The sequence below is a fragment of the Ictidomys tridecemlineatus genome, chromosome 13 (genome assembly GCF_052094955.1).
Source record: "Ictidomys tridecemlineatus isolate mIctTri1 chromosome 13, mIctTri1.hap1, whole genome shotgun sequence".
Classification (NCBI taxonomy): Eukaryota; Metazoa; Chordata; class Mammalia; order Rodentia; family Sciuridae; genus Ictidomys; species Ictidomys tridecemlineatus.
In genome coordinates this window covers 91,706,770-91,849,611 of record NC_135489.1, presented here as the reverse complement: position 1 = coordinate 91,849,611, position 142,842 = coordinate 91,706,770, and the positions used below count along the sequence as shown (strand labels likewise).

The 142,842-nt window shown below is 47.7% G+C and overlaps 1 protein-coding gene and 2 non-coding genes across 8 annotated transcripts; 2 read left to right on the top strand and 1 right to left on the bottom strand.

Annotated features, from left to right (window-relative positions):
• The first annotated feature begins 13,786 nt into the window (after positions 1-13,786).
• Positions 13,787-13,859, top strand: Trnaa-agc (transfer RNA alanine (anticodon AGC)). The gene has a single exon. It is a non-coding gene; the product is annotated as a tRNA-Ala (tRNA).
• Positions 13,860-31,667: 17,808 nt separating this feature from the next.
• On the top strand, positions 31,668-98,728 carry Ptch1 (patched 1). 6 transcript variants are annotated; one of them, XM_078030539.1, is made up of 24 exons: positions 31,668-31,807; positions 41,716-41,908; positions 59,326-59,515; positions 62,781-62,850; positions 62,952-63,043; positions 64,445-64,643; positions 64,957-65,078; positions 65,894-66,041; positions 66,804-66,935; positions 67,337-67,492; positions 68,117-68,215; positions 69,277-69,402; positions 74,282-74,400; positions 74,926-75,331; positions 75,523-75,832; positions 80,353-80,495; positions 82,534-82,717; positions 84,184-84,464; positions 86,713-86,850; positions 89,678-89,820; positions 92,817-92,916; positions 93,410-93,664; positions 94,686-95,241; positions 95,854-98,728. In XM_078030539.1, the coding sequence occupies exons 1-23, from the start codon at positions 31,805-31,807 to the stop codon at positions 95,238-95,240; spliced, it is 4,164 nt and encodes a 1,387-aa protein (XP_077886665.1). In that variant the 5' UTR covers positions 31,668-31,804; the 3' UTR covers position 95,241; positions 95,854-98,728. The 6 variants fall into 6 exon arrangements, with proteins under 6 accessions (XP_077886665.1, XP_021588646.1, XP_005334947.1 ...); XM_005334890.5 differs by lacking the exon at positions 31,668-31,807 and adding an exon at positions 38,955-40,059; XM_078030541.1 differs by lacking the exon at positions 31,668-31,807 and adding an exon at positions 40,788-41,012.
• Positions 98,729-126,697: 27,969 nt separating this feature from the next.
• On the bottom strand, positions 126,698-126,804 carry LOC120886678 (U6 spliceosomal RNA). Its single transcript, XR_005729758.1, has one exon. It is a non-coding gene; the product is annotated as a U6 spliceosomal RNA (small nuclear RNA).
• Between the last annotated feature and the right edge of the window lie 16,038 nt (positions 126,805-142,842).

Genomic DNA, 142,842 nt, shown 5'->3' with positions numbered 1-142,842 from the left:
CTGTGCGAGCTGACACTTGGCCTCCGGACTCTGGCCACCGTTTTCCTGTCTGTCCCCCCGGGTTGGGTTGACTTTTCCCCTTGCCACCCAGCAGGGCCCTCAGTGGGGCAGACTCACTTACACCCTCAGTAATTGGTGACTCCCGTCCCACTTCATCCCCGGGTGACTAACGCGGCACGCTCCACATCGTAAGAGCACGACAGGCACAGACAGTTTGGGCTGGGGACATGAAGACGGGCCTGGGAAAAATGACAACCAGCAAGAAAGACGGGCCATAAAGTGGTTATGGCTCAGCCTCCAATTTAGCTCCAAAATTCCTAGATGCCAGAGAGAACCAAGCCCCGTAGACACACCATTAGGACCTGGGAAGGGAAAAACTTCATAGACACAAACCAGAGCTGAGGGGACATGCAGATTCCCTGTGCCCCATCTCCAAAAGATGTGTTCAAAGGATCTCTTCCCCTGGGGTCAAGAATGACAGCAGACCATGCATCCAACAACATTTCCAGGACAGCCAGAGGGGAAGAGCATCTGGCTTATTTTAGTGCCATTTGTCACAAAGACCTGTGATACAGACTGTCTGTCTGTGGCTAGAAAGTCAGGCAACGGTGCTAGAGAGGAAGGGAAGCGGAGCAAGAGGGACGGCGGGTGGCGGGGCTGGGCACGTGTGCTGTTTCCATAGGGTGGCTGGGAAGTCTCTGGGTGGGTGGCATCTGAGTAGAGGTCTGGAGGAAGGAAGGGCCTGAGCATCATGGATGCCTGAGGAAGAGCAATCCAAAGGCCAGTGCAAAGGCCCTGAGAGAGCTTGGTGTGTTTGAGGAAAAGGAAGCGGTCAGGGTGACGGGAGTAGGGCAGGTGAAAGAAATAGTGAGGTAGCAATGGGACCAGAGAGGGATAATACAGTGCCGGGGTGCGGGGTGCGTGGATTGTGGCCAGCCAGGACTTTGGATTTCCCCGTAGGTGAGCTGGAAGAGACTGGCGGCTTTTGAACAGAGCATGCCTTGGTCTGGGTTTCTGATGTAGATAGCTAGAAACGACCACTGCAGCTTCCCTCTCTGAAATACCCAGAGACCACAAGGCAAGAAAGTCATGATCCTTCCCCAGCTGTTGTTGGGGTCTTCACCATCCAACATGAAGATTCTTAAGGTGAGCACAAACCCAGGAACAAGCACCTCCTTAAATTTTGCCAAGATTTCCTCAACTTGGCCTCCACTGTCTTTGTCCATTGGGGCTGCTATAACAAAATGCCACCCATTAGGTAATTTATGAAGAAGAGAAATTCATTTCTTACAGTTCTGGAGACTGGGAAGTCCATGGTTACCATGCCAGCGGATTTGATGCCTGGAGAGGACCAATTTCTGCTTTCAAGATGGCACCTCCTGGCTGGGTCTTCACAATGCAGGAAGCAGAAGGCCAAAAAGACCAAGTTAGTTCCCTCCAGCACTTTCATGAGACCTCAGTCCAATGCATCAGGGCAGAACCCTCAGCCTGATCACCTCCTGAAGGTCTACCCCTTACTACTGCCGGGTCGGTGATTGTTCCAACAAGAATTTTAGAGGGTTCAAAAACATACAAACTAAGTAGACTGACCTGGGCCCCAAGGCCAGGACCTCAAGAGGGCTAAGACACCTGTTTTCAGTTCGTCTCTGTTCCTTGCTGACGTGGATCCCTCAGGGAGATCTTGGTGGAAATGGCTGGTGGCTTCTAACTTCCCCGTCCCCGGCCATTTCAACGAGAGTAGTTCCGATTCTACTCCAGCTGCTCCTTCCCTCCCATGTGAGACGGTTATCCCTTGAGAAGTGTTATCTACCTGGAGGAGAAGACTGGAAGGACATCCACCAGGGTGAACGGAGACTGCCTCGGGCCCAGGAAGTGGGATGGGAGCAGAAGGCAAAGGCAGAATTCATTCCCCAGAAGTGTTTTGAGGTGCACCATGACAAGGCATACCTTTCGCTGATTTTCAAAGAAATATGACTGAATAAGAGTTAAATCTGTAAAATTATTTTTAGACCTAGTATGTGACCATTCTGAGGTTGTTTTTTTTTGGGGGGGGGGAATGGGTGTTGTTCAGTGTAAATAGAAGCAACTAGAAAGAAAAGAAAAAGGTGCTTTCCTCTAGTGGACTCCTCAAAGCAATTCCACGTGGACAAATCAGGAAAGACCAGCCATGGTGCGTCCGTTACAGAAGTCCAAGTGTGCTGAGCTGGAGAACTTGCTGTCAAACCCTGAAGGAAGCACAGTGTCGAGAGGCATCTCCGCCAGCTTCCTAGGCTGTCAGAACAAATCACCACAAACCTGCTGGATTAAAACAATAGGAATCTTTTTTCCTCTAACAGTTCTGGAGGCCAGAGGTCCAATCAAGGTGTTGGCCTCCATAGGCTCCTTCCCTGCCTCCCCCAGCTTCAGGGAGCCACTCCTTGGTGTGTGATTCCAGTCCCTGCCTCCATGATCCCACGGCCTCTCAAACTTCTCCCTGTGCCTTTTATCAAAGACACTTGTCATTGGCGTTAGCGCCCGTCCTCACTCCAGGATGATCTAGAGAGAAGCTCCACTTGGGGCAAGCACAGAAGCACACACTTGAAATCCCGGCAACTCGGGAGGCTGAGGCAGGAGGATCACAAGCTTAAAGCCAGCCTCAGCCACTTAGTGAGACTGTCTCAAAATTTAAAAAATATTTTAAAATAAATAAAATTTAAAGCTTGGGGATGTAGCTTAGTGGTAGAGCACCCCTGGGTTCCATCCCCAATACAAAAAAAAATAAAAATAAAACCAAAAATACTTCACTTTATTTCATCCATAAATGTACAAAGACCCTCTTTATGGATATGTCTTGGGGGTGCCAGCATTCAACCCACTATAGTACCTAAAGGACCCCTTTGGACACAATAGCTCCCACGATCCATAGTGGGTGTTGTGACACCCACTAGGAGGAGAAGCAAGGACGCAGCCATTGAGAATCCGCACAGGCTCCAGACCAGAAAGCAGCCCACCAACCACTGGGGACTCGGGAAGCCTCAGGAGCAGGTGCGGCAGGAGCACAGGTCGAGGACGTGGCTTGCAGAGGGAAGGTGACAGGTCTGCATGTTCTAGACCCCTCCCTTCGAGGCTCTGATCTGGCGGAGTTGGGGCGAGCCAGTGCCTTAGTACTGTGTGAAGGTCTCCCTGGGATTCTAACCTGCAGCTGAGTGGGAGAAACTTGGGAGCTGGAGAAGGACTGAGCACAGGAGTCAGAGCACTGGGGTCTCCTCCAGGCTCGGATGCTCACGATGGACACGTGTGTGTGTGTGTGTGTGTGTGTGTGTGTGTGTGCAGGCGCACGCGGTGGCAGTGGTAGGGGACCACACGTGACAGCCCAGGTTGTTTCCGTGCTGGTCCGAGCACCTCCTTCAGGAGATTCCCCTAGTCTTCCTGCAGCTGCCAGACCAGCCGGGAAAGCTGCTGAGAATACATTCTGCTCTGATTTGGCTTTTCCTCTGTTTCCACAGCACCTAAAAGATTGTGCTGTGCCTCGGGACCCGTAAATGAGTTGTCCAAATCATTGCGAGGTCCTGACAATTCCAGGCCCTTGTCCTGGGTCCTCAGCAGAGCCAGGGGGCCGTTCCCTGTTCGTGTTTCAGGAGGCGCGTGGTTTGTTTCCAGCCGTCTCCAAATGTTTGCCAGTTATTTTAAGGACCACTGCTCGGCCAACGAGGGTTTTCTCATTTATCCCTCTTCTCTGGGCCCTTTTTTCTGGTGCCTGAACTCTGCTGAGGTGAGAGAAACTCTTTGATTCTCTTCCAGGTTTTTTTTATGGAAGATGGCACACACTCGACAGCAGGCCCTGGGTGGCAAAGCTGTCCCTCCCGGGCCTTAGAGTTTTCTTACCTACCTGAAAGTGTTCAGGGTGGCTGTGCAATAACTTGAAGTGCATCTTTAAATCGGCTCTTTTACCCTTTTCTTTTCCCCATTCAAACAAAGAAGGCTCTTCTGTGCTCATTGCCACAGGCATGCCCAGCAGCTACCAAAGAGTGGCCGGGCGGGAACTGTGGAGCCAGGGCCCCTGGGCCAGGAGCAGGGTTCCACAGAGCGCGACTCCAGGAGGGGGCAGTCTCTGGAGTGCCCTGTTCCCCACCAGAAGCAAGCATAATGCTCAAGGGCAAACCGGTCGAGAGTGGCCAAGGAGGTCTTCTATGCACAATGGGCCGGCTGTCTGACTTGGGCAATCTGAACACGGAACCTTAACTAGAAAACTGGGTTACTTTGGGAATAAGATTGATAATCTGTCCAGGATTGAGAATTAACTGAAAACAGAAGATAAAGAGCTCTCGTTTGCATAGTAAATGCCTCCAAAGGCCCATGTGTTAAAGGTTCATTTTCTCTGACACTCCTGGGAGATGGTTGAACCTTTAAGAGACGAGACCTGACAGAAGTCTTCAGGTCATTGGGAGTGTGTCCTTGAAGGGAATAGTGGGAGCCCAGCTCCTTCCTCTTTTTCTTTTCCTTCCTGGCTGTAAGGTGAGTGGTTTTACTCTATCACACATTCCCTAACAGGATGTGCTGGCCCTAGAGCCAAATGGGGCTAATTGTCCATAGACTAAAACCCCCAGAACTGTAAATCAAAATAACCTTTTTCTCTTTTTAAGTTGATTATCTCAAATATTTCTCACAGTGTCAGAAAGCTGACTAACATACAAAGAATAAATGAATAATTCTTGGACTAGACAAGTGGTGGATGTAGGGATTTCCTGGGATTGATATCAGCCTAAGATTTGGATAACATTTAAGACAACATTCTGAGGCCCTATCATAAAATCTCCAGGTTTAAGAATAATGCTAATCCTTCCAACGGAATGCAAGTTACCGAGACCAAGTTATAATCTCATAAGTTGCTGTGTTTTGTAGAAAAACATTGAGCCGGGAATTGGAATGACTGGCTTTCAGTGCTAACTTCACCATTAAACCAGACATACAATGTTGGGTAAGACATGTACCATTTTCAGCGCTCAAGTCTTCTGACCTATAAATGAAGAAGATGGAGAACAAGGTCCTATGATGTTGTTCTATACAACTCACCATCGACATCCATGAGAATGAGCTGAAAATTACAAACTAATACATATCCCTGATGTCTAGCTGGGAGTTTAAATAGAGATATGTGATTACAATAAATTTTCACACCATATAACAACACATAGGTAGCTTCTTCCCACATTCTACACTTCTTGGGTTAAAGAATTTTTCCCAGAGTCACACAACTAATAGAGGGAAGGCAATACTTCTGTCTGACTGTATCATTCATGATGGTATAATTCCTCCACATTTGCATTCTCAACTATGGGTTTTCAACATTAGTTGGAACCTAGCACCATGCACCAGAAGAAATGTGGGTTCAACATATGTTTTTTAGATAAGTGATTGCTGAATCTAAAATTCATGACGTAAGGTAACTCTATGAGATGGTGTGTATGTTAATTTGCTTGATGATGGTAATCACTTCGCTGTGTAGCCAGGTAAGTATATCAAACCATAATGGTGCATAACGTAAGTGTATGCATTCTAATGCAATTAATTATTTAGTTAATTAAGATTCATTATCAAAATCGTTCATAAATCCATAGCTCCTAGTGTAGAACCTGGCATATGATCAGGGTTCAATGGGTATTCATTATGATAAGTTATTCCCTGAACATATGAATCCAATATGTTCCTACCTCTAAAAGGACCAAACTCAATGATTTTATCTGCAAGGATATTAGGAATTGAAGTAAAAACAGCATCCTCCCAGCCGCTGAACTGAACAGAGCAGGCAACTCTCAGCCCAGCCTTGCAGCCAGAAAGATGATCTGCAAAGTATGTTGGCCTTCAAAGATCCTAAACTAGTAGAAGAAACTCATTCAAAGACACACTGAATTATACCAGAAATTGAGAGCGTTTCCAAGGTCCCAAAAGAAGCTCTGCAGACATTAGTAGTCTTCCCAATTCCTGTGAAGGCATCCCTTTCTCCAGCCCCAGAAAACCACTAAGGTACTTTTTCCTTCCATGGATCTGCCTGTTCTGGACAGGCCGCGTAAAGGGAGTTATTCAACATGTGGCTTTTGAGGTCTAGCTTCTTTTATTTAGCATATTTTCAAGATTCATTCATGATACAGCATGTCATAGTCCTTAACTCCTTTTTATGTGTGTGATATTGCCATATATCCATATATGGCCATATCCACATATATCCATATGGATATATAGCATATCCATATCCATCCAAATTGAAAATCCTGCCTGCAATGTCTGAGAGTTTCAACTCCTTCACATCCTGGCCAATACTTCTTAAGAGTCTTCTGAGTTCAGGCCTCCTGGTGGGTACGAAGTGGTATCTTGAGGTTTGATTTGCATTTCCCTAGTGACTCATGATGTTCAGCATCTTTGCATGTATTTCTGGACCGTTTGTGTATTTTCTTCGGAGAATCACCTATTGAAATCCTTTGCCAATTGGGTTATTTGTCATTCATTGTTGAGTTTTAACAGTTTTTTGTGCATGCCTGATTTAAATTCCTTATCAGACATATGACGTGCAGATCTCTTGTTCCATGGATTGTCTTTTCACTTTATTGATGTGTCCGATATGCTTGATTAATTTTAATGAAGTCCAGTTTTCTCTATTTCCCTTTATTGCTTTCAGTGTCATTTTTCACCAACTACAGATGCTCACCAACTTACCACGGTGCAACTTCAATTTTTTTTATTTTACAATGGGTTTATCAGGCCACAACCCCACTGCAAATGAGGAGCCTCTGGATTTATGATGGTTGCACTTACAATTTTTCAGCTTTATGATGGGTGTATCAGGGTGCTAAATGCATTTTTGACTTGCAATGGATTTATCAGAACGTAACCGCAAAATATATTAAGGGACATTGATATTGTCTAAATAAAGTTCACAAACTACTATTTTCCTTAAGGATTTTTACACTCTTGACTCCTGTTGAGGACTATGAATCAGCTTTAGTTTATTTTCATATATGGCCTATGTCTAAATCATTCTTTGGTAGGCAGATATCCAGTTGTCTCAGCATTCTTTGCTAAAAAGACCACTTGTGATGTTTAATTTTATGTGTCAACCCTTCAGACTTGTCCCAAATTTAATCTAGTGTACTGGGTTCTTGTAAACCATCCCATCTCACAGGGACCCAGGAAGGAGCCTGTGTGTGCCAGGCTGCTTTCTCAGCTGAGCCCAGGTCTCCAGGAGAGACTAGGCTGAACCCTCAGCAGCCCACACTCCTGGAAACTTGGCGTGCACCCTGGGGATCTGGGCCACACAGCGCAACATCCCCTACACCTTCCATGCTTCTCCAAATAAACTGGAAATTGGGGCGATTTTTTTACTAAATCAATCAAGAGACCAAATCATCCTCTTTGGTCTGTGGGGAGGTCTTCCTTAGCCGTTTAAGAGCTTTAGCAAGCAGAGCTAAATAAGAAACAAAAGAAGAAAAATTGCCCTCACTAAGTGATGAAAGAATTCTGCAGCAATTGGCAAGAACACTGAGAAGCTAGTGTTTAGATACGAAAACAAAAACCTCTAAGGCACTTACACAAAACACTGGCATTCAAAATGGAGAATCTCACACACATAGACCAGCCCGCTGACAGACGGGTAGAAAGACCAATGCTTCTCAGGGCAAACATCTTGGGTTACAGCAGCTTTGGGCTTATTTATTTTCCCCATTAGGTACTGCATTCAAAGGACGTTCATGTGGTATGTGCATTGAAGATCAAAGTCCATTTTTCAAAGTAGAAAAAAAAAAACACAGAAAGAGAACTCACTCTTCCAAATATACGTGTGTTCCGAGTTATGAATATGTTCCATCCTTTGTTGGGGGAAAATGAGTTGAAGACAGGAAAGAAGGAGGTGATAGAATCGAGTGTGTACCTGTCATTGTCAAAGAACGACGCCAGACTCCGCTCTGCCCGTCTGTGAACTCCTAGAGCTTAAGACAATTGGTGACCACTTCACTTGGGATGGCTTCTGGTGGTGATACTGGAGACATTAGTCAAAGACAACTTTCTTTTTAAAGAGTTCTTCAGCATATTGTGTTGACTTAAAAATACCAAACCATTTTCATACTGAGTTTCATATGTAGCCTCTCTCTGCAAAAACTCCTATGTCCCTTTCTCTCTTATTCCATTTCAAGTATAAGTTAAAGGACTCCTGCTACATTATCCTGGTGTTTCCTAGTGCTTTAACCATACACTAATTCCAGAAATGTCCCCCAACAGATAAGTATTTCTAAATAGCATGTATTCAGAACCTCAGTTCCACACATGTCGATTGTTGGCCTTTTGTGCCAGATATTGTGGATTCTCCTGTGAGTAAAACAATTTTTTTCTTTCAAAGTGTGAAGAAGACTGATAATTCCTATGCTAAGCAGGAAATCCCAAGGCAGCATGTAAAAGGAGTGATCATGCAATGCTTTCAAAACCATCTGCCCACTCCTGTGATTGGAGTCAGAGAAGTAGAATGGAAGTGACAGCTCATGAGCTTCATCTTATAGAGTTAGGAGGAGTTAGATGGGTCCAAAACCCTGGGAGAGACCTTCCTGGCATGGGGAACTGTAATGGAAGGCCAGTTTGTTGTTGTATATGAAAAAAAGACAGGGTGGGAGAGAGGAAATAGAAGAAAATCCTGGAAGGTGCCTTAGTCAGCTTTCCATCACTGTAATAAATGCCTGAGATAATGAACTTAAAAAGAGAAAAGGTTTATGGGGCTGACAGTTTTGGAGGTTTCAGTCTAGGATGGATTGCCCCCTGTTGCTTTGGACCTGTGGTGTGGTGGCCCATCATGATGGGGAGCATGTGAAGGAGCAAAACTCCTCACCTCCTGGCTGGGAAGTAAAAGAAAGGAAGAGAAAGGGGCTATGACCCTACAATCCACCTCAAGAGCATGCCCCCAGTGACCTGAAGACCTCCCACTAGTCCTCACTTCTTAAAGTTTCTACCACGTCCTAAGAGCTGGGACTAAGCCTTTAATACATGGGGACTCTGGGAGACAATCCGGACTCAAGCCACAGCAGAGGATTCTGAACGGCACATCAGGAGCTTGGAGTCATCACAGGGTAACATGGACAGATTCGTATTTGAGAACAGCTGTTCTGGCAACTCTGTAGAGGAAGGATTTAAAGGAGATGATACAGAATCAGGGAGACCAGGAAGGTACTCTTAATGTAGCCCAGGCAAGAAATAATGAGACCCATCCTCATTAGGTAGGAACCTTCGAGCACCAGGGGAGGGGACAAATGTGAGGATTATTTTAGAAGCAATAGAAAGGACTTAGGAGTGAGGGGGAATGGTTCCAGGGTTTCTGCATTGGGCAACTGAATGGATGGGTGGAGGGATTGGTGGAGGGATGTGTGGATCAATGGGTGGGTGGATAGATGGATGGATGGGTGGATGGATAGATGGATGGATGGATCCATGGATGGATAGATAGGTGAATGGATAGTTAGATATATGGGTGGGTGGGTGGATGGATGCCCAGATAGTTGGACAAACTGATTTCAAAAGAACAGAAGGAAAGAATAGGGAATTTGACTTTAAATATGTGGAGTTTGAAGGACCCAAGGAATAGTTAAATATAAATGTGTGAGTGTGAGTCTCTGGAGAGGGGTCTAGACTAAACACGGACTTGGGAGTAATTCACACATTTGGGCACTATAAAAGTGTGGGCTCTTGTTTATTTTCTTGTGTTTTATTTACTGCTACATATCCAACATTTAGAACAGCACACACCATAAATATCTATTAGATGAAGTAGTGAAACTCTTGGGAGTGAGAGAAATTGTCCAGGCAGATGCACAGAGAGAGAAAGAGGAGCAGACAGAGGACGCACAATTCTTCTCCCTTGCCCCTCAACGCTGCACCGACCCTGAGTCCTGCCATCAGGAACGCCTTCGCCTGCATTCCGCTGGAATTGAGTCCCTTTCTCCCCCATCACCCCACCCTGGTCCAAGGAACAGCCACCTCTCCCCAGAAGCCCCCCCCCATTTGCCTTAGACAGCTCCCCTCACCCTTCATGTGTCAGCTTGACATCTCTTCGCCAGCCCATGCAGATTCTGCTGGGCTGCTAGGTGATCTCACAGGGCACACTGCTGTCCCTCAGAGTGCACGATCTCACTTACATTCTTTTCTGTGCCATTCGACACTCAGGTGTGCTTCCCGCAGGTCGATGCACACCATATCTGGCTTTTGATTGTTGTTGGATCTGTAAGCTCCAACCCCGTGCCCGGTGCAGATGGGGATTCTGTAAATATTTGTTGACATGATGAATGAATCTGCGTGTGCATTTCCCCCTAAAGTGTTTATTTCTAAAGGCTTTACAAATCTCAGCCCAAGAAGATCTCCCCGGACATAAATACTACATGCTTTTGCTCCTGCCCCTCAGTTATCACACAAGATTGAACAGCATGTGCCCATAAACACTACTTAACAAAGTTGCACATTCATCTAGCTTTTCAAGCTGTACTGAAAAAAAAAAAAAAACAATTCTCATGTAAAAATTTCAACAAGTCTCTTCCTTTAGATACACTTCTACTAAAAAGAAGGAATCAATGAGAAAGGGCAAGTCAGAGGCTGTTTTATTCTATCCTTTACCATAGGACATAATGTGGACACTGTGCAATTAGAGCAAAAGCTTTTAAAAATTACTTTGAGCATTCATATGTTATGCAAAGTTATTTAAAATATTTCTGATTAAATATTATAGGCTGTGGATGCATACACATCCATACACGTATTGCTTTTTGGAACTTTATGTATTTTTTTGCTGAGGATCAAACCCGGGCCGCACACATGCCAGGCGAGCACGCTACCGTTTGAGCCACATCCCCAGCCCTACCATATGTATTCTAATAGACATAGTTTTGTGATGTCTTTTAAGTAACTTGTAACTATACTTGAGTATTTTACCTGGCTGTTTCCTCAGTCATACATAAGGAGAAGATCTAATTGATGTTCTCATTGCTAATGCACAAGCCCTCTTGCTTGCCCAAGAGTAATCAGTGTTCCTCAAATAAATATTTGCCAGTCTCAAATTTTTCATTAAATGTTTCCTTTTTTTTTCAAAAAATAAATAAGAGGCATCTAGTTTAAGACAATGCTCAGAGATTGAATCTCCCAAATTTGTAAAAATGATTGTTCCTTTGTTACTTAAAAAAAAAGATTCTGACATTGAAAGAGACAGTTCTGATGTTTTCACGCCACCTTCCAAGATTCCGTCTGCTTACAACAGAGTCCTCTGTCGACAGGTGAGAAGAATGGGAAACAGAGTATCTGGGACTCCAGCTGCTGAAGGAATCCACGTGAAAGACGCTCACTGGTTTTCCTGCAGCAGCAAAAGGCTTTCGGGCCCACTGTGTCAACGAAGGACAAATCCATTTGTGACTCGGTTAAAAGACCCCACACCTTGCTTACAAGAAGATTTCTTATAGGGATTTCGGAAATCAAATCCAAATCAACAGGCATATCTGAGTCCAGTGTTCATGATGAAAATCCCTCCCCCTGTTTAAGGAGATGATCTTAACGTAGGTTTCTCTAGACCTGACCCTGGGGAAGGATTTTATGCAGTAGTTTCTTTTTGTAGTGGGGCAGACAGGGCAAGTAGGAAACATAGCAGGGAAGTGGAGATGGGAGAAAGGAAAGGAAGAGCACTCATAAAGCCATCCTTGGTGAGAACCCGAGCTCATTCCCAGGGTGGACCCTGGGAGTCAGTGTGAAGGCAGGATCCGGTACCCCAGTTGAGAGGCAGGGGAGCCACGGTTTTTTGTACAGGTGGTCTTTCTTGGAAGGCTGCTTCCAAAGTGGAGCCTTTCCAAGCCCTTCCAGCCTGGTAGGTTAAGGTCGGAGAAAGCCCTCTGGCCACGGAATGCAGCTGCTGACCGCCGGAAGCTGGGCCTGTGTGTTCTGAAGAGTTAGAGGAGAGGGTCTGGGCCCAGGCCCCCAGAGCATCTGTCACAAGGATGAGCTGTGCCAAACAATTCTCATTTATTGAGTTCCTGCTGGGTGCAGGGTCCTTGACATTAATAATTTCATTTTGCAGCTCAAAACAAGCCTCTGAGAGAGGCATTAGGATGGGGATTTTACAACCCAAACGTGAAGCTAGTCAGCTTCTTCGAGGTTGTGCACTAGCTCACAGCATGACGAATCTGGCACCAAAGTCTCAGGTCTGAACCATGACCCTGTCCCAGAAGGGCTCCCCCGGGCCCTCCGTCAACACACACGGACCCCCATTCCACCCAGCGCAGCTCACACAGGCCCTGGCGCCCTTCCTGACGTGGGGCTCTGCACCCGGCCTTTGCTGGTTCTTCTGCATTGGCATGGAAAGCTGTGCCAATTATTCAACAGTCAGTTGACCAAATACAGGACAACTTTGTGCAGGGGAGCGGAGCTCTGTGAGCCTTTGACTGAAACTTCCAAATGAACATTCCATGTGGCCCGGGCTCGGTGAGAAAGAAGGTTTAATGAATCTCCATGGTGCGTGGCTAAAGACAGGCCTGAACCACCCGAGCTTGAATACAATTATGAGGGGCTCGTCCCAGTGCTTTGGGGCACAAATAACTGTTATCTGAAGTTGGAAAAGAATTTCCTGAAATAGCTGGTAATTGTACAATGAAGCACATCATAAAAGCTCTCAATTCCTTCCACCCTCGTCCCCGAGCACTAAAGCAAAATTGGAGCAGTCGGGGTATTGATCTAGACCATGAAATGATTTTCAGAGACTTTCCCTCCCACAGAGAAAAACTCACCTACCTCGAATGACCTCTCTGTATAGACCACTGCAGTAATAAAGGGCTTGCTCTTATGGAACTTGCTGCATATTCTCCAGGCAGATTGGGACCAACCAAATGCTCATTCTTCTGAGAAAGGATAGTAATGACCTCCTGTGAATTCAGACATTTAAGTCACAACCTTTTAATTTTATTTTTGGGGGGAGGGAATCTGAATCCTTTGGAGTGCTAACTTCTCAGACTCCTCATTTTTTTTTTCTTTTATAATTGTCCAAAGAATCTCCCTAGTTCTTTGAGTCTATGCGAAGCCAACTGCAAGGGGAATAAATAATTTGCCCTTTTTTTAAACTATTAAAAGATATTCAAGAGACCTTCCCAATGCAGGATCAAATATTTTGGAGAAAAAAAAAAAACAGGAATATGTTGAGCAAACATAAGTACACGGTTTCTGCCTGATACCAATCGCCATCTCTGCCATGCAAGTTACCCCGCAGGATTTGCATTCTCAGCTGGGGCAGGAGATCAGTTGTGTGAACAGACTCCACCATGTGCACCAACCAATTAAAGGGAATATTGCTGCAGATGCACATCTAGAGCAACTTGGAAATTAAATCAGGAAAACTTAGAATCTTCTGTATCCCAGCAGATAGAGATTGCCTCTTCCAGAGGGAATTTGGTTTTTTGTGCCTTTAAACATCAACATTGTAAAAAGGTCAATTTATAGTAGGATGAAAGGACACTTGAAGTACCACTGAGAAGAAACCACAAAAAAGTAGCCCTGGAAATGAAGGGTTTGGGGGACTTCTGAGGCTTCTGCAGTACCCTTCCCATTTAGATGACAAACACCTCCTTTTCTACAGATAGCAGCAGAGAAATGTGTAGACATGCTTTTCTGAAAACTGACTCATGTGCAAGGATACTGTGCTCCTTTTCACAGCGTGTTCTCTGTCCAGTAAAACTACGCTCCACCAATAAAGCAAAGGAACAGCTATGATGGTGAGATTAACTAGATAAGAATTAATATTAAATTATCAGGCTGGGGATGTAGCTCAGTGGTAGAGAGCTTGCCTAGCATGCAAAAGGCCCTGGGTTCAATCCCCAGCACCACAAGAAAGAGAGGAAGAAAGAAAGAAAAGTTAAGCAATATCTGTGTGTCATGAAGACTCCGCCAGAATAAATCAATGTGCATGGGGAGCTTGTGGGGTGAGGCGAATCGTCAACATGGTCAATGCCGCAAACTTGCTTATGGATGGTACCTACTGAATTACTTCTCCTGCTCAAATCAACCCAGTGGCACTGAGCTGTGCTAAAAAGACCCTAAGAAATAAGAGACTTGGTGTTTGAAAATAAATGGGTGGGAGTTTAGCTGTGGTTTATTTCAGACATAAAAGAAAAAGAAGCCAGTTGTGGCAGCACGTGCCTGTAATCCCAGTGTCTCAGGAGGCTGAGGCAGGAGGATCACAAGTTCAAAGCCAGCCTCAGCAATTTAGTGAGGGCCTAACAACTTAGAGAGACCCTGTTTCAAAATAAACAATTAAAAAGGGCTGACGATGTGGCTCAGTGGTTAAGCACCCCTGGGTTCAAACTCCAGTACCCCCAACCCAAAAAAAGGGAATTTCCTATCTTTAATCCCCATTGATAAAGAATATTGAAAAAAAATAGCAAAACATATACTGATATGCAAAGATATTTTTGAAAGTTGAAAAAGCTGATGATAAGAGCAATAGTTGGATATGTTGCCTTTTATGTAAAGGAAGAGCAGCAGGCACAGAATGGCCTAACTCAATAGAAAATGACCTTAATAAATAAGCAAAATTCCAAAATGACTGCCATCTTTGGAGAACATGACAGAGAATTTGAAATCGAGAGTGTGAGTAGGACTTCCTCTTCAGTCTGTATCTTTTGCACTGTTTCCCTTGTACTGTGGACATGTCCTCCTTCTTTTTCAGTACTAAAGAGTTGGAAATGTGTGGTATGTTGAGAATGCAAGGGGTAAGGAGCACACCAGTCCTCAGTGCTACCCCAGCCCTGGCTGAGAGGGTTGCAGTATTTATGTGCCAACTTCTGAAAGTCCACTTCGGCAACCATTAGACTCCACTGAGAGCTGGTGAACAAGGGTTTTTGATTCCTGGGCACTTCAAGGTAGTGTGATTTGGGCTGTGGGGAGGGGCAGATTATGCAGGCCCAGAGGTGCAGATACAACTGGAAAACTGCAGAGCACATCTGAGAGTCTGAGGGGTCATCAGGGCACTCTGCATCCCCAAGAGATGAGTACCAGGACGTAGTGACCCACCAACAGTCTCTGGGTGTCTCTGATCCTGGGAACAGTTCCTAACATCCTTGGGCTACGAGACTGGTCAGGCGGAACTTTGCTTATGCTTTTTTGAGACATAATAGAAAACTCTGCAGAAAGCGAAGGAGTCAATGAAAAGGGTTAGAGAAGACGGTGAGCAATGAGCCTTGAGCAGAAGCAGCAAATACAAGTGCCACATGTGGCCGTCTGTTCACATGGACACCGCCACCCGGTCACCACGCTCTCTCCCCTGACCTGAGCGGGTCTGAATTGCTCAAGTTCCCATGATTAGCATTTGCTTTCAACCTGTCAAAATTAGCTCTGGAAATGCGGACGATGGGTCATCTCTTCACTAGAAGTCGCAAATGGTTTAATCAGACTGAGGAATATTAATAACATTTTAAAATACGTCTTCTTTTTAAGCTTTGGTGTGTGACCTTGAAGAACACAGGGGGAAGGTGGGTAAGAAAGAGAATCCCTGTCTGACTTTCCTGTTGCAGCTGACACAAATGACCACCAACTTGGTAGTGATGTGTGTCTTACTGAACTAAAATCAAGGAAGCAGGAGGGCCTCGTTCTTTTCTGTAGACTTCAGGGAAAATCCGTTTTCTTCCTTTTTCCAGTTTCTAAGAGTTGCTGGGACCCCCAAGCTTGTGTCCTGCTCCTCATCTTCAAACCCAGACAGCGATGGGCCGAGTGCTTTTCATACCAGGACTCCCACCTCCTCTTCTGACTCCTTTTTTTTAAAAAAATATTTATTTTTTAGTTACAGGTGGACACAATATCTTTATTTTATTTTTATGTGGTGCTGAGGATCGAACCCAGTGCCTCACGCATGTGATGCAAGCGTTCAACCACTGAGCCACAATCCCGGCCCCCTTTCTCCTTTTACTTTTTTTTCTTCTTGGAACTGGAAATTTAACCCAGGGGTGCTCTACCACTAAGCCATACCCCATCCCTCTTTTACGTTTATTTGGGGACAGGGTCTTGCTGAGTTGCCAAGACCGGCCTTGGAGTTGTGATCGGCCTGCCTTGACCTCCTGAGTCACCGGGATTACAGGCACGTGTCACTGTACCCATCTCCCTCACTTTTAAGATCCCTTCTGGTTACACTGAGCCTTCCCAAATGATCCAGAATAATCTCCCACATCTTTGTACCTCTTCTTCCTTACCAACGGAAACAATTTATTAGGAGTAGTTATGGATCTAACCAGCTCAGTTTCCCAAGATGGGAGGTAGGTATGGATTTGGGAACCATTCTAGTCACTAGATGTAACTGGAAGTATGCTGGGATGGCTTTTGGGAAAATCATTGCTTTCTTACCCAAAAGATTAAATTAATGAGCAAGCACAATGTTATGGTTTAGATCTGGACTGCACCCCCCCCCCCAAGTCTCATGCTTCCATGAGCACCAACCATGAGCCAAAATAAGTACCTCCTTCTCTAAATTGTTCCTGTCAGGTATTTTGGCTATGAAAAGCTGACTCACAGTCTGAAACTGGTACCAGGAATGGGTTCTTGTGGTGACATACCTGACGATGTGGTTCAGGAGCCCTTTTGGAACTGGTCTGCAGGAGGAGTTTGGGAAAGTTTGGAGATTCAGGATGGAAAAGGCTGAGAGTGTTGTAAGTGGAGCTTACTGGGCAATTTGGGTGTGAGTTCAGAAGGCCAGAATGTCAATAAGAAGACAGACAGTTGGGGGCTGGGATTGTGGCTCAGAGATAGAATACTTGCCAATTATGCATGAGGCACTGGGTTCAATCCTCAGCACAGCATAAAAATAAAGATATTGTATCTACCTATAACTAAAAAATAATTTTTAAAAAAAAGAATACCGACAGTAAAGACTGTGCTTATGAGGTTTCAGTTGGAAATGAGAACTCCCTTGGCATATGTTGCATTCTGGCAAAGAATTTGTCTACATTTTGCTGGTGCCTGAGATTTTACGTGAGGCCAAATTTAAAGGCAGTGGGCTAATAAATCTGGTGGAGAAAATTTAAATGCAGCTCAGCCTCAGGTGATGGAATTGCTGGCTGCTTTTAGCCAGGTTCACGGTGAAAATTGGGAGAAAGAGTATGGCAAAAAGATTTGAAAAACTTAGTTTGACCAAAAAAGCACCCATAAAATTTGGGCCAAGGAAGACGTGATTGCCAAAGAAATTAGCACCATTCAATAGAAACCCAATATTTTGCATGCAGACAATAGAGAAATGTGTCTTGGGGGTATCTCAGGAATTGCCTAGAACCCCTCCCCAATTGCAGGTTCGAGGGTGTTAAAGTGTAAACTCATTGGAAAGACTTTGAGGGAAGAAAAGAGTACCAGTGCTTCCTATTCACATGGGCCCACCTAGAAAGTGGTTTGCCCACATCTAGTGGCTAGAATGGTCCCCAAATCCATACCTACCTCCCATCTTGGAAAACTGAGCTAGTTAGATCCATAACTACTCTTAATTTTTTTCATGGTGCCCAGCTGCCCAGGCACTCAGAGGTCACTGCAGTCAAAGTCCAAGTGGGCCCAGCTATGGCTTCTGCTAATGGCAGACCTTGGTGTCCACTTGGTGTTGACTTTGAAGGATTGTGAAATGCTAGAGTTGTAGGTCTGCAGAGGCTTCCACCAAGATTTCAAAGGAAGGCCTGGGAGGCCAGGCATGTATGTCAGGATTGGAAGGTTTTCATAAAGCGAGTATTTGCACTGTCACAGCCACAGGTGACAACATGCTAAACTACTGTCTCTTTGTGGCCTGACCGTGGAATGACTCTACTTCCAAATAAAGTTATTGTTGCTGAAGCATTACCTCTAAAGGATGGAAAACTGCCAACACAAACTGGCATTATGCAGACTCCCTAACCCAGTGCTGTCATTCATCAGCAATTGAGTAGGAGGCTGTTCAATTAAATTGGCTCATGATAGCTTGGGAGATCTTTAGTTGACTCCTTATCATTTTGCAATGAATGGAAAATTATTTCCAGTGATACAGAAGCATTTTCAAGACTTTGTCCTCGAGTTGATGTTGAATGGTCACTTGTCATCCCATCAGAAGCTGGATAGTCCCACAATGGCCATCTGCAGGCTGGAGAGCTGGAGGAACCCATAGCTGCTCCATCCCAGAAGATGGAGCCTCAGAACAAGAGGGATCAGTGATGCAGACCCAGTACTAGATTGGAGGTCTGGAAACTTCCTGGAGAATAGCTGGTGAAAAGAAGCTGGAATCTGGTATTCAGGGCAATGTTGGCACTACAGATGCACCTACTGTAGAAGAATCAAGCTTGCAGTTTTCACCTTTTCTGCCTTTTGTTGCAGCTGAACCTCGGCCAATTGGACTGTGCCACCCAATTGGACAGGTCTGTCTCCTGGGTTTACCTGTCTCACAGGTCAGTCATCTCGGGAAACAGCCACATATGCACACCTAGAAGTCACTTCTTCGGAGACATCTCTCAGTCCCATCAAGCTGACAATCCAGATCAACCCTTCTCCCCCGTGGAGCATAAATATGATGACCAAGTGCTGTGATCATTGAAGCATGAAGACAATACATGCTAAGGATGGCAGAAAAGGAAGGTACAGAGAGACTGTGACACCGTCACACAGCCACTGCATCTGCCCTGGAACATCTATCAACAGACTTCTTGTGACAGAGAAAGAACCCCTTACATGAGTTAGCCACTCCAGTTAGGGCTCTGTGCAGGCTGTGGAAGCAATCCTAGCTGACGCAGGCCACATCAACAAAGGACAGGTTCAGGGAAGAGTCTGGTTACCGATGCTCCACAATTTATGATGGGTTAGGTCCTGATAATCCGTAGCAAGTTGAAAATTGGAAGTGCTTGGACTACACCGAAGCCACCAAGCATCGTCACCACTTAGCAGCCCCGTACACTGGAGTGTTGGTGGTGCCCCTTGACTGGATGGGTAGTGTCTGCCCCACATCACCAGAGAGGGTCCTGCCATGTTCCACTAGCCTAGGGAAAGATCCAAATGCAAAATCCAAAGTATGGGTATAGTTTTCACCCCATCATAAAGTCAAAAAAGTGTAACTGGAACCATTGTAAATTAGGATGGTCTGTATATGAATTGCCGCAGTCCGGCTGCAGCAAAATAACCGATGGGTGACGAGCAACTGTGTACATTGATACAGCAGGAGTGGGAGCTGTTTATTGTAGGACAGGAGGGATATATATACATTCCACACAGCTTATCTTAATTAACATAAACTAGATACAGCAGTCAACCAATAAGGAATTTCCACACTTAATGGCTCGATGGCGTTACTTCACAAACCACTCCCTCTGCAAAATGCCAGGCGCCATCTTGACTTGTTTACAGACTCTAACATTTGCCAGGCGCCATCCTGACTTGTTTACAGACCCTAACATTTCCCCCTTTTGTTTAATTTAAATAACGACCATCATGGTTTTTACACAAACACCACAAATAATCTGCTACAAGCAGAAGGGGAGGATACAAAATGCCAAAGGTCAGCTCATCTGATGATGGGTAAGAACCATATGTTGTATTGGGCAACCTAACAGGCACGTCCCTAAGCCACATTGCTTGTTGCTTAATTAAATAGAAGGGGGGAGATGCTAAGAGCCATAGTCAAGAAGGAATGATGCATGGCATTTTTGGTTGAAAGGTGATGTCAGCAAGCCATTGAGATGATATGATTATGTTAAGATCTGCATTCAAATGGATATTAGACCCCTGCTGTCCGACTGGGGGGGGGGCCTCTAGTGGGACTCCCAGAGAGTTCCCATTGGTTGGGGAAGTGCGGTAGGAGGGATTTCCGGAGGAGGGATTTGTCTGTTGGTAGTGTGGCCTGGGAGAACACCACGTGGGTGATTCAGCATATTTCCTGGGAGTGCACATAACATTGGTGGGAGTTTCAGAAATAAAGTTTGTTCATGTTTGAGTAGCTTGTGATTTTGTTCCCAGCCAGACTGCAGCGATGAATGTTTTTAATCTAATGAGGAAAGGATAGACCAAGCAATAGCCTGAATTCTCTCAAATAACCATTCAGTCATTATCTTTAGAATTGGTAATTCAACCTTTTAAATCCCAGAAACATATACATGTTCTCCAAGATTCTGATTTCATATACATTGTGTTTTAAATTTTCTACCTTGTTTCCTATTTTATTCCAAGATATATGGTTCTTAACTTATTACTTTGTGTTACATATCAAATTGTGGATTTTAGACCAAAGAGCAATATTCTCTCAGCAAGATTCAATTTAATAACTCCCAATAAAAATTGACCTGGGGGCCTGGGGTTGTGTCTCAATGATAGAGTATTTGCCTGGCATATGTGAGGCACTGGGTTCAATTCTCAGCACCACATAAAAATAAATAAATAAATAAAATAAAATAAAGGTATTGTGTCCATCTACAGCTAAAAAAGGATATTTAAAAACATTTTTGAAAAATTGACTTGATGAATTAATACTTTTCTCTCTCCATATCCACCTATTTCCAAATTCTATAGTCACAAAAATGTGAAAATACTGTAAGAATTCCAATAAATATTTTGGGTATTATTGATAGGAAGTTTTTCATATGTATTTTTTAATTCTCATTTGGTTAAAAGAAATTATTTTAAAAGGTATGATTGTGACTTTCATATAGATATCAAAGAAACACCTTTCAAAGATTTTATTTCACTTAGTAAATCAAGAGAGACCCAGTAATGTGTTACAAATGTGCCAAGAGACAATTGAGACACCATGGAGATAGTCCAAGAAGAAGTATCTAAATGAATTTACAAGTAGATGCAAAAACTAGCAAAAGTAGTCATTCTCTACAGGGCAATAATCAATTGTATTTCACCAGAATATTTTTATTTCCATAGCAAGACTTATTTGATTACTATCCATTCTCTGCTACTTACAGAGTTGTAAAATAACTCAATGAAATCAAAGATCAGAGCCCCCATAGAACCATCTATCCCACAAGCATCCCCTAAATAAACACTAACTTTGAAGAGTTAAAGATACCCAATAATTCTATGGTTTATTTTGAAGTCTCACATTATTTCCCTTTGGTTCTTTCCTTTAGCCCACCTCCACTGAGTATCTAAGGACTCAGAAAGCTAAAGACCCAGACCCATGCCAAGTTGTATGTTCACTAAATAATTGATGTGATAATAATCAGGAAAATCATCTAAAAGAAACAATGAAAGCCAGTACCATGTTATCCAAAATAAATAGAGTTTATTTAGATGATTCAAACCAAACAATGTTTTTGAGCATTTGAACATAGGCAACTCACCTTACTGAGCAGTTTTCTCTCTCTGCTCGAGTAGACCAGAGTACATTCTGCTTCATCTGTCCTGCACCTCACCTGTTCTGGACATCACCTGTCCTGCACCTCACCTGTGCTGGAACTCACCTGTCCTGCACCTCACCTGTCTTGCACCTCACCTGTCCTGGACCTCACCTGTCTTGCACCTCACCTGTCCTGCACCTCATCTGTGCTGGACATCACCTGTCCTGCACCTCACCTGTGCTGGAACTCACCTGTCCTGCACCTCACCTGTCCTGGACCTCACCTGTCTTGCACCTCACCTGTCCTGCACCTCATCTGTGCTGGACTTCACCTGTCCTGCACCTCACCTATCCTGCACCTCCACTTACATTTCTGAAATCCCAATTGCAAAGATGTTCACAAAGTGGCATGAAAGTTCTACCAAAGCTGTTCTGGATGATTAAGCAGAACTATGATGAAGGTTTGGTTGTGAGGACTCATCCCACTGGTAAAGGGTGTACTTCCAGCCAGCTAAGTATTCTAGTAGGCAGAGCTCCCTTGATTATGGAATCTGGGTGGGAATCTAGCTTCCAAAATTAGATTTCATCTGGAGGGGCCAACACCAGCAAAAGCTGCCTGACCCAAACAGCATGGGTGAGTGCATATGATATCTTTTGCTCTGAAAAAGGCATATTTTGCCCTGTGTTCACAGCAGCATTTCATTATATGTGGAAGTAACTCAAGGGTCCATGGATGGATGAATGAGTGGATACACAAAATGTAGTATATACATGGCATGGAATATTATTCAACCCTAAAAAGGAAGGAAATTCTGACACATGCTACAATATGGATGGACCTCAAAGTCGGGCTCAGTGAAATTGGCCAGTCATACAAATATTGCACGACAAACTTAGACGAAAGAACTAGAGGAGCTAAGTTTGTAGAGACAGAAAGCAGGATGGTGGTTTGGGCCTGAGACTTGGGGACGGGTGGGGAGTGGTTGTTCAGTCAGTATAGAATTTTGATTTTGCAAGATAAAAAGAGCCCTGGGGGCGGATAGCAGAGACAGTGACAGAGCAGTACAGATGGACCTAATGGCTCTGACCCGCATGCTTCAGCAGGAAGCCCAGCAAATCCCCGGAAGCCCTGGAGTTTTTAAATGTCTGAGCTTTGGTGCTATACCCAAAGTGACCATTGGCTTCTGTGTCCCTCTGCAGTAGGTGTGTTAAATGCAGGTGAAATGAGGCCAAGAAAAGTAGTCAGAGAAAGAAAGAGGCTCAGGAAAGAGATGTCAGTAGTAGGTTGATTCAATCAGAACTATGTATTGAGAACCCTTTTGAGCAATCTAATTTATAATTATTGATATAAAAATAAGCAAGACAGTCCCTGTCTTCAAGGAACTCAGGCTAAGAGAAGAGATGGTTTCAAATATATATTTCAGATTGTCCATGCCAGAACGCCCACTTCAAACTGACTTAAACAGAAATGGGAACACACAGGGCCATTCAAGTAGAAAGTCAATGCTCAATTCAGGGACCGACTGCAGTCAGGCAAGATCTCTGTCTTTCATAATGTTGACTTTAATTTATTATCAGGCTACAGCTGATGTCCCCAGCAGCTCCACACCTAGGAATCTTTACAGTCGGGGAATCTCAGAGGAGAAGGAGGAATACTTCTTTCTCCAGGATCCCAGCAAGGCTCTCCTTGTTTCATTATCTCTGATTGGCCCAGGTACCCATTTCCTAACCCGTCCCTGTGACCAGAGGAAGGGCATAGGACAGGCTCACGACCTGTACACCCACCGCAGGGTAAAGTCCACTCATCCTGAAGCCTTTAGGTAGGGCTGTGGCGTGACTCTGTCCTCCACGACTCTTTATGTTGAGACTTCATGGTGAAGAGGTGGGGCCTTGCCAGGCCAGGAAGAAGTCACTCAGGAGCCAGAGGCAGCCGTCACCTTAGGAGGTGACTAAGTTATGGAGGCAGAGTCCTGATGGATGGGACTAGCGCATTGTAAGAGGGCTTGAGGGTCAAAGGCTCGCCCTCTAGTCCCTTCTGCCATATGAGGATTCAGCACTGGTTCTCTCCAGCGGAAGTCACGGTGAGGCGCCATCGTGGAAGCAGAGAGTAGCCCTCACCAGGCACTGAACCTGCCTTGATCTTGGGCTTCCTGGCCTTCTGATGGATGAAAAATAATGTCTATTGTTTACAAATTACACATTCTGTGGCATATTGTTATAGCAGTGCAAAAAGACTAAAGCAGATGGGAACGGGGGATCCACCAGGAGGAAAGGATATTGTGAACAGAAGAAAGGTGCATGGATTCCGGGTGCTGAAAACAACAGCTGTCTACCGCATCTGGTATAAAAGAGGGTAGAGAATTAGAGAAGCATCACGGGAGTTCAGAGACAAGAGTTATTTCAACTGGGGGACCAAGGAAGTCTCTTGGAGCCGAGTGACACCTGAACTGAGTGGCAGGGTTGGAACAACTGAGGAGATAGGATGCTCTGGAAGAAGGAAGTAGCATGAGCAACAGTGAGAAAGCAAGACTACTGGGGGAGAGGGGACCAGAGAGCCTTCCCAGTGTAGAGAAGCAGCTGAAGTCAGCAGACTCAGTGCAAAAAAAAAAAAATCTGCTCCAGTGTCTTCCAGTGTGCTGTAGCGCATTCGTTCCGTGTGTACCATGACATAAAAAATTGGAAGGCCCCAGAAACATTTAAAAAGAAGGTATCCAAACGTGAGGAGTTAAAAAAAAAAAAATAGTGAGGAGTGAGCCAGATAGAACTGTGCATCTACCAGGGAAGTGGTGGGAAGGGTGGGTCATGCCTGTCTGGTGAGGAGGAATCACAGAAATGAGGGGTCCTGCAGTGAGGGTGGGCGGTTGGGGGGTACTAAATCAGGAAGCTTACCCCAGAAGCGGTCACCTGTTTGCAAACAATGAACCGCAATTTGTAAGCCACCTTCTCCTTCACTTTCTTCCCCGCCACCCCAGGCCAATTCTTATTTGAAACTGAAGCAACTTTTCTGTCACTTCACCCATAGGGGAGTGCCTTGGTCGTGAAACATCCTCCCAACCTGTAAATGCACAGGGGAAGAGATTCATGGTCATCCTTTTATGGATTTTTACCATTCTGCATATTTATGACTCTGAATCCACGTATCCACCAAGGACCACAGAAGTGTCACTCTAATACGGCCACACTGAAAGATTGACTTATAAAATGAAGATTTTTTAAAAAAAAACTCAGGTTTGGGCCCATCCAGTGCCACTGCACTCACACGTTTCCTGACTTTGAGCTCAACGTAACTGTGAACCCTCGGAAAAGCTTCGATGGCCTTCACGTCTGCACCAGAGATGGCGCCGAGTCAGAGACCAGCTCAGATCTTGAGCCATGGGGTCCCCTGGCATCAGCCTGGGTGCCAAGGGCAGGATTTGCTTTGGGGTCTCCTGGCTCTCCCCTCCTTCCCCCAGGGAATGCCCTTTCTCTCTCCCTATGGCCCGGTTCCCCTTCCCCTCCAGGTCTTCGCAGGCGACAGGGCTTGACTGCTCTCTCAGCTACATGTCATTGTCCTGCGTGTCACACAGCACTCTACAGCTTTTGTTCCCAGTGACTCCCCAGTAGATCATGAGTTGATCCAGGACTAGGGTGGTGTCTTTTTTAAAAAGCCCATTTCATTATGATCGCTCACACCATCGAAAACGCTATCATCACAGGTGAAGAGTAATAACACAAGGAATTATTCTGGAAGTTTCCTGATCTCTTCCCCTCTTGCACCCCTCCAGGGCACTCCGGAGACACGCCTCCCACCTGGGTTTTCCACCCGAGATTGTGAGATTCATTCCTGTTACCATCTGAGACTTGCTTCTTTCTCTTGGTAGAATTCCGTCCTAGGACCTCTCCACAAACTGAGATGGACATTTTGGTGATGTCCAGTTTGATGCTGTTACAAACAACGCTGCCGGAAACACTCTTGGGGGCATGTCCCAGGTCACCTACCAAAGGGCTTCTCCTGCAGGGATCCCTGGGAGTGGAATTCAGTGTTTCTAGATGATGCCAAATAGCCTTCCAAAAGTACCACCGGCGGCACTCCCCAATTCCGCTGTTTCCTGGTCTTGCTCCGCTTGCCCTGGTGAACCCTCTCCATTTCGCCAATCTGATGAGTATAAAATGGGCCTTCATGATGCCTTTGAGGAAAATAGCTTTTTCATCCTCCAAATCCCCAGCCCCTAGAGAGGACTGTGCGTCCAGCGGAAGCCCGCAAATCTTTCATTTGATGAATGAACAGCAATCATGAAATGTGACAAATAGCATAATACAGAAGAGCATAAAGAACATACTCATAAATTGTCCAAATGTCTCTCCAGTCTTCAAATCCAGTCGCAGAGCAGAATGACCTGGGTGTCCCTTTATTTCCACACGGCCGTTTTATTATGAAAAACTTCAAATATACAGTGAATTTGGAAGCTATTTACAACGAACATGCACTGTGCCCACCCCTAGGTCCTACCATTAGCGGTTCTCTATACCTGTTTTAGGCAGATTCTTTGTAAAACTATTGATTCCTCAAGGCTGAGGTTCTGATTCTATAGCTCTGGGATGGGGGCAAGGAATCTAATTTTGCTTCTTCAATTTTTCGACTCCCCTGTTGCTTCTGATGAGCAGCCTGCCTTGGAAACTACTGCCTTAAGGGACCCTTGGAGATAAATAAAGAAGACAGATTTGCAATTAGCTTAGCAGTGCTCATTCTTTGGCGGAGGGTAACATAGTGCTGGATGCCTAAAGTCATTTTCTTAGACCACCAGCATTCCTAGGAAGTTGTGCCAGCCTGGGTCAGTTTCCTGGAGGTGTGGACAGGTTCCTGGGGGTGATTAAATACCAAGAGGGGCCTGACTCCGGACGGCCCTGATTCTGCCCTCCCTGCGCCATATTGAGAGATGAACTTGCCCTTCAGATCCAAGCCAGCTTCTTTCAACATGTGGGTGCTGTTACGGACTGAATCGTGTCCCTACTCCAAACTGAACACAGTCACGTTCCGAGGTCCTCAGACACCTCAGAACATGACTCTATTTGGAGACAGGATCTTGAAACAGGTAATGAAGTTAAAATGGGGTCATTCCATTGGACCCTAACCCAGTGTGACAGGTGTCCTTTTCAGATGAGGATATTTGGACAGAGACACACACAGAGGGAAGATCTTGCGAAGACATAAGGAAAGAGGGCCCTGGACGAGCCAAGGAGAGAGGCCTCAGATGACACCCAGTCAGCCAGCACCTTTGTCTCCACTTCTAGTCTTTAGAAGTGGGAGAAAGTAAATTCCTGTTGTTGAGGTCCCTCCGACTGTCCTGCTTTGTTATGGCAGCCCTGGCAAAGTAACCCAAGTTGGAAGGGGCAGGGCGCTGGGGTGCGGAGGGCAGACCAGGACGGGCAGGCCGACGTGAGCCCCACCTCCCCTGCCCACTCCCTGCAACCAAAACAGACCTCTGTGCACACAGGAAGGTGACTGCTCCTGGTGCCCCCTGGGGGCTAATGGGAAACAGAAACGGGAGTCCCTTCTAGACCCTGCTCTTCAGCGGCAGCGTCATCAGAGCCACCAGCTCACAGCCAGTCCAGTGGCCACCGAGCCCAGGAAAATGAATGTGTTGAATATCTTATTCAGTCCAATTAGGTACAATTGGGACCTTGTGATGACTTGCCTGGCCTGCTTGAGGGCAGTGGGCCATTGTTCCTCCTGGCACGGGCCCCCACCACCGTCAGGCACCTGGCCACACCTATCCTCACAGTTTACCATGCCCTGGGCATGGTCTGCGCACATTCTTCATGCACCAGGCTGCCCTGCACTCTTCCACATGCTGGTCAATGGATCAACACGTCAACACTCATCCCATGTGTACAGACGTGGACATTCGTGTACCTTCAGTGCGTTCGTCAGGTCTTCGTCACTGTGACCAAAATGCCTGACCATAACGTAGATGAAGAAGGATTTTATTTTGGCTCAGGGTTTGCAGTTTTCAGAGGTCCTAGTCAAAGGTCGGCTGGCTCCATTGGCGTGGGCCTGAGAGGAGGCACAACATTATGGCAGATGGGTGTGGCAGAGGAAAGTTGATCAGCCCAGGGTGGCCAGGAAGCAGAGGTGAGGGGGCAGAGCCAGGGACAAGATCTGGTCTCTAAGAGCATGCCCCCAATGACCTTCTTCCTCCAGTGATCCCCACCTACTTACAGTTTCTATCTCCTCTAGGAGTCCATTCAAATTATTATCCATCAAGTGGATTAATCCACTGATAAGGTCAGAGCCTTCATGGTCCAATCGCTTTCTAGAAGCCCCACCTCCGGACATCACTACTTTGGGGACCAAGCCTTCGACACATGAGTTTTGGGGGTACATTCCAGATCCAAACCATCATACTCGGTGGCAGGAAGAACAACTTGAGTTTCATTTTTCTGGAGGTGGGGGTCCCTCAGGTATCTCTCTACCTATTTCCTCTTGTTCTGAAATTATCATCTGATCTTTTGAACACTACAAATACTTCCACTTGTCTCCGTCCTCCTTAGGGTTCCTCTGGTTTATATTTCAGGTTTCACCCCACTCCCTCATTTCCAAAATGTTTGTTCTATTAAAGTTCTTCTAATTCATACCACATCGTGTCTTTTCTGCACTGTGACCCTGTCCTCCTTCTTTTTGTTCTTGCTGTGTAAATAATTCCTTTGACTATTTTGATGCATCTTACTATAATTCATTTGTTCATGTCATCTTATTTCATGTCGTTAACAACCAAGCACCTTTAAATAATCCTTTCCCTCCATTCCTAAAAGCCCAAATATTACAAATTGGCTCAGTTTGGGAATATCTTCCTAATAGGGAAGAGGCAAAGGGGAACACGGAGCGGGTGCTGGGGCTAGGCATTTTAGGATGGAATCCCTGCATGGAACAAGATCACTTTTATGGGAGTTTGTGAGGAGCCGTCTGATCTAGAATCAAAGAATGGCCACACCCAAAGTGTGGCCAGTACGGTGTGGCCACTGACTGTGTGCAAGAGTGACATTCATCCTGAGGTGGAGAGCTTCTTAAATCTGGGCAAAGGTTTCTTCAGAGCCCTCAACTATTCATTTGAAAGCCTTCCAGTTGCCAGAGGTTGGGAAGGGCAAGGGAATGAGTGACTATGCTCAGGCACCCACCAAAGTGGGAGCTGGAGAAGAGGGAAGCTTAAGCTGAACCCTGGGTGAGCACAGAGGTGCGTGAAAGTGTGCGTGTAAAGAGTGTGGGTGTTACAAGGGAAACACTATCTCAAATAGCAACAGTGGTCAGAAAGACAAGCAGAGCCAGGGTGATCTTGCCCATCCAAAGATTTGCTTATGCCTATGAGGTGTGTTCTGGGACTGGTTTGAGTCTTTCTTTTGACCCCTCCTTCAATGCCTCCCAAATCTCCATCTGGTTTTACTCTGAAATCTCCAACATAGGAATTATTCCTTTGAGAATGGCTTTAAAGGTCCCAGTTAACTGGCAAAAGTATTGTCTAGTAGCCTCATTAGCCATTATTAATGCACAGAAGCCAATTGGCTTATCAGCTGGGACAGGCCCCAGTGGAGAGTGGAGCTGGAGCTGTCTGGTAGCCCTGTCCGTCATTAGCACCTCCATGCCAAATGGGCTGTTAGATTAGGCAGCTGCAGAGCTCCTTCTGCAAGAGGGGATGAGGCCTAAGCAACTTGAGAGGATAGAAGCAGCCATTTGATGAGGGAGACCACCCTGGTGAGGAGGCCCAGAGAAACAACAGGGTAACACAGAGTAACACCAGAATGCGTGTCACCAACTTGATGATTTCACACCTCAAGCGGCCCAGAGTGGAGAGAAGGGAGGCACGGACATCATTTGCAAAGACGGATTTCAAAAGAAGATGGGGGGCAGGCGGCTTCTGGGAGAGAGCATCTCCAGTGTGGTCCCTCCTTCTCAAACCTTTAGGTTCTAACACCTAAGGCTCAACGCTCCCTGCCTCACCAGCAGGCCTCTCTCAATTCTGAGAGTATTTAACTCTCAGACCAACCGGTCCCCATTGTAAAGCTTTGGGCTGCTAGATGAACACGTGCAGCCCCGACCCTGGTCTGGGTAGTCCCTCTCCCTCCATGCACTCTCCAGGCAGGGGACTGTGGAAAGCTCCTGAAGCTTCCCTCACTGTCCAGCCTCTTCCAAGTGCTTGCACCTAATTCTGTGTTTGTAATTTTGAGTTCCCAAAGAAGCCCCCGTCACCCCACAAATTGCTAACGCCTCAGGTCCTCCTAAACCAATGTCCATTCTGGATGATTGCACAAGGTTCTTCATTTTCACTACGGAAAGTCAACTCCACAAGCTTCACTGGAATTTTCCCACAAAGCGGGTAGACCCGATGACTTCATATTGTGGGCCCCCGCGAATGCCTGTGCTCGTGTGTTTTCCTTTTTCTTATCCCCTTTCTCTCTCATATTCTAGGCCACTCTATTTGGAGACAGAGGTCTTCACCTACCCACATTAAAGATGATTAGGTCCCAGTGTAGTGGTGCAGGCTTATAATTTCAGCTAATTGAGAGGCTGAGACAGGAGGACTGGAAGTTAGAGGGCAGCCAGGACAACTTAGGGCAACCCTGTCTCAAAATAAGATTTAAAAAGAGTGGGGAGAGCTGAGGATGTAGCTTAGTAGTAGAGCATGCTTGAGTATGAGGCCCTGGGTTCACTCCCCAATACCGTAAACAAAACAAAACCCAAAATAGGGCCCTTGGGTTTTGTTTGCTTGCTTGCTTGTTTGCTTGCCTGACTCTTGGGATCCACACTCAGTCAATACTCATTTGTGTCCATTTTTGACTGAAGTCAGTTGGTAGGACCAACCTAATTCACAGGTCTGCCCAGCATTCCAATGTTTAATTACTTAATGCATCTCAAGCACACATTCTGGAAACTCAAATGACCCTATTAAAGAATGGTACATCATCTTGGGGGAGGGGATAAATTGTAACTCCTAGAATTATTATTATTTAATAACCCATGTGTTTGGGCAAGCTCCCACACACACACACTAATCACAGTGTCAGCCTAGAATGAGGTGAGTAAAGTGTTGGCCTGTACAAGGCCCTGGGCTGGGGTGGGGGCTGGCTTTGTTGGAGGACCAGGTAGTTAACTCTTGACAGTCACAGCAAATTTTCACACTTTTCCCCCCTTGCCCTTGTAACTGGAATTCATCTTTATTCATAATGTGGTCCTTTTGAAACAGCACATCTCAGCTGTGTGTGAGTCTCCCCTGCCAGGGCTGAGCAGATAAAATTCAGGTCTTTCCTGAATAGGGCGTTGCCATGCAGGCGACAGGCCCAGAACGTTCTCAGCAGGATCCCCCAGCCCCTCTAACCCAAGCACCCAGGCTCTCTTCGTATGGGAAGGCAGCGTGGGTGGGAGCATTTGGGTGGCATACCCCAAAAACCACAGTAATTGGAAGGGAAAGGAGGCAAATATCAATTAGGGATTCCTCAGCCAGCTACCAATCTTGGTTTCCAAGCGACTCCACCTTAGTCCCTTCAGAAGTAGCGACTTCCCGGGGACGTCCGACAGAAATGACACGAATCCACATACATCTTGTCCTAGTGAACATATCCCCGGGAAACTCTGGTTCTGTGCCCGGCTTCCCCGGCTCCCTGTGGGCCTGTCAACTAGAAGGCTCCCAGCTTCTCCGCGCTTCCGTGGGAACGCGCGCAGGCTAGGGCTTTGCGAATGGAGCCCAGGACTGCTGGTGTTCTCCTGCAGTCCTCTGGGCGCCCCCCACTTCCCGGCCTGCTGGGGTTGCTGAGCTGAGCTTCCACGCTCCCCCAGCACCTCCTCCCCGCCGGGGTCCCGGCGAGACAATCGAATGTTAGCAAATAATGTGGCGGCGAGGGGCGCAAGGTGGGGAAGGCGAGGGAGACCCCCAGCCCACGGGCCCCCGCAGGCCGGGCCGCGAGGGGCGGGAGGGGGCGGCCGGGGCTCGCCGGAGCTCGCGGGCCGGGCGCCTCCCAGGAAGGCGGGGAGGGGAGCGCCTGTTTACCCAGGAGGGCTGTGCTGATAGCACGTTCCTCGAGTTTACTTTGCTTTCCTTGAGTTTATTGTAAAGGGGTAAAGTTTTCCGATCCGTCACGTGACCCTGACAGGTCCTGCCTATGGCGCGGCAGACCACCCACGCCGAGGGCCATGGAACTGCTTAATAGAAACAGGCTTGTAATTGTGAGTCCGCGCTGCACTCCGCCGAGAGCCTCCGGCGGCCCTGCGCGCCGGGGATTTTACACTTTCCGTTCCTTTTGTAAAGACGGAGGAGGAGGAGGAGGAGAAGACGAAGACCACGGAGAAGAAACCGACGACGACAGGGGAGACAAAGAGACCCGCGGCGACAAGGCCAGGGGGAAACGGAGGAAGACGGGGAGAAGACGGAGCCGCGGAGGACGAGGAAAGCGGGGCCCGGAAAAAAGGAATTGATGTGAAATCCAAGCCCAGGTCCGCGCCACCGGCACCCGCGCTCCGGGCAGGGTTGACGGCCGGCTATGGTGAGTGCAGCCGGCGCGGCGACCGCCGCCGCCACCCCGCCCGCACCCTCGCGCGTCCTGTGCCCCGGGCGGCGCGGGGACGCGGCGACGCGACGCGGGGCGTCCCGCGCAGCGGACAGCGGAGCGAGCCCCGAGCGCCGGGCGGGAGGGGCGGGCCGCTCGCGGCGCCGCGGATGTGGGGCTGGGTGGGCTGCGCCGCCGGGGCGCGGGAGCGCCTGTCCCGCGTCCACGCTCGCTCGCGCGCCGGGCCCCCGCCCCCGAGGCCGGCCCTGCGGGGCGGGAGGGGGCTGGCTGCCGGGGGCCCGGCCGGGGAACGGCTCCGGGGGGAATTCCCACGGAGGGGGTCGCCCGGGATCCCATTTTCACGCTTGAAAGGGTCGCCACCTTGGCTTCCGCTCATCAGTCTGGTGGTAGCTACTGACTCGCAAGTGGAGGCAGAGCTGGTGATGGAAGGGCCGGTGCGGAGAGTGACAGCGCCGGGGGGAGAGCCGGGGCGCAGAGGGAGCGCGCGCGGAAGCCACTTCTCTCCGCTCGGTGGAGCTTTGCCGAGAGCAGCTGGAGGGACGGCGCACGCTCTCGCACCCACACACGGACCCCTGGTTGAGTGGCACACGCAGGGCTGGACAGAAGCACCCTACCTAAATTCTGGGGTTCCAACATCCACCTCCCTGCCGCCGTTGGTGGGAAAAGGGTCCCAAAAGGCGCTTTGAGTTCACAAGGGGCCACGGGTGGAGAAGAGGTATGTGTTGACTCCTGCGCCCACGGATTCGGGCTATCCGGTGCTTGCCACCCATTAAAGAGGTGGGCGGGTATCCCAGAACTGAATGCGGCCTCAGGGGAGCCCAAGTCCTCACAGACCTGGTCCCAACACCAGGACCACCAGAGCCCAGAGACTGTGCCTCTGGGTGACATGTGCCATATCTCAACGCATTTAAGTGCACGTTTAAAATGACATGTAGTGTGTGGATGAACGTTAAGTCCAAAGTTTTCTGATTTCATTTTCTGTCACCCAAGAAGAACCATATGGAAGATGATAAGGAACAGAGACCTCTGTTTTTCTGGACCTGGAAGAGACGACCATCTTCCTCTTTTTCTCCTTCCTTCCTCCCTGGGGAGGAGAAATACAAAAGAACTAGCCATAAATAATAAAGTCCCACAATAGGCAGCTCTAAACATTTAATAATTGGATCGTTGAGGTCTTGAACTACTACAATAGTCTTTTTTCAGCGTTCTGTGTGTGTTCGGATTTTTTTTTTCTTTACTAGTTCAACATGCAATTAATTGCCTCCACAAAGAAAGACAATGCTTTTTGGTGTCATCTTTTGTTACTATAACTTATTATTTCTGGGTGGTACCTCAGGATAAATTGTTGCCTCAGGTGATCCTGTCCCTATGTTGGAAAACCAGGGGCTTTCAATTGTGTTTGTGTCTTCCAGTTGTCACCCATAGTCCTTGCACCAGGCTATAAAATATCTTTGAGTCCATGACTTTCAAAATTAAAATGTTGACTTAAGGTGGACACCCAACAGGCCCCACCATCTCAATCTGCCCATTTTCAGTTTGGGCTATTAGCTTCATTTCAAACTCACTGTGAGAGGTGTAATTTCTGGTTATAATCTAGGCATAATCTGACAAGCTATTTGAACAAGGGTTAGCATTATTTGAAATTATTTTTATGAAAAAGACTATTTTACAAATTATCTTCAATTTTCTATAGATAGAAAAATTGAAGAGGTAAATATGGATTAAAACGTCTTCCCTGTTTTTATGTTCATATCTCTCTCTTACACACACACACACACACACACACATACACCTTTTATTTTCTCCAGCCTCTGCCACAGTGTATAATGCCCTATTGAGACATGTAGGCGTGATGTGTAAACCGGATTAGCAGTATGAAAGAAAGACACACAATAAGCTGGAATTGTTTTACTTCCCTTTCATTTCTCATGCCTATATCTCTAATAAATTTGTTGCTCCAGAAGTGGGTCAAAGGGATCATGTTGCTCAGCTTCTTTTTCATGCAAGACCCAATGGTAGAGATCACTGAAATGAATGGTGTGCCTTCTGCCAAACGCAAAGCTTGATACAGATATAGAGAAAAACAGAGATGAGGCGGGGGATGGGGAAAATGTTCATAGTCTGGTCCTTTCAAGACTACATCTTTATCCATTAGAGTAAGGCAACGTAGCTAAGAAGATATTTGGGGGGCGGGAATCAATGGGAGCATCAATGTTATGTTTTCTTTCAAGTTTATTGAAAGCTTTGAATATTCTCTGTGCAATTGATGACATTCTTAGCAAGAGAATACCAGTCGCTTCTGGCATTGAGTAAAGTCTAATTCCCTTTTCAGGCTAGTATTTAAACCGGGAGTAATGAGCATAGATATTTCTGAGACCTTCTCAGGATATCTTCCCTCTGCTGCCCTTCCTTCCCCCCAGCTCACTGTAAGCTCAAAAAATGCCAGTGCTCCTGGTTTGTGTTGTAGACCTCTCATTTACTCCTTTGTGGAGTTGGGAGCAGCTTCCCATTAAAGGAGATCAGGGGTAATTAGCAGCATTATTTTGACAAGTTGGCTAGGGCTGCTCCCCTTCCTCCAGCCTGGGGAGGGGAGAGGAATAAGAGCAGGAAGCTGGAGGTGGAAGGGAGGAGGGAGGGGAGGCCAGCCAGTGGTTTTACATTTTGTGGATTTCTTTCCCCCCTCCTCCCTGAAATCTTTTAGACTCATTTTTTAACCAGCCCCTTTTAAATAAATACAAAAGCTGCCAGTGAAAACATAACAAGGCATTCTTAGGGAGCCAAGAAAGTGTGGTGGATGGTGGCATATTGGCTTGAATTGAGTCAAGACTCAACTCTTATCCCAGATACCTGCTTTAAACTGCTCAGGCCCTGGCCCATCACTCACATCCCATATCCTGGGCTCCCCATCCATAGATAGAATAGTACATCAAGTCCCTAATTCCTCTCTCCATCCTACCCTCTCAAGAATACTGTAGAGTGTAATGTCACGTTGTGATTCTTTAGATTTCTGGAATAGAGTTTTCAACTCAGTGGACAAAATTATAAATGGCCTTTGAGTATAAAGAGGTGAATATAAATTACTGGAATAATTTACCTCTTCATTCATTTATATTCTGTAGAAATTAGCTAAATTACATTGGATTTCAAAGACTCATTTGGTTTGATCTGAGAAACCAGTGGGAAGTTAAATCTCACTGTGGCTTCTCAACTCCACCAAGTCTGGCTCTCATGTTGCTTATCGTCGGAACATCCCCACACAAAGGGCAGATGTTTTATTTCAGGGTCATCTTCTCATTTGGATGATCTGATGTCATTTTTGAGATGTGTGTGGCATGGCCATGGCTATTGGAAGCATTGGAAGAGAGAAGGGTGGGGACGTGAGAATTCAGAGAGTGAGTTGAAGGAATCTGTTTTGAAATCTACAGACACCAATGAGAAATCGTGGGGCCCTGATGGGGAGAAAAAAAAATGTCAGTTTATTCATTGACATGAACTTTACTTGAAAAGGGAGCTGGAACACTTGGATCTTGCTTCTCAGAGGCTGGTAACCCTGCTGCTTGATAAGGCCCTAAGCTCTCACTTATTTGGTAACTCTCACAAGGGGAGCCTCCAGGCAGAAGGGCCATTAAAGGGACTGTACTCCCAGCAGACACCTTAGCAGGCCTGGCTCCTCCAATCAGCCTCATCTCAGGTCTGTGGAATCCTTGTGGTTAGTTGGAAGTTAACAAACCCGGTGTGGCGCAGCAGTCCCCTGCACAGGGCATGCATATTAAAGCCGACAATGCTTACAAATGTAAATAAGGGCAGATTGATTAGGAACAACATTATCGCTGGGAATGTGGCACTCGCATGCATCAGCAATGAGGCAAATTGGGGGCAGCCTCAGCCCTGACCACCCAAGTCGAGCAGGCTTTTACACTGGCTCCTCTTCCCTTTCTTAAAACGTTACAGAAACAAGGCCAATTAGATCCTCAAAGTAATTCATCTCTGTGTATGAAAAAAGCAGACCACAGGGGAAGCGGCGGGTGGGGGGTGGGGAGATTAAGATAGCGCTTGTTAGAGCGAGGCTGGGGATTGCGTCCTGGAACCAATGGGTAGAGTTTACAGGCCGAGACCATTGTCTGAGATGCTGAAAAGTTAACCTATCAAACAGCAGGCGAGGGGCTCAGGGCGCTGAAAACCTCGGGGATCAATGTTCAAAACATTTAGGAATTAAGTCAAACTGAGGGAAATGAGCCCGAGTGGAAGAGCCTTTGCCATTGAAATGGTGCACAGGCGGCCAGATCCAGAGGCTCTGCAGCTGCGTGCACAGTGATACGGAGCCATGACGTGTACATAGTCTATAATTTTACTCCAGAATTCCATAATCCAAGCAGTTATCGTGAAACTCCTGTAAGTAAATGATTGCGTGGAGAGGAGCTAATACTGAAACTTTAAAAAAGAACCAGAACAACGTGTTTATGGTCAGCAAGCCTCAAAAAATAAAAACAGGCTGACACGTAAAACTAGGGATAACCGCTCCCCCCCCCCCAGTCTAAACAACTTCCAGCAGCAAGTACGAAATGGTTTGACTTGAAATGTCTGCTCAGCAAAAGCTAACAAACCACTTTTCCTGTTCTATGCTATTTAGACCAGGGTTTTACTCCAAAATTAAACTAGCTATGTCTCGAGCCCAGTTTTCCTGCGCTATTACTTATTAAAGTAGTGCCATTTTCCTTGCACCGTGCTTGACTTTTCTTATGGATTTTTAGCAGCTCTTACCAGAGCCACTCACAAAAATCACGTGCTGCTTGGGAGTTGAGTGTTTTGAATTTCCGCGCTGGCCGGGTACTAGGGTCCTCCTCCTGATCCCGTGAACACCCCCCAAATGCTTCTGCCCTCTTTGTCCCTCTTCTCCCGGTACCACACATGTTTTACCGGCTCAGAATTCGGGGAGCAGGGCCTCCCAATAAAACCAGGAAGAGGGAAAAGCCAGAGGGAAAGTGGCGAGGCTAGGCAGGGAGGGAAGAGATGGAGGAGGAAGAGAAAGCAGTGGAAAGCGAGCAGCAGGAGCGAGGGGAAGGAAGCAGGGATCTGAGAACCGCCGGAGAGGAAGGAGGCGGCAGGGAGGGCTGGCGGACGGGCCCCCTGCGGCAGCCGCGTGCACCGCCCCGGTGGCCAGCGCGCCCAGCCGCAGCCCCTAGCGGGCCGCAGCGGCGACGCGGGCCGGCTGAATGGGAAGGCCCCGTGCGCGCAGTCATTGGCCAGCGGCGGGAGGCCGCGCGGGCATTGGGCAACGTAAGGGGGCCGGTCCGCCTTCAGGAATGTACTACGGCGCGTCCGGCACGTCCGTCCGCGCCGGCAGGGCGCGCGCCTCGCTGGGGTTCCCGGAGGCCGCGCAGAAAGCTAGGAGCCCGCCCGCCGCGGGCCCAGCGCACCGACCTTCCTACCTGCTTGGCCCGGGCCGCGCGGGCGCAGCGAGTCCCCGAACCCGGCGCGCGCATGCGGACGCACCCGAACGCGCGCGCGCGCACGGGCAGCTTAGCCCGAGGTCACGTGGCCGCCTGGGCTCCGCCTTCTCCCCCGCTCCTCCCCCTTTCCCTCCATCTGGGTTTCTTTCTTTCCTTTCTTTCTTCTTTTTTTTTCAATGAACACAGACCGTGTGCATCTTAAAGCCACACTGCCCCGTTTCACGGCTTCAGGCGGCTTCTCGCTACCGCGATTCCCTCTACAGTTCAACTCCGTAAAGAAAAAAAAAAAACAAAAAAAAAGAAAGAAAAATACTAAAATGAGACAGAATCCTGGGCTTGTGAATCTGGTGCCTACTTCAGGGAGGAACTTAATTTGGAAACGTAAGAAAACACATTCCACTATAATTTTTTTCCCCTGAAATAAAGAGCGTAGCTGTGTAGATAGTTCAATTTGTCTTTGACCCCAGGACCCAATCCAAGAGGCCGCGCGAGTTTTTTTTCCTCAACGGAAAATGAATCCCCGGGATATCTTGGTGACAGTAGACGCGGTTTCTGGACAAATTCTTGCTATCTGCGCACAATTTGTTTCGAATGAATCTGACATCAAAGCTTTTATTCTCTCCTACGTCACGCTACTATTAAATGTAACAGGATGCATACCGATTTTTTTTTACAAAAGCTTAAAACTGACTTTTTATAAGGACGCAGTTAACGTGCTCAGACTTATCCAAAATAATCAGGACTTTTTGTTTGTTTGTTTGTCAAGGAAACATTCCATTTATCAGCGTTGTTAAAAAAAAAGTTTCTGTTGTTTCTTTTACTAATATCACATTAAAGATTCAAGTTAAAACTCTTCTGCTTCCCTAAGACTGTTTCAGTGTCTGGATTCCACGTTTATAGAACACTGACTCCTTCAAACTAGCACTGTGTTGTCGTGGGGCTTTTCTGGGGGGCTGGGGGGGGCGGTGAGACGGATTTTCTTTTTTTAAAGGGTGGCTTTTCTCAACGTTCTTACTTTCCTCTTTAACTTTCCTTTTTGTTTATCTTAATGCGAGGCGTTGTTCCCTGCGAGAGCCTAAGTCTTGCCTTTAGTTATAAAAGAGAGGAGAGAAAAAAAAAAAAATCTGGCACACACTGGCGCACTATCCACCACCCTGTCATTATTGGTGCAGGCCCGGGAATTCAAGCCGGACCTCCCAGTATTTTCTACAGCTTGAGGCCAAGGTGCCTCTGAAAGGGTTTTCTTTGAGGAATTTCAGAAATTGTTTAAGCGCTTAAAAAAATATTACATATCCCCCCGTGTCTATCGCGAGGCAAATGCTCGTGTGTGTGCGCGCGCGTGTGTGTGCGCGCAAAAGGCGACTCACAAAAAGAAGACACTGTTGAAAAGAAAAGGAATAAGAAAGAAAGGAGGGGGGAGCATTCCTTAATGGAAGTATTGCATGCGAGAAGGTTGGCGCTCTTGGAGGCTCCCCCCGAAGCCGGGGATGCACACACTGGGGTTGCCTACCTGGGTGGTCTCTCTACTTTGGTGAGCTGTTGCTAAGCAGCTAATAATAGTCATGTTTGCTGAGTAATTTCTGCCCTCCGCGAGCCAATCGCGTCGCAGAAACCCAAGCCATCTGACAGCCCCGGGGGCGGGAGCTCCAGCCTTTTTCTCTTTCGCTCGCTCTCTCCCCCTCCACCCCCTCCCCTCCTCCTCCTCTTTCTCCAAATGGAGAGAGTTCTTTTTTTTCTTCTTCCATCTCATCTATTGAATCAAGGAGCTGCTGCGGCCGCTGCCCGCTGCACACACACAGAGCGGAGTCCCCAGGTCCCGGGAGTGAGAGAGGCGCGCTGCGCGGGGGCAGAATGGTCCAGCGGGTCGGCGTGGAGCACGAGAAAGCAAAGTCCGGGACCGAGCAGCCACCGCGAACCCAGCAGCCAGAGCCCGAGCAGCAGCTTCAGGAGCCGCCACCGCCAGCAGCAGCAGCCGCGGGAGCAGCGGCAACGGCGGCTGCCCGGGCCCGGCAGCGCTGAGACCCGCCGGGCACCCTCCGACCCCGCGGCGGCGGCGGCTCTGCGCTTGCCCTCCGCGGCCGCTCCGGCGACTCGCGAGGCGCCGAGGGAGCCAGCGCAGCCGGCGGGAGCTGCAGGGATTTGCTGGCGCTTTCTGCAGTGAAGGGGTCGCGGCGCGGGGCGGGGGGCGGGTAAGGGGAGTTGGGGACCGCGAAGAGCGCGGTGAAAGCGTCCGAAGGACAGGCTCGCTCCGCGCGCCGGCTCTCGCCCTCCCGCGAACTGGATGTGGGCAGCAGCGGCCGCAGAGACCTCGGGACCCCCGCGCAATGTGGCAATGGAAGGCGCAGGGTCTGACTCCCCGGCAGCGGCCGCGGCCGCAGCGCCTGCAGCGCCCGCCGTGTGAGCAGGAGAAGCGGCAGCAGCAGCAGCAGGTCTGTCAACCGGAGCCCGAGCCCGAGCAGCCGGCGGCCAGCAGCGTCCTCGCGAGCCGAGCGCCCAGGCGCGCCGGGAGTTCGCAGCGGCGGCAGCAGCAGCGTGCCGGGCCGCCCGGGAAGCCTCGGTCCCCGTGGCGGCGGCGGCAACGGCAACATGGCCTCGGCTGGTAACACCGCCGAGCCCCAGGACGGCGGCGGCGGCTGCAGCGGGGCCCTGGGCCGGACGGCCGGCGGCGGGAGGCGCAGACGGACCGGGGGGCTGCGCCGCGCGGCCGCGCCGGACCGGGACTATCTGCACCGGCCCAGCTACTGCGACGCCGCCTTCGCTCTGGAGCAGATTTCCAAGGTGCATTTCAGACTCTTTCCTCTCTTCTCCTCCCACTCTTTCCTCCCTCCTCCTCTTCTTTGGGATAGCCCCAACACACACACACACACACACACACACACACACACACACACACCCCTCCAGGAAAAGAGGCAGACAAGTGGGGATTGAAAAATTCAAACCCTCCCTCCGGTCCTGGGAGGAAAGGGCTGTCTGAGGTCCGCAGGGGGTGGAGGTGTGTGAGTGTGTGTGTGTGTGTGTGTGTGTGTGTGTGTGCACGCCCTCCCTGGCGTGCCTTTTCCGGAGCATTGGAAAGCTGTCCACAGTGGACCACCTCGAGGGCGGCCGCAGCACTGCCCGGCCCCGTGCCCCTGGCTAGGAGCTCCCTCCTTCTGCGCCCCTGCCCCTATTTGCAGCTAAACCCCTGTAACGCTGCCACATTTCTTAACATCTTGGAGGGGGAGGCGGAGTGGAGAGAGGCGGAGAGAGGAAGGGGGGAGGGAGCCGAAATAAAGGTGGTTTCCTTTTTTGGCAGCCGGTTTTACTTTTGTTGAGCATGAAATCTCTGCTCCCTTAAAAATTATCCTCGGAAGAGGACATCCCCCCTCTTCTTTCACATTTTTTGAGCCGCTTCTTTTCAGAACCTGATGGGGAGAGGGAAAGTTGTAAACAAATTGCCACCTTAAATCCGCGGTGCGGGTCTGCCGAGCGGTCGGGTTCATTGTGTTTACGAGGCTGGCTGAAATGTGTGGAATCCGGGGAAGGCGAGCACCCAGACGGGGGCCCACCGGGGCCGCGGCCAGCACCGGGGCAGCGCTGCCGCCGGGAGCAGCCTGTACCCAGCCCGGACCCCCGCCTGCGCCGGCCTGGGCCCTTCCCCCGTGCAGTCGGCTGTTTTGTTACGTTTAACCCGAAGGGAAGGGAGAGGAGGGAAAGATCCCTGTGGCTGCCCTCTTCCGATCACAAATATTGTCGTAAGTTGCAGATGGCTGCCCCACTTCCTAATTCGGCTCACACGGCGTCTTCCAAAGCTATGGAAGCGTTGGGAGTGAGCACCCGCGGCCGCGCTCACCACGTGGATGCCCACTAGATGCCACTCCGGACGGGGGAACTCGAAATATATTGTTCCGAAAGAGCGTTCGGCCCCTGTATCGGTCCTCTCCAGAGCACCCAGAGAAGGGTGATGGGTGGTGCAGGATTTATGGGAAAGCGGGACGTGGTTTGCTGCTGAAATGCTGGGCTCGGTCGCTGGGATTACGCAGCCCCTCCCTTCCCGGGTCCGGGGTGAAAATCGCCTGTGCAGAGTGGTTGTCTCTCTGCTTTGGCCTGCCCCTGTGTGTCGCCCGCCCTATCCCCAGCTCCCCAAGTCACACTCCAGGATGCTGTGCAGGCCACGCGTGGGGGCGCCCCTGCAGTCCCCAAGGTGCATCTCCCACGCTGCAGCCTGACTTTGATTTATGACCCGCCACCCCCCCTACACACACACACACACACACACACACGCCTCTCGCGTTCCCTCCAGCCTGGGTTCCAGCCCGGAGGGCGAGTCCCTGCGCCCCATCTGCGCGGGGCCCCCCACGGCTGTCGGGGGATTCTCAGGCGGGTACGCGCGAGCGGGCGTGGGCGCGCGGACCGTGACTACCCGGCCTTCACTCCTCCCTTCTGCTTCATTCCCAGGGGAAGGCTACTGGCCGGAAAGCGCCGCTGTGGCTGAGAGCGAAGTTTCAGAGACTCTTATTTAAACTGGGTTGTTACATTCAAAAAAACTGCGGCAAGTTCTTGGTTGTGGGCCTCCTCATATTTGGGGCCTTCGCTGTGGGATTAAAGGCAGCTAATCTCGAGACCAACGTGGAGGAGCTGTGGGTGGAAGGTAAGAGAGCAGCGCACGCCGCGGCGCCCGTCGCGCCCTCCCCGGGCCCCGTCCCTTCCCTTCCCTCCAACTGATGAAGATATTTGCCAGCACACACCTAGAGCCTGGCTGTGGCCAGCGAAAACCCCCTGCCCGCACCAGGGGGAATTGTTTATTGTTTGGGCGCCTGGCCAGGAGCCAGGCCCGCCGACAAAGGCCGCGCTGTAATCTGCTCGGGGCACTGCGCTCTGCTAGGTGTTGTGGGAGACAGTGGCGAGGGCGGGCCGGCGGGGGCGCGGGCCCCTCCGCGGGGCGGACCACTCGGCACGGCCGGGGGTCCGGGGCTGGCCACCGCGGCCGCCCGCCGCCGCCTCGCCCCGAGACGCGGCCAGGGGCAGGCCTCCGCGGTCTCGGCTCCCCCGCTCGGCTTCCTTCCCTCCCCCACCCCCACCCACCGCGTCCAAAGAGAAAGGAGTGGGGGGTGGAGAGAGAGGCCACCCCTCCGGCTGCTGGGAGTGTGCGCGGCCCCGGCGGCCGCGGCCGCCGCGCTGGGGAGGGCGGGGGGCGGGCGCAGCGCGGGCCTGCGGAGGCGGCGGCGTGTGTGGTCCTGTTTTTGGACAGCTTTCAACTCTGGGGGAAAAAAACATTTGTCTCAAGGTACAAAAAAAAAAAAAAAAAGGGGGTGGGGTGGGGGGAAGGAGTTGAAAAAAATAGTAAAGCACAGACTGGAACGCATGTTTGCAAAGTAGATTAATGTTTCCTCGCGGGTGGGAGCTTTTTAAATGGAATTATTCTGCGCGAAAGCTGTTTTTGCAGGCAGAAAAAAGAAATGTGTTTTAAGAACGCTGGCTGGAAGGGAGGGGCCCCGGGAGCTCTCCAAGGGGTTCTGCCAGGCTTTTATGCATGTTCCTCAATTTGGGGGTTCTTGAAGCCGGCCTTAGAAGATGAATTGTAAATTTAAAATAGACACCACCACCACCCACCACGGAAACCGTGTATATTCTTTTGGTGGTAAGAGTTTCTTTTAAAAAAATTTTTTTTCTTATCCCCTCTCCCCCCTTTTCTTGTTGGTTGCTTCTCAATGATCTTTTTGAAAAGAAAAGAATCACACTGTTTGGAAACATTTTAACCCCTTATATATTGCTCTGGGTATATCTCTACCAAGGGAGTAGGTGTGGAGGATTGAAGTAGTTATTCAGATATTTCAGACCAGACTTGGAAGAGAGGAGTTATTATGCATAAATTGCTTCAGTGATCCCTTTCTGGGTGGTGTTGGAGACTAACCTCGAAGAGTATTTTAATCTTGCAGCCGTTCTTGCAAGGATATGGTAGAGTATTTAGTTGAGAACTGACAATTAAAATAATAATCCAATAATTAAGATCAGAAAACATTCCTCCCTGAAGTAGCTTGGTAATTAATACAAGTGTACTTTGGATTGAATCCATTGGGCCATTTCCCTCAGTTGGGTGCTTGTCGTTGGTAGATGAAAGAAGGGTTTCATTGAGCACTTATTATGTCCCTAGCAAGGAGTTTACTGAGGGCACTTGCACTGAATTTGGGGGGATAGATGAAATGGGCCATAGAAGTTAAATGGAGATTTAAAAAAAGCTTCCATGGAGGTGGTGAGGAAGAACTGGGGATACCCAGAGAGAGAGGAGAGTGTTCTAGAAGGCAGCACACCACCCTCAGCAGGGCCTGCAAGAAGGGCCTGGCCATGGCCCCATCTGAGTGGGGCTTTCTGATGCCAGCCCTGAGTGTAAAGGGACATCCAGCGCAGTAACCCTGAGGCGGGGCTGCAGTGTAGAAGGCCTGTGATTGGCTGAACTAAGAGGGACTAACCTATGTGTTGCCAGTTGATGATGATGATGACAAAAAATGGTTTTGTGTTGTTTGAGCAATTATTTCCAGCAGACCTTTAATAATTAAAGAGGTTCTGTGAGTTTCTTAACCTAGTGTTATTTCCAGGAGGAAGTGTTTCTGGGTTGTCCAGCTCATTCCAAGGGCAGGGGCTCCAACTGCTGTAGTAAGTGGGCACTGGAGGTGCCATCTTCTTTGTTGTTGTTGTTGTTTTGTTTTTGCAGTGCTGGGGATGGAGCCTGGGCCTTGGGCATGCTGGGCAGTTGCTCTACCATTGAGCTGGGGTCCCCATCCTCTGAGCTCTTACTCCCTTTCTGCACAGGCAGTTTCATTGTGGTTCTGTGGTTCTTGGGACCTACTGAGCAGCTGCCATATGTTTTCATCACATGCTGTACAACTGAATACAGTGGCTCTTATTATCTTTATTTTGATAACATGACAGTTTCTGTGTTTTGTTTTTAACAGTTATTGCCCATCTTATAGATGAGAAGCTATGGGTCACTCCCTGTCTCTGTCCACTTTGCCTACTAGTGACTGAAGTCACTTAACCCCCTGTGGCCTCGGCCTTCATCTGTCATCCGTGCGTCCATTCATGCATGTGTGTATCCCATGCTCGCTTCTTCCCCTGTAGAGGAAGCAAGTTTCATAAATGCAGGTGAACTCCGCCAGGGAGATTGCCACACTAGCTCAACAGCTTTACTTGCTATATAAAGTGGAGGTAACTGTGGAAGACCTTGTTTGTGATCAAGTGAGCTGGGGGTCGCGTCAGCACTCAGTGGAATAGTTTGAGCATTTTCTCTCAGGAGTGAGAATTTCCTACTGCCCTGTACATATGACAGCAGAGGTCAGTGAATTAAATTGAGTACCACTGCCAAATTTAGGTTCCTTTTAGGTATCGGTCTCTTGGATAAACTTTATCACTGTGAGCAAAGAAGTCTGTTACAGGATGCTTTCTTAATCAAAACAGGAAAGTTTCCAAGCATGAAATCTTACATGAACTAGATTATTTGCTCCACATAGAAGCCAAATGAATAGAGCTTGCATATTCCCCTAGTTGAAAAGCAACCCAAGATAGGAAAGGGTAAGATTTAAAGGGAAGAGGGATGCTAAGACAGTTTGGAAAAGATGATTACTCTTCCTGTGATTAAAGAAATGGCACACATATGACATCCAGTTGTCTTTGTGTTTCTGTGTGTGTATGTGCACATGGGCTCCCTACTGCATTCTCAAATCTGCCCAAGGATATGTTTTAAAACAGCCAGCAAGTTGAGCAACCCATCTTGATAGGCATGTCTTTAATTTGACTTTTTGTACTTGAATGTGCTGGGGAAGATAAAGACAGTCTGAATGCATTAGGCACAATGTGCAGACCAGTATATACCACACCTGCACACCCACATGTGCACAGGTAGAGGAACTTTCTGGTTCTGTTAAAGTATTCCTGTAATGATCACCTTTTAAGAAACTGTCAGTTATGTCAGGTGCCAGCTTAGGTCTTGGGGTTATATTATTTGCAAGTCATTAATGTCAAACCCAGCTCACCTAGGAGTGGAGTAATGGTAAATAGAATTGGTGGAACGTGTTGTGGACACCTACCCTGAAAGAGTCACATGACGATGGCAGCAAGGTGGGACGAGGTGGACTGTCACTTAAAACTAGAAAGAAACACTCTTTCTGCACATGTTCCCTGTGCCTGCTCTGCACTAGCCCCTGCCAGTCCAGAGGAGGCTTGGTGAAAAGCCACAGACCCCGCCCTCAGGGGGACCTCTGCCCAGCAGGCCCACAGACACATTGTGGGCAATTGGCGTGCAGGGCGGTGGTGCCAAGATGGCACAGAAACCAGGGATGCCTTCTAGAATGGCCCTGGGGAGGAGGCCTGGGGCTGGAGGATGGGGTGGGGTGGGGTGTGTGGGGATGTCCTTTAGAAGGAACAGCATGAGCAAAGGCTCAGAAAAAAGGGTGTGGCCTCATGCCCTTTGCAGGGTCTTTGAGGTGGAGGTGGGAGCCTGGAGGCTTGGAAGGTCTGCGGGGCCTCCTGTGTGAGGTGTGTGCTGGGAGCTCTTCCTTGGGCCACTCGTGGCTTGTCTCATGATTTGTGCCATTGTATTTGGCCTCTGGTGTCCTCCCCTGGTACCAGTAGATCTCAGGACACAGATGGCAACGGATCTATTTCACTCTTGCTCGCTTCTCTGTTGGCATTTCCTATCAGTTTAGGGGTTCTGTCCCCCTGGCCCCCTTCATATCTATTCCCCTTCATGCCAGCCTCCCGCGCCAGCCCCCTCTCTGTCACAAGTTTGTAGTGAGACTCTCTGGGGACAGAGTGAAGGTTCATTCATCTCTTCAAGCTTCGTGTTTTTCCTGAGAGCTCGCCCAGCCCCTGGCCTCCCCTCTGCAGAGGGTGACAGCCTGGCGGGACTCCACCTTGCCTTGGTGTTTGGCCGTGGAGGGCTCTGAGGCCAGCATCAAGGCAGAGGGTGAGAGGTGTTCATTTTTTAAAAAAAAGAGAAATAGGAGTCTTTTATGAAAAAAAAAATACATGTGGATGTCTGTAGGGGCTCCCCCAGTTTGCCCTTGATGGCACCGTGCCCTGGTGTTCTTGAAATGAAGTTGGGTGCTTGGTTATAGGAGACCATTGAGACCCGCCCCCCCCTTCTCCCCTGACCCTCTGCTGTGAGTGGCTGTCCTTGAACCTCCAGCAGCATCCTTGGCCTCTACTCACTGGAGGCCAGGAACACCTCCTGCTAGATCAACTAAAATGTTTCCATGGGTTGCCTGATATCCAGGGGGGAAGTTGGGGCGTGATTCACAAAATGACCCCAATTGAGAACCAGTGGTTTAGATGATAAATAACTCCAAGAGTTGTGCAGAAGGAAAACATGGTAGCCTTAGGGCTGTCACTGTGCTGCTGTGGATGCGGAAGGGTTTTTGGTCTTGAAGGTAAACCTGCTATGCTATCCCTACGCTTAACCCTGGTCATTCCTTCCATGTCACACTACTAACTTTAAGTTTTTAATTTTTCTTTAATTAGAATGATGTTAAGTATAAAAACTTTAACTGCCATGAGGAGAGAGGGAAAAAGCTATGGAAAAAAGAAAACTTCATCTTTGAGTGCTTGGTGGGGGTGTGTGTGACTAATTTTGCATCAAGACCTGTTGCACTTGGTCTCAGTGGGCTAAAGGCTTTGATGAAGGGGACTTCCTAGAAAGCGTTCATTCAACACAGCACACTGCAGTCACAGCTCCTTCCCCAAGCTGGAGCCATGGTTAGCTCTGGTGTCGTTCTTGCACCCTGCTTTTGCCAGGGTGCCTTCTGGAGCAGGACCAAGGCAGGCGAGGGACTGATAGCAAAGAGGGACTCTACCAGAAGGGCAGAATGGGCCCTGTCACTACTGCCCTCCTAAAGTTACCCCCATTTCTGCTGAGTGGGCTGTTCCTTTGAGGACATTTCACAGGGACAGAAAGACAATGAAATGCAACATTCTTGTGTTCCCTGGACCCCTGCACTTTTTTTTTTTTTTTTTTTTTTTTTTTTATGAAGACCATGTAGATAGGGATTTTTTAGGTTCAAGGAGCAGATGCACACCACAGGTAGAAGCAATTGTGGTATTCCTTTCATACTTAAGAGTCAAAACTTGAAAATCCAATAGTAATTAACTTTAAAAAAAATATCAAATGGCAAATGCATAAATAAATACATCAATAACAAGTAGCCTCAGGTGCACAGGGCAGTTGATTGGCCCTGGGAAGCCACCCTGTCTCCCTGCTACCTGTTGTTGACCCTCCCGGAAGTTGGGTAGTGGGGTGTCTCTGATGCATACAAATGCTGCTTGGAAGTTCCAAAAGATGACAACTTCCAGATGTACCAGCCGACGGGGCCGCTTGTTTGGATTATGCGCCGCAGCTGATGCTGGATTAATGCTGGCTGGATGGCGGAGAGTTGTCTGGTCTGCATGGGGCGGTGTTTATGTTTCGTTTGGATTTCTCCCTCAAAGCTGACCTGCCCGTGACCCCCAGCGCCCTGTCCACTCAGGGCGAGCTGGAACACGTCTGTCCTTGCTGTGCTTCTCATTTGTGTGTGTGTGTGGGGGAGGCAGGGGGCCACAGTGCTGCAGGGAAAGGGGCTTCTCATGGGGCTGCCCTCCACGTGGTCCATGCCAGCCCTCTGCCCAGGTTGAACCCTGAAGAGTATGCCCACAGGCTTATGGCGTGTGTTCAGCTCGAAAAGTTCTGTTGGCTTTTAAAACAAACACAGGGAGATTTTTAAAACGATTTTAAAGGGGATCCGGTTTAATAGAAGCAGTTTTGCAGGATAGTATTTTGGCACTATTTGGATGCTCTTGGTGGGGAGCAAAAGTGGAGGGAGTTAGGACATCCCTAACAATTGGCCCACCTGGGTGGGTTTGCTCCTGTAGTGCTGTTATTCCCTGTGCCCCGGGGGCTCCCCAAACCTCTCCTGGTCCCTTCCTTCCTTCTCTTCATCCCACCCTTCCTTCCACTTTCCCAGCCACACCTAAGCTGCCCCAGCCATTCCCTCCTATCAGGAATCCTGGAGTTCGCCATGTGGAATCTGCAATGGCCCTACGTCTGGTTAGTCAGAGATGGACAGGAGGGAGTTTGAAAGTGGCTGTGGGAGACACTAGATGGAGAACTGCCCTTGCATCCTTGAGTTTCTCATGTTGGTTTCAAGACCAGCCCAGAGAGTTGCTTCTTGGGTGGGTTATTTTGGGCAGATGTGTGTCTCCTGCTGAAGGTGCCTGACATCTTTGTGGACTTTGGAGGTCACTTTAGAACCCATTATGTTCTCTCAGTGTATACCAAACCACCAGAGAGCATGAGAAATGTGTCTCGGTCCCCTGTCCTTCCTGTGGCCCATGAAACAGGGAACAGGAGGGTCCTGTAGCGTTCTTGAACTGCTGAGTAAAATAAACCAGGACATGGTCACCCAGGTGCCCTCCTTCAGGCCTTCCCTGGATAGAACCCCTACCCAAGCCCGTGGGTAATGGAGTTGGGTAGAGATCAAAGAAGATGGATGTTCTTATCCAAATGTTGGCTGACTCTGAAGCCTTGGCTCTTCAGTCCTTGTGCAAGGTCTTGGTTGACATCAGAGAGAGCAAAGGCTTTGCTAGTGGATGCACCTTGCCTGCTCTGGAGGAGGAAGCTCTTTGGAGTCTTCTCCATGGGAACATTCTTTAAAGATACAGAATCAAAATATAAACTCTCCTGTTGTTCTTTGCAGTCAGTCCCTCATTTGGGGTGCTTTATGATCATACTTCATAGTTTTTTTTTTTAATATTTTTTTCCTCTCTTTAGTTGGATTTAGGATGTTCCCACCCCTTACACTGCATTGCCTAATTTTGTCTACGTATGTACTCTTTAACTAGGTTTGATAGAGATAATTAGCCTTCCCAAACAGTAGAAGGCTATCATTGAGGAACTGCTTGACTATTGGGGAAGTGTTCAGGAATTCTGCATGTAAAATGATGCATCCTCAGCCCTTTCAGCAGAGACAGGACTATTGTGGTTTTGGGGGGCTTAGAGCATAGTTGGGAAAACAGTTCAGGAAACTGTGTCCGTGGTGGACAGTCATGTACCTGCTAATGAATAACAAGTTTGTTGTTGGAGAGATTTACAATGTGGAGGCAGGACCTTATTTCTGATCCAGAAACCCAGGTGTGAGTTGGCCCAAATAGTGCACACTGTATGTGGGTCCCATAACACCACTGGCTATGAAAGGGGGAAGGCCAGAGAGAAGCAAGTCCTCATATCACAGCACAGAGTTTGTTTATTATTATTAGGATCCATGAAAAGAAGAAGCAGATTTACTCAGTTTGGCAACCAAGGTGGTTTGCAGTTACTGATGTAACCTGGAAAGAAGGGAGCAGAAGAAACTGGAAGTAGGCTTTGTTAAGTCAGTGTGCATGATTTTTTTTTTTTTTTTCTCCTTAAATCATTGCTTAAGGGCTTCTGGCCCCTAGCTCAGGAATCTTGCCCAAAAATGCCAGATGTATTACACAGCCGAGTATTGCAATGTAAACACTGCTGTGTGCCACGAGGCAGGGTGGTCCATCTCCTATTTAAGAAGAGTGAGGGATTGAGAGGGGGGGAGCAGGGTGGGCCCTTGGCTTTGCAGGGAGCCAACGCAGTAGTGGACCCTGTGTTTTGGGCTGCAGGGTCAAGATCTAGAACTCCAGAACCCAGACAAATGAACCCTTTGGAGTGAATGGCAGAGAATAGCATGTGGGATTGGGGTGCCAGAGAGCAAGATGTGGCTTGGATAATGTTGCCTCATTAGGTCAATCAATTTATAAAATGCTGGATTGGGGCTGGGGATGTAGTACAGTGGTAGGGCGCTTGCCTCGTGTCATGAGGCCCTAAGTTCAAGCCCCAGCACACAACACACACACACACACACACACACACACACACACACACACGAATGAGGCTGGCAGTCCTCCTAGCAGCATCCTCAAGTTACTCTGAGCTTCATCCTTGGGGTGGGGAGGGCCAGGAAGAAAGTTGTAGTCTTCCTGGCAGCATCCTCAAGTTTCTGTGAGCCTCATCTCTGTCATCTGCTCCTGGTTAAATTGAAAGGTGAGGGAAGCCAAGCCAGGAGAGGCTCTGCTTCCTTCAGGACCCCCTACAGCGTGAGGGAAGGCCTGCTGGGCGGGTTCACCTGTGCATAAAGCTAAGATTTATCCCCAGGCTGCTCGGGTGTTATATCACACTGGGGGGTGGCCCAAGATATGGTGCAAAATAAAGGGTCTTCCGGTTTGTTCCTGCTTTCTGGATTTAAGTAAGGATTCTGCTAATGGAGATCACGGAAGGTGAGAACGGAACGGAATGGGGCACTTGGGGCCACCCTTGGGTCAGATGTGTTTCACGCGCAGCTGGCAGTGAAAGGGGGTGGGTTTGCCTGGGCATCACCCCTGCATCCTGCACAACCTCGCAGGGGCCCAACTCCGGGGTTTTTAAGTTAATAGGTACATATTTTGTGAGTTAGGAGGAAATCGGATTTCATTTTGAATTTAGGGCATTATTAAAATAGCTGCACTAATATCGCCCGCATTTAAGAAATCCATCCTATACAGTGATTTGAGAAAACTGCTTTACAAATCAGCAGTGGTGAACACAGGAGTTTTGAGACCACTCCTCCCTCTCCCTCCCCCACCACTTTTTTCTTATTTGAATTTTCCCATCTCCCCCCCACCCCTGCTCCCTGATTTCCTTTGCTCCTTTACTGGGAAACCAGAAACCTTCACAAAATAAGACTTAAACATCACACCCAGCCCCTTTTTAAATAGAGGCTTTCTAAGCAAGAAAATGACAAAAGAATTTTCCCTAGCTGCCTAAGAAATTATTTCTTTACTTTTAGCTGATTGTCTTCCCCCATGAGTTCACACACTGCTGTAATGAGTAAAACTGATAAATATGATACCGTTGTTGTTTTAGTCTGTGCATGATGGGGTGGGGAATTGTACATGTTTAACACTTTGCTTAATTGCAAACAAAGCTTGCAATTTAAGAGAATTGGGATTAGGGCTAAATATCTATTAACTGCTCTTTCTAGAGATTTGAGGAATAGGATGACCCCTTTTTTTTCTTTCTCTCTTTTTTTTTCTTTTTCTTTCTTTTTCTTCTTCTTCTTCTTCTTCTTTTTTTTTTTTTTTTTTAAATAGGCTACAGTTTCACATGGCTCCCAAAAGAAATCCCTCTCCCTTTTTGTTTCCCACACCAATTGATTTATCATTTTGCTTGCAAGCAGATCCAGAATGTTAGGGCAAGAACACACTCACTTTTTTCTCGTAACTTTTTTGTTGCGGACCGAAACCAGTTGACTTGAATAAATTTTTCTGAGGCCTGAATGTAGCCAGCAACGTGGAAAAATCTTGCCATTCAGGGCCGTCTGAATGTACATTTCAGCCACACAGTAAGCTGCATTGGTACGCACTGGACTGCTAAATACAACCATTTTTCGCAGCAGCGAGTTAGACAGGTGATTAGCATAATTAGCACCGAGTAGCTATACATATGGTAATGCTGAGTGTGTAAATGCCAGCTGCGGTGTAAAATTTATGTCAGGGGTCGGCAGGGCTGTGCGAAAGTATTGTGTTCCAGCTGCAGGTCAGGGCCGCGAGAGCTTACCTCCTTTTCTCTTGTGGGTGAATACTCCAAACAGAAGAGTAGGACAGAAATATAACAGATACGGCTTTGATGGGACAGCCGGTTCTGTGCACGAGGGACTGCTCTGTCACACACACACTTGCACACACTTGCAGAAATCCCATGACTTTCTCTGCAAATCGTGTTTACTTCGCACAGGGTCCAGACCGAGTGGGGCCCATGGTTGGGGCATTTGGATCGGTAAATGGGCCAAATGATCCCCTTGGAGGAAAAATGGCAGTCACTGGAGTTTTATAGGAGTTAAAAGATCTGTTTTTAGTTTTCCTCCCTGTGTTCTTACCCCCCACACCGTTCTCTCTGCTCCTGTCCTACCAGTGAGTGTTGCTGTCCTTCATATGAGTAGGGGGGCTGCTGGATGGGCAGTGATGGAAATTTTGTTTTAGAAAAAAAGGAACCATCTTATCTTGATGGCAAGAACCTTGGAACAAAATATAAGCTCTCCTTGGTGGGACTGTTCCCAAACTGCTTGACTGGTTTTGAAAAAGAGCTAGTTTTTTTGTGGGCTTCCCCCTCCCCCACGGGCAGCTGTACTTCCTCCCCTTGCCCGGTACCACCACTGTCAGACCCACGATGTCGTTCTTAATAGTTTTTTTTTTTTTTTTTAAATCACTGAAGTTTCTTGTCTGAAAGGACAGTCCTGAATGGCTTACACGCTTTGAAATGCCCAGTAGGGGGATTTATTGCTATGATGAGTTGATACATTTTACACTCCTCCCCCCCACCACTTTTTTGTTTTTTGTTTTGTTTTTTTTTTTTTTTTTTTTTGGTTGGTGGCTGTACGAAGTGGTGGTGTTGACAGAATATAGTTCACACCATGCTGACCCCGTGATGAAACTTCCTCACGGCACCAGGGGGTCCTTATGTACTGGCCCCTAATCCAGCTAATCCTGATGGCAACAAAATCATGAAAGTGGCCCCCAGTGACTGGACTCCCCGCACAGATGCAGAGGGAAGGAACAGCACGGGAGATAAGTCAGGCCAGCTTGGGGTTCAGGCGAGGCCAGGAGGCCTGCCTGCAAAGGTGGGATCGCACTGCCTCCTCCCCATGTAGGAGGCCAGGGAAGAGGCCCAGGCTGGAGCGGGCAGAGGCCCAGGGCTGAGCTGTGATGTCAGCCCACATCACCGGGAGAAGGAGCCGGGTTGCTGCGGTGCCGAGCCTGCGGATCGACTCCTATTGTGGTTGGGTTGCTTTCTGCTTTTATTATTATTATTTTTAATGAAGTCACCAGGCCTTAGCTGAGAACTTAGAACTTGCTAAAAAGATGCTGGCCCGGGTCCTGAGTTCCTGGACCTGGTGGAGCGCGCACGCCGTCAGGGGGAACCCAGGACAGCTTGCAGCTTGGAACCGGTGCTGTTTGGGAATAGAGGGCACTTCCGGCTGCGTCCTGCAGTGGGTGACCTACGGAGAAGAGGGCCTCCCAACAGATGCAGGGTCTGCTCTGGAGTTGGTGGCCCTGGGTGCCGCGACAGGCAGCAGGTCTAGCGTTGGCAGAGGGTTGTACTGACCTGATTGCGTCCGACAGGGCGAGCGGGTTGGTCTTAGGGAAAGCCATTCAGAGGGAGCAGCCCGGGCGAGGCTGGTGACAGATGGCACCGCAAGCTGCTGGCCTGTGGGTTGGGGGCAGTGCTTACCGTGGCGCGCACACGCACATGCGCGCGTCCGGAACCCTACACACGGCTGCGCGCCACCTAGCTCTGCGCCACCTAGCTCTGCACGCTCTGCGCTGTCCGGAGAGGTCGCTGGGCGCAAAAGTGGCTGTGTCCAGGTCTGGACTCTTCTTAAAGCAAATACTCCTTGGGCCCTGTGATTCCAACATTTTCCCATGGCAACACCCAAGGTCATACTCTGACCGCCCAGAACCTTCAGGAGCAGTTGGCTCCTCCTCCGGAATAAGAAAAAGAGGAGGGGGAAGAGGGACTGAAACCCAACAGCCATGGGTGTTCAGCCAGTAGCCCAGATGACTGCATCTTCATTTATTTCAGTTTAGAAAATGAGCCAGTGCTAATAATTTTGCAGTTACAGCCCTTTAGAAATTTGTACCATTCCATCCTCACAATAACCGCACCATTGAAAGAACGGACCTGGGGGGGTGGGGGGGGTGGGGGGGTCTCTAGAGGCAGTTAGATAACTCTCAGGATTAATCAAATGCAAATGCTGCACTTGACTACACACAGGCCTATTTTCCTAATTGGACTCTGAGTGGACACTTTTCAGGCTGAAAGGGCCATTTGTTTTGACTGATTGACTTTTTGAGGCTTTGGGGGGAATTAATATCTTGTACAGATGACTGCCTGTTCCCAGGACCGAGACCATTCATTCGTCTATTCATGCAATACTTTGTGTGCTGTGCCCTGGTATGCTTCTGTGTCCTCTGCACACACCGAGGTGAGGGGACAGGAGAAGCACCTCCTTTAAGGGGCTTGGAATTTCATAGGGTTAAAAAAAAAAAAGTCTGCTGGTCTATCTCTGGTTATCTTAACCTAGATCACCACATTAAAAGAGTTTTTGTGTGACTGTGACACATGGCTTCAGTTCTGTGTGAAAGGCCGTGACACAGCAGTGGAATAGGACTGTCTGGAGGTGGGGACCTTTTTGCAGAATGGTTTCTTACCTGTGCTGCAAAGCAAAGAATAGTACATTTGCACTTGCTTTGCTTGGGTTGGTTTGGGGAGGAGAGAATAAGCAGAGCTTGATCAAAGGAACTTTTTGCAGAAGTGATGCCCCGTACCTGCCTCTTTCAAATAATTGATCTAAGCCTTGAGTTCTTGGAGAATACCATGCAGAATTCACAGCGGAAGATGGCTTGTATGTGCCCTCATGACTCAAAAATCTGGAGGCAGCATCATTATCCTTTAAATAAAAATGCCTTTTTTTTTTTTTTTAATGCTTTCTGAAAGTTCTAGGTGTGAGCTTCACATAGTCTGGCATGGGAATCTTGGTTCTAGACCAGCTCCTCTGTTGCACTCAGGTTCTCAGATGGTGCTCAAAAGCGTTGTGGCTGGCAGGGCAGTTTGCCTTGGGATTAGTGTCTTCAGTTCTGCCCCTTACTAGTAGGGGACCTTGGGCAAGTCACCTGACTCCTCCAAGTAAGGGCAATGACAAATGCTCTTCATAAAAGAGGAAAAGAATGGCTACCTGACCGGTCCCCAGGTGAGGACTTGGGCAGCTTTACAACCAGTGTCGGTGAATCCTCACATCATCCTGTGACGTGGGTTTTGGCATTTTTGTCCCCATGTTGCAGAGAATCTTACTGGGGCTCATCTATTTAGGGACTTATCCCAAATCTCCCTGCCTCGAAAGGTAGCATTGGAAACCAGGGTGCTCTGATCCCCATTCTTACTACCTGTCCAAGGCAGCTCCCCCGCACCCCACCCTTGATTTCTAAGTCAGCAAGTGAGTTAAAGGGCTTGGCAAATGGAAAGCCCACACCAGCATAAAATGTTATTTTGTGTCTTATTCAAAGAAGCTGGTTGTTACTTTGTTTAAGTAGTTGCTTGCAGGATGAAGAGAGAAAGCTAGAGAGAAAGGTTGAGGTAGAGATGCATTTTGTTTTTGCACTGAGCTTGTTTTAAACTCAGATCTTGTTTTGAATACACTTTTCTTCTTTTTTCCTTGTCCTTTTTTTCACATAGAAGCCTTTAACTATACATGTTTCTTGAAGAAAATCTTAAAAATAGAGAGAACCCCTCCCCCTAAAAGGAAAGCAGGTAAAAAACACCACCCAGCCATCATATCATGGCTATTAACCTGGTTCTCTATGCCTTCGTTTGCCTAATAAATACTGGATTTGGCAGTTTGTTCTGTTCTCTATGGTTATTTTTCTCTGCAGCATTTCATGAACATTAGATTATTTTCAGAATATATAAAGACTTTGACCTTGGAAATGGAAAAGAGAAAGGAGAAAACCATTTTCTCTCAGGCCCTGACTGTAATTTTTGTCACCTGGAATGGTTCTGGGCCATGTCCTGAGCTCAAGGCTTCGTGCTGCGGGTGATAAGGAGGACATCTCTGGGCTGTCGTTCAGCCAGGGTTTGGGATTGGCTTTTGCTTGCAATGGGCAGGTCCGTCAAGTTGCTGTCTAGAGGAGTTTGGATTTTGTAGCTTGTACCTCGGGGCCTTGGGTGAACACTGATGTAAGACCATCTGAATGTCATGCAGTTGATGACAGACAGGTATACTGGAGAAGGAGCTAAGTCTACCCACACAAGCAGTGAGTGATGTCATCATGGCCTCACCAAGCACCAGGCACATGTATTCCTTTCTTTCCTCGCAGTGAGCCAAACCTGAGGCTCTGCTTGCTGTTCCTCTCCTAGAACATTTCCACCCAGCTCTTCAGTCACCTTGAACGTCACTTCCCTTTGGGTCTTCCCAGCTGTCCTACTGGAAGTAGCCTTTCCCCTTCTCCACCACCCAAGCTGGCACTGCCATCATTACTTCTTCCTGGCACTTGTCATGCTATAAAAATGTCCTTACTGACTTGCTGGTGTATTGCCTGTTCCTGTCACTGGCCAGTGAGTCTCTTGGAACATAGCAGCAGAAGTACACAGCTCTCATCCATTAAACCATTCCTACCCCTTGGCACACAGGATGCGCCTTCACAAAGGCTTGCCAATTGAGGACTTGCCCTGACCACGGCTGACCGTAAAACGAATGGCAACTCACAAGAATGTTCGTATTTGAAATGTTAGGCAAGGCATGAGCCAGGTAATATGTAAAAATTAACTTAACAGTACTCATAAGTAGGATCAAGCACAGGGGGCTGAGCAGACGTTAGAATTCAGGTCTGACCTCTACTTGCTTGGTCCTCCTATGGTGTTAGTCTTGTCTTGGCTGAAGTTGCTCGTCACCTTGCCAAGATAGCTGTAGTGATCACTTGAGCAAAGAGGTAGAAGAGCAAAAGGATTTCTAATTCCAGAGTCATGGCCAATGTACGTCTTTATTAAAATGTTTGTTTTAGTAAACATTGTGAAAATATAATGGAGACCATGAAGTTGTTTTGTTTTTTGTTTTTTGGGTTTTTTTTGTTTATTTTTTTGGTAATGGGGGTTGAACCCAGGGATGCTCGGTCACTGAGCGACATCTCCGACCCTTTTTATTTTTTTTTTTTATTTTTTTTTATTTTATTTTTTTAAAAAGAGAGTGAGAGAGGAGAGAGAGAGAGAGAGAGAGAGAGAGAGAGAGAGAGAGAGAGAGAGAGAATTTTTAATATTTATTTTTTTAATTCTCGGCGGACACAACATCTTTGTTGGTATGTGGTGCTGAGGATCTAACCCGGGCCGCACGCATGCCAGGCGAGCTCGCTACCGCTTAAGCCACATCCCCAGCCCCCTTTTTATTTTTCACTTTGAGACAGGGTCAGGCTAAGTAACCCCGGCTGACCTAGAAATAGCTACCCTCCTGCCTCAGCCTCCTGAGTAGTCAGGACTATCCATTTGATATTATGGAAACAGCAATCTTTCTGAAAATTCCTGTGATTAAAATCATGGACCCATCGTGCAGCTGGTCTGGAAGAGTGTAGTAAGAGGCCACTCTCAGTGCAGGCCCCTCCCACTTGATTTTGTTCTTTTGTGTGCACTCCTGGGTTGTGGCCCCGAGGGTTACATAGTTGCAGCAGCTGCTTTGATAAGGCCAGAGGGAGGATCCTGCCAAGGCCAGGCCATCTCCTCGAGGCACCTCCTCCCTGGGCATCACTTAACCTCCTACCAGCAAGATGTGGATTGAGTCCTCCTTGTAGAATATCTTGTGATTCCTGCTGGATGAACGGCCGCCTTCAGGCAGCTGTATGTAGTAGGGTTTCCGGGGAAGATACCATCAGCAACATTATGCAAATGAGCCTGTGTGGCAAGTAGTTTCCCAGAACCCCCTCCACCCTGGAGCCCAGGGCCTTGGGCATGCCAGGCCAGCACTACTTTACAGTGTGCTGTACCTCCAGCCCCGGGGTGTTTTTAATTGAAAATTGATTGCAAGGTCCTCAGCCACTCCCCACGGCTGTTGGCCAGCACGCAGGAGTCTTGATACTTTGAAGGTACCAACTGCTGCATACACACTCCTGCCCAAGCCTCACCCTGGAGCTCCAGGCGGCCTTGGCGTCTGCGTGAACCTGCACAGAGGGTCCTGCCAGCCCGAAATTCTGCGCTAGTTTTCCTAATGAGGGCATTATTTGCTTTTTAGCCTGCCCCCTTGTTTATAAAATATGCCAAAAGAACTAAACGCCCCGCTGTTCCCAGTACTTATTTACTTGCCCAAACCAAATGTTTATGTCCTTGAATACTAAACTTGAAGAAAAAGGATTCCTCCTCGTGGGAAAGCTAAAATCACTGAGTTGGTTTTTTTTTTTCCCTAAACTCTAGCAGGAGGCCTGCTTTTCAGCAAAAATTGAACTTATCAGCGACTTTAGGAACTCCTCAGACCCGCCCCTTTCACCCTCAAGTGCATGGCCTGGGGAGACACTCTAGGGTCCTCTCTCTGTACCATCCTCCCAAGACGCTTTCCAGGGCAGGTGCTACTTTCCAAAGTTTCCCTGGTTCAAAACTAGGATAGAATATAAAGCCTGGGCCTCAGGGTGTGCAAGGGAGAGGATGAGAAAAAAGGCATTAGCAGAATCGGTGCCAGCGGTTTGGCCACCTGTGCCCAGCTCTGACCAACCTGCCCAAGGGCTCGGGTTGGTGCAGGATCACCTGGGAAGCTTCCTGAATGCAGGCCACCCACCCCTAGGTGACTCAGAACGTGCACCTGTGTTTTCTGGATGATTCGGATAGAACCATGTTCCAGGGACTGCCTGTGATGGCCCAGCTGATAGAGCCTGCTCCCCCTCCGTGGGGTTTCCCCGGGTGCATCTGATTTGAATCACTTTATTTATCTTCTCCTGGCAAGTTGGGGTGCCCGACACACACTTGCCACCTTTCCTTGTTTCTTTTTCCACGAGGAGAAACATTTCCTTGTTACCTTTGCCAGATTACTTAGGAGAAGAGTGTAAATTGAAGCCATTTATCTTGAAATGTGCTGCAGGGGCACATTGTTTATACAAGTGAAAGAAATTGTAACGGGGTTATTTGGTCTAGTCTACAAGGAAAAGGTGTCTGAGTTTTCCTGCCCCCCTCCCCCTTCAGACACATGGCAAATTAGTTAGAATGTGCACAAAGCACACCTCCAGTAGATCTGCGGAAGTGACATGCAGGTCAGAGAGTATTTTTTCCATATTTATCGTGTGCAAGGTTAACCTTACCATTAATGAAATGAGTGTTGCTCCTCAAACAGACCACTGCATGGCCAGGGTGTGTTCATTGTGTTGGTGAGGCCGACAGGAATCTATGGTGATGTGGGGTTTTGTTGTTGTTGTTTGTTTGTTTTGTTGTGTTTTTTTTTCCTGTTCTCACTGAAACCTGTCCATGTTTGTCAGTTGGTGGGCGAGTAAGTCGTGAATTAAATTATACTCGCCAGAAGATTGGAGAAGAGGCCATGTTTAATCCTCAGCTCATGATACAGACCCCAAAAGAAGAAGGTGCTAATGTCCTGACCACAGAAGCGCTCCTGCAACACCTGGACTCTGCGCTCCAGGCCAGCCGGGTCCACGTGTACATGTACAACAGGTAAGGCCACCTGGGTGAGGCGGTGGGAAGATGCTGCTGGCCTAGGTCCCTGCTTAGCAAAGTTGCCTGGAAAATGTACCTTGAGAGTCAGTTCAACTGGTGTGTCCCACTGTTCTAGTGAAACGTTTTTGCCATACTGGGGATTGAACCTCTGTCCCTGAGGTCTTCTCCACCCCCACCTGCCCCCCCCATCTTGTTTGGTTTTCAGAGTTTGGTAACAAAGCAAGGACATTGTAAGGTTGAGTATTCCTTATGCAAAATACTTGGGACCAGAAGTGTTTCTTTTTTTGTTTTATTTTATTTTTATTTATTTATTTTTATTTTAGGTTTTGGAGTAAAATTTGCATATACCTAATAAGATATCTGTTCTGGGGATAGGACCAAATTCTGAACATAGAATTCATTTGTGCTTCAAATACAGTTTATAAGCATAGCCTAAAGATAATTTATATAATGTTTTTAGCAATTCATGCATGAAACAGAAAGTTTCATGGTGTGGAATTTCCCACTTGGTGAAATCACATTGACACTCAAAAAGTTTTGGATTTTGAAGCATTTCAGATTCTCATATTAGAAATGTTCAACCAGTGCTTGATAATGTATTTTTGGTAAGTATCTTGGTCCCACCCCCCAGTGAGAATGATTCTGATCCATTTGGGTCATTGTATATCTGGGCTATTAAATGTTTCATTGCCTAAGGGTTTTTTTTTTTTTTCCAAAATTGATTGTATTGGTAACATGGTAAATTGTCTTTATTGCTTAAGCTATTTTCAGAACAGCTATATTTTAAATTGCCTTTCTTTACCTTATAAATAATGCTAAGAAGAAAAGAGCAAACAGAGGGACTAGGAAATAGTTACTTCTTTTTAATCCATAGTTGGCACGTCCCAAAGCCAATGGGTGGGTGGAGCCTCCTTGGGAATCCTTCCTACCTCAAGTAGATTCACCTCTTTTTTTAAAAAGGCATCTTTTAGTTTCATGGCTGACTTAACGATGCTGTGAGTCAAGTAAAAGTTTAGGAAGAGTTCTAGAACAGAAAGATCCTTGTTCTAATGTATGTAAACTGTCGGTCACTTCAGGACAGGAACCACACACGTGGTCCATTGTGCAGGCCAGGCGGTCCGTTTTTGATGGACTGACAGCCTGTTCAGATGGCCATCACTAAACTCCATTTCTAGAGGACCTTGAGTGGGCTTCATCCAACTTCACCCCGTCTCGTAGGCTTTCCAGCACTGCTGAACTCTAAGGGGGTGACAGATAACTATTTTTTTCACAGTAGAAGTGAAGAAATTGCAACACAGACATTCAGTAACCAGGAAGATCTAGAGAACGTGATTAGGAGGTGTGCTTGTCCCTGCTCTGACTTTACTCCTATGGATACACCTGCATTGGCTGCGGGACCCATTCCAGCTGTAGATAGGACCCCAGGGACCACCACATCTGGGAAAGTCATCTGTCAGCTATCTGTCTCATCCTCAGGTGGTTCCCAGATCAGGTGTGTGTGTGTGTGTGTGTGTGTGTGTGTGTGTGTGTGTGTGTGTGTGTGTGTGTGAAAGGACCTTAGGAAACAAGACGAGGTATTTCAGCACTGAGTTGGGCCACCTCACCTCCAAGTCCATATTTTAAAAAAAAAAAAAAAAAAAAAAAAACCTGTAGATAGCGGATGCCCAGCGCAGATTTGCAAGGGAAGCCTAGCAAACACTCTGAAAGTAGATGGTCAGGACTACTGTGTGTGTGCCCAGGACATTGTTAAGATAAGAGCCCCTGCCCTGAGAGGGTTTGTCAGTTATGTCCCTCAGGAGAAGATTTGAGGGTCTGTCAACTGAAATTACACCTTTAAGCTAAGATGGAGCCCGGACAATTTTATGCATTGGAATGGACTTTACGAATGCGCGTGCAGTTGAGCTCTCCTTCTTTTTGTTGGAAAAACTGGGACTTAGACTTGTGAGAGCCTTCATCTAAGCTCATGGGACCATTAAATGGTGGAGCCAGGTTCTAACCCCTTGAATCCGGGTTCTAAGGCCAGTGAATGCACAGCCACGACTTCTAAAACAAGCACAAGGAGTCAGGTGATACTGAGAACCTACTAGTGTTGGCGGCTCTGTGTTGATGCTATACAGAGTTAAAATGTGTGTATTTATGTGTGTATTTTACATGTATGTATATTTATACATGTGTGTTACACATGCCTGTGTGTGTGTGAGAGTACATACATTTATAGACACATACATACTTGAAAGAGTTGGAGGGGTGGGTAAAGGGATAGATGGATGGATGGACGGATGGATGGGTGGGTGACATCAGTCCTGCTCTTGGGGAGAGGAGAGACATCCATACAGATAGGCAGGGACAAAGCCATGCTTGGGCAGTGCCCACTACAGTTGTCCAGTACAGGCTGCTGCTCTAGAGAAGGGGGCTGTTTCCATCAGCACTGGTCAAAGCTTATCAGTAGAAAGGTGCCATTTAAGAAGGTCCAGCAGGAGGCACAGGGAAGAGGCTAAAGTCTAGAGAGGCCTCCCTTTGGAGACCTATATGAGCAGTTTAGGAGGAGATTTATTTATTTATTTATTTATTTTTGGTTCTCTTGAATTCCTCTTCCATATTTCCCGTTTTTCATCAAATTGGGCTTATCTCTCTAACATATTCAGAAAGCATGGTTTATATAATTCTCTTCTAGAGATAATAAAACTTCGAGTTAATTCTTGATCTGTGTAGGTGGTGTGATTTCCACGAGAGTGTGGTCAGCTCCGCAAATGTTGTTTGTTTATTACGTTCTTGGTTAAGAACAAGAAAGTTTGTCTCAAACACTGCTCATGAATAAAAAAGTCAGCATACAGTATCTATGATGTGTTACAGTGCATACTGTATTCTGCATGGGTACGTCATGAACCTTGCTGATTTAGCCCTCGCTTGTTTTGAATTTGTGATGATTCAGCTGGGCTGCCTCAAGTTGATTAATGTATGTGGAAAAGCAGATTAATGGTGTAAATAAGATTATTGGGAAAACACTTAAGAAAACAAGACTTTTCAAGGACTTGGGTAGCATTCATTTACATAAACACCCCACATGTTAATTACAATCCAGTATTATCTATTCATTAGAGCAAGCTTTCTGGTCTCCACTTGGCAAAAGCTCTGCTGGTTTTGACAGATGCTTAAAAGTGATAGAAATTGTAATTCTTTTTATATGTGCTATTGTTGTGATTTTGCACTAATTTTCTTCATCACTATGAGAAATTTTTGTCTCTGCTTTTCATTCCAATAGGCAGTGGAAATTGGAACATTTGTGTTACAAATCAGGAGAACTTATCACAGAAACCGGTTACATGGATCAGGTATATTTTCTTGTCTTGCAAAAAAAAAAAAAAATGTCTCAAAAACACTCCAGTGGTATGTGTTCACCTAATGCATGGCCTGTTCTTTTTCACCTTGGCAGATCATAGAATATCTTTACCCTTGTTTAATCATTACACCTTTGGACTGCTTCTGGGAAGGGGCGAAGTTACAGTCGGGGACGGCGTACCTCCTGTAAGTGTCCTCCCGTCTTCTGATATCTGACTTCTGAACTCTTCAGATGCAGGGTTCAGACGTTGCTCATCCTTGTTGACGCTTTTTCAGTTTTGAACAAGAAATGAAAACATTGAAATTCCATGTGCATTTTTTTTGAGTGAATAGTGGGGGAAGAGGGGATTCCAGCAGAATGGCTTTCCCCTTTTCAAAAAAAAAAGTTCTGTAGGCATCATTAAATTTCATTCACTTTTACCAACCTATTTATATGCAAATAAAATGCAAATTATTGCAGAGTATGTGCAGATTTTGTTTTAACTCTTTATAAAATGTGGTTTTTGCAGACCAGGCACTTAGACCATTAACTTATTTTTTTAAGAAGAAGGTTTTTTTTTTTTTTTTTTAGTGGGTGTGGATCAGAACAAAATCCTTCAACTGAAAGTTCGAGATCTTCCTGGGGAGTAAAATACAAACCTTTCTTTGGATCATATTAATGACATTTAAGGAGGAAGTGCCCTGTCTTTGAAGGCCCGGGTTGGGGACGCGTCACAGTCTAGCAGTTGGATATTATATATACCGCGTCTTTTAAAGAATGATGGTTAATCAGTGTAGACATTTTCGGTTAATTATGCAAGAGTTGATGCTTGGGTTATTGTTTCTGTGCCGGCTTGCACATATCTGCAAAAGCAATTTGCAGTGGCCATCCCCTGACCTTCAGTGTACAGTTTTAGATGGGAAATAAGGGGTTTTGTGTTTTCTGGTTGGGAGATTCTGAATAATGACTTCAGCCTGGTTAAGCAGCTACAGTGGTTTGAACCACATAACAGGCAGCCAAAAGCCTTTCTGGTCTGTCAACAGCACAAATTCAAAAGTGAGTGTGGGGGGAAGTGGCTGTGATGGTGGTGATGGCAGAGGCCACAGGGGGCTCCCCCGCCTGATGGCCAGGCTGTCAGAGAGAGCTCACAAGTATGGAATTGTTAAAGGGAACAGAGATCAAATATTTTGATCGATGACATTTACTAAGTATTTAGTAGGCCAGCAAGTGCTAATTTGACAATGTGATCCCCCTCCTTCCCCCCGCCCCTTAAGTTTTGGATCCTACTCCTCTGCTTAGAGAAGTGTCCATTGGCTAATTTTTTTTTTTTTTAGATATAAAATACAATATACTGTCAATTAAGATTTTTTTTGGGGGGGGGGTGCATTCTTTAACTCATAAGCCCTGTGCTTGCCATTTTCGATCATGAATTATTTCCCTGACTTAAGTTTGCACACAGACCTACAGGAAAGGACCGTGCATATTTTTTATGCCCGAGTCCCAGCATTACCAAAAAGCCTCTTGCAGTGTGGATACAAGACATGCAGACTTTTTTCCTGAGTTTGAGAGCCGTTTCTCATGGTCTCCCCTCCTGATTTCTTTCGCAGAGGTAAACCTCCTTTGCGGTGGACCAACTTTGACCCCTTGGAATTCCTAGAAGAGTTAAAGAAAATAAATTATCAAGTAGACAGCTGGGAGGAGATGCTGAATAAGGCTGAAGTGGGGCATGGGTACATGGACCGCCCCTGCCTCAACCCCGCCGATCCCGACTGCCCTGCGACAGCCCCCAACAAGAACTCAACCCGAGTGAGTGCCGCCGTGAGCCTTCTTAGAAGGGCCAGAGAGAAAAGCTGTTCTTATTTCCATTTATTCTTCTCTTTACTGTTTTCATATTTAATACCTCATTCTGCATGTTCTTTTTTTTTTTCTTTTTTTCCACCTACAGAACTGAGTTTGTTTATAGAGCTAAATTTTGCTGTAAGATTTGCCATACGCCTCTCATTAGCCTAGTTATTAATGTTCTCTCTGAAACAAACAAGCCCTTAATGTACTGGATTTTAACAAGGCATGTGACCTGCCTACTAATTCCCGTAATTATGTGGCTGTCTTTTTATTTTAGCCTCTTGATATGGCCCTTGTTTTGAATGGTGGATGCCATGGATTATCCCGAAAATACATGCACTGGCAGGAAGAACTGATTGTGGGTGGTACAGTCAAGAACAGCACTGGGAAGCTCGTCAGGTAACCCGGCACACAGAGTAAAATGCCGGCCGACTCTTCTCTCCGCCTTGCCTTGAAAACCACCCCCCCCCACACACATCTGCAAGTGTATTTGTATTCATACCTCACTGCTGTCCTGGCTTGCCATACACGGTGGCCTCGAGTATTAGGAAATATTAGCAGACCGTACCAGTGTGAAAAAGCAGCTTGCAGGAATCTCTCTAGAAGGGATCTGTAGTCTGCATCCACTGTGGTGGTTGACTGGAGGGTTTTAGAAGATCTGCCTATTATGTAGAGATGGGGCATGCGTAAAGCAGGCCAGGAACACCAGTCCTAGCGGGCAGTGTTGGCAGATGTGAGCCGGGCAGGGTCGCACACTGTTAAACAAAAGACCAAGAACTAAAAGCTAAGCGAGAGTTGCCCCTGCTCCCTCTTGGCTCTGGGCAGTTGAGTGTCAGGTGTGGCCCTGAGATTTCTCCCTGGGGAAAGCCGCCATCTGCGGGGACTTCGCGGTGGAGTGCGTGCGTTGCAGGGCCCGGCGGGTCTGGTCAAGCTATCTACTCCTCTCCCCTTCCTGTTGCATGGAATAGAAACTGAGAAAGGAAATTGCCTATTAATTTAATTTGGGGGTCTATCTGTAAAAGGTTTGTAAGGTTACACCTTGAGTATGGTACATCCGTCTATTAAACAAAATCACCAGCCAAGTCCTGTTTGAAGGGAGACACGTGCTCCTGTGGGAGGGAGGAGCTGCTGGGGGCTGTGGCTGGGGGGGGTCACCCCGGGAGACCGCTTGCTGGGGATGCTGATGTGCCTTCCTGCCCACTTCCCCTGCTCAGCGCCCACGCCCTGCAGACCATGTTCCAGCTGATGACTCCCAAGCAGATGTACGAACACTTCAAGGGCTACGAGTACGTGTCACACATCAACTGGAACGAGGACAAAGCGGCAGCCATCCTGGAGGCTTGGCAGAGGACTTACGTGGAGGTAAACCCATCTCTGAGTTGGGGGCGCACGCGTGGGTGGGTCGCCTTCCATCTTTCCTTCTCACCGATATTTAAAACACTATTCCCGTGACATTCATTCCCAACGTGGATTAAAATTCTGGGAACTTGATGGGGTGCAAGCGCTCCTTTTCCCTCAGAGCAGAAGTCCTAGGGCGTACGTTATCCAAGAGATGCTAATGCTAATCGGGGTACCCCCAAACAAGTTTGGTAACCAGTTGTGAGCTCCTGAGCTCAGCCATAAGTGTTTTTTTTAAGTGAACAAGGAGAGGTGTGTGGAAAACATTAGAAGGCACAGGATCTGTCCACAGCTGCAGGCCCCTGGGTCAGGTCATGTGACAGGGGCTGGCCTTTGTTTCCCAAGCAGTGACCTCTACTGAGCTGCATGTGACCTTTTGAAAGTGGCCAGCAAATGAAGGGGTGGGGGAGTGAGTGCCTGTGGGAATGAGTTGTTCTGGATTAGGGGGAAATGGATAGGGCCCTGAGGGACAGAGTAGGGGGCTTTGCCCTGGCGTAAATACGGTGCCCCCAGGGAGTCCAGGGACACCGGCTCACTGTGGCCCCCGTTTTCCCTTGATCGTTAGCCATGGCACGGGTTGTCCACCCGAATCACAGAACTTTGTGATGTTAAGGTACCGGAAAGAAGTGTAGGACTAGGGAGATGTGGCCCCCCAAGACCTGTGCTGTGGACGCTTGTGGAAGCTTTAATTCCATTTGGGAATTTAGCCTTGTGTTGTGACCACAGGTGGTTCATCAAAGCGTCGCCCAGAATTCCACCCAAAAGGTGCTCTCCTTCACCACCACCACCCTGGATGACATCCTGAAATCCTTTTCTGATGTCAGCGTCATCCGCGTGGCCAGTGGCTACCTACTGATGGTAACGATCGGTTGCGGGCTGCTGGGGGTGGTGATGGTTGGGTCAGGTTTTTTTTTGGATTTGGTTTGGTTTTGGCTTCATTTGCATCTCCCCCCCCCCGTGACCGCGCCTGCTTCTTAACTGCTCTTAACAAACATGTGCCCCAAAAAAGAGAGAGCTCCGCTTCGTCACGGTGTGGACAGTGGTTGTGTAAAGCGTCCCCCACCCTGTCCCCCCACTTGCAGTTTTCCTGTCTGGGAGTCCCCCCTCATTTCATGTGGCATCTATAAAGTCATGTCCTTGTTGGGTTTGATGAGTTCTACCTCTGGGTCCGGGTGAGGGGTGGGAAAGCCTTAGAATCGCCACACATTCTAACTTTTGGCCCTTGTTCTGTGCCCCCCGCCCCGTCCTTCTGCTTGCAGCTTGCCTACGCCTGCTTGACCATGCTGCGCTGGGACTGCTCCAAGTCCCAGGGTGCCGTGGGGCTGGCTGGCGTCCTCCTGGTCGCCCTGTCGGTGGCAGCAGGACTGGGCCTGTGCTCCTTGATCGGGATTTCCTTTAACGCTGCAACAACTCAGGTACTAAAGGAGCCACCTGCCCACTGTCCCCTGAAGAGCCCCTCCCCAGGCCTGCCCCACACATTTGTGTCACCTCGAGGGTCTTCTGGGCTTTCCGCTGGGATGCCGCTCAAACCGGGGGAGGGCTGGACCACCCGCCACTCAGGGCAGTGGGCAGAGCTGGGCCAGGCTGGTCATTAGTAGAGACGCCGTACTGAGGGCAGTGTATGTCACTCACTAGAATCCCAGAGATTCTCCAACCCAGGTGGGAGTCAGAGTCACCCAGGCTTGTGAAAGCCCAGGGTGCAGGGCCCACCCCCAGGGCCTCCGGCTGAGCTTTTGCCTGTCTCCTCAGCTCCCAAGGTGCTGTCCAGGGGTCTGGAACCCAGTGCTCCAGGGTTAGATTCCTCCTCACCTATTAACGTTAAGAAATTATTATACCTGGGCCTTAGTATTCAAGAGGTAACGGGAGTTGAAACTGCTCAGTTTGGGGGTGTAAACTACCAATGAAAGTAAACGCTCCGCAGTGAGTTCACCTGAGCTCCCCTCTGGGTACCTTCGGGCACCGGGGACGATGTTGTGAGCAGGGTCAGGGTTCTTCGCAGGGCCCGCTTCTGATGCCACTGTGCTCTGCTTTCACCCCAGGTCTTGCCGTTTCTCGCTCTTGGCGTTGGCGTGGACGATGTTTTCCTACTGGCACATGCATTTAGTGAAACGGGACAGAATAAAAGGATCCCCTTTGAGGTAATTGCAAAACGAAGGAAGGAACTCGGGTTGGGGGGACACCCCAGGTCTCTCCTGTTCTTGAGTATTTGTCCTTTAGTGTTTCTCCATGTGGCCTAGTAAATATTCTTGTCCCAGGCAGAGGACACGTGACTAGCTCTAAATAATAGAATCCGCTGGAGGAATCACAAGGACAGATGTGTATTAGCTGTGAGAAGTCCCAAGAGATCCATTTGGGGTGCCTTTGGAAATAAGGGTTTTGGCTTAGCTTACGGTCACTGTGACAAAATACCCGACGAAAGCCAACTTCAAGGAGGAAAGCCTTGTTTGGGCTCGTGGTTTCAGAGGTCGCAGTCTGCGGTTGGCTGGCTCCATGGCTCTGGGCCTGAGGGGAGGCAGAGCATCAAGGATGCCATGGATCCGTGCTGCTCACCTTGTGGCAGCTGGAAAACAGAGACAGAGGGAGGGAAGGAGGAGTGGCCAGAAACACCCTGCCAGGGCCTTGGCCCGCCCGCCTGCCCGGTGGCCCGCTTCCTCCTCCGCTTCCTCCTCCGGGCTGGGCTGCTGCGCCTCCTTGGTGCCATCAGCTGCAGAAGCCCTCAGGGGAGGCAGCTGCTGATGAGGTCACGCCCTCTGGGGCCAGCCGCTCCCAGAAGCCCCCCTTCTGAACACTGCTGCCTTGGGGACCAAGTATTGACCTGAGCCTGGGGGGCACATTCCAGAGCCAAACCCTAACAGGTGTCCTCCTGTGCCATTTCCTACTAATTGTCATCCCCTCTCCAAAGCCCTTGTTTCTTCTGTGGGATTCTCTGTCCCTTTGCCTCTTCTGTTTTTTATAAATCATATTTAAAATGTACACTTAAGTCGCCATCGTGCGGCTTCCGGCTTGGGTGGCGGTATTCGTGAACCACGCCTGACTACCACACCTGACCATTGGGTGGTCTCGAGTAGAGTTGGGTGGGGCATAAGGCAGCAGTACCCCTCCTGTCCCCAGGCCAGTGTGTCTGCATTGCTCACGGGGTCTGTGCGCCAGGAGGCAGGCGGTGCCGGTGCAGCTCTGAGCTCTGCTTTGTCATCCTCAGGACAGGACCGGGGAGTGCCTCAAGCGGACGGGCGCCAGCGTGGCCCTCACCTCCATCAGCAACGTCACCGCCTTCTTCATGGCTGCACTCATCCCCATCCCTGCTCTGCGGGCATTCTCCCTCCAGGTGGGTTGCCAGAGCTGTGAGGCCTGGGGCTGCTCAGTGGTGCCCTGGCACTCGGCATCTCCTGCTGTGAGCGTAGCCCGCCAGCACGGGGGGCTCTGGTCGGTGGAATAGGTGCTGCTTCTACCTAAACCTTGACACAACCTTCCTGCAGAAGTTGCAGGGCTTCTTCCTTCCCTTCAGCCCTACACCCATTGCCTGTGGCCTCAGGGAGCTGCACTTGAAGTAGACCAGGACCCCAGGACCCCAGGACCCCAGGACCCCAGGCAGATTTTAGTGATGTACAAAGACAAGGTTGCTAGACAGTAACTTAAAACCGAATCTCAGAAAGCACAGGATGAGGGTATGTTTGCCGTCCCCTGCCTTGGAGGAGTTCCTGCAGCATATGTCCCTCGGGGGCCCTTGCTCCCCATCTCCCTCTCCTGAGTCGGCCTCTACATTCTCTCCTATCCCTTATTCTCTTTTCTTCTGGTCTCTTTTCAGCAAACTCGGGTGCCTCCCATTTTTCTAGAGAGCACATCTGCTCTCAGTATTCTGCCCTCCTGTCTCCAACCGAGTCCCTTCACTACCAAACAGCTAGTGTATGTGGATCACAGGAGGGAAGATCCCCGGATCACGCTGGATGTCAGTCACAGGTGTTGGCTTCAGGTTACTTGAAAATCACAGGACTCCCAAAAGTGGTCCCGGCCGCAGGTGAAGCAGATGGTTGACCCAGGTAGCCTAGGACTTGGGTACCACAAGATGTCATGGGAGGTTAATCTCAATTTTTAAGGCTCTAGCTGTTTTCAAGGAAAGGGTCAAGGAGCGTTGGCCCGCATCCTGGTGGGCAGTTCCCAAAAGGAAGCCACGTTGGGTGTCTCCTGTTCATCTGCTTCTTCATGCAGCTCGCCCAAGCTGTGCGGCTCGCCAGAAGGTCCAGCATGGTGACCAGAGAGAGAAGCTGACAGATCATGAATTCAGTTCTTGCTGACACTTGGGTCAACACATTGAGCGTTTTCCTGGTCTTCACATGGGTCACGTGAGAACCAGTCAGTACGTGCCTGAATGTCATTTCACTAATGGCTGATGGAGGCCCCCGCCGCGGGTCATCCTGCTGTGTTTGCAGTCCGAGGTTCCCCGACCTTCAGGGTCAGATGGAGAGGAGATCTCGTGCCAGTCACCGTAGTGCCAGCCCCAAGAGAATATTGAAAAGGAGCATTTTATTTATTTATTTAGATTGTCTTAAGTATATAGAAACAGTGTGTGAATAGAGGGCTGAAATCGCATCTGAAAGTGGGAGCCGCACACAGGAAGTGACCATATCTGGGTGCTCAGTAATAGGACAGAGAAGTGAAGGATGCCTGTAAAACCCGGGGTGCAGCTGGAGTTCCAGGGGCCCTCTGTGCACAGGCGTGCATCAGCCCCACACCCACTGGCACCTCGTTCTTGGTCCTCGTTCTTGTTGCATTGAAATTGTCCTGGAGCCTCTGAGCAGTGGGCCCTCTCTCCTCGCTCTGTCCTCCACCCCTCCTGCCTGTGGCCTTTCCCTCACTGTCCCTGGGCCTCTCGATTCTCAGCTGCTCACACACCTTCTCTTCTTCTTTCTCCTCTCTCGTTCTCTCCTCTCCTCTCTTTAGTACATACGATGGTTCATCAAGGCACACTCTGCTTTGGTGACATCCCGTGGTGTGGTGTTCTGAAAAGCTACCTGAGTCCCCTTGTGAGCAGTAGCCTTTCACAAACCAGTGCGCTGGGTTCTCCCAAGGTAAGCACCTCACGGAGACCAGATGAGTACTGGGGGTCCTGGGCCTCTGTTCTCAGTCACCGTATAGGCCTTGGAAAATGGCATCTGGAGCTTCCGAAAGTCCTCTATTAGACCCATGGCTTCCCATGACTCTTCAGCTCATTCCCTCTCTCAAAAATAAAAATAAGAAATGACGCGGAGGGCAATGTAAAAAAAAGAAGAAGAAGAAAGAAAATGTGGCAAGATTTTTGCATGGTCATCAGAAATTTTACCCTTGTTCCCTTTCAAATGCACTGACATTCAGAACTGACCCTGATGTGGCTTCTCTTTCCTGAAGATGCCTGTAGTAAGCTGTGACTCTGGGTATTTGTGTTTTGTGTCTGCAGCATGCCATAGGTTAACAGGAGACCCAAAGAGAGTCTGTCCAATAATAAATCCACATGACCTTTGGATTTTGTAGCATGAGCAAAACAGATTTTCCCCACCTGGAGAAATTGTCATATGCCTCCTTGATCCCTCCTTCCAGATGCCACCACTGTGGCAGAAAGCTTTGGCCCCATCTGCAGTTCTTTGGGACCAACGTCCTCCCCAGGTCTGTGCTGTCACCCAGGGGTTTGGGGTCTTCAGTGAATACTTCCAGATGAGAAGCCCTGCTTGTTGCAGTGGTACAAGGATTTAGACAGGTCCCCCTGCAGGTGACTCAGCAAGGTCACAGTAGACGCTCTGGGATTAGGGACATTTTCTTTAAGCACAGTGGTTGGACAGTGCAAGATCATTGCCATCCATGGTTCTGATTCTCTCAGAATTTCTCAAAGGCCCTTCTGCCTCTGCATTTAGCCTTCTCTTCCCCAGGAATCCTTGCTGTTCACATCTGCTATTTTAGTGCACTTCTGGGGACATTGAAGTTCTGCTGTTTTCTTTTTAGAATCTCTCTCTCCCTACGTGTGTAATATTCCATTTTTTTTAAAAAAAAAATGAGTCCGATGAGATTTGGCTTTGGGGTTCTTCTTTCACCCCTCCATTTCCACCTCAGGAGACGGAGCAAGTGCCTGTTGGATCTCTCTGGCTGATGAGGATCGGCACTCCCCGGCTACCACGCACAGCCTCACTGTTCTGCTCTGGTTTGTGCCCGGGCTGCGTGCGTGTGTTGGCTTGGGTGGCTCTGCCCACCAGAGGCTCTTTCCTCGTCCGGGGACTTTGGCCCAAAGTGAGGTGCACAGTTTATTCTCTACATCTCACTCATGAGTTGTAAATGACTGTAGTTTAAAAAGTGGAAAGGATTCAGTCCCCGGGACGTCTTCCTGGAAATCATCCTCCGTGTCCCACCTGCTTGCCCAGCATTCCCTGTTTAATGGGTCAGGGGTCCAACCCAGTCCGAGTTCACCCTCTCAGCAACCAGTCCGAGGAGTAAGAACTCCCCATTCTCAGCTGGGCTGAGGGCTCTGCGTCGAGGCTGCATGGGAATCCAGTTCACTGGCCAATGGGCTCTTCTGCAGTTTGGGTGATGGTTTCTGTCAGTAGCCATAAGAGTGTCCACCTCCTGGTGGCTGTGGGAATGGAATCATGTAGTAGCTGCCAGTCTCCCATGCCTTCTCCTTGTGGTCCTGAGGGCCTGGACCCAGGAGGACTCTCCCGGTCCTATCTCCTCTACATGGAGCATATAGGCCTTCCCTGCTCCTGCCTGAGCCCTGCAGAACCGTATCCTAGGAGGCCTTCCTTGACAGACAGCTCTCCCACCCCACCCCCATACTCTCCCTCTGAGCTCCTCTGGAACCTGGGTGGTATCTGCTGTTATCATTATGTACACATTGTATATATGTGTATAATGTACACATTCTATGCCTCCGCCCAGATTGTAATTTGTAGCTGCCTGTCTCTGAGCAGTGGTAGAGATCTTTGCATCTCCACCACCCAGCACAGTACTAAAGTTTAAAAAGAAAAGTGTTTCTTAGCTGACCTCCCTGGTCATGATAGTGAGGTGCTGCTTCGCATAGGCCTGCCTATCAAGTCGATAACATGCCTGGCATACGTTAGACTGGTAAGGTAACATGCTCTGTGATTTTTAATCGATGAGGAATTTTCAAGATAGAACCTCTTCGGTAATCTTCAGATGTGGCGCCTGGCTGCTTACGGTTTCCTAGACTTGATGGGGATTCGTGGCTGAAAGGCAGGGCTCAGGGCTCCTCCTTCACCTGGAGCCCACATTCACAATTCCTTTCAAAGGCCTCTTGCCAGGTCCCCCTTGATTTGTTAGGTACCAGTTGCAGCCACACTTTTTTCCATCTGTCTGAGCTGTTTACCTAGTTTGAAAAGGTCTCCTCTAGAGACCTACTAGTTTTTTTAATTTTTAAGCAAATTTCTGATGATTTCCTGGCTACTTAGCATTCCAGATCCATTTTTCTTTTCTGCTTCTTCCCCTGCTTTTCTGAAGGGGACTGTCCTCCGTCGACTTTGCCTGTTAACAGCCCGGATTTTGTAATTTTTACTAGGTCAGCAGGAGATTTGCCAAAGCTCTGCGGAGTCCAGCCCTGTGTTTATTCTAGGTGACGGCGTGACTTTTGAATCCGCACTTATGTATTCTGTGTAGTATAATCACACACAGGAATGTCCCTCTGCTTCCCTCCCTGACCTCCGCTCTCCTCGATCACACACCCCACGGGCCACTCCTGAGGCTACTTGGAATGTGCCTACTAAAAACCTCAGGGGACATGTGTGAAATTCTGTGTTTTGAAGGTGACATTTCTATACACTCGACCCGCATTATGTACAGATTCCTAAGTGTAAAATCGGGGCTGCGTGAACTCTTGGAGACGCCTGCAAGGGGAAATAACGTCTCTCTGTTTTGAAATAAAGCGCCTCAAGGACGTTCTCGGTTCTACCTTTGGTGTGGTCGGGGTTCCAGAAAGACCGGAGCGGTGGTCTGTTTAGTCCCACGTTATACCTTCTGGGGTCGTGGAGTTATTGGAGTAGAAAGGGTCTGCAGGAGGGGACCCCTTGTACCCACGTGGTCTCTTGATGACGGAGACGAGAAAAGTGGCAAGAAACTCCACCGTCTCCCCCCACTTTCCACGGCAGCGGAGGTTATTGAAGCATCTTATTTCAGAGGGATGCTCTGGCCGGCCGGGGTGGCATGTGGGTGACCGGGTCCCTCTCTCCTAGGCGGCGGTGGTGGTGGTATTCAACTTTGCCATGGTGCTGCTCATCTTCCCTGCCATCCTCAGCATGGACTTGTATCGGCGCGAGGACAGGAGATTGGATATTTTCTGCTGTTTTACCAGGTGCATTTTCAGGCTGCCGTGGCCCTTCTTGGCGGGGTCCAGAGGGGTGCTGTTGAGGGAACCCCTCCAGTCTGGACTTGGGGTGGGGGAGCAGAGGTAGGGCCAGATGGACCCTGGATGCTTGCCTGGGAGGGCATCCCCGCCCCAAGGCTTCTCCCTCCCTCAACAGAATGTTCTCCTAACCCCTGGGGTTCTGGTGGCTGTGACCCACATTTGCTGAAGGGTGGGAGTGTCTCCTAGCTCTCTGGGTTAGAGCAGAGCAAGGTTGAAACACACCCACCTAGAAAAACCATGGGGTGTTGGGGAACGCCAGAAGGGGTGGGTGCACGGTCACGTGAACCGTATTTAGGATCAGCCATTCATTTGGCCTCCGTGGACTCCATCAGGCCCACATCCCAGTGGGTCACGTGACATTGCAGGAGTCCAAAATCTCAGCTCTTTGAATGGGTGGCGTCCGTCGTCAGTGCAGCCTTTCTCCGTCACCGTGTCACCGCGTAACCCGCCACGCATTTGCCCTTCCTTCAGCCCCTGTGTCAGCAGAGTGATTCAGGTGGAACCCCAGGCCTACACGGAGCCTCCTCGCGGGAACGCCCGCTACAGCCCCCCGCCCCCCTACAGCAGCCACAGCTTCGCCCACGAGACGCACATCACCATGCAGTCCACCGTGCAGCTGCGCACGGAGTACGACCCCCACACGCACGCCTACTACACCACCGCCGAGCCCCGCTCCGAGATCTCCGTGCAGCCGGTCACCGTCACCCAGGACACCCTCGGCTGCCAGAGCCCCGAGAGCGCCAGCTCCACCCGGGACCTTCTCTCCCAGTTCTCCGACTCCAGCCTCCACTGCCTCGAGCCCCCCTGTACCAAATGGACACTCTCGTCGTTCGCAGAGAAGCACTATGCGCCTCTCCTCCTGAAACCAAAGGCCAAGGTAACCTTCTGCCGTTTTTATTCTTCGTGAGGTCATTTAGGAACGTGCGGACTAGGATTTTACGTTTCCCCCTCTGGGAGAATAAGTGCTCCATGCCCCAGCGGGGCCGTGGGGCGGGACAGGCCCTCCAACCTTGTCCTGCAGAGCCCGCAGGGTCCCTCCGGGCTGATCCCCTGCCTCTTGTCTTGCAGGTCGTGGTCATCTTCCTCTTCCTGGGCTTGCTGGGGGTCAGCCTTTACGGGACCACCCGAGTGAGAGACGGGCTGGACCTTACCGACATCGTCCCTCGGGAAACCAGGGAGTACGACTTCATCGCCGCGCAGTTCAAGTACTTTTCTTTCTACAACATGTATATCGTCACGCAGAAGGCCGACTACCCGCACATCCAGCACCTGCTGTATGACCTCCACAGGAGCTTCAGTGACGTCAAGTACGTCATGCTGGAGGAGGACAAGCAGCTCCCCAAGATGTGGCTGCACCACTTCAGAGACTGGCTGCAAGGTGAGCACACGGGGCCGTGCTCCTTCACCAGCCGCCTGCTCCCTGGGCGGTTTGCCTCTGTCCCTTGGTTCAGGCCGTGGATCGCAACACAGCGCTGACTTCTGTTCCATCAACTTCAAAGCGTTGCTTCGAATGCGTAGGTAGCCTGCTCCTGCACCTGCCTCCCGCCACGGGCTTTGACCTGTCAAACAAGGCAGGTGACCCAAGCGGGTGGCACAGGAACTTCTGTAAGTTTACGAGTCCAGGTTCAGCAGAAGGGAAAGCACGTGGTACAATATGGAGCCCCGTGGCTTTCGTGGCTGTCTCTTGGGTTGGTGGCTAGTTTGGGTACCAAGTAAAATCAAGACTCCATCTTTTGATCATCTTTAAAAAACTGTTTTTAATGGACTTGATTTTTTGAGCAGTTTTGAGTGTTCAGCAAACTCAGTGGAAGGCACAGTTTCTCACGTCCCTCCTTCCCCAACACACACTGCCTCCACCAGCGCAGTGCCTCTGTTATAGTTGATGGGCCTGCGTGACAGCACCGTCACTCACAGTCCTTAGCTGGCATTCAGGTCCATTTTGACCGTCTTCTGATTTGGCAAATGAAGTCAATTTATTAATGCACAATCACATTTCATACTATTTCATAAATAATCAAATCCTTTAAAATGCCTTTCTTGGCTTCTTAGCTTGCTCTCAGAAACATTTCTAGGAAATATTAGTCAACTAGAGGGGAAAAAAAAAATTGTCTAAATTTGTTCCTGCTAACTGACTGAATATAAATGTATTCAGTGATTCCAAGAACATCTGTTCATTTATTCTGTGTTGACACATTGCAATGTGAAGTAGAGAATCAGCATCATTATCCACACAATTCAAGCAAAAATGCTTTTACTGGAATACCCAAATAATTATAGCCCCAACATTTTTTGGCTTAGATTATCCAAATGATTGTCTTAATTTCCCACTTAATTAGGCTAGTTTAAACACAGATTGAAGTGTCCTTTTGGGTCTTAAGTCAATAACGCTTGTATGTAAAGATTAGACAGCAGTTTCCCTGAGTGTTGCACAAGATGGGAAACAGCTTGAATTTGATTGAACTTGAATTTGATGGAAATTGGTTCGGTACAGTTTCCGGCCTTAACTTACTAGAATTTCGTTCATATATTGATACCAGATTTGACTTTTGTTGTGGAGGGGGGTGAAGAGACCACCGTGGCATGATGATCACTTCTCAGCGCGCACATGGGATGAACTTTAATTTGTTCCAAGTCTTATTTTTTAATTATCATTATTTTTTTTAACATTGAGTCCTGAAAGCGATGGTTTTCGGGCAGTGAGTTAGAAGAGAACCAGGCAGTTGAAATTCCCTGCTTTTCATTTTTTTCCCCTCGTCAACCAAAGACGTGCACATACGTTGCCACAAATGACAAAAGTCATCTGCCGGGTGCTGCCAGGCTCTGAACAGAGGAAAGTGTCCCAGGGTCCTCCACCATGGCTTTGGGGCTCACTGTGGTGTGCTAGGCCCCGCTAGTCACTGGGCAGCACAGAGGCTGGCCCTCCACCTCAGAACTGCAGGTGATCTCGTTGCTTCCATCCTGTGAGAGACCTAACGCTTTCCAACTTGGAACCCTTTTTCTTGAAGGTGCATGTGAATCACGTTTTGGTTGCTGGGTGGACGGCTCCCAGCTTAGGCCCGGTGAGATCCATTCGTGGTCACAGTTAGGGTCTCAGCCACCCTGGAACTCTGTGTGACCCTCCTGAGGCCCAGCAGCAAAATGACCGGAGCCTGAGTCCATTGGCTGCTGAGATGATTTGCGGACCTGTTGAGAGGCTGATTCGGGTCTTTGAACATTCCCTTCCCAAAAGCTTTGAGTCAGTTTTCCTTACGAACGTTTTTTTGTGTAGTTTTTAAGTGATGGGAGGGCGCCGCCTTGGATTTTTTATGGAATTGCCAATCAGACCACATCACTCATTAGTCTTTATCAACATTCCAATAGTTCTTTGATTTTACTCCTAAAAATACAAAATGGCCCATGCGGAAATCATCTCTCGTGTCATAATATACGTGTAAATGGTGTGGCATTGGAGATAAAAACCAAATTGCATTTGTTTTTATTCCACAAGTGAAGTTTAGGTTAACGATTTAAGGTCCCATAGGTTGAACTTTATACTAGAGAATATTTTTGAGCCGGGCGTGGTACCCCATGCCTGTAATCCCAGTGGCTCAGGAGGCTGAGGCAGGAGGATGGTGAGTTCAAAGCCAGCCTCAGCAAAAGCGAGGCGATAAGCAACTTCGTGAGACCTTGTCTCTAAATAAAATACAAAATAGGGCTGGGGATGTGGCTCAGTGGTCGAGTGCCCCTGAGTTCAATCCCTGGTACCAAAAAAAAAAGAAAAAGAAAAAGAAAATATCAAACTAATCATGAAAGGAGTTAACAGTGCTGTACAGTGGTGACCTCTTGTCCCTTAGAACCTCCCGTCTACTGATGAGCACAGCACCCCAGGGATCCGCACTGTGGAAACAAGTTGAGCTAACTGGCCAGCAGGGTTGACCTCCCCAGATCTGTGTGTCTTCTTGGTTTTGCTGTAAGGGACCTCAGAAGACTGTAAATATATCTAACAAATGTGCTCCCAGTTTTTGGGTCCCGCCTTTCCAAATTCCCCACCAGATGCCATTGGTACTGGAGTTGGCTCTGCCCGTCTCGGCCAGATGCGCCTTCACCAGACACTTCTGGGCACCACTGTGTGTTCAGGGCAGTTTCTGCCCTGAGTGGATCAAGCTGACTCCCTCAGGATCAAAGAAGAGCTCTGGCACTTTCTCTCTATTGGCTCTTGTGGGGTTTTCCACCTTTCCAAGCCTCAGTTTCCTTATCTATAAAGTGGGCATGATGAAACCCAGGGGGCTGTCTCCGGGGAGGAGCAATGGTGTCGAACACCCGGGGTGGCCCAGGTTCCCAGGAGTCACAGGTCAGCAGGGACAGGGTTAAATGCCACCCAAGTCAGGAAGGGATGAAAATCCTACTGTGGCCCAGCAAACAGACCCTGCCTATTTGGGGTAGGGTGTCCAGCGGTGGGGGAGAGGGGAGCAGTTGTTTTTCCTCTCCGGTTTATTTTTTCAAAATTAAAACCTCTAGGTCATAAAATGGCATCTGTTCAGTACCACTTGCGTGCGCACCTCCCTGTGAGAGACGGTCTGTCTGGAGGTGGGGAGCGTGGCCACCCCTCCCGGTGGTCTGTCCCGCCTGCGTCCTCCACGCCCACCCCATTATAACAGGGCCTCCTTTCCCTGTGGAGCCCCCCCATCCTCACCCCCAAATTGTTCAAATACAAACGGTGCAGAGAGCAGGTCAGGAAGAGGGTTTGGTTTTTAAAAACAGAGGAAAAGGAATCTATCAACCACCGTCCCCCCCCCCAAACTTCAAACCCCAAGAGCACAACCGTTCCAAGCACTCACATAACCAGATTTTTATTTTTTTTTTGGTCTTTGAAGCCACCCAAGGCGTGTCCTGAAATGAAGTAAACCCTCTGCCTGCTCCCCCTCTCCGCCTAACCCGTACACCAGGGCTTGTTCAGAAGCCCAGGTTTCCTGAGCTGCTGGGGCCTGGCTCTACTTGGGAGGTCACTGAGGAGGAGCTTGTATGCCAGCCAACGCTCAGACCCTAAGGCCGGGTCACCAGGGCCCTGTTTTCTCTTCCAGCACGCTTATCTCTTTACAGCTGTAGCCAGACCGTCAGGTCTGTGATGATGGTTTTGATTATGGAGGCCAAGCCCAGCTGTGTGTGGTGGGCTGGTGGGCTCGCCCATCCCCCAAGCCCCGAGAGCGCTCTCCTTCCCCCTCCCCTCGGGCTTGCGGTTTGTCATCTGTTCTCACAGAGCCTCCTTGTGCTGGCCTGTGGCTTCCTGTTCTCCATCTGATCCAAATTTACCCTGTGAGGTATTTCCCTGTGCGCAGGAGACCCCTCCCTTCCCCGTCCCCCACACCCCCTGGGAAGGAAGGGTGGCAGAGAGGAAGAGCGCTGGGGAGGGAATAGGTGTTGGCTGTGATCTTTACACAACCTGGCAGCGGATCCCACAGCTTGTATTAGCTCCACGAGTCGAACAGATGGATCGAATTGACAGTCCTGTCCACTCACCCTGGGCTCCGGGAGCCGCTGAGCTGCTGTTTGAGGCTGGGACTTGCGTGTGTTTTTGCCCCTCTGCGTAGAATTTCTGGTGGCACTGAAGAACCCTGGCTCAGCTCCAGCTCATGAGCCCCGTGTCTTTCTCTCCCCTCTTGCTTTCTGGGATAGTCACCGGGGAGAAGCAGCAGAGTGTATGTTTTTCTAAAGGTACAGCGTGTGTTTTCTGCCCCCCTTCTGACCAACGAATGAGCTAAGCCACCTGCAGTCCATCCATGAACACCCAGTAGTCTGAGCGGAAGTAGAAGGCAGACTGTGGAGTCCCCCGTCCTGCTGGCTGTCCTTGGCCCACCCCCTTGGGACCCGGGGGCTTCTGGCTAAGAGTTGTAATGCATCCCACACGTTGGCCTTTTCTAGGACTTCAGGATGCATTCGACAGTGACTGGGAAACTGGGAAAATCATGCCAAACAATTACAAAAACGGATCAGACGACGGGGTCCTGGCCTACAAGCTCCTGGTGCAGACCGGCAGCCGCGATAAGCCCGTGGACGTCAGTCAGGTACTCGGGCCCTCAGGGCCTCCCAGGGAGTCTCGCAGGCGTGGCTCAGCGGAGCTCTGGGGCAGCTACCGTAGGGAAGATGGGTTGGTAGTCCCTGGTCCCAGCCTGTGCCCTCTGGGGACCTGAGGCGTAAGGACTGGCAGGAAGCATCTCGAGTGGGCTCTGATTCTCACCTCATCCCAGCAGCTCAATGTGTGGCCTCCGGCAGGTCAGGGAATCTCATTCTCCTCCTCCGTCAGGTGGGGACAGGTGTTGACCCCCAGCACAGTTATAAAGAGCAGGAGTCAGTGCAGGTTAGAAGTGCTGGGTCACGTGTCCTTCCCCCTTCTAGTACCTGTGACCACGGGGGTCTTGATGGTATCAGACCTGGACAGATGGGTTTGTTGGGTAGCAGTCATTGCCATGAGCAGAATTCGGGTTGGCTGGATGGCTTAGAGGACTGGAGAGGTTGCTGGAAGGGCTGGAGGATTTCTGATCCCTCATTCATTCGGGTCACCCGGACCCACGCGCTGGACACTGAGCACAGACGCATGGCGGCCTCCAGAGGGCAGTTCCTCAGGATCCGCATGGACTTGCCCTTGTGGTTGCTGCCCGCCCCTCATGTTGAGCGGCTGCTCGTCCCAGTGCATTTGCATCCCCTCGGTGACTCTTGGGTCCCAGCACATCCCTTCTGACTCCTCAGGCGTGCACCGGAGTGTGTCCAGGTGGGTCAGGACCACTCCTGCCATCCGCAGAGCCTCTTCCCCCTGCTCTTTGGAGTTTGCTGACTTCACCTTGAGGCAGAAAGCGTCATGCTAATGATCTTAGCAGCTCTGTTTATTGTCTCTCCTTTTCTACTGGCATGAAAGGTGACAGATTTACAAAGTACATTGTTCAGAGTTATTATGGAGTGTGAAAGTCGGCGCTCTAGAGCAGCGTGCAGCGAGCTGTCAGGCTTGACAAGGGTGTGGGCAGAGGAGCCTGCCCGAGGGACAATAGCAGGGACGTGCCCAGGGAGCTGGGGTGGAGCTAGGGGCCGAGACACCGTGGGACAAATGTGGCAGGGCCAGGCCTCCAGATATCACTTCCTCTGCCTGGGAGGGAGGAAAAAACACGCCTCAGGCAGGGCGGCCAGGAGCTGTGCTGTGTAATTCCAGAGACGGTTTGAAGACATGCAGTTGTTACGTATCCTGTGGATTAATTGAATCCAGACCCCCAAAGTCTAGTTCTCTCCCTCTGCTCCACACTCTCTCCCTTCCCTCTTTCTCTAGGAACTACTGTCACTGGGGTTTTTTCATTTTGTTAAAAAAGACCAAAAGTATTGGAACAAGGCCTGAAATCTGAAATTTTTTTTCACTGTGTCTAACACACACACACACACACACACACACACACACACACGGGTCTCACAGCACCTTGACCTGAGCAGAGCCGGCGAGATCCACTGTAGAGGGAGCGACTTGGCTGGGCCCAGGGATCTGGCTCACTTAGGTCTGACCACGTCTCAGAAATAAGATTAGCGAGAAGGCCGCGGCTCTGTGTCAGGTCTTCCACTCCCTGGTGACGGGCATTTTTTTTGCATACGTGGGTCATAGGAGGCTAGTGTTAGCAAAATTTATACAGATGTTGTTTTATTTTTATAGCTCTCCTCCATTTACTGGGTGGCATTTCCTTCAGTGTTAACAGCAGAGGTTAACTGCACACAGACGTGCTTGGGGATCCTTGCCAGGGTTCCCCCCCTTCCCCTCCTATAAATATGTTTCTCCAGATTGTTCATTCCCGGCCTTGGCTGCAGACAGCCTTTTAGCATTCAGATTTAATTGGTTCAGCCGGTTCCTGAGCCATCTGCAGGACCGTGTGTGTTATAAACAACCGAGGATCGCCTTCTCCAATAAGTGGGTTCGGAGAGAAACCCAAGTGCTCCCGTGGGACCCGAACACTCTGTCTCCTTGGGTGCCACGTTCTTTGTTGGAAATGCACTGTGGCGGCCCGTGGGTTTCCGGGCAGGAGCGCGTCCACCCCGCACCCGTCTCTGAAGGCCTCTGTTCTTGTCTTGCAGTTGCCCACGCAGCGCCTGGTGGATGCGGACGGCATCATCAACCCCAACGCTTTCTACATCTACCTGACCGCGTGGGTCAGCAATGACCCCGTGGCCTACGCCGCCTCCCAGGCCAACATCCGGCCTCACCGACCCGAGTGGGTCCACGACAAAGCCGACTACATGCCAGAAACACGGCTGAGAAGTAAGTAGCACGCTGTCCGCGCGCGGGGCCTGGGAGCTCACGGAGGTGCCTCGTCGCCCCGTTCCCCAAAGCTCGGCAGCAGCCCCCCTCGGTTGACACTGCCCAGGGTTCAAAAGTGTAAATAGAACAATATATTTCTTGTAGTTTAAAACTCTGGGAGACGGATGAGGATGTGTAATGGGATACAACCCACGCTCGCTCACGCTGGGAAAGGAGTCTCTAATCTCCTTTTGTAGCTTAACTCTCAGACACTCCTCAGGCTTTGGTCTTGAGTGCCAGCTGTTCCCGTGAACGTCAGGGACGCCTCCAGGTTGAGTGTTATTTTACTATTGCAGAGTTTTATCGCCGGGGATTTTATGTTTATCTTAACTTTGTCAACTCTGGTGTTGAAGGGATTTTTGGCACGTTGGGTCATTCCTATAAGCCACCAAGCACCTGCGCTCTGTCAAAGCTGTTTAAACCAGAGCGGAGAAGTGTATACAACAGTGTCCTCTTCCTTTCACCTCTCAGCCCAGAGTTTGAAAGGTGGTTCTGGTGGATTCAATTTGCATTTACGTTCGAGATATTAGTAGCAGTGTGCGCTTCGGATATCGGGCCAAGAGAGGACGTGAGAAAGAAGACGAGTCCTCTGCTCGCAGGGCCGGGAAGCCAGCGGGTTGTGCTTCCCCGTATCTAAACCCCAGAGTCTTGTGGCAAGCAGCCAAGGCTTGTCTTAATGAAAATTTATAGTTGAGATTATAATAGGGCAAATCATGTTCAGCAAGTCAGCTGAATGACCCCAGAGGGTCTGCAGGGCACAGCGGCAGGAACCAAAGGCTTGTTGCAAGAGGGTTTCTTCCCGGTCGCCCAAGACTTAGCATTGCATTAGCAAAGATGCAAGGGAGGTGTAAGTTGGTGGGATTGCTAAAGGGTAAGAAAGCAGAGCATTTTTTCTCAGCAAAGCATGACCCTGGAATCGTTTTGTGCTCATAGCCATCGAGGAAACCAGGTCTGTACTTGGTGACTTCAAGAGTGTCAGTGTGACAAAAAGCATTCCCAAAATTGAAGTCCTGAGGTGTTGGGCCCCTCACAAACAGTGATCGAGTGCTTCCGGATGATTAAAATGGGGGCTGAAGAATGCTCATGTCACGGGCTCCTTGCCCATCCTACCCGCCAAAAAAACCAAAGAAGGTTAATTATTGGTTAAAAAGCATCTCCATGGTGGAGCACTTGCCTAGCATGCAAGAGGCCTTGGGTATAGTCCCCAGCACTGCAAAAAAGGAAAAAAATTTTAAAAAGATTTTTTTGTAAACCAAATATGAGCATTATAAAGAGCCCAAGATAAATGTTGTTTCTCCTTTATGTTAAAAAGAGGGGCCGTGAGCACCGTTTTCTGCAAAGCTCCTCTCTCCTTGCATCACATCTATGCAGTGGTGTGGCAGGCCCTTCACCACGGCCCTTCCTCACCGGGTGCCCTCTCTCTCCAGTCCCCGCTGCAGAGCCCATCGAATACGCCCAGTTTCCTTTCTACCTCAACGGCTTGCGAGACACCTCGGACTTTGTGGAAGCCATTGAAAAAGTGAGAACCATCTGCAACAACTTCACGAGCCTGGGGCTCGCCAGCTACCCCAACGGCTACCCCTTCCTCTTCTGGGAGCAGTACATCAGCCTGCGTCACTGGCTGCTGCTGGCCATCAGCGTGGTGCTGGCCTGCACGTTCTTCGTGTGCGCGGTCTTCCTGCTGAACCCCTGGACAGCTGGGATCATTGTGAGTTCGTTACAAGGGTCTTTGTGGCTGTCAAATTCCTTTCCTCATAGCTCGTTCTGCAGCCGGGAAGTTGTGTTTATGTCTGGCCCTTTGGGGGGGGGGGTATCGATTGCATCATCCAGAATATATTTATTCGACTCTAGGTGGCGAGGTTCATGGTGGAGGTACAGCCTCTAATGGCCGTAATCTTGTGTCCCCTGCATTGCAGCCCGAAAACGTGGGCATATGAGATGGGGGACTTTTTAAGCACACCTTTGGTAACAGCTCTGAGCATTTGTGAAGTAGAAATTTTTCTTTCTTCTTCATTCTACCAGTGTCATTTTGTGACCCCCAACTTAAAGGTGCACAGAAGTTCCTCCTCTGTGTTTGACATGAAAGGGAGACACAAAGAGGTCAGGGCCACGGTTCGAGCAAGGGAAGATGCCTTTTGAAGCACTGCTGTATGTTTTAGCTCCCAGGGAAGTGATCACCCCCACTGCTACCCTGTTTTTAGGACAGCCATTCTCCAAAGTGCTTTCTGATTTGAAGTGAGTTTCATGTAGAGTCCAATAAAATCATGGCAGCCTTTAAAAATTCCACGGAGTGTAGTAGAACCTTTAAAATGCCAAAATTATGGAAACAGAGACCAGGTTTTGTTTCTGCACAAGTTTGGGCAGCAGCAGGTACGTTGAAAGGTAAATGTTTAGTCTGCAGATGTTTTTCACAGTACTCAGGCCATGGACGTTGTCCATCTTCCATTCTTCTTCCCCGACCTTCCCCTCTGCCCGCCACCCCACCCGCAAGAAGAAAGAGCCTGCCCTCCCGCCTCTGCCCTCTGTATACAGGGAGAGTTTTACTTGTATTTTCTTCCCCTCGGCCCAAGAAACTCCAGCACCTGCCTCGCGGCTCTTTCCATCCCCCCCCACATTTTTACAAGAGAGGTAAAAGGCTGCTAGAAGCCGCTCCTTTGGACTTGAGGGTCTGCTGGTCCACCCCAGTTGCTCCTCATCTCTTCAAAGTGCATCGGCCCCATGACGTGACCCACACCCGCCGCTGCCGGCTTCCCCCGACCTAGGCCAAGGCATCTTCACTTAGCCTGGGCGTCCTCCAACCAAGCCAGACTGCTTTGACCCTCCAGGATTTTCATCCTTCTCATCCCACGAGCTCCCTTGAGGATGGAGGGTGAGGCGACTCCAAACTCTGTCTCAACTCAGTCACTCAGAAGTGTCACCTGTGACACAGGGGGATGATAGAAAGTGAAGCCATGGCTCGAGGATATGGGGGGAAATGGCGGAAGGATGATGGACGGCTTCCATGCTCAAGATCAAAGCAGAGAGCTGGACGCAGTGGCCTGCAATCCCAGCAGCTTGGGAGGCTGAGGCAGGAGCATCCCAAGTTCAAAGCCAACCTCAGCAACTCAGTGAGGCCCCAAACAACTTGGCAAGACCCTGTCTCTAAATAAAATTTTTTAAAAAGGTGTGTGTGGGGGGGTGTCTGGGATGTGGCTCGGTTTTTAAGTGCCCCTGGATTCTATCCCTGGTACTGAAAAACAAATCAAAGCAGAAGAAAAGACCTTGTTGTAAACTACAGTCATTACCTGGGGATGATTCCAGAACCCTGCCCCCAGACACCTAAATCCATTGATACCTAGATGTCTTATAAAATGGCATATTATTTACACAGAACCTTTATGCACTTTCTGTAAGCCTTAGATCAATCACGTTTACATGACATCTAGTACCTCATTCAAGGTAAATCTTGACTGTAGTTATTCCAGTGTCTTACTTAGGGCCTAAGGACCAGGAGAAACCTCCGTGCCTGTTCAGTACAGGTGCAGGGTTTTCCCCCCAAGAGTATTTTCAATCCATGATCGTTCAGATCCACAGATGAGGAAGACCAGAAACAGAGAGCCAATATATGTAAAACGTGCAGCTCTGGTTCTTCACAGAAGGCTCTAGTGGAGACGTTTTGATAGTTTTTTGCCTTACACCACAGTACGACAGCTATATTGGAAAAGCAACTTGCATGATCGTACTGAACGGGGCCGATTGTGCTCCTTCTTACAAAGGCACTGTACCAAGGTCTCCCTTCCCAGCAGAGCAGAGTGATAGGAAGGGAGGACCTTGTCCAAGGTCACAGCAAGTCAGTCCCTTGATGGCATGTGGGCCACAGGCGTCTTCCTGAGGTCACCTGAGTTCTGTGCCCTCCCCGTTGGACACCTGTGTGTGCTGTGCCCCACCCTGATCGCTCGCTGTGTGCCTTCTCCAAGGTGATGGTCCTGGCTTTGATGACGGTGGAGCTCTTCGGCATGATGGGCCTCATCGGAATCAAGCTGAGCGCTGTGCCCGTGGTCATCCTGATCGCCTCCGTCGGCATCGGGGTGGAGTTCACCGTTCACGTGGCTTTGGTAAGGGAGAAAGTTCAAGCAACAGTTTGATGAAAGGGATCGTTTCCTCCAGCCCCTTTACTGGCCACGTGGGGTCCTTTATGTTTCCCCCCTGCATCGCCTGACAGGCTCAGGGCTGAAACGTTGGAGCCCTTTCCCTCTGGGGGAGTCTGAGGACACCGCAGGGCACCGTAGGGGACCTGAGCCCCGAGCTGGCGTCAGAGCCAGCCCCTCGGAGTCTGCTCTTTTGATGTGGTCGGCTGTCACAGTATCACCTTGGGTCTGGGAGCTGCCAGTTTTGTTCCCAGGACGGAGTGTGTGCGCGAGTGTGTGCGTGGGCATGCCGGCACCCGACTTTAAAACAGTCGTAAAGTGGAGATGAAACAAGACCACACCAGCCACTTGGTGGGGACCGCCTGATGGAGGGCGGGATGAGCTGGCACCCAGGGAGCCACCCTCGACCTGTGAGCAGAGGCCTCGGTGCCCCACACTCAGGTGCTGGCTCTTCCGCCCGTGTGCACCCCGCTCCCTGACCCCCAGCCTTCAAATCCATGATGGCAGAAAGTAAGAGGACCAGCCTTGGCGTCAACAGGAAATCCCGCCCCTCTGCGTCCGATGCTTGTGAATGTTTTGCTGGAGGAAATCAAATTTTAGAGGGCTCTTTGGTTCAAGAGACAAACCCATGGTGTAGACGGATCAGAGAACCGTTCAGAAGGCTCGTAGCAGCATGCAGAAGTGATGAGAGCCTGGGCCCCTGGTGCTGTTGGTGGGCGTTTACTGAGTGAGGACGTGGGCTTGGAATGCCCCAGCCAGGAAGCCTCGTGCTGGACTTGGACCACGTCACTTCTCGCTTTGCTTTTGCAGTTCTGTGGCAGGCGTCCCGTGGCACCGTGGCCCACAGCCTGTGCGTGTCCACACAAAGTCTCCCACCTGTGCTATCTCTGGTCTTTCCAGGCCTTTATTATGCAGCCCAGAGATTATTAACTTTGGTATTTAAAAGGAATGTTTGGCTGAAATTATTGATTAAACGTTCCTAATATAAAAATGATATTCTCTGAATTTGGAGCCTACATAAAATTACCATTTTTTCTTGGAGCTTGGAGGAAAGAGAGGTTTTTTTTGGGGGGGGGGGGGTACCAGGGATTGAACTCAGGGGCACTCAGCCACTGAGCCACATCCCCAGCCCTATTTTGTGTTTTCTTTAGAGACAGGGTCTCACTGATTTGCTCAGCACCTCCCTTTTTGCTGCGGCTGGCTTTGAACTCGCCATCCTCCTGCCTCAGCCTCCAGAGCCACTGGGATTACAGGCCTGTGCCACAGTGCCCAGCTTCTCTCTTTTTTTTTAAAGGGTAGTCTGCCAGCCCAGAATTTAAAAAACACGTAATTCTAATCCCTTTTCTTTTAAAAAGGAGAAACATTTGCACACGAGTTACAGATCGACATGTAATTCGTTTATTCTGCTAGGAATGAAAGACCCGGCCTTTGTGCTAGCCTTGCAAACAGGAGTGCTAGAAAAATCAGAACTGATTTTTATCCTGGAAATGCAAACTGCAGGCTTCTGACTGTTTTGCTCCTCCTCAAACGCCTTTCCAAGAGCACTGTCTACAGGCAGGACACGGTGTTCTTACACGTGAAACTGTTTAGACAGTTACTGCTCTTACAAGGTTTATAACATGACAGAATAGACTTAACAAAGATGCTTCTTCCCCGAGAGTCCTGAAAGAAGTAGGCGGTTCCTGTCACTTTGCTGCATTTCACTGTAAGCCACGGGAGACACGTGGCAATGGTGTCATGGTCCAGATATGGCACAGAGCAAAAGGACGCCAACCCCCTTTCCTCCCAAGAGCAGAAGGCAGCTGTGTTGACCCCACTGTCTTTCCCAACTCTGGAAAGAGTAGAACCCATTTTAGGGAAAATAAGACTCAGATGATGAGTGTATATACTTGTGTTTCTTCATCTGTTAAGAAAAACGACTCTCCTTGTCCTTGCACAGGGCATTTGAGTGACGGGGATGACCCATGGGGTTCCCGGCCCTCTCTGAGCTCTCTTTTGGAACATCCCAGAGCAGCCCAAACCATTGAGCAGAGAGAAAACTTGTCCCAGGCACAGGGCTCCCTGCTGGAGTCCCGCTATGGGAGCAGCCAGGGAAGAATAATCCCTAAGTCACATTCAAGAGGGTCCTGGGTCGTGTTCCCCAACCACCTGATCAACGTCACACCTTCCTCTACCCAGTCCCACTTGGTAGAGGTCAAGCAGTCCTGACCTGGAGAAGCTCAAGGCGCACGTAGGCGGCAGGGACGTGTCCCTGTACACAGGGGCAGGCTCGGGCCAACTGGAGGTCCGGTCCCTCTTTGTCATGCCTTGGTGGTGCTCACTTTGGAACAGTGACAGTTCTTCCCTTGGCATGATCCCGAGAGGACATGTACTCAGCACCCAGTTGCCTGTGACACTGAGCTGAGCCCTTGGGGAAACAAGATCTTGACCATCTAAAGCATCCTCCAGAACCCTGGTGCTTTCAAACTGGAGGCCTCCGTGTGAGCTTCTTCAGGGGGACAAACCCTTACAGACGAGGGGCAGTGAAGGAAAACGTTCCCACACATTTTGGTGTAGTTTTGGTTTGGTTTGGTTCAAGATTTACATCGACGCGAATGTGCCCCCATCCCCCCCGGAACCAGGACATTGTAGTGTGAGCCCAGATCAAGGCTATAGGCTTGAGCCACCCTGGTTAAACATTCCTGGAGCTGTCGGGGATGGCCAAAGGCAGCTCGCAGCATTTCAGACAAAGCAAAGCAGCATCTGCCACCTGTGGTCTGGGGACCTGACCCTCCGAACCCTTCTCGTCCCACAGGCCTTTCTGACAGCGATTGGCGATAAGAACCGCAGGGCCGTGCTTGCCCTGGAGCACATGTTCGCGCCCGTTCTGGATGGCGCCGTGTCCACCCTGCTCGGAGTCCTGATGCTTGCAGGGTCTGAGTTTGATTTCATCGTCAGGTAAGGGAGAGCGCGAGGGGAGCCTCACCTTGAAAACCACCAGGCTTAGCTCTGTGCTGTTCGTCGCCCTGCCTTCCTGCACCTGGGGGCTGCAGCATCTGCCTTGCTGGTGAAGGGTGTAAAGACAAGCTCTCCTCTAGAGCCCGTGGGAGGGGAGGGGCCTAGCAGCAGGGGCAGCTCCAGGTTGAGGCTGTTTGCACAGGTGACCGAGGTTCCCATTAATTGACCACATTTAACTTACTTCATCTCCTTCAAAACTGTTGAAAGGAAAACTTACAGATACTTAGAATGGTCACCCAGACTTTGTTCTTTTAAGAGGTGAAGACAATGTGCCCAGATCTCACATACAAAGTCCCCACTGAGCTTTAGGAAGCGGTGAGCATGTGACTTGGGTGTCACCCTGTGGACATCCAAAGCCTGGTTTGAGTGCTTCTCTTGGGGGTCTGGAGGCAGGCTTTTTCTTTCTGGTTGACTGAAGTATGAATGTGACATGAAAGGAGAGCGAGTTTTCCCTATGAGAGGAACTAGAGATCTGCAGGGAAAGAGGCTCTGCTCTCGAGATAGCGAGAGCGCCATTGCAGCTTGGTGAGGTGGCTCCTCTTGGGTCTAACACAACCACAGTGTCAGGTAGCAAAGACAGGAGAACAGAGGTGCAGAACGAGGACAAGCAGAACCCAATATGCCTCAGTCTGCAGAGGGAGGCAGATCGGGCCTCCGTGTGTCGGGGGGTGGGGGTAACGAGGAGTTTTAGCTAAAGCCCACCTGGAATGAGCCACTGTTTGCTCACTCTGGTTTCACACTGGAGTGAGCAGAGCTGTTTCCGTGTAGACCAGCACTTTTCTGGAACCATAAGTACACTTCTAAGTCATCTGAGGTTCTTGAAATGCCAACGAGATCTTTGGGGGCAGGGAAGGGTGGAATCTGCATCCCGGCCAGCTCCCATTCCAAGGCCCATGCACGCCGGCCTTCTCAACACAGCCTCGGCAAGCCAATTAGCAAATGTGTGTTTGCCAATACCAACTAGATAGTTGCCTAACTTAGATAAAGGTTTGGGCCTGTTTTGTTTTAAGCAGTTCATTTGACTTTGACTTCCATTTCTTCAGTATACATTTACTCAGACATTGGCATTGTCTCTTTAGGGTCTAAAAGCCCCGTGCCAAATAGTTTCTTTTGCGTAATTACTTTCTCATTGAGCACAAAGGCAGTGAAAACCCCCCCAAGTGCCATTTTGCCTAAGTGAGCACGCCACGGGCCCCACCCGCAGCCTTCTGGAGAGAGAACAATTCCCAGGTGGTTCAAGACCAGGAGGAGCAGGGAGATGTGCAGGGTGCAGTGGGGTCCCGTGAGCATCACAGTCAGCCGGGGTGCTAAGTGAGCCCCAGGAAGGAGCCGAGCCTGAAACCCCAGGAGTGGGGTTGGGAGGGACCTAAAGGGTGGAATCTCAGGGGCTGCTTGTTCCCGTCCAGAGACCTCCGGATTCCTGTTTCAAACACGTAAGAGGGCTTCCCATTTCCCATCACAGGATGGATTAGCCTGATAGAGCCCTCTCTGAGGTCGAATAAGTGAGCAGACATTGTATACATGAAGCCGTCAGGAATCTAATTGGTCCGTTTATGCTACAGCTAAATGGATGGGATGTAAATGTCTTAATGCCCGCCGCTGATATCTGCCTCCGCCTAACGTCCCGCAGTTTACATTAGAGCGAGGCCTGGGCGGCTCGGCCTCTTACTAATGCAGCTCAGAAGTTTCTGGTGTTTACAATAGCTGTGAGGTATTTGTATTTTTATAGGGATCCTCTCCCCTTTCATCTAGTTTTGAAACACGCATCGGCATGGCAGAGTTGGGGGGTCCTGTCCCGTTTTATGATCCAGCGGACCATTAACAGCTCCATACCTTGCCCTCCCTCTGCCCAGAGCATCCTGACCCGCTCTCCCCCACCCCCAGCCCACTTCCATCAAAGCCCTAGAAATCATTAGTTCCAGAAATGCATCCTTGCTGAGTGCGCGCCCTCGGGCCGTGCCCAGCGTCCGTCCGTCCATCCATCCATCCGTCCTCGGAACCTTTCCTGCTGGCAGGTCCACCTGGGTGCGGCGGAGGACCCTAGACCTTAGCCCTCAATGGTGGGAAAGCAGAACTGCTTGTGTGTGCTCCTCTTCAGCCATGGTGCTGTGGCCTTTATGTTTGCATTGGCTGACGCAAAACAAGAGTATTCAGAGATGCTAAATTGTCCAACAAAAGGTTGGCCGGCAGCGCAGCCCCGCCATTGTGGAGCGCCCTCACCCAGCACAATGCCCGCTCCCACAGAATGGGCGGCGTTTTCTTTGCGGAGAGCTGGTTCCTGTGTTCTAAAGAGGGTGCCATTGGGAGCCGTTTGGTAAAAACTGGAACTCGCAGAATCCTAGGCAGAAAGTTCTGATTAATGAAAGCCCAGGCAAAGCCTCACCTGATCCACTGGAGACTTAATTAGAGATTCTGCCGTAAGAGGCAGAAGCATTTCACAGTGGATTAGCCGCCTGCAGCAGTGGCTGCCTCTCCTCCCGGGCCAAATTGTTTAAATTCTACACCCTTCGCTTCATTTGTTTGCTTCTGCTGGGTTTTCGGGCACAGGGCCCCTCGGCATTGTTTGTGCTTTCAGTTTGCTCAGCCATTCAGCTCACACGCCATATTTTTGTGTTTGTGTAACACATTCATAAATAACATTACATGCCTGAGATTTCAGCAAATTAACAAACTAATTTTTTTTTTCCTTCCCTTCACGAACTAACACTTTGGGTTGTGGAATGTAGTCCTCAAAGTCATAAGGTAAAAAGAAAGAAAAGAAAAGAAACAAAAAAACGGATCTCCTGTTGCATTTGAACTCTGGTTTTTGTAGCCGCATTTCAGCGGGGTGGGTTTGTTAATTTGGGGTGTTGGCGTGCTGCGGTATCTGGGGACAGGAGGGGTAGCCTGACTTACCTCTGTCACGCTGAAGGTTGCTGTTTCTCTCCGTCTTCCAGGTATTTCTTTGCAGTCCTGGCGATCCTGACCATCCTGGGTGTTCTCAATGGACTGGTTTTGCTTCCAGTTCTTTTGTCTTTCTTTGGACCGTATCCCGAGGTCAGTAATTATGCCGAGCGTAGTGTCCAACCCACAGGTCACCTGAGCACGGGTCTTCCACTGTTAATTTAGATATTTAGATACGACTGCGTTTGCAGATTGTTTACCTTTTCAGTAAACATCTAATAGCAATGGCCTTTCCCCTCTTCCATTGTGATTGTCTGGCGGGGGGCGGGGGTGTAGGACTGGCCTCGTTTTAAGCCAGCTGATCAGTCACCGGCAGCTTAGGACCCTGGATAAATGAAGACCATCCACGAGGTGGATGTTGGGGCATAATGGCCGTAAAGGGTGCACATGTCACCTTTCCAGTGTCCAACTGTCCAGAGGGCAGTTGTTCCCTTGCTGCAGTTGTGGGACCTGAATGTCCTCCAGGTGGCAGAGAGGTGGGTGGGTCACGGGGCAGGGGACAGACACCCGCACGATGCTTTGAGCTCGGAGACCACACAGCCGTAGACAGACAGTCACACGTTTCATGTGGAATCCCCATAAACAGGTGTCTCCTGCCCACGGCCTGGACCGGCTGCCCACCCCCTCCCCTGAGCCACCCCCGAGCGTTGTCCGATTCGCGGTGCCTCCCAGTCACACGAACAACGGGTCTGATTCCTCCGACTCGGAGTACAGCTCTCAGACCACGGTGTCCGGCCTCAGTGAGGAGCTGCGGCAGTACGAGGCCCAGCAGGGCGCCGGGGGTCGTCCCCACCGAGTGATCGTGGAAGCCACAGAAAACCCGGTCTTCGCCCGTTCCACCGTAAGTTGCCGCGGGAACCCGGCCTCTGGGGCCCCGAGCTCCTGCGTTCCTCGGCCCACCCTGTGCTCCCAAGGATGGCCTGGCCCCCGCCCCAGGCCCAGAGCTCAGCTTCCAGAAGCCCAGGAAGGTTCCAAGACTCGTGTTGCTCCACCAAGGCCCCCTGCCATCCTGCCAGGAAATGGGTATTCCAGTCCCAGGCCAGAGCAGCCCTTCCATGAAAGAGAGAGGGGCCAACCCAATAACCTCGATTGTCCTGCCCTCGCCCCCCGTGACGGTGCCTGCTGAGCTGCAGTGTGAATCTGGTTTTGTTCAGCAGGAGCCTAAAAATAGGTACAAGCTGAAGGACTTTGAAGTTGGTCACGGTCCTTTTGATTGATGTGGCCACTGTGTTGCTCCGCGCTTTGTATAGAGACCCAGAAACCAGACTCCTAACAAGCGGACAGAGCCGCCCTGCCCGAGAGGACTTTCTGCGATGGTGGACGTGCTCTCTCCCTGCTCCCCAGCATCGTAGCCGCTGGCCACACGTGACCGAGGGACACTTGAAATGTGGCTCGTGTAACCGAGGAAATGCACTTTGCATTTCTGTTCGTTTAAACTTAAATAACCGCGTGTCTCTGATGGCTACCACACCCGGCAGTGCGGGGTGGACAGTCCTGCCCACGGCCCGCGCTGTGGCCGGCAGGGCTGGACGATACTTTGCAGTTTTTAGAAGAGCGGAGCCCAGGGCCTGGCTGGACTGAGCAGGGCGGGGTGGCGGAAGCAGCTGGGACGGCCTCCTGCCGGAGCCCTGCATTTATGAGCAGCCTGCTCTTGTGTCCAGCCGGCTGTGTCAGGGCAAGCCTGGAAACAGGATCCCAGAGCGCGTCCCCTGCCACATCCCGGAGGGGCGTGAAGAGCTTCCCTCATAGGCAGAAGGTCCCCATTGGCTCCCTGGGGCTGACGGTTGGGGGTCTGGAGGGAGCAGTGCCCAACCTGGGGTTGGCACCTGCCGCCTGTGTTGACCTGTCCTCACCCTCTGCAGGTGGTCCATCCTGAATCAAGGCATCACCCACCCTGGAACCCTCGACAGCAGCCTCACCTGGACTCGGGCTCCCTGCCCCCCGGACAGCAAAGCCAGCAGACCCGCAGGGACCCTGCCAGAGAAGGCTTGCGGCCACCCCCCTACAGACCGCGCAGAGACGCTTTTGAAATTCCTACTGAAGGGCATTCTGGCCCTAGCAATAGGGACCGCTCCGGCCCCCGGGGGGCCCGTTCTCACAACCCTCGGAACCCAGCGTCCACTGCCTTGGGCAGCTCTGTGCCCGGCTACTGCCAGCCCATCACCACTGTGACGGCTTCTGCTTCCGTGACTGTTGCCGTGCATCCCCCGCCCGTCCCTGGGCCCGGGCCTGGGCGGAACCCCCGAGGGGGTCTCTGCCCAGGCTACGAGGGCTACCCCGAGACTGACCCTGGGCTGTTCGAGGACCCCCACGTGCCTTTTCACGTCCGGTGCGAGAGGAGGGACTCGAAGGTGGAAGTCATTGAGCTGCAGGACGTGGAATGTGAGGAGAGGCCCTGGGGAGGCAGCTCCAACTGAGGTGCGTGCTGCCAACACAGGTGGCCGGGCCTTGCACACTGGCCATGGGCCTGGGGTGCAGAGAAGCACCTGGAATCTCAGGCTGTCTCTTCCGGGGGCCCCTGGCCATTGGCATATCCCGAGCTGGACCCCAGGGACCTGTCGACCCCAAGGCAAGGCCAGTGTGTACAAGTTTGCCGTCTCCGGGGAGAGAGTCCAGTTCCACCCTGGGTCCTTCCCTAAACCTGTTAAGGATGAGCACAGCTCGACAAGGGCCCCGAAGCCGCCTTCTGCCTTTTGCCAGTGGGTATAATGGGGCCCCAGCAGGTGCTCAGTGGTCCGAGCTTAGATGGGGTCCCATCACAAATGCCAAATTCTCGTGGGAGGTGCGTTTAATGTCCTGATACACCCATCCTTAATCATCCAGGCAGACGGTCCTCTGTGTGCCATGAATATGCAGCTCCGTGGGCAGTCACAGAGCACATGTCCCTGTGTTCTGCCACTGGGTGAAGGAAGGATGGGGACCAGCCCGCGGCCCCCTGGGCCCCTTCCCCAGCCGCTCGCTGCCCCCTAACCCTCTATATGCAGGCACCTGTTACCCACCTTGACAGCCCTTTTTGGTTTTCTTTTAAAGGGTGATTAAAATCTGAAGCAAAGAGGCCAAAGATTGGACCCCGCCCCCGCCCCTTCCAGCACTGCCTGAGGACGGCTGCTGGGAGTCTGAGACGTGCCCCACCCGGAGAGCAGCTCGCCGTCACTGTAACCCACTGTATTATTTTGTTCAATATTTCTATAAATATTTAAGAGGTGTACACATGTGTAATATAGAGGGAATGGTGTAAAGTAATGTGGCCTGGGGCTTCCCCCGCTCCTGCCCCGGGGTGGGGGGCTTCGGGGCCCCTCCCTTTCTGTACATTGGTCTCCGTGCCACAACCAAGCTTAATTTAGTCTTAAAGGTTCAGCATATGTTGCTGCTGCTTCGATATTGTATAATTTACCTGTATAATTCTATGCAAATATTGCTTATGTAATAGGATTATTTTGTAAAGGTTCCTGTTTTAAAATATTTTAAATTTGCATATCACGACCCTGTGGTAGTATGGAATGTTACTGTTAACTTTCAAACACGCTATGCGTGATAATGTTTGTTGTTGTTTAATGAGCAGATATGAAGAAAGCACGTTAATCTCGGTGGCTTCTCTAGGGGTAGTTGTATGCGGTTCTCTGTTTGGTCATGTGTGTGAACACGTGTGTGATTTCCCAATGTACTGTACTGTGATTTGGGGTTTTTTTTTTTTGTTTTTTTTTTTGTCTGTTTCTAACGCTGTCTGTAATGCTTAGTGGGCTCTGCCCAGTCAGGCTGGAGGGGTCATGCTGTCGGTCGTTGTGGCTCTGTGTTGGTGGAGGGCTGGCCTTGACCTTCGCCGCACTCTCCAGGGATGGTCCGGGAGAAGCCGGGCTCTCTTACCATCACGTTGCCCTCCCGATGCCCCACCTCGCGCTTCAGAGGGAGTAAGCACCTTCACCTTGATCCTGGTGATGGGCGCTGGAACCTCAGGGTGTAGACCCAACGCTCTCCCGTGGTCAGGAGTGAGGAAGCAGGCCTCGTGGTGGGTCCTTGCCGAGCCTCCATGAACTCTAGAAAAGCATGTAGCACTGTGCCCTCTCGTGATCAGCACACACCGCACATGTACACACACACACACACACACACACACACACACAGTCCCCCCACGGCCCTGGTACAGGTAGAAAACCTGTTGGGTTTCTTCTGCCCACAGTCAACCCAGAGGTGACACTTGAGTCCCTATGATGTAAATTCACACTGTGATTAAGTTTACCGTCCCCCTCTTTCTAACATGGAACCGCTGGCTGGGGCTTCTGTAAAACGGAACAGTGAGCGTCCCATCTGGTGACGAGAAGTCCTGTGGGGTGGGGCCTCTCGGGGGTCCTTCTCTCCATGTCCACGCTGGGGGCAGGCTTCCTAAACCAGTCAGAACGCGGTGTCCCTCTGCTCTGTGGTCACTGTCTTTTCGGTGTGACGTTCACTGAAGAGCAGGAAGGTGTGATGGCACACCTGGTAACGTGGGACCGAGGGGTCCTGCAGGTGTGGACGGAGGCAGGTTCCCCACCCCCCCCCCACCCCCCGACGCTATTCTTGAAAGGTCTGCGTCGGTGTGGACTCCGTTCTCGGGCTCGGAGGCCTGGGCTTCCTTTTGCCCCTGTAGCCAGAGACCAGCACGAGTCGGGGGAAAGGGCTCCCTGCAAACCAACCCAGTCACTTGTCTCAGGAGAGGACCAGGTGTCCGCATGGCTGAAGCCTTAGTTACTGTGGGGGTAACCAAGTGACAGCTCCCATTGTCCCCCGTCTCACATGGAAAACCTTCAGAGAAAGGCAACAGGCCCCGGGGCACAGTGACCTCAGACCCTGGAACTTGCCACAAAAACTGTAAGGTACTAATAGGCAGCCACCAAGGGCCCGGCCACCCCCTGCACTTGTGGGTGCCTGATCGTCAGCCATGCAGTCTGCCCTCCTGGCACCGGCTCTGCCAGAAAACTCCACCCCTGCACTCTGGTGCGCTTCTCCCTCCTCTCCCGATCCCGGCTTGTGTAGGGCAGGTGAACCGAGCAGCACTCGGTCTCTGTACAACATAGGACTTTCTCCAGGGTCACACTGGCCACAGCAGGACTCAGGGCTGGCAGGAAGCGAATTTGTCTCTCTCTCTCTCTCTCTCTCTCTCTCTCTCTCTCTCTTTCTTGTCTGTCTTGTTTGTTCATTTGGATGTTTTAATTTTTTTTAAAAAAAAAGAAAATCTTTGCTGATATTTATAATTTTGTATCATAAGAATGTTTTCCTACAGTGTTTGTCATGCCAGTTTATAACAAAAAAAAAATGCAGGGATTTTATTTCTATTGGAAACACTATTACAGCTATGTTTTACTTTTGAACAGAATTTTTATTTGTATAGAGTGCTTACTAATGTTAAATAGTTCAGAGTATATAACATTTACATTAAGGACTCATGGTAGGTTTTAGTGTAAGGAGTTTAAAGGAAATTAATATTCAAACTGGGTCTCGTTGTCTGCCGACTGGGGCGGAAATGAGTTTGTGTCATTTCAATTACAAAGATAAAAGTATGCCATATAATTTATTTATATGAAAATTTATTTTTGTAGTGTACATAGTAGTCATCGAGTCTTTTGACAGAAGTATATTTTTAAAGAATTTATATGTGATGAATCCAAGATGTCTGGAACTTTGCTGAGACATGAGTGGGGACACTTTTCATTGTAAATTGCGGCCAGGCAAAAGAAAATGTTTTTTAACAGTGTTAAGAGAGTGAGGGTGAGTGGATTTTCCCGCGATCGTGACACACGTGTTAGTTACCCCTTGTGACCTAGGTGGTTCTCACCTCGGAAGGTGAAAATGTACAAACTCTCTAAATATTAATGTTCAAACACTGATAGAAATTCTAACATGAATAAAAAATAATATAACTTGTTGGTTATGTCTTTGTTTCGAGAATGTTCTTTCCCGGAAACGCTTGACCCAGCAGTCGGTGTCTGGGGCCCTCCTGGATCATTGTGGCTCCGTCTTGCTGACCTGCTCAGATGCTCATTTTTTTTTGTTCCACATCGTGGGGACAGTGCTGCTTTTATCCTCTGACACCAACAAAGTTCCTAAATGACCCTTCCAAAGAATTATCCCTTCTGTGTCATACTTCAAAGCAGTCCAGCTGGTAACGTGGGACTGGGGGGACCTGGTGCCGAGTGTCTTCTCTGAGTGCTCGACAGGTTTGCATCAGAGGCCAGGTGGGGGGATAGGGCCAGAAGTGCCCCCCACTGCCCAGCTGGACCCGGGGAATGGCCAGGAAGAACACAAGGCCCAAACTGCTCTGGCCTGTACTGAGGCTGGAGGGAGGGGCCAGCCTACAGCCCCCAGAGTTGCCTGTCATTTGTGCACAGATTGTCAGCAGAGAGCCACATCCACTTAGGTCCCCCCGTGGCTGCTCTCACGCCACCACGGCAGGACCCGGCTGCCTGGCCTCCAGACCCTCAAATACGTACTCTGAGGCCCTGAAGAAGCAGCTTGCCAGTCCATCTTAAGGCAAGGTAGCATAGGCCAGGCTGCTCCAGTGTGGTCCATGAATCAGCACGCCTTGGAAGCTTGCAGAAAAGCCAAAGTCTCCAAGCCACCCCAGACCTACTAAATTCAGAGTCTCTGGGAGTGAGGCCCAGTCTGCGCTTTAACAAGCCGTCCCAGTGGTTCTGATGTTCCAGCGGAGGCCATCCCTAAATTCCTTCCAGCCTAGCGAGGCCACGGGTCTCTAATTTGACTCAGGCTCCACGGCCGACGCAGGCCAGATTCTGGAAACAGCAGAGATCCTGACTCCTCTGTGTGGTCTCTCCACAAAAACACATGTTCCTCTGTGGGAAAGAGTCGGGACCTGTGAACTCTGCGTTTGTGGCTGGGAGTCCGGGGAGGGCGATTCCCTTTATAGAGCTCTGCCGCAGCTGGGAGGAAGGACCTCAGGAGAGGCTGCGGGCTCCCCACCTCGCAGGCAGGGCTAGGAGGTCCACCCAGCCGGGCCCTGCTCCGCCCTTCCTGCCAGAGGGCTTCCCCACATCCAGCTGGCCAGCTCTGACACTTGAAACTGCAGGAGCCGGTGTCCTCTGTAAGGGCATGAATGTCCCTGCCGATTCTGCAGGTGGGGAGCACACGGCTCAGCGAGGATGGGGGCAGCCTCACCCAGAGATGCCACATGGGTTCCCCTCTGGGCACCTCCTCTGGATTTCTTGGCCCTGAGTCCCCATCTCTAAGGTGACAAGGGCCCTCGAACAGAAGCATGAGGGTTGCTGAGGGTAGATTTTATACTTGCACCCCTCTGTGGAAGCACTTGAAGTCATCACAGCAAACTATCCGAGGAATCAGGTTTGGCTGACAAAAGGTCCTTGCAGGATGGTTTACCTGGGGGAAAAATAGCAATAAATTGTTTTGTCTTAGATTCCTCTTCCTACCTCCTGATGTAATTGTCAACCTGTTCTTGAGCCCTTGAATTCATACATAATACTGACTTGGTTCATCAGAATCACGGGGTCATGTACTCCCAGAATTTGAGTATGGAAAATACCGATTGCATTCATTGGATGGGTAGAAGGTTTCTTTGAGATGTGCTTTATGTCATCAAGATGATCCATCACCTGTCACCATCAGTTTTATATGAATTTTTAAAAAGAGATTTTTAAAAAGGTTTTTTAGTTGTATATAGACCTAATGCCTTTACTTTATTTTATTTATTTAATTATTTTTATGGGGTGCTGAGGATTCCTCCCAATGCCTCCCGCGTGCTAGGCAAGCGCACTACCACTGAGCCACAACCCCAGCCCAGTTTTATATTTTGTCTAAGTGATATATAGCTAACTTAGTAATGTAAGAACTGAGTCTTTAATCATGTTGGCCTGGGGAAAGTTTTTAATTGGATTTGAGTTCTAAGATCTGCCATATTCAGTCAGGACCTAGGTAAATCCAGGCCCCGTTTTTCCGGGCACGACAGACGTTCGTCCCAACTCTGGGCAAGCTGCCTACAACCCCGTTCCAGGCCACAGTCTGGTTGATGTGAAGGCAGGTGTTTTGTTTTTGTAACTAGTAACTGACCTCCCAAAAGGAGAAGTGGAAATGGGTCTCTTAATCACCTGGAAAAATATATTTGCCAAGTTTTAATTACTTTTAATGAAGGCCGCGCACAATAAGAACACGCCACACCCACGAACCCAGATTCGTTCCCGTTGCCGGGATAGAGGGGGAGTGGGGCCCCCTTCTCTGTGTACGTTTCTTGCCAGGAAATTACAACAGTTGCCGTCACAGGGACCTTGAAGGAACCCTCAGGCCTGTTAAGAATATGGTGGAACTCAAGGAGACAGAGAAGCCAGGCCCGGCGGCACACACCTGTCATCCCAGTGACTTCAGAGGCGGAGGCAGGAGGATAGAGAGTTCCAAGCCAGCCTCAGTAAAAAGCAAGGCACTAAGCAACTCAGGGAGACCCTGTCTCTCAATAAAATACAAAATAGGGCTGGGAATGTGGCTCAGGGGTCAAGTGCCCCTGAGTTCAATCCCTAGTACCAAAAAAAAATGTGAACAGTACAGATGACCCAAATCATGCTCGGCACAGCCTCAGCATGGACTTCTTTGGACATGGCAGGTTAGTTTTGATTATGATTGATTCTTGCCTTCTCTGTAGGGATGCTCTTTCCCAGGGCAAAGGGAACAAGGTCCTTTGGCCGGAAGGACCAAGGACCACGGTGGAGATGGTACTCATCATGAGACTGAGTCAGACCTCAGCAAGCGGCCACCTCCCCAGGGAGAGGCCACCACGGCCCTGGGCCCCTTCCGTTTTCCTGGAGAGCGTTATCTTGATCCATCTGCCTCCTGTCCATGGGACTTGCGGCTCAGGGTCCAGGAGTGTGATGGAAGTCACCCACAAGAAAGTCGAATAAGTCGTCCCTAAGAAAGCAAGCACAGGGAACACCTCTATCGGCAGCGCCGGCTCCACATGCAGCCGTTTGGATCCTCGTGGAAAGGGGTGGTGGTGGGTAATAACCGGTTTTATCTTCATAAAGGAAAAACACCCGTGTGGACGGGGGTGGAGAGGACGAGCGAGTTCTGACTGGCGCGTTATTATATAATAATGAGGATTGCAGCGTTAAGCCCGAGTCAGGTTGCCAAAAGCATCGTCTCTGTAATGACAGAGTTCAGGCAACAGCGGTGGTCGGTGGACTCGGGTGGGAGCTGCTCACAGCTGGGAGGAGCCCCACGGGGCAGGAATGGAGAAAGCAGAGGCCCTCTGCAGTGGAGGAGGAACCACATCCCAACAGGGTCCCCGTCAGAAGAGAGGCTGGTGCCGTGCAGAGGACTGGCTCACACCTATACCAAAGAAGGCCGCTGGCGGAGGGGTGTCCAGATGGCCAAAGACCTTCTCCTTCACCAAACCCAGGGCTGCAGGAGCCATCGGCCACACTTCCTCCTTGAACCCTTACCCGCGCTCCTGCCTTGACGTCAAGGGAGGCCCCCCATGAAAGCTGGTCATGAGTCTTGGGAAGTGAAAGCTGTGAGAGATCTCTGCTGTCTTGTGACCCAGAGAAGTGACAGGACGTGCTCAGCATCCGTCAACGCCCTCAGCCACGGAGTCAGCCCAGGTCCTGGGCCTGGAGCTGTGGATGTTCTTATTTTCTCTTGTCATCCTCAGCCCCACCCCACCCCCACCGTTTGTTTCATGCGTTAGTTTCCAAGGCAGGGGGACTGCTGTCTGCGCGGCCACTCCAGCTTCTCAGCCTGTCACCCGCACCCTCGTGTGGGCACCGTGTATGTCGGTGCTGAAGGCCAACGGCTGCCACAGGGGAAGCAATTAGCAAACCTCTGGATTCTCCTCCTGATTACACCTAAATTCCAAGAGCTAATTGGCTGAAATGTTCCTCCTTAATTAGAAGCAATTAATATGTGAAACTAGGTTTGCGTTTCACAAGAGAGCTTGCACTTCACGATGGAGATCTCGTCGCTCATGCGCTAATGGTGTCTAATGGTCTGTGATCATAAGGCACACACAACTCAGGTGGGGTTTTCAAAGTGCGAGGAACGAAGGATGTCTGGCTTTAGGAACTCGTCTTGCACTGCGAGAGCAAAGCCAGTACCTTCCTTGGGCTGGGAAAGCACAAGTGCACATCCCAAGATGCCTGACACACCCACATGCCCAAGAAGTCTTGACCTGTCACCTTTGGCCCCTTCTCCATGTCCCACTACCTACAGTCTTCCCTCGGTGTCCCTCAGATACCCAAGTCCCTTCTATAAAATGGCACAGCACCTGCACAAAACCTATGCACATCCTCCCATCCACTGCAATTGTCCCTAGATTACTTATAATGCCCAATGCAATACAAAAGCTATGTAAATCGTTATATTGTACTGTTCAGGAAATAATGACAAGAAAAAAAATCTGTACTTGTTCAGGACACATTCTGTGCATCGAACCTAGGGTTGCTTAACCACTCAGCCACATCCCCAGCCCTTTTTTGTATTTTATTTAGAGACAGCATCTCACTGAGGTGCTTAAGGCCTCACTAAGTTGCTGAGGCTGGCTTTGAACTCACGATCCTCCTGCCTCAGCCTCCCAAGCTGGGATGACAGGTGTGCACCACTGCACCTGGCACATGCAATTTTTTTGCCCAAATATTTTCAACCTGAAGAACCAGGTGTTCCCTCATTCCCTTTCTCCCAAGGCTGAGTCTCTCTCCTCCTCCATCAAGTCACCCCCAGCATGATGCCAGCAGAAACCCATGCATAATAAAATGCGATGGTCAAGCCCCATTCTGGGCAGCAGTAGTAACAGTACTATGGTCATTTCTTGCTCAGCATGTGCTGGCCATAGGTCATCTCCCTGAGGGAACCTGATAAACCACACACCTGCAGAGACTCAGGACGAGCAGGAGCCAGCAGGAACAGGCAGGAGGAGACAGCAAAGACCAAGAGTGGCAGAGGCAGGGCCGTGAAGAAGAGGAGAAATCAGGTGGGCAAGAAGGGATCGGGAAGGGAAAGTCAGGAGTCTCCTAGAGAAAGGCCGAACCGGAGTGCCAAGGAGGCCTTGGCAGAGGTGAGGCCTTGACAGAAATTCCCCAGCACACGCCGGGGAATTGGAGGAATTTGGGGAAGATGGTGGTGGTCGGAAATTTCAGTGGGGAGAAGAGGATGAAAAAGCAGCACCTTCATTTTCTGTGTTTTGCTTCTGATTTCATTTGTGCTTTTATTCACCATCCTGTGCTGCTTCTTTTCTAAATTCATAGAGTGACCAATGTATTTAGAGGGTCAGCGAGTTGCAGTCCACAGGCCAAATCCAGACAGACCGGCCCTTGTATTTGTCAACAGGCTGCATGAGTGCAGACACACCTGCTCATCTGGGTGTCCTCTGGGGCTGCTGTTGTGCTACCATGGCAGAGCCGAGAAGCTGTGACAGAAGCCATGTGGCCTACAAAGCCCCCAGCATTTCCCCAAGGTGACTCTACAGAAAGTTTGCCAGCCCTGCCTCCAGGCCCAGGGGTGCTCTCCTTCGGGCACCGTGGAGGCATCTCGGTCCTCACCTACAAGGCCTGTTCTGCCTCCATCTGCAAAGTGTATCTCCCAGTTAGTCACCTGGGTCGTGCCCTCATTGAACCCAGGTCTCAGTTTAAAATGGCAAATCCAACTGCTACCTTGACCCACACAGCCTGTCTTCCTTTCCCATTTAGTTCTCTCCAGAGCATCTGGTATTACCTAACATCCTCTGCATTTGGCCACCTTCACCGTTTATGGTCTTCCTCTACTAGAAGGATGTCAATCTTCAAAGGGAGGGATTTTTTTTTCTTTTTACCACCCTATTCTGAAAGTGCTACTGATGGGAAGTGTGTTAGTCAACTTTTTATCACTGAGACCAAAATACCTGACAGAAGAGTTTGAGTTTGGTCCATGGTGGGCCGATTCCTTTACTCTGGGCCCAAAGTGAGGCAGAACATCATGGCGGCAAGACCAGGGCAGATACGTTCCGAGAGCCCCTGAAAACATTAACAGGTGGGCACAGATCCATTCATGAAAGCCAGGAAGCAGAGAGAGAGGGGAAAGGGCTGCAGGGGAGATGCACCCCTCCAGTGCTCCCCCAGTGACCCACCTCCTCCAGCCTCACCCCACCTGCCTTTAGTTAGCACCAGTCAGTCGATTCAAACTGGGATGCACTGAGTAGGTCTCAGCTCTCACAATCCAGTCATGTCACCTCTGCAAATTTCTGCATCAACACAGGTGCTCTGAGAACGGGGGACAGGGGGGACACCTCACATCCACCCAGTAACAGGAAGCCTCCATGACTACTGGTGGCTTCTGTGGTCACTCATGCAGCTGAGTGCCCCTTGAGATCCAGGCAGCGTGCTAGTCCCATGTCAGATGAAAAGAGCTACAATGTCCCCAGCAGGAAGAACTGTAAAGCCAACCTCTCTCTGTCTGTATCTATGTTATATATAAATGATAAAAAATAAGAATGTGTGCATTTGTGTTAGCTTTTTCCTCTTTATTATGAAAAAAACTTTAAGCGCACAAACCTAGAGTAGAATAATGACCACTCAAGTCCTCCTCCGGGTTGTGACCATTCACGTTTTCCTAATTTCATTCCGTTGGTCCTCCTTTAATTTCTGGTTGCTTGCTGGAATATTTTAATGTCCATCCCAGGTGTCATGTCACGTCACCTGCCCACACTCTGGTGCTGTGGGGCCTCCCATGTCATAAGTGGACATGTTCCGAGAGCCCCCGAAAACATGAACAGTACTGAACGTCACGAAACGGGACAAGTATATAAATAGACTACCAAAAGAAGTGATTTAAAACTTGTGTGATGTTGATTTCTGGACTTTTCCATGTACTATTTTCTGCTCATGGTTCACCAGGAGTAACAGCAGTAGCAGAAAATGAGACTGTAGGTAAGGGGGCTACCGTCCGTACCTCTGAGAGGGATTTCTTAAACACCTAGGCACCCTGTTGATAGTCCATCCAACAAGACGGCAATTCCTTCCCATCACGCGGTATCTAATTCATACTCAGGTGCTCCTCAGTGGTCCCAAAGATGTCTTTGCATGTTTGCTTTTATTTTATTCTATTTTTCAAAGCAAATAGTTCTGTCATGAACATATTTTGCTTCATTTTGAAGCAAAAAATAATTAAAAAAATCATTTTATAGAGATCTTAAAGAATGGGTTAGGTATATTAAGGTAAAGTTTCAATTAACTATCATGGAATACAATGTATCATTTCAAAAAGGGGGGAAAGTGAAGCAAAACAGGACGCAAAGGAATGAATACATCAGACAAAGGAAGGAGATGGCATTTGGATTTGGTCTTGAAGGGCGGGATCCCAGAAGACGCGATTGTAGGAAGGACACTGGGAGTTGAAGGAGGAGCCTGAGTAAAGTCCCAGGGTGAGCCGTGAGGGGCTGTTTTGCGGGAACAGATGCCACCCAGGGGCTGTGGTTCTCAGAGTGGGATCTGGGGCTGGCAGCTTTAGGGTCAACTGAGAAATTGCCAGAAATGCAAACTTGCAGGCCCCACCCCATCCCCATGGAGCTGGGATCTCCTGGTTTGCAGGCCAGGAACCCGTGCTGTAACAGCCCTCTGAGAGGGTCCTGAGCTCCCAGAAGTAGTGCCACAGGTGGGAGGCATGGGCACCTTGAATGCCAGGTGAAAGTCAGTGCCCTTTATCTGTCTGCAGAACAGTGAAGCCTCGGGGGACTGTTGAGCACATAGACCCCTGTTGTCCTGTGTTCCCGAGCTCTGAAGGAGGGATCAAAGGTGCAGGAAGAACCCAAACACAGGAGGGTCACAGGAAGCTCTTCAGGAGTTGCAAAACAGAGCCAGAGGCGAACTCTTCTTTCCATCAACATGTTTCCCAACATGCGTCACCGTTCAGGCCCCCAAACCTAATTTTCTTCTAGAAAAACCATCCCTTTCCCCATCCTCAGGATATGTGTTTGGGGTAGAGCTACCTTCATCCCAGGGCTGACTCCGGGGAGGCTCATGTTCCTTGGATTGTCCAATAAGAGCATCGAATTCTTCCAACCACAGTGATTGGCTCAAGGGTGGAGCAGGAGCCAATCAGAACCCGTAAGCCTTTGTCTGAAACTTAGCAGAGGTGCAATTTGCCATCATCTTGTACATCGAGGGTAGAAAACTAGCAGCTAACACAGCAGAAAGAAGAAAGAAGGAAGAAGAGGGAGAAATCAAGCCTGTGTACATCATTTGAGTGCTGGACCAAGCTGGACCTAATGCTCAATCTGTTCCTGAAAGTGTCAGTCCTCGGAGGCCTTTGTGGTCAGGCCTTTTGAAAATTCGTTCAGTTTTTTGTTTCCTTTTCCTTTTCTCTTAATTGGCCTAAGCTCAGCCACAGCACTGGAACTGATGAGGAGAGTCACAGAATCAGGACCATTGGCAGGCTTTGGACTGTCCCTGAGAAGAGAGGAGATTGGGGAAGTCAAAGGTGTTGGACTTTTGGCTTCTCCCATGAGAAACAGATTCTGGGAAAGAAACTCAGGTGCGGAAGTTTACTGGGGACAGTTGCCAGGGTCAATACCCAGGAGAAAACAAGGGCACTGCCAGGGCATTGAACTGAGAGGCAACGGATCCCATGCGGGAGGGTAAAGACGCCTTGCAGAGTTGGCTCCATCAGGACAGGGACAGCAGAGCTTCTCTCTCACATGGACTGTCCCTGGATGCAGGTGGCCTCCAGGAGACAAGATACTGGACCAGGTGTCTCTCTTCCATTAAGTACAGCTCCAAAGATGGCTCAAATAAGCCACAGCCGCCAACCCCCACCCCCCCACCCCCCCCACCCCCGCAGCTGGGGAGAAGGGCCCTGAATTAGGGTGTGGCTAGAGCAGCACAGCACTCCCTGCAGCTGGGGTCCCAGCCTGCTGAGCAGCAGCTGGGAGGACCCAGGCCTGCAGGGGAAAAGAGGGAGTGGGGAGAAGGAGACAGAATCAGGGAGAGGACGCATTTGGTCTTGAACCTTGGCATTGAAACACTTGAGAAAATACTTAGAGAGTTCCAGAAAGACGTGGATCTGGAAACCACCCAAACAGAGGCTGCAGCTGATGAGCTCCTGCAAGAGGGTGACAAGGAGCATGGGACAGGGAGCAGCCATGGACACAGCTGAGGGCCGCAGGACCAGGCAGGGCTGCAGGACCAGGCAGGGCTGCAAAAGATGACAATTTGAATAGCAAGACTGACCCGACTGCTGAAGGTGAACACTGTTCTGTGTTCTTAGCTGAAATAAAATTATTTCTGGAGAGGGGCCTTCAAGTGACAGTCAGGGGGTCTGGGGGGGGGTAATCAGTTGATGGGCGGTTCAATTAGGGGAAGAGTCTAGAATCTGGGCATAAGACAGATCCGTTTGAAGAACATGGATTTGGTGACTAAAACGTTAAGTCATCAATCAGTGTGTAACCCCACTCTGTTTCTATTCTTTTAATAGCTTTATTGGAGTATCATTCACATACCGTACCATTCGCCCATCGAAGGTATAAAATTTGGTGAGTTTTCTAAATTTTTCCGCATATTTTAATTTTTGATCACATCATAGTACTTACACATATTTATGGCACAGTGTGACATTTAGATACTTGTCCACACGGTGATGATAAAATCCTGACTTGATTAGCTTATCTATCACGTCAGATGTGCAACATGTCTGTGTTGGGAACATGCAAAATCCACTCAACCAGCTATTTTGAAATGTTCAACTAATTGTTGCACCCAGAGTTATGGTGCCATGCTATCAAACATTAGAAGTTCTTCCTCCTATTCACCCACACCCCCATACTCATTAACCATCCTAGGTCTATTTCTCCTCCCCCAAGCCCTACTCTGATAATCACTAAGTGCCAACTATTCTGTTGTGTACATCTTTGAGATCAGTTTTTTAACTTCCACATTTAAGTGAGAACATGTGTATTTGTCTTTCTGTGCCTGATTTATTTCACGTAACATAACGTCCTCCATTTCCATCCATGTTGCTACAAATAGCAGAATTTCATTCTTTCAATGATTGAAGAGTATTTTGTTGTGCACATATAGACCACATTTTATTTATCCATTCATCCATCAGGGGACATAGCAGTTGATTCTCTATCTTGCCTATTGTGGATGATGTTGCAATGAACATGAGCAGACGTCTCCTTGACATATCAATTTATTTTCCTTTGGATAAATACCCAGTAGTGCAATTCTGGGTCATGTGTGGCTCCATTTCTACTTTTTTGAGGAGTCTCCATCCTGTTTTCCATAATTACTTTCCAAATCTACATTCCTATAATGTATGATATGACCTCCAGCAAGAACATATGTTGGAGAAAAGCAAGACTTTTCAATAAATGGCATTGGGTAAACTGGAAATCTATATGTGAAAAAAGAAACTAGACCCCTCTCTCACCATTTCCCAAAATCAACTCAGAATGGATCAAAGATTTACGTGTAAGAACTGAAACTATGAGAAAACATGAGATATGCTTCAGGACATTGGCCTGTGCAAAGATCCTCACCAGCATTAGATATTTTTTTTTGTCTTTTTGATAATAGCCAGTCTAGCTGAGGTGAAATATCTTATTATGGTTTTGATTTGCCTTTCTCTGATTAGTGATACTGAATATTTTTTCATACACTTGTTCACCAAAATTTGTATATTCTCTTTCAAGTGTTGTCTTCCATTTGGTTCATCTGCCCTTTTAAAATTAGATTATTTCTTTTTTTTTTTTTTTTTTTTAGTGTTAAGTTGTTGGACTTCTTTATATTTTCTAGAAATTCATCCCTTGGAAGATGAAAAGTTCGCAATAATTTCCTTCGATTCTGAAGGTTGTCTCTTCATCCTGTTGGATTGTTTCCTTTGCCATATAAAAGCTTTTTAGTTTGATGTAATTTTATTTGTTTTGCTTTTGTTGCCTGTGCTTTTGAATAAAAATCCAGGAATGGGATTGCTGGATATGTGTAGCTCTATTTCTACTTTTTTTTTCAGGAATTTTCACACTGTTTGTGGGGGAGGGGGTCATGTGCAAAATATCTTTGCCCAGGCCAATGTCCTGAAGCATTTTTCCTGTGTTTTCAACACCTCCAGCTTTGTTCTTTTAGATCATGATTGCTTTAGCTATTCAGGATCTTTTATGCTCCTATACAAATTTTAGGAGTGTTTTTTTCTATTTCTATAAAGAATGTCCTTGATATTTTGATAGGAATTGCACTGAATTTGTACATTGTTGGGTAGTCTGGACATTCTAACAATATTATTTCTTCTAATCCATGAACATGGAATGTCTTTCCATTGTGTGTGTGTGTGGGGGGGGTGTCCTCTTCAATTTCTTACATCACTATTTTGTTTTGTATTGTTTTTAATTTTAATTGAGGAATCATTCTTCCTTAGTCAAATTTATTCCTAAGTGTTTTGTCTCATTTTGGTTTTGCAGCAATTGAGAATGAGATTATTTTCTTGATTTCTCTCTCAGCAATTTTGTTATTGGTACATAGAAAAGTTACTGATTTTTTTTGTTTTCTTTTAATCTTGCAAACTTACTGAATTCATTTATCAGTGCTAATACTTTTTTAGGGTTTTCTATATATAAAATCATGTCATCTGCAAACAGGGATAATTTTTTTTCTTTTGTATTTTATTTAGAGACAGGTTCTCACTGAGTTGCTTAGCACCTCACTGTTGCTGAGGCTGGCTTTGAACGTGCAACCCTTCTGCCTCAGCCTCCCAAGCCTCTGGGTTTAGAGGCATGTGTCACTGTGCCCGGACAAACAGGGATAATTTGATGCCCTCCTTTCCTATTTGGATGCTCTTTATTTCTCTTTCTTGTCTTATTGCTCTTGTTAAGATTTCTAATACTCTATTGAATAAGAGTGGTGAAACAGACAAAATTCTTATACTATTTCTGAACTTAGAGGAAATTATTTCAGCTTTCCCCATTCAGCATGATGAAGGCTGTACATTTGTCACATATAATCTTTATTGTTTTAGGTATATTCCTTCTACATCTAATTTTTTGAGTGTTTTCGTGATGAAAGGGTGTTCAATTTTATCAAATGCTTGTTATGCCTCTATTGAGATGATCATATTTTTCAACCTTCAATGTGTTGACTTCAATGTGTTGACTCAATTGTATTATCAGTTTGTGTATGTTGAATCATCCTTGTTTCCTGGGATAAATCCCACTTGATCATGATTAATCCCACTTCATCACACTCTTTTAGATGTGCTGTTGCATTGAGTTCACCAGTACTTGAGTGCACCCGTACTTTTTGCATCTATGTGAATCCAGAATATTGGTTCGCAATTTTCATTTTTTAAATGGTCTTATCCTTGTCTTGTTTTGGTGTTAGACAAAGCTGGCCACATAGAATGAAATAGGAAGAATTCCTTCCTTTCAACTCTGGAATCATTTGAGAAGAATCAATGTTGGTTCTTCAGACGTTTCATAAAAATCAGCAGCACAGCCATCAGCCAAATCCTTGGGGGGATTTTCTTATCACTAATTTAATCTCACGACTTGTTATTGGTCTATTCAGGTCCTCTGCATCCTTGTGGTTGAATTTTGGTGGGTTTTTGTGTAAAGAAATTTATCTATTCCTTCTAGTGTTTTTGGATTGTTGGCACATAGTTGTTCATAATATTCCCAAATATTTTTTTGTATTTCCGTGCTATAAGTTGTAATGTCTCCTGTTTTATCTTTGATTTTATTTACTTGAGTCCTCTTTTTCTTTTGGTTAGTTTAGATCAAGGTTTGTCAAGTTGGACTGTCTTTTCAAAAAAACAACTCTTTGTTATGTTTTGTTGATTTATCTTTCTTTCTTTTTTGCCTCTATTTCATGTATTTCTATTCTGATCATTGTTCTTTCTTTCCTTCTAATTTTGTGTTTGGTTTGTTCTCACTTTGGTTTATCCCTTAAGTTGCATCATTGGGTCATTTATTTGAAATATATATATATATATTTTTTTTTTTTTTGTAGTAGGGATTGAACTCAGGGGCACTCAACCACTGAGCCACATCCCCAGACCTATTTTGTATTTTATTTAACCCAGGATCTCACTGAGTTGCTTAGCACCTTGCTGTTGCTGAGGCTGGCTTTGAAATCACAATCCTCCTGTCTCAGCCTCCTGAGCCACTGGGATTACAGGCGTGCACCACTGCACCCAGCTCTATTTTTTGATGTAGGCACTTTTTATGAAAACTTCCTCCCCAATACTCTTTTTGCTGTCTCCCATAGATATGGATATATTATGTTTTCATTTTCATTTGTTTCAAGAATTTTTTAAATTCCCTTTTGATTTATTCACTGATCCAGAGTCATTCAGAAGAATACCATTAATTTCCATGTAATGGTATAATTTCTAAAATTCCTCTTGTTGATTTTTAGTCTTATTCCATTGTGATCAAAGAAACTAGGTGCTCTGATTTCAGTTTTTTTAGTTTTTTGAGATTTGTTTTTGATCTAACATATGTTCTGACCTGTATAATGTCCCAGTGACTGATACAAAGAAAATGTTTCCTTAGCTATTGGATGAATGTCCTGTAAATGTCTGTGCGGTCCATTTGGTCCATGTTAAAGTTAAACTCTGATGTTTCTTGGTTGAATGTTTACCTAGATGATCCTTCTATTGATGAAAGTGGAGTACTGAAGTCCCCAATTAATTTTGTATTAAGGTCTCTCTCTCTTTTTTAGCTATAATGTTTGCTTTATATAAGTTTACTGCCTTGGGTGCACATATATTTAGAATCCTTACTTACTCTTGTTGGATTGATCCCTTTATCATTATATTGAGATACTTTCTTGTTTCTTCTTACAATTTTTTTATTTAAAGTCTATTTTATCAGATGTGAGTGGAGCTCCTCCCACTAGCTTTGGTTTCTGTTTATGTTATATTTTTCTGCCTCGTCACTTTCAGTCTGTGTGTCTTTCCTGATAGGATGAATTTCTTAAAGGATGCGTATCATTGTTTTGGTTTCTTATCCACTCGCCAGTCTCTCTTTTAATTGGGGAATTTCATCCACTTACATTCAAGGTTACTGTTGAAAAGTAGAGACTACTCCTGTCATTCTGCTACTTTTTTCCCCTGGTTGTTTGGAAATCCTTTGTTCCTTTCTTCTTTTCTTGTTTTTCTTTGTGGTTTGATGGTTTTCTGTATTGATATGGCTTGATTCTCTTTTGCATATCTGCTCTACGGTTGTGCTTTGTACTTCATGTGTTTTTAAAATTTAAACCTATTTTTATATTTATATAAAAGCATAAAATTTTTACATATTTATGAGGCACCATGTGATATTTCAGTTTCATGTGTTTTCGTCTTTAAAAAAAATATTTTTAGGTGGACAACACCCATCTAAAAATATTTTTTAAAGTATTATTTTATTTACTTATTTTTTTTAAAGTATTTTTAAATACTTTATTTATTTTATTTACTTATTTTTATGTGGTACACAGGATTGAACCCAGTGCCTCATGCATGCCAGGCAAGTGCTACAACCCCTGAGCCACAACCCCAGCCCCTTTTCATGGTGGTAGTTAGCATCCTTCCATTTTTAGTTTAGAACTCCCATAAGCACTTATTTTCAGGACAGTATGGTGATGAATTCTCCCAATTTTTTAAAAAATATTTTTATTTCTTTATTTTTATGTGGTTCTGAGGATCGATCCCAGGGCCTCACACATGCGAGGCAAGCACTCTACCACTGAGCCACAACCCCCAGCCCCAATTCTCCCAATTTTTACTCAGAAAGCTTTTCTCTAATTCCTGAAGGACAGCTTTGCTGGGTACACTATTCTTTATTGGTAATTTTTTTCATTTAGGATTTTGAATACATCATTCCATCTCTCCTCGCCTATAAGTTCCTATTAAGAAGTCTGTTGTTAGTCTAACGGAGACTCTGTGATAATTGTTTTTATGCTTTCTTTTTTTTTTTTTTGGAAGAATTTTCTCTTGTACTTTTGACTATTTGATTATAATAATCTTAGATGATAATCTTTTTGAGTGAATCTATTTGGAGTCCTTGCACTTCCTGGACTGGAATGTCTGTATCTTTCCCATGATCTGAAGTGTTCAGCATTTTATTCATTGAATAGGTTTTTCTACACCTATTCCCTTTTCTTTTCTTCCTGGAACTGTTGGGAGTTGGCCCAGCTCCAAAGACTAACTTCCCCATCCCCCAAGAAGAGCCGTCCAGCGGTAAGCCAGCAGGGCTTACCCACCAATCAGACTAGCCCTGCTGGCTCACCTGATCCTTACCCACCAATCAGACTAGCCCTGCTGCTCACCTGATCCTTACCCACCAATCACACTAGCCCTGCTGCTCACCTGATCCTTACCCACCAATCACACTAGCCCTGCTGGCTCACCTGATCCTTACCCACCAATCAGACTAGCCCTGCTGCTCACCTGATCCTTACCCACCAATCACACTAGCCCTGCTGGCTCACCTGATCCTTACCCACCAATCACACTAGCCCTGCTGCTCACCTGATCCTTACCCACCAATAAAAAAGCACCCCATGCCAACTGTCAAACCACCTCAGGCTCTATAAATATGCAGAGCTGTTCCTCAATAAAGGAGCATTTGCTCCGATGACAAGCCTTGTTCGTTCTTTCAGGAACACCCATAATGTGAATATTTGCCCACTTAGTGATATTCCATAAGTCTCCAAGCCTTTCTTTTTCTTTTTCTTTCTTTAAAATATTTTTGTAGTTGTAGATGGACAGAATGCTTTTATTTTATTTGTTTACTTTTATGTGGTGCTGAGGATCAAACCCAGTGCCTCACTCATGCTAGGCAAGTTCTCTACCACTGAGCCCCAGCCCCTCCTTTTTCTTTTTTATAGTTTCTTTTCTTTTTTTAAATCTCACTGTATTATTTCAAAAGATCTGTTTTCAAGCTTAGGAATTCCTTTTCCTCATCAACTCATCTGTTGAGGTTCTCAATCACATTGTTTTTAATTTAATTTATTGAGTTCTTTAGCGTCAGGAATTCTGATTGGTTCTTTTCTATGATCCCTATCTCTGTGAATTTCTTGTTCTTAATTTCACTAAGTCATCTGTCTGTATTCTTTCGTAACTCATTAAGAGTCCTTAAAAATCTTTCTTTTAAATTCTTTGTCAGGCAATTTACCAGTCTACTTTTCTCGAGGGTCTGTTGCCAGAGGCCTGTTATTGTGCTCCTTTGGAGGAATCATGGTACTTTATTTTCTCGTGCTTCTTATTCCTATATTGTTAATTGTGGGTCTGATGGAACTGTTGCCCCTACAAATTTTATACAGTGGCTTTTGCAGTTGAGGATTTTCTGCTCATGCTCCTGGGTAGTTAGTGGGCTATGCCATGTCGGCCTTGGCTCCAGGTGGGCTCTTTAGTGGGACATCTGTGAAGCTTCTTCAGCTGTACTTACTGTGATGTCGGTGGCAGATGTGGAGGTCTGGGATGCAAGGGCTATGCCATTGCTTGGTGACCAGGACACATCTCCCTTGAGATACAGGTGTGCTGGCAGCTTTGGGAATGCTGCAGCTGGCTGTGGGCATAGGACACCGTCAGTTTCTCCAGTTGTATGAGGGTAAGGCCACCCAGTGTGCCCAGTAACAGGGTGGGGTGCCTTCAGGTCTACATGGAGGCTGGGCCACACAGGTGGGTCCAGAAGAGGCACCTCTCAGTGTTTGAGGACTGCGTAGGTGACTTTGCAAAGCTTCTGAGCAGGGTGCCAACCTGCTCAAAGAAATCTGCCCAGCTGCTTCCTGGTGCTAAATTGGGTGGGTGAGTCTGAGAATCTGCTTCTCGTGGCCTCCATGGGCCTCACTTCTGAGAACAGACTGCTCAGCTGCTTCTAGGAGCCACAGGAGGCTGGAGAGGGCCACCTAATTGCTTCCTGGCGGCCTTGGCAGATGAGCCAATCAGGAAAGGCTACTCCAATGCTTACCAAGGTCATGGATGAGTGTGCGTTTGGGGGCGTTTGTCTGCTTCGTTGGCCTCTGTGGGCCCAATCACTAGGGAAGTGTCCTGGATGCTTCCAGGGCTGCCACCCTTCTGGGCAGTGGGAGGGTGGGCAGGGTCACCTGGCTACTTTCTGGGGATGCTCAGGGTGGGCTGCTGCTGGGTGAGTGTGGTCTCAAAATGACTCTGTACATCAAGAGCCTGGGTGGAGCTCTTTCCTGGCACCATAGCCAGGCAGTCACTTGGCAGATACCAACACTGGGCCCAGCCTTGTGAGGTCACTGTCCTTTGAGATCAGCCATGTTCTCCAGCAGCAGGTGCCCAGGTCTCTGTGGCGTACATGGGGATAGCTGGGCCCCCTGCCCACCTCTTTCCTCCTGAGGAGAACCCCTCTTGGCTCAGGGTGGACTCAGAAGATGGATCACTTCGTGCTGTGTGTTGAGTCTCTCTTCTACACGGCCTTCGTATCTCCACGCTCTGCCACCACACTACCTCATCCCCACAGCCTCCCAAAGCTCCGCCCTCAGCAGTTCAGACATTTGCTGCTTCCCTCATTCTGGCTGTCGGTCAGGGGAGGCTGCTCCCCAGGCTCCGCTAGTCAGCCATCCTGATCTAGAAAGGAAATCTCAGAGGTTTTCACTGCCCACACGGAGTGGTGTGACCATCGTCACAGCCAATGTTAGGACAACTCCATCACTTCAAAGAGAAGCCCACACCTTTTCTCGCTCACTCCCATACTCTCCCACCTGTTCTAGATATTTCATATTAATCGGCACACAGAGCATGTGGTCTTTGGTTTCTGGTTTCTTTTACTTAGCCTGCATTTTAAGGTTCATCCATGGTGTAACACAAATCAGCATTTCATTCCTTTTTATGGCCAAATAATATTCCTTTGCATAGCTCTTCCACATTTTATTTGTCACTCATCTGTTGATGGACAGGGAGATTGCTTCTGCCTTTCAACTATTCTGAACAATTGTACCATGAAAGTTGGTGCACAAGTTTTTGTTTGAACACTTGTCTACCATTTTCTTGGATATGCATTCCCAGGAGTAGAATTGTTGAGTCACCTGGTAATCTGAGGTTGACTTTTTAAGCAACCACCAAACTGTTTTCCAGAGTGGCAGCTCCATTCATATTGTATGAAGGCTCTGATTTCTCTATGTCCTGATGGAACGGCCACTGCTTCCCTTCTTCCCTCCAGTTCTTGAATGTAAATATTCCTCCCAGCCCACCCTAACCAGTAGCACACGGGAAAGAGAAAGCTGAGTCTGCCACTGACATCCCAGGCTGTCACAGGGAAGTAAAGTCACCCTCTGGCTGGCCAGGGTGCCATTCCAAGAACAGAACCCACTCTAGCTGGTTTAAGCAAAAAGATACTTTAGAAGGTAATGAGTGGGTTGCAGGATTATCAAGCAGGCTGGAGGAAACACTGCAGGCTGAGCATTCAGGAGCAAAGCGAGGCCACAAAAGCAGACCCCAGGAGGGTTTCTGCCTCTTGGAAAGACCACCAGTCAAGCTGGAACCTTCCCAACAGTTCCTGAGCCAGGCCATTAAAATGATCCCTAGAGAGACCAGAAACAACACCCAAACCAGCCCAGTCCTCATCATCTCCACGTTCAGCTTTCTCTGCACCAATAAGTAGGGTGCAGAGACCCAGCTGCAAGGGAGTCTGGGAAATGGTTTTTGCTCCTCATCTCTGAGACGCAAGATGAATGGACACTGGGCACCAGTCCAACACAGGAAGATGCTCAAGGTCCTTCAGTCGGAAAGAAGAGAGTCAAGAGCCAAACTCGGGTCCTACTCTTGATCTCACAGTAACTGCCTCCTGTGATTCGGAAGGGTCTTCCTTACCTCTCCAGGTTTGGGGCTTGCCTTAGTTTGTTTGGGCTGCTATAACAAATACCTTAAGCTGGGTAGATATAGCTGCTATAACAACTACCTTCAGCTTGTGAACAACACACATCTATTCTTCACGGCTCTGGAGGCTGGAGGTCCACGGTCAAGGTGCCAGCATGTTGCGTGGTGAGGACCCTCTGTCTTCCTGGTTCATAGATGCCGTGGTCTCACATGGCGGAACAGGCAAGGAAGTTTTCTGAGGCCTCTTTTATAAGGGACTCCAATTCATAGGGACTCCGTCCTCATAATCTAGGTACCACTCCAAGGTCAGGCCTCTGCCTACCATCACACTGGTATGAATTTGGTGTGGGGCAGGAGAGACACACACATTCACATCATTCCCTGCTCACAACTTAAAAAGAAATATTACTGGTCTCTACTATCAAAGTTCACATTTACCTATCATAATTAGCCCTCTATAGTGTGGGCTCCATATCTGTCCATTCAACCAACATTGGATCAAAAATATTTGGGAAAAAAAAATGTCAGATTGCCACTAACACGTACTACCATAGTTAGACCTAGGATGGCTGCATCTGAACACGGACAGACCTTTTTTTATCATGATTTCCTAAACAATGCAGTATAGCAACTCTATGCAGCATTTACATTATATCAGGTGATATGATCAGCTTCCCATCAGTATAACAGATACCTGAAATAAACCAACTGATGAAGAGAAAAGGTCTGTTTTGGCTCTCAGTTCTGGGTCCCAGTCCATGAGTAACTGGCCACATTGCAACACATCATGGCGGAAGCATCTGGTGATACGGGGGGAACAAAGCCACTCGCCTCATGACTGGAGAGTAAAAGGAGAGAAAGGGGGAGTCTCCACTATCCCTTCACAGGCACACTGCCAGTGACCCAGAATTCTCGCTATGCTCTGCCTCTGAAAGTCCCCCACCCTCCCAGTAGCACCAAGTTGGGGACAAGCCTCTAACACACAGGCCTTTGGGGGGCACCTGAGACCCAGACTGGTGATCTAGAGACCGTTTACATGGGAAGATCACACAGGTTATACAAAAATGCAATGCCATCTTGTGTAAGAAACCTGTGCATCCTCAGATATAGGCATCTGCAGGGACCCTTGAAACCCATTGCCCAAGGAAACCGAGGAACAATTTTTTTTTCCCTTTTACAGCGGTGGGGATCGAACCCAGGACCTGAGGCATGCCAGGTAAGAACTCTACTACGGAGCCGCATCTCCAGCCCTCACCCGGGGACAATGTTTGATCCACGGTTTCCTTTCTTGTCCCCAGTGGTCCATTGTTCTGATACAGTCTGTACATGAGGAACCAGACACAGTCAACTGGGTTTCCAGCCTGCGGATCTCTATCTCTTCGGGAAGGCTGCACCTTCTTTCCTGAGCCAGTCGTGTCAAAATGCTTCTGTCTGTAGGCATTAGCAAAGCAAGTTTCTGGGCACTTAAACCCAGTTGTCTAAGGGATGCTTGGAAATGTAAGAAGCATTTGAAAAACAAACAAACTTCTGGCAATAATCCCTGGAATTATTTGCAGTGAGAATCCAGTCTGCCTCCCGTCTTTTCCTTGGGTCCTAGTTACATCAGCCCCACACCCAAGAGTTCCTAAATAAATCCCAGAGAGCAGACGGCACGGTTGTGCACCGACGCACCGGGTACAGTGGCAGGGCTCTCTGGGGAACCACTGTGGTCACCGAGTGGGCAGCTCACAGGGAGAGACAGAGTCACCCTGGAGTCATCACCACTGGGAACCTGGAAGTAAACACTTTAAAGTCTCTACAGGGAGCCACCCAAGCATTTCCTAGCAAATGTCCCCAACATCAAAGTTCTAGGTAAATGACACGGAATTCCAATATTTATCATGCCAAGCAAATGGGTTTTTCTGACACAACTGTACGGCTTCTGTCTAGGAAAGAAGCACCCAGGAAACTTTTGTTTAAGAGCACGTGTGCATCTAGCTGCATATGTCTAAGGACAGCAGAGCAGAACCTAGCAACATATTTATTTGGAGCAATTTGATTATCTGGAAGATCAGAAAAATCCACTTAGGCTGGCACAGACTATATGTTTACTGGCATCCAAAAATGTTTTATGGAGCCACTAAAAAGCAAATTGCCGAACAAAAAAAGTGGGTACAGTACATTGTAATCTTGTTTCTAAAAAATATATACAGAGAGTAATAAAAAAGCAAAGGCAAGAGTCAGAAAGGTGTACCTTTTCATTACATTGTGTTATGCACACAGCTGCATTTAACATTAATATTTATCAAATAATAATATTTAATGTTATTTAAGTTAATAAATAATGTATGAATGATTATTCATTTAATGCTGAATAACTATTATCTATTATTAAATGTGGTAAATTATTCGTTATTGTTTGGAGTGGTTTATATTTTGTGCCCATGAGTGTTTTTGAGTCCCTCTGCCTCAAACAGTCTCGACTCACAAGATGATCTGCAGTCCTCCTGCCCCCTGTCCCCACCAGTCCCTCTGTCCTCTCCTCTTTTTCGAGTGGTACGGCACCTCAAGCAGCCTTTCTTTAGGACGCCTGCCCTCAGCCTGGAATCCTGGCAGAGGCAAGGTGCCCTGCCAGCCGGGGACCTCCTGCAACCTGCCCAGCCCTCGAGCTCGCCCCCGTGAGAAACCGAGTCGCCAGCAGCCCCACGAGATGCCTGGGCGAGGCAGGGCTGGGCTGGCGTCGCCCCCATACAAAGGGCCGGCTGCACATGGCAGGCGAGCAGATGCCAACAGACAGCTTTTGTGAGTCCTTCATGTTAATTAACTTTTGTGAGAACCTTCATGTTAATTAACTTTGCTTCAGCTTTCCCTCGACTTGAAAGCTTTGGAGTGGTTTGTTTTTGTAAAATGCTTTGACTCTGGGGAGAGCCGCTTCAAGGGAGGAAAAAGGAGAAACAAAAAGAAAGAAAGGGAAAATTTTTAAGTGGGGCTTTGCTTACCAGGAAACCTCTTCCCTGCTCTCCATCCCTCCCCTCCCTCCCTCCCCAAGTCCTGACTCAACCAGCAGAGAGAATTTTAATGGCCCTTTTCATACTCAAAAAAATAAACCAGAAGCAGACCTCCATGACAATGAGCTGGCTCTGCTCTCCCAGGGGACACAGGTGGGTATCTGTGTGTGTGTGTGTGTGTGTGTGTGGTGTGTGTGTGTGGTGTGTGTGGTGTGTGTGTGTGTGTGTGCGTGCACGTGCATGTGTGTGCATGTGTGTGCACATGTGTGTGCATTCACCAAGCACATGCCTGTAAGAGGAAGCACATTCAAAGTCTGAACAGCCATGGTCTGATTTCTTCTGACAGAGAGAGAGGACAATGTGGCTAGGTTCTGGGGACCCATACTCTCTATTAACAAATGTGCTCATCTACAGAGTCTGGGGAGCAGGTGAGATCCAGGAGGGGGTCCTCCCCACCTGAAGCACCAGTACTGGTTGTTCAAGTCTAACCAAAAGTGCAGAGAGAAGGCACTGGAAGGTAGAAATTCTCATCAACCATGTGGTTATTTCTGAAGCCTACACAGCATGGAATCACTCACTGACTTTTTCCTTCCCCAACATAGTACAATGAAAACTTTCAAACGTGCAGAAAAAGTTGAGAGAATCATGCAATTAACACCCCATACCCACTGCCTAGATTCTGTAATGAACACTTTGCTATAATTGCTCAAATTGCCAGTGCAGTCACCTAGCCATCCCTCCTACCTGTCCATCAAGTCATTTTACCTTGGAAGCATTTTTAAGTTGCTGGCATAAGTGTTTTTCATTCTTAAACACTTCAGCACCCATGTATTTACTATAGTGTAATATTTGTTTATGGCGTATGGATTTTTGAAGGCAAAATTTTCACGTAATGAAGCCGGGTTGAGTGGTGTCCATCTGTAATCCCAGCTGCTCAGGAGGTCGGGGCAGGAGGAGCCCAAGTTTGAGGCCAGCAGGGGCAACAGCAAGACCCTGTTTCAAAAAACAAAATAAAATAAAATTATAATACAGTGAAATACTCCAATCTTAAGTAAACCTTTGATGACTTTTTAAAAATCCAGACAATTTGATTTTTTTTTTCTTTTTATTTTGAAATGATTTCAAACTTACAAAAAGTTTCAAGAATAATACAAAGATCCCTCATTTGCCTTTAACCCAAATTCATTTCTTTTCTACCAGTTTTAAGTTGCATATATCCTGTATTTTTCTTTGTGAGTAGCTCTGTTGGTATTTCCCAAGAAAAAGGCTAATCTCTTATTCAGGGAATTTGATTTGATATAACACTTTTATTTAAACTCCAGTGTTATCTCAGTTTGGAAAACTGTAGCAATAATTTTTCTTATAGCATTTTCCTCTCCAATACAGCTTCCATTCCCTTGTGAATTATGGTTTTAGCTTACTAAGTGTCTTCTTTTGGGGTTGAAATCCTACTCTGCCCTATATCATGATAACAGTCCCTAAGTTCTTCTTTCCACTTGTCTGATCTATTTTCATCCATCTTCTTTTTATTCATTTGAATCACTGTGTTTGGATGTATCTTTTGATCACCTTATAGATGGGTTTTTGTTATGTGAGTCAATTTGAAAATCTTCTCATAAATGAGTTAAGCCTCTTCACATTTAATAAAGTAGTGTATGTTTGGTCTGGACTCTTATATCATTTTACAATTACACTGTATCTTCTATTGCATTTACTGTGCTTCTTACTAGTACACCATCTATTAATTTCTCGTGTTTCTTTGGTATCTAAAAACGTTTCTGTTCTAGCTCTTACCTCTGCATTTATGTGTTTTATACCCCCCACCCACAGTTGTTTTTTGTGCTTCATCATTTACTATGTATTGCTTTGGTGGTAACTTCTGACTCCCACCATAGGCAGCCATCTTACTCTGCTTTCCCCTTTCTTTTGTCTCCTGTCATTTCTAGTTGTAGTCTTTCTACTTTGTCAGAACACACAATATAAATTGGTTAGTTGGTTGAAGTTTGCTCTTTTATCACTTTGTTGGGGGAACTTCATTCTCTAGCAAATCCCCCAGGAAGGGCATTAGTACAGTCTGCCAAGGCCTGGATAGTTTAGGTGGGTATAAAATCCTTGACCAGGGCTTTCTTTCTTGTAGTTTCACTCTTGCCCAACTTTTTGTGTGGCTTACTTTTCATGCAGCACATGAGAAACCTGAGGCCAGGTCTGGTTTTACTATCTATAAATAGCTGGATCTTTTTGCCTGGAGGCTCTGAGGATTTCTTTCCTTTGCCTTTAAAGTCTAGTAGTTAGCTTTACTAGAATGTGCCTTGGAGATAGTGTCTCTTTTGATTTTCCCAGTTGTACACTAGACCTGTTCTATATGTGGATTGACATTTATTTTTATTTCCAGAAATTCTGGAATATAAATTTAAATATTAGTTCCATTCCAATATTTTGTTTGCTTCTTTAGGGAACCCAATTTTTCATATGTTGGACCTTCTCTGTTTGCCTTTCATTTTGGCCACTGTCTCTTTAACCTTTGTAACTTTTTTTTCGTTTTAATTCCCTTTTATTGTTTAATCAAACTTGATAAAAATAGTATTTCGAACTCAACTCAAGATACACAGTTACCAACAATAGAGGGGCCAATGCCTTTGTGTCTACAAAACCATCAGCTTTCTGCACCTGCTCTGTTTTGGCATCTCCACTTTCTGCCGTGTTATTCCCACCCTTGCCAGAGTCAGCATCCCCCTTTTTCCATTGGTACCTCACTCTCTTCTTTTCAGGGCCTTTTTAAGCCTGGGCTCTGACTGTGCAGAGCAGGGTTAGCAGATGACCTTGCAGGTGTTCTCTGTGCCTTGTCCTTCACCTTAGCTTTACCTCCCTCAGCAGCCTCTTCAGCCTTCCTCCTGGGCAGGGTGGAACCCTCGGCAGGACTGATGGGGATGGGTGGTGAGCAGCTTTGGTTGTTCTGGGGTCGTTCTCAGCTCTTCTTCCTAACTCCCTTTTTATTGACAAATAGTGATTGTTACGAGTTACCGTGTGACATTTCAATGTTTATACAGTTTGTGTCGATCAACTCAGAATATTAGTTATCCATCTTCTCAAACATTTATGATGTCTTTATGATAAGAAAATCCAAAGTCCTCTCTTTCATCTACCTTGAATTATATAGTATTTAGTTTAATTCTTTTGGTTGTTTTGCCTTATTAGTGTCTCTCATTAAATTTTCATTAAACTCTATCCTCCATTGGGGCTATAATCTATTCTTTTTCTTCATTGTCTTCCTTGAGTTTAATCAATGCATATTACATTTGCCTCAGTTTCATGTCCATTTCTATTGTTAATTTCTTAAAAGTTGATTCTAGGATTTGAAAAATCTATGCCACATATTTGTTTTAGGACACTTAATATAGTCTGAGGTGCTGTGCTTTCTTCTGTTTTATTTTTGGGAAGAATTTTCATTAATCAAACATTATGATAACATTCTCATTTTCTTCATTATAATTTCTTTACAGTCAGTTTGAATTTTTCCCTATTTCAGTATTTTCTTGGTAAGATTCCTAACTAAAGTGCCATGTTTATTGAAGTGCAAGCACTGGCAGTTTGGGTGGTAATGGTGGAGAAGGGAAATTGAATCATGCAATGACATGCTGGTCTCCAGGGGGAAAAGCAGCCTGATTTGTAAAATTTGTTGATTTTTGTAGGATTTGTTCTTCCACCATGGCTTATTTTAAGTTGTGAAAAGATATCTCTGAACCCAGAGTTGGGGAAAGATGCTAGTGCTCAGCTCCCACAGGTCATTTTGTGTCCCACACGTCTCTGCTCTTGTCTTTTTGCTTGACCTTCCACTGACCGACTCATTTTCTTCTTGTCACTCATGGTGACATCTTCAAGGACACAACCACTTCTCTGACCTGACCTCTCCCCAGAGCATGCTTCTTCAAGGCTGATGCTTGTCTTAAGTCCTTCTGCTGCAGCTGGTGCTCTGAACTGCTAGGGCCTAGACGTGCACCCAGCATTCTGACACTTCTCATTGGGCCTTTGCTGGGGTGAGTTGCCTATGTGGCCTTTGTATCCTTCACTCCTCTTTTTAATTTCATAGGTATTTTAAGCTTCTCTCTCTCCAATGACCAGTATCCACAGACTTTCAGTGGTTGGGGGATCTCCTGGCATTTGGCATTTATTTCTCTATTTATAGGTGATTTGAGATCAGTGGTATTCTCTGTCCACTAGTTATCTTGAAGGCATGGGTCATTTTATTGGAACTTCTTGGTGATTTTATGGTTTGGCCATGGATGTATGAGGATGTAGAGAGATATTTGGATCCAGAATGCCACCAGCATCATCTAATTATAAAGATCCTTCTGGCTTTAGTTCTAATTATCAAGTTCATTGATAACTTCAAGGTCCTGTTGGCCTAGAATGAGAGCTTTTCACAGAAGCCCACTACAAGTGAGACTTAGCCATGCAGGCTATGCCTGTGGGTCCCCATAAGGAACTGGGGACACACACGCATAACCTACTCCAGTTTGTCTAACCCACGTGATGAGGGTAGATATCATGTCTCCAGTTCTGGGTCACATCTCATCCAGAGGTTCAGGTCAGCCTGAGCACAGTGTATTCTCATCAGGCAGAAATGTTTGACTTTGGTGGCATTGGGGAAAAGACACAGAAAAGACCATGTCAAAATAATAGCAATTTGAAGCTGTTGTTAATTTTGGTGTGCAGTACGGTAGGTCAACTCTCAGTGAAGAGCTATTGGGTTTCCACAGCTCTTGATATCCACAAATGCTTTAATGTTTGCTTATTAATCTCATCCCAACATATCCTGCAGATGAGCCTTTACCCATCTGTGTGTTCATGATAACTATGATAGAGTCATGAGTCAAATTGTTCACTTACTGTTTTATTTTGATTTTTATTGCAAAATATCTCTTTTTTTCCACAAGCGCCAATAGTCATAAAATCATTGACTCAGCACAAAAGGTTGCCAACACACAATCTACAAAGTACAAGCTGTAGGTCCACATGCTCACAATCATTCATTCAGTCAAACAAACTTTTTTATTTTTAGTTTTAATTTTAGGTGGACACGATATCTTTATTTCATTTTTATGTGGTGCTGAGGATGGAACCCAGTGCCTCACACATGCTGGGCAAGTGCTCTGCCACTGAGCTACAACCCCAGCCCTCAACAAGCACTTTGAACACAAGCTCCAGGGATTCTCCTGAGGATTCTTGGCTGTGGCCTAGCATGTGCAAGGTCCCGAGTTTCATCCTCAGCGCCATAAGTAAATAAATAGGAGAGAATTTGTCATAGACCTGCTTGGAGAATTCCTTGCTGCTTTTCTACCTCCAATTTCTACTTTAATTCAGGGTACCCACTGTCCTATACAACACCCAAGCAAGTGAGTGAGAGGTGACAATCCAAGTTACAGTCTTCACCTGTATCTTTTGTTTATATCTTTGGATTTTATTTTTTTATGGAGACATTGAAGTTACTATTTTTTTTTACTTTCAAACATTTTTAATATCATATTTTCAACACTTTAATGAAAATAAAATGAATTTATGAGGTTGTAAGGAAACATCTTTTTATTTTAATGAATATGATTTACTAAACACAAAATACAACTCGATTCTTTATTGGTTCATTCATCATTCAATACATACTCATTGAATGTCTGGTATATGCCGGGTACCAATCTAGGTGCATGAGGATATAGCTTTGAACAAAAAAGAAAATGTCTCTACCTTCATAGAATGTACAGAGAATGGGAAGCTAGATAATAAGTAAAATAGCTAACTAGCAAAATAGTATGAGATCTTTACTTGATAGATTATTGTCACATTTCAGACAGAATTTTATGCCTGAGAAAAGCTGTTAACAAATGTGTCTTGTGAAGTTGTACCTAGACAGGGAAGCCTATGTGTCCTAATCTATTCTTCTTCTGAGTTTTCTTTGTTTCTTATTCTAATTTGTTATATATGAGAGTAAAATGCATTACAATTCATATTACACACATAGAGCACAATTTTTCATATCTCTGGTTGTATACAAAGTATATTCACATCATTTGTGTCTTCATACATGTACTTAGGATAATGATGTCCATCTCATTCCACCAAAAAAAAATACGGAACACTTATAAATTTGCATGTCATCCTGGCACAGGGTCCATGCTAATCTTCTCTGTATCATTTCCAGTTTTAGTATATGTGCTGCCAAAGCGAGCATGAAGTTACTATTTTTATGTATCTCTCTCATGATGGTAAAACACTCAGGTTTAATTTAATTTTTACTTTTCATTTCTCTGTTTTGATAAATCATGAACACCACCACAGTCTCACAGACCTGGAGAAAAATCCCATCTCCTATGTAACTTAGCCTAGGATATTGTCCATGGAATACCTAAACAGAATGATAGAATTTTGAATTTCGAAATCTTAAGGATTTTGAAATTTTTTTCAAAATGTTTTTCAAAAATTTGAAAGAATTTGTCATAAACTTTAGTATGTTGTTTTGATGGAATGAGATAAGTATGTCTGCAGACAGACTATAATATTTTTAAAGATTTCAGTCCACAATTGCCTTCTGGTAATGGAAAAAAAAATTAGTCTTCAAATTAACTGGACTTAGGGTCGTTTGGTTTGGTGAGGGAACATTCCAGATGGAAATTCTGAAACTACAAGAGGGTAATGCAAATCAGATGTCCAAACCAAGGGGTTTTTAATGTATGTATACATGCAAATATAGCCCTTGGCTGGTCAGCTATCTGATTTTCTCCTAGTGAATCTAACATGCTTTAGACTTGCTTCCTAAGCAACCTGCTCTGAATCCATCCCTCATGCTTGGCTCCTTAGATCCTGTTACTTTTCCTTGCTCATGATACATTGACCACCGTATGTACCCCTTAATTATATGTGCACTGCAGACCCGGATTATGTGGCTCTGGCTGCCTTAGTTGACAGGGTGAGGGCGACCCTGTTTGATTTCCCAGCTTTTCTGCTTCTCTGCTCCTCATCTGAAATGTGCAGCTACAGCTGCCTTGCTCAGGTTAGATAGAAGCTTATAAAAAAGCAAGAAGGATTGGGCACACTGGTGCACGCCTATAATCCAGCAGCTCTGGAGGCTGAGGCAGGAGGACTGTGAGTTCAAAGCTAGTCTTTGCAATTTAGTGAGGCCCTAAGCAACTAAGCAAGACCCCCCTCTCTAAATAAAGTATTTTAAAAGGGCTGGGGATGTGGCTCAGTGGTTAAATGCCCCTGGGTTCAATCCCTTGTACCAAAAAAAAAAAAAAAAAGTGAGATGATTAAAGATGGAAGGACTCCCTTGGTGATTGAGATGATAGATAATTTTTTTTATATTTCTCTATATTTTCCAATTTTGTTCAGGTCCTCTATTTTTCCAAAGCCACAAGATCAACATTTGTTTTAAAACATACATACACACACACACACACACTCAAAAGCAAATGTGCTAAAATGATTCAATTGTGGGAGTTGGAGTGATTTTTATATTCTCACATTTCCATGCATTTCCCAAATACTGCTTTTCTAAAAACAAATTATTCTCAAAAATAACCCATGAACTACCAAAATAAAAGTATTTTTCTTATGGAAATGATTAAGTGTTATAAAGCAGTCTTTAAAGTATCTGATCTCTCAGGATCTAGATTCCCATTGCATTTGAAATCTACTTCAAAAAAAATATTTTGGTGGTGGGGCAGGGACAAGGGGTTGAACCCCGGGGCACTTAACCACTGAGCCACATCCCCAGCCCTTTTTTGGTATTCTTTTTAAAGGTAGGGTGTCCCTGAGTTGATTAGGGCCCTTGCTAAGTTGCTGAGGCTGGCTTTGAACTCACAATCTTCCTACCTCAGTCCCCCAAGACACTGGAATTACAGGCATAATAATATTTCTTGATAGAGATTTAACAGTTTAGACTTTTCAGCCTTCTTGTCTATTTTAATATTTTCAACATTCCTGACTACTCACTCCACACAGGTGAGGTTCTGAAAAGCAAGGCTCTCCCCCTCTCTCCAAGACACAATAATATTTATTTTGTCTTTTCTTTTTCTTTTTTCTGTGTGTGCATATGTGTGCACATATGTGTGCTGGGAACTGAAACCAGGGCCTCTGCATGCTAGGCATGGGCTCCCTCACTCCACCACCAAACCTCATCCCCAGTCCTTTCTTTTGTTTCATTTGTCTTTGCGGAGCTATGTGTTCTAATTTTCTTCAGGGGACTGTACTGCCTTTGGGATGATGAACTGTTTGTTTTGACAGTAAACTGAACATCTAAATAGCTACCTCCCAGGTAAATAAATAAAAGCTTGTTCAATATTTCTTACCAACAAAAGGTTTTATCAGAAGTCTCCAATTCTGGATGCTGGGTATACAGCACCATCCAGCTGGGTGTTACTTTGAACTTCTTGATTAATGAAATAGCCATTGGTGTTTTTGTCCAGCTCTGCACCAATCTTACACCATTTTAATTATCAAATTTTTTTAAAATAATAAATCTAGATATCCAGTACCTCTCTGAACTTTTTCTAAATCCACACTATCCAGTGCAGTTATTCCTTGCTAGAAAGATAAAATGCACACCAGATTTTGAAGACCTAGTACCAACACGAATATAAAATATTTGTTGATGATTTTTATGTTAGTTACATATTAAATTGAGAATGCTTTGAATGTACAGATTAAACAAAATATAGTACTAAAATTAATTATACTGGTTAATTATTAATCATACTTTTAATGTGGCTTCTAGAAAATCTTAAATTATGTGTGTAGGTCACACCTTTGGCTTGGGCTATTCTTCTCTCAGATGTTGCTGTACTAGAGCTATCTGGCTTTTCAACTTCTTCTTTAGTTAAAAAAAATTTAAGCTGCATTTTTTCTACAAGTTTTTCCATTTTGCCTAAGTTTTGAAGTGTATTAGCATAATAGGGGTCATCATGTTATCTTATGACCATTTCAGTGTCCGTAGCATTGGTAGTGATGCCTCCTTTTTAAAACAAAAATTTTGGTCTGAGTTATCTGTGTCTTCTCAAGGCCTACATCAGTGCTTTTTCCTTTTTTCTTGATCAATCATGCTAGAGATTTGTCAATTATTAATCTTTTATATTTGGTGGAGGGGTACTGGGGATTGAAGGGTTCTCTATAACTGAGCTGTGTGCCCAGTCCTTTTTATTTTATTTTATTTTATTGAGACAGAGTCTCACTACATTACTGAATTTGTGATCCTCCTGCCTCAGCCCCCTAAATCCCTGAGAGTATAGCTGTGGCCACTCCCCAGCAATTATTCCCCGTTTTAGGAACCAACTTTAACCTTGTTACTCCTTGTTTTATATGTTTGCTATGTATTTCACAAATTTCTCCTGTATTCACTACTTTCCTTTTTCAGTATTCTTTGTGGTTTTAGCCTAGCACAGTGGGACACACCTATAATCTCAGAAACTCAGGACACTCATCAGGAGGATCACAAGTTTGAGGCCCTCTGTAATTTAGTGAGACTCTTGTTTCAAAATAAAATAAAAATGGGTGGTGATGTAGCTCAGTGTTAAAGCACCCTGGGTTCAATCTCTAGTACCACCAAAAAAAAAAAAAAGAAAAAGAAAGAAAAAAAAAAAACCTCCAGTGTTTTCTATCTTTCTTTCTTTCTTTTCCCTTTTCTCCCCACTAATTATTGAAAAGTATGCTTGAGTTATTGAGTTTTAAACATTTTTCTCTTCGTACTTTATATTCCACATGTCTAATATGTATCATTTTATTTAGTTTAGTCTAAGGATTTTTTAGTTTCCATTTGTGATTTCTTATTTGACCCAAAATATATTTCAAAATATCTTTCATCATTTCCAACCAAGAAGAAATGTTTTCTTTTAATCATTGGCTCAGTAATTGACTTCTAACAATTTCATTGTGGTCAGAGAAGTTTCCTCTGTAAAATTGGTCAAGACTTACTTTTATGGCTCAGAATATTATGAGTTTCTGTATGTTCCTTGTTTTTTTTGAAAGGACTGTACTCTGCAGTTGTTGGGGGGCAGTGTCTACGCAGCATTTAGTTTAAGTTGTTAATTATGTCATGTCAGCTTTCTGTTGCTATGACCAAAATACCTGACAGGAACAACTTAGAGGAGAGAAGATTTGTTTGGGCTCGTGGTTTAAGAGATTCAGTCTGGGGTCTGTCCGCTCTGTTGCTCTGGGCCTGAGATAGGGCAGAACATCATGGCGGAAGGGTGTGGCAGAGGAAATCTGCTCAGCCATGGCAGCCGAGAAGCAGAAGGAGAAAGGGGTGGTGCAGGAAGGGGCCAGAGAGAAGACAATCCCTACCAGGTACACTCCAGTGACCTACATCCTCCAGTTAAGTCTCACCTCCCAATAACCCATTCAGCTACCAGTGGGTGAATCTACTGATCAGGTCAGAGCATCATGATCCAATCATTCACCCGCACCCTCACCCTTGAGCACATGAGACTGGGGGACATTTGGCGTTGGGGAGAGTTCCCGGGGAGCGTGTGTGGAGTGTGCTGGTGGAGTTCAGAAATAAAGTTTGTTCCTGCTTGAGTGGCTCGTGATTTGTGCCCAGCCAGACTGCGGCAAATGCTCAAATCTTCTACATCATCAACTTTTCTTTCAACTACTGAAATGTTTTAAATTTCCTTCCTATGATTATGTGTTTATTTCTTATTTTAGTTGTCAGTTTATTTACTTAAATACATTGAGGTTATACTCGTAGGTGCGTATAGATTTAACATGGTCGTTCTTGTGGATTTAGGCTTGGATCATTGTGAATACTCTTGAGAAATACATAAGTCATCAAGAACAGAATTTTCAGGGCAATATGGAGATCAAGGCCGTTCTGCTGAGGCCTCAGAAGGAAATGAGGAGCATGTTTACCTTGCATTATGGAGGAAAGGGGGTCCTCGTTAGAGGGTGGTAAAGAACTTGACTGGATCAAGCACATGTTCTAGTGTTCAGTTGCGAATGATGAAAGCAGATATTTAGTTGAGATTTCTAAGCAGTGTTCTGAGAGAGCAGCTTGGTTTCTCCCAAGTCTTACAGTAAATGTGAGAAGAGCCTGTCCCCAGCCTAGCTCAACCCCTGGCCTGCAGAGCTGTGGGCACGGGACCTCCAGCCCGGGACACTGGAAGACAGGGCTCCAAGCCACAGGGGTTTATTCTTGAACCTTAAGACATCACGGAGTTCTCCTCGTCCTTTGGACTTCCTCGGGAACTGTCAGTCCTTCCTTGTTTCTGTTTCTCTCGGAATGGGGATGCCCATTCTGTGCCTGTCCACCTGGCATATTTGCTTGGTTTCACAAGTTCAGAGCTGGAGAGGAATTTTACCCCGGCATGAATCCTACTTCCCTCTCATCTCCCACATCTGACTGAGATGATACTTAAATGAGCACTTGGGGTTTTAGACTTCAGAGTTGATGCTGGAACTTAAGACTTTAGGGGGATGGAATGAAGGTATTTGTCATCTGAGAAACACATGAGTTGGGGGGCGTGGAGGGGTGCATATGTGTCCCCAACAGATTCCTCTGTCAAAGCCCCATCTCTCAATGTGACTGGCCACCCAGCCCCGGGGTACTATGACAGGCCTTAATAAAACAGAGTTGTTCTGAATAAAAAGGAACAAATTACATGCCACAAGAAGAATTTTGAATCATAAAAGTACTGTGCCAAGTGAAAAAAAGCCAGACCCCTCAAAATATATCCTACATTATTCCATTTCTATGAAGTCCTATAATTGGCAAAAACAGATCTAATTTCTGTGATTGAAATCAGATCGGCGATTGCTTTAAGGGTGGGTAGAATGGGATTAATTGAGAAGGGCACAGGGGATGTTTTGGGGACAGAAGTATTCTGTATCTTTCTGGGAATATTCATTTGGTAAACCCCACTGAACAGTATAAATAGACCTTTGCATTTTGGTGTAATAAACTGTATTTCAGTAAACTGAAAATAGTTGACTCTCCTTATCCACAGGTTCCTCATCCTCAGATTCAACTATCTGAGGACTGCAAAAGTTTTCCTTAAAGATAACAATAAAAAAAAAAAGCACCAATAAAAACAATAAGAATTAAAAATACAGCCAAGCATGGTGGCGCACACCTGTAATCCCAGCAACTCCTGGGGCTGCGGCAGGAGAATCACAAGTTCAAGGCCAACCTGAGCGACTTAGCCAGGCCCTGTCTCAAAATAAAATAAAAAGCACCAGGAATACAACCCAGTGGTCGAGCACCCCTGGGTTCAATCCCCAGCACCAACACAGCAAAACTTGAAGATTAAAAATCACCAATTTTTGCTGAGCTCAGTGGTACACACCTGTCATTTCAGCTACTTGGGAGGCTGAGGCAGGAGGATGACCAGTGTGAGATCAGCCTGGGCAACTTAGCACCTGTGTCAAAATAAAGATATTTTTTAAAAGGAATGGGGGTGTATCTCAGTGGTGGGACATCCCCCAAGTTCAATCCCTGTTGCCAAAAATGAAAATTTAAAAAATTTAAAAACCCTAGATTTAGAGATAAATAACGCCCCTGATGTGCAGGTGGTGATGATAGTGACAGCTGATTAGGGTGGATGGCACATGCACAGACCATTCACTCAGCCCATAAGTGTTCCAAAAGCCTGTCCCTGGAGAGGTGGGTAGGGACTCGCTCCTCTGTCTCCACAGTGTACATAGTCCTAAGCAACCCGAGTGAGCAAACCTTCTCCTTTGCAGGACTCATTTTAGTGATGGGCACGTGGTGTGGCACGTGTGTCGCAGTCCCCATTCTTTGCCCCACTCCTTTCTCTTTCTTTCTTGAGAAGACAGAAGATCTAGGAGCTGGGGAATCCATTTCAGTACTGGGGCTACTGCAATTCCTAGGGTGGCAGAAGAGGCCCAGGGAGAATCAGAGGTCCTCTGGAGGCCGGTCTCCAAAGAGGCCCTGGAACGGTAGGTGATTCCGAGAGGACGCCTGAGGGTTGTCCCTGTGGAAGATTATACTAGAGGGTTCTTTTAAAGGGTGAGAAAGAGCCAGGTGTGGTGGCGCAAGCCTGTCATCCCAGCGGCTCAGGAGGCTGAGACAGGAGGATCACGAGTTCAAAGCCAGCCTCAGCAACGGCCAGGCACTAAGCAACTCAGTGAGACCCTGTCTCTAAATAAAATACAAAATAGGGCTGGGGAGGTGGCTCAGGGGCTGAATGCCCCCCGAGTTCAATCCCTGGTACAAAAAAAAAAAAAGTGCGAGAGAAAGAACACCAAGCAGAAGAAGAGCAATCATTCACATCAGGAGCCAGAGTTAAGAAGCATGATGGCTCTTCTCTCTGTCGTTGGGATGAGACTGTGTACACTCTCCATGCTGTTTCATCCTGAAATCCCTAGGACAGTCCATCTGGGCTGACTATGGAGGCTGAGCGGCCCTCCCTGATCTTAGCATGAAGTCAGTAGATAAAATGAATGAATCAAAAGATCAGGGCACATTCGTTATTTAGAATCATATAAATGCAGGTGGGGGCATTGCTCAAAAGTGAGAAGCAGGTACCCCGAGGAAAGAGGGATGGAAGGCAAAGAGAAGAAGGGGTCACCATGGTTTGGCCCAGCCGTTGAACCCTATTTTAACTCTAAGAATATGTACAGGCTGAACTGGCAAAGCAAAAATCCCTTAAAAATCGCCGTGCGCTTCAAATTCTACGCACAAGATAAGGTTCATTTTTCCCAACAGTAGAGTTGGGCTCTTTAGGGAGATTTCTAGGGTAATTTAAAAAAAAAAAACCCAAAGTATGCTCTTGTGTTCCCATGTTTTCCCAAGTTCATGCTAAAACCAGCTACTAAAAGCAGCCCAGAAACAAGGAAGCAGGACTGGGGATGGAGGGGACTCCCTCTCTCTAAGCCATTTACAGACCTGGAGTTGTTTTACCCCTCAGTCCTAATTGTTAACCTAGTCAGTAACAGCGAGTTCCCTCAGGTCCAAGGTCTCCATTCTAAACCCCACCATGACTTTCTGCCAGCTCTGGGGCTGTCCTGACTTGCACTGGGAAATGCAGCCCATCGAAAATATTAACAAGACGGGGGACAGAACTTTGCGTCTCTTAATGGAGGCTGCACTGAAGGCCCTGTTTTCTGGACTCGCCTGCACCCACCCTTCCAGCCCATGGGCCTAGACACTCCCCAGGGCAGGGCAGGGCATGCAGAGTTGACAGCTCAGCTGAGACCCTCTATGATTTGCACTGTCTCCCATTCACATGGCTCTCCTGGGACGCAAGCCACCAGGGCCCTCGAGGGCACGCAGCTCCAGAGCTGCCCATGGTGCTGCTGGGCCTTCATGGAGACCGTCTTGCTGCCCAGCTTCTTGCTCTGCCCAACCCTGCTTCCTTCCCTTCCAGAAAGTTCTCCTCAAAGACAGCTTCCAGGGATCCCATTCCCCTCTCCCTTCACATTGAAGGAAGTCGTGGAGCTCAGGCCTGGGGAGACCATCCACTGTCCACATGGAAGTGAAACTATCAAGCCTGGGGCCTTGACATACCTCCTAAGGCCTTAGTAGGTGCATGTCTAGGCCAAGTCCATTCAGAGCCTTTTGCTTAACTCCTGGTGTCACATTTGACCTCCACAAACTGCTTTCTGTCCCTGAGCCTGTTCATCCTCATCTGCCAGGTGGGAGGGTGAGGCCAGAGAAGCACTGCAGGTCCTTTGGCACTGGCCTGGCCCTTTCCCCGCCCACACCCTCTCCTGCACCCACTCCTGCTGCATGCTGGTCCTCCACCCTGACTTCTCCCTGAAGGTCCTGGGTAACAGGGCCCACTGCACTTGGCCCAGAGCACATCACCTGGGGCCCACAGCGACAGGAGGAAGCTTCTAACCCCATGGGGCTTTCCAAGGTGCCACAGGCCCCTAGGGTTGGGCCCGGGGATACCCTCCCACGCCAGGGAAGAGGCCCAGGCATGCATTCACTGGACCAAGGGGCCAGGAGGGGAGAGCTCACGCTGCCTCTGGTTCCCTTGGGAACTGGAGGGGGTGTCAGGGTGTGTTCCCTTTCTGCTCTCAGCTGGGAACAGAGCTGGTGGAGAATTTTCCCCTCTGAACAGAGAGAAGCCTCTCCCCTCCCCCGCCCCGCCCCCCTCACTCCCACAGCCCACCAGCTCTCCAGGCTGGGCAAGCAGTTGGGCCTTTCTTTCCGCACACAATTGACATGGAGGGCCAGAGTCTGGTCCATTCAGACACCACATGGAACACTGTTTCCGTCACTGGGCTCTCAGCTTCTGGACTCATCATCTCTTCGGGCAGATCCCAAATCGAACAGGCCTGAACTCTCCCAGGGACAGAGTTGCGGCTCTCTGCAGCTTTAAGATTTAAGATCGCACCTTATTTTTTCCTGGGGGTTCCTGTGGACATTGAGTTCTGGCTACTTCCCCCCCCCCCCCCCCCCCCCCGGCTCTGAAGCTGAAAGGTTCAATTCTTCCATCTATCCATCAACAAATGGCATTGAATGACGGTGCTCAGTGACCCAGGATGCCACGGGAGACAAAACACACTATACATATTTTCTGGTCTCCCTGGAAAATTAGTGCAAACACTTTCATCACTGCAGAGAAGGAAAATATGCGCGGAGCAGTGAAGATCTGCTTTGTTTTTGTTTTGTTTTTCTAAAGGAGGCCCCCCCTCCTTCAAACAGTGAGGTTTGTATTGTTCTTTGACTGCAAATTAACCAGTTAAGTAGAATTCCTGTGTGCGTCCCCCTGTCTGCAAGCCTAGGCCCTCACTCCCTCCCTGTTTCTCTGACATGCCCCAGGACTGCTGCCTTGGCCCCTCCGGTGTGGTGGTGGTGGTGGTGGAAATCAGGCCATTTTTGCCCTGGCTTGTTCAAAGTAGCACTTAAAATGTTTTAATTCCAATTCACACCCTATTTGGCCTCCATTTTAAGCTCCATTTTAAAGAATCCTCTCCTCCAGGTGAATCCAACACGGATTCGGTAGAAAACCCGGGTCAGGTGGCTCCAGCTTTTTGTCTCTCCTGTTAAATTTTTGCTTTTATGAAGAGATACGATCTGGCCCCCTGGAAATCAAGGCAGAGGAGAACCCGAGGCTCTGGGCCCTCCCTGCAGCCCTCACGTCCTGCTCCGGGTGAAGTCCCTCCCTCTGCTTGGTGGAGAGGACAGTTAATCTTCTAAAACACAGAAGTGGGGCCTGCCGGCTGCAGGATGGACATGCCTGTCGTGCACAGGGTGGTCTGTTTAAAACAGTTCCCATATGATGCAATACAACTTGAAAAGGAAACTCTTTCAGATGACTCATCGTTTAACAATAATAATTAGCATTTGGGAATCTTGCTGAGAACACCCAGCAGAAGAGTATTTTATTGATTTCTTAAGAGTTTCCACACTCTGGCTGGGACCTCAGTCAAGACATTGTATTAAAGACCGACATCCAAATTCATTTGCACAAATTTGGAAGAGGGAAGATTAACTATAACAACGCATCAAGGGAAAAGGGCTTAAGGACCTTTGTAGACCTTGAATTCAGATAAGCCATCAGTGGAATCTAGCTGTTCAAAAAGCCAATAAAATCTTGGGATACATCAATAAAAGCCTAAAATCTTGGGCTGGGGCTGGGGCTCAGTGTTAGAGGGCTTATCTAGGATGCATGAGGCACTGGGTTCGATCCTCAGCACCACATAAAATTAAACAAATAAAATAAAGGCATGCTGTCCATCTACAACTACAAAAAAAAAAAAAAAGCCTAAGATCTTGAACAAAGGAGTGTCTCAGGAGGCTTGAGACAGGAGGATGGAGAATTCAAACCCAGTCTCATCAAGTTACAACTCAGCAGGTCCTTAAGCAACTCAGCAAGTCCTTAAGCAACTCAGTGAGACCCTGTCTCTATTAAAATATAAAAGAGGGCTGGGGAGGTGGCTCAGTGGTTAAGCACCCCTGGGTTCAATCCCTGGTACCAAAAAAAGAAAAAATAGATGTCAACAAATCAGTGACAACCTAAATAATGAAGACTCTGGAAATCATACAAAATAATCACAACTAGATTCACTAGAAGAACAGGATGCTCAGTTAGAATCTGGTCATAGTCCCAGCTCTGTAACTTATGAACTGTGATCCTAGCAAATTACTTCATCTTGCCTCCATATCCTCATCTTACAAAAATGGTGATAACAGTCCTACCCATACCATGGGTTTATTGAGGATTAAATATATAACACCTATGTAGCCTATGGCAGAGTGTCTGGCACACAGCACGCATCAATAAATATGAGCTACTATTATCAACACTATGAATAGTCGTTACAAGGCTATCTTCTGTTCATTTGGCATTTTCAGTTTATTAACTGACTTTATGTCATTAGGCTAATCATTGTTCTAATGTTCACATTTAATGTGAATTAGTCACTGGACATCCTAAATCTGAAAATCTGAAATTCACCACCTTCCAGAGAATGAAATTTGGAGCCCCAACATGATGCCGCAGTGGAAAATTTAATACCCCGAAACTTTGTTTCATGTACAAAATTATTTTAAAATATCACACTAAATGACCTTCAGGCTGTGCGTTTGAGACACATGCGAAATATAAATGGATTTCCTGTTTAGACTTGAGTCCCTTCCCTAAGATACCTCACAATGTATGTACCAATATTCCAAAATCGGAAAAACATTCAAAAGACTGTCATTTTTAATAAGGGATACTCCATCTGTATCATTCTCATTTTGCAGAAGAAAAGAACTTCAGGTCATCTGCCCAGAGAGGCCTTTGCTTTCTGTTCAGTTGGCCAAGCAAACCACTGTAAGTCCCACCACCCAAGTGGCATCTTAGCACCTGGCAGTGGCTGGGTAAGGCACTGGATTTGATCCTCAGCACCACATAAAAATAAACGAATAAAATAAAGGCATGCTGTCCATCTACAACTACAAAAAAAAAATTTAAAAAAAATATGCGCGGAACAATTGGGCCTTTCTTTCTGCACACAATCTTTTCTCTCAAGTACGTGGAGGCGGTGGGTAGTGAGGAAGGAACCCAGGGCCTTGCACGCACACCCCGAGGCCTGCATTTTCTAATTTTTGTTTTTAATTTACAATGCCTTTATGCTGCCTGCAATAAAGAGCTAAAAAGCCTTCCAACAGTCCAGAGCTGCTGTTTCCGGTACACAGCAACCAGCCCTGGGACACCTCCAGTTTCCAAAAGGTAGGAGTTGGCAGAACCTTCTCACGTCCACCCACATCCACTCAACTCTCTCCTTCTTCTCCACCACCAGATTTTGTCTGGGCAGAACCAGGCCCATGAAGACTCACTTTCCTTCAGGGTCAGGGGTGGCCTGATGGCCCAGTTCTCATCCAATGAGAAGTCGATGTTATTGATTCATGACTGTTACAGTTTTCTTCTATTAAATGCCTGTGGCAAGTAGGAAAAGTTTGTATGATGCAGGAATCCCAGCTTTGTTTTTTTCCTACCTAAAAAAAAATGTCAGCACTGAAGATGGCAAGGGCCAGGTGGGCAAAGCCCACATTCAGCATATGGGAGGATCCTTGGTAAGGTCTAAAACCCTTTGCCCTTTGTCACAAAAGTCTGGGATTGTGGTTAGACTCCAAACTGGGGGCTCTTTTTAATTGCTCTGGACAAAGCCAGGGACGTAGACCACGGGAAGGGGGCAGGTGAGGTGTGTCTTTTCCTCTCCTAAGTTTGGCGGTTCCGAATGGCACAAGGGTCCTTTGTTTAAGCGTACTGCACGATGCAAGCAATTCCTGGGATTTTCTAGATGGCTTCCATTTTCCTAGAGGAGAAGCTGGTGATGATGTGCCTGGCCCTCTGCCTGGACAGCCCTCTGCTGACGTCACTTACCCCCCGGGGTTTGGAGGTTCAGTCCTCCTCCCAACCCAAGGTGACCCCTGTCCCCAGGCAGGGGGAAGAAAAGTGCCTCAGTCTCTCCTGCCTTGTCTTCCCTGCTCATCTGGCTCAGCTCCAAGGAGGAAGGGTCTCCCTTCCTGTCTGGGAGCGATGGACATTTGTACAAGTCGTGGAAGTAAAAACACCAAAGATGTGTTTTGTAAAAATCAGCTTGTAAATATAAACCAAGGTGAACTCTTTCAAAGTATTCCAAAAACACTTGACCTCCATGGTCCAAGTGTTGAACACAGGCCTTCTGCTTCTGAGTGGTCACAGGAGGCGTAAGGGACCCTCTAGGATTTATTCTTATTGTCCAGGAAACACCCCCACTTAAAGGAAAGAGAAGAAAAAAACACTTAAAAAATTCCCATGAAACTTCCACTACACAACCCTTAGCATCGAGTCTCTTCCATGAAAGGCTTGCACATTTCCATACAGCCCCATTATTATTCAGACTGGTCAAAACTCTATTTTTTTTTTAACTTAAGGAAAGTAATTTGATGAAATTTAACGGCCCTAATGAATTAAGCAGAGGAAAATGCAGAAGGCTTTAATAACAGCAAATCCTATTGAAATGAAAGAGTCTATACATTGTTCTACTGACACTTAGGAGCAGAGCAAACCAGATGTAGGTTGCCAAGGAAAGTTCGGCTTGTAAATGGTAAGAAAAGCCTATACTGCCAGGCTCCGCTGGGCTCTGCCTTTTCTTCATTAAAATGCACTGTCAATCAGGTTGAAAAGAAATGTCTAATTAACACCATAGGGCACCAAAAAATTTAGCGTCAGAACTCAGCTGCCATCCCTTTTTACAACTGTCTCTCTCTAAGCAACTCCATGCCTCTCTCTCCACCCTTTCCCCACGCCACGGCCCCTCCCCCATATTCTTTGCTTATGATCAAAAGCATCTGAGAAATTGCAAAATGCATTGCATTACACAACTCCCCTCTTTATAGCTGTGAACCGGCTAGAACTCAAGTTTCCAGCAACTTCCCTCCTTTTCATGCCCTGTCTCCATGGGAGGATCCAAATACAATAGAAACTAACAAAAACCAACAGGTTCCATCTTGAAATCTCCCTTTTCAAGATGTTGGAAGAAGAGAGAGAGAGAGTTCTAGCCTGGCATCATCTCAGTGGTAAAGTCAGAGAAGGATGGATGCTCCTTCATGCTGCTGAGTCTTGGCTTCATTGCTCAAAAGTTGGGGCTAAGTAAGGTCTTGGCAGACAGTTTCAAGAACCGGTGGAGACCAGGTGGGTGATACAGGAGGGTTTTGTAATGCGCAGTGCTCTCTCGCTGTTACCCACGCTGTTACCCACGCATTCTCTCAAGTCTCTTCGTTCAGGACCCCAGGCTGGAATTTCCACTGATCTTTAGGCCACTCTCCCCTCTCCTCCTTTCTGCACTTGGTTACCTGATTAGTCCTAGTTGAACCCCATTTAGTCAGTCTCCACTGCTGGAGGGTCCCCGAAGTTCCAAGTCCCATGCTGTTCACTGGGCATTGAAGACCCGCACAGTAATGCCACTATCTGCTTTGGGACTGTCTCCCTTGATCTGATTCTGCCTCTTTGTTGTGAAGTCTCTTATTCCTTAAGCCAGCTTTCCATAGCCTCTTTTATTTCTTCAACTGCACTCACTCACATGGTCATGGCACAGCTCACGTGTGATCTCCCTGATGCCACCCTCGCTCGCTCGATGGTTGGATGTTGTGGCTTTGCTGATTCTGTCTCTCGTGAGATCTTGTTTCTCTTACATTCTCTGGTTGCATTTTTGTGTTGTGATGCGTACCCTCTGTAACGTTATCTAGAGGAATTTCTTGAAGCCTTCGTGTAAGGTCCGTTCCCCCAGAAAGAATCCTAGTTTGCCATTCGCCCAATGCATTCTCAGTTTTATTCATTTGGACAAATTCTGAAAACTTCTCAGACCACACAGGTGGTGTGGATTTGGGCCACACTTGTGCATAAAGGTCTGGCCTGTGGCTATTCATTTTCAGGGTTATTTTCCATCTTGAGTAAATGCCAAAGGAGGGCAGATTTTCTTCCAGTGTTCCTTTGAAGGAAGAGGCTTATGTCACCCTTGGAAGGTGTGTTTACATAGGTCTCAAGTGTATGTGGGGGTCTCCTCTCTGACGTCTCTGAGGCAAGAGGATCCCAAGTTCAAAGCCACCCTCAGTAACTTAGTGAGGCCCTAAGCAACTCAGTGAGACCCTGTCTGTAAATAATATAAAAAAGGGCTCAGGGGTTGAGTGCCGCTGAGTTCAATTCCTGGGAAAGGAAGGAAGGAAGGAAGGAAGGAAGGAAGGAAGGAAGGAAGGAAGGAAGGAAGGAAGGAAGGAAGGAAGGAAGGAATTTATAACATGCAGCTGTACATTTTTAAAAGACATTTTAAAAAATCAAGCATTTTGGGGCTGGGATTGTGGCTCAGTTGTAGAGCTCTTGTCTAGCATGTGCGAGGCCCTGGTTCAATCCTCAGCACCACATAAAAATAAATAAACAAAATAAAGGTATTGTGTCCAACTACTTCTAAAAAATAAATATTAAAAAAAACAATCAAGCATTTTTAGGGATTTTGTAGGGGAAGGGTTTTCAGGACATTTAGTTTACTATTATCACTTCTTTGCAAGACTTCCTTGTTCATCCAAATAATCTTTTTTTCAAGCCTGCTGTGCACATTGCAGACTCCTCACATAGCTCATAATATCTTGTCTCTCTGTGTGTGCATGTCTGTCTACCTCTCTCTCTCTTTCTCTCTCTCTTCTCTTTCTCCTCTTCTTCCTCCTCCTCCTCCTCCTCCTGCTCTTCCTTCTTCTTCTTCTTGAAGAGGGTCTGGAGATTGAACCCAGGGGTACTTTACCACTGAGTCACACTCCTAGCCCTTTTTACTTTTTTAGTTTGAGACAGGTCCTCACTAAGATGTTGAGGCTGGCCTTGAACTTGTGATTTTCCTGCCTCAGCCTTCCAAATGGCTGAAATTACAGGTATGGACCACTGCACCCATCTGATGTCTTGTCCTTTAACACAGCCATCCTGTGTTAGTCAGCTTTTCAGTGCTATAACAAAATACCTGAAGTAACTATCTTATACAGAGAAAACATTTTTTGGCTTATGACTCATGACAGCAGTATGACTGAAGGTAGAGGGCCCTGCCTGAACAGAGCATTTGCCTAGCCCGTAGGAGGCACTGGGTTCAATCCTCAGCATCACGTAAAAATAAATAAAGGTACTGTGTCCATCTACAACTAAAAAATTTCTTAAAAAAAAAAAAAAGATATAGGGGGTCTCATGGAGGGAGTCCAGAGGGTTCAAGCCACACCAGGAATCTACGTGGGCAGGGTTAAGTCATCATTGCCCTACAGAGCTACCCTGGAGGACAAACGTGTTGCTGATGCAAGAGAGAC

Coding starts and splice junctions, on each gene's coding strand:
- Ptch1 (XM_005334890.5), top strand. CDS start 39,868: ATGGCCTCGGCTGGTAACACCGCCGAGCCCCAGGACGGCGGCGGCGGC. Junction 65,079..65,893: donor AGCACTGGGAAGCTCGTCAG/GTAACCCGGCAC, acceptor TCCCCTGCTCAG/CGCCCACGCCCTGCAGACCA. Junction 67,493..68,116: donor TTAACGCTGCAACAACTCAG/GTACTAAAGGAG, acceptor CTTTCACCCCAG/GTCTTGCCGTTTCTCGCTCT.